Source organism: Saccopteryx leptura, chromosome 1 (genome assembly GCF_036850995.1).
Source record: "Saccopteryx leptura isolate mSacLep1 chromosome 1, mSacLep1_pri_phased_curated, whole genome shotgun sequence".
Classification (NCBI taxonomy): Eukaryota; Metazoa; Chordata; class Mammalia; order Chiroptera; family Emballonuridae; genus Saccopteryx; species Saccopteryx leptura.
In genome coordinates this window covers 80572414-80698298 of record NC_089503.1, presented here as the reverse complement: position 1 = coordinate 80698298, position 125885 = coordinate 80572414, and the positions used below count along the sequence as shown (strand labels likewise).

Here is a 125885-nt window from a genome sequence, read left to right as displayed (position 1 = left end):
CAGATAGACAGGAAGGGAGAAAGATGAGAAGCATCAATTCTTCGTTGCAGCACTTTAGTTGTTCATTGATTGCTTTCTCGTTGCAGCCCCCTTGACCTTGGGGCGACAGCAGAGCAAGTGACCCCTTGCTCAAGCCAGCAACCTTGTGCTCAAGCCAGCGACCTTGGGCTTCAAGCCAGCAACCTTTGGGCTCAAGCCAGTGACCATGGGGTCATGTCTATGATCCCACGCTCAAGCCAATGACACCTTGCTCAAGCTGGCGACCTCAGGGTTTTGAACCTGGGTCCTCCGTGTCCCAGTTCGCTCTATCCACTTCACCACCGCCTGGTCAGGCTCCATATTACTTTTGATTGGCACCCTTACTTGCAATTTACTTTGCTTTTATCCTAGCTTCCTATTGGTTTCACCGTTCGGGGACAGAATAAACAGTACTATAGGCGCTTAGAATACACTGTTGCACAGATGAATGTTAAAAAAGAGTAAGGAATGTAAATTTGTGATTTCCACATTAGGTGGCTCCCCAGGTTCCCACCTTAGAAAGAACTCTGATTGCAAGTGCTATATTCACTACTGGTTTGCCAAACTCAACCAAAAACCAGGTATCGGTTCTGCCGAACTGGTGCAAACCAGCTGAATCCCACCACTGGGCACAGATGACTCAGACATGTAAATGCAACTTTTTCTTTTAATTTTTTCCATTGATTTGAGTGGGGTAAGGGGAGGAAAGAAGGGAGAGAGGGAGGGAGAGAAAGAGAATAAGAGAGGGACATCAACTAGTTGTTTCACTTAGTCGTACCATTTAGTTGTGCATTCATTGATTGCCCCTTGAATGTGCCCTGATTGGAGGTCAAAACTACGACCTCTAATGTACCTGATTGACATTTTATCCACTGAGCCACTCGGCCAGAACTTTTCTTTCTTAATCTGTGGTTGTAGCCCCAAAACACATAGCACTGTGACTTATGTTTCACAATTAATGTAGCTAATTTCATGTGCTTTTAATATTTCTGTCATTTTCCCAACAGTTGCCTCTTTTTCCTTTTGGTGACATTGTGGGGCTGAGTGTCCCCTCAACCCTTCATGTCTTATGCTTCCCATGTATGACTTATGTACCCACACACAGGTCACTGTCAATTTCAGCAAAATATTCTCTCTGAACCTGGCTTCAATTTGCACCCCTCAGGTGTTCATGTTTTCACTGCCTGTGGAAGTAGAACTTACTGATTTTTGTCTTTCTGTGTTATTTGAAGGTAAATACTTTTTCATATTGAAAAACAGAATCTTAGTCTCATGGACTTTCCAGCATAAACCAAGGCAGTTCCCACATCTCCCCCCACCTCTGTTCAGTGAACTCACCACAACTTTGCTTCTGCTTTTCCTTTGCCTGAAATGTTTTTCTAAAAAAGGCACAGAGTGAGCACTCAATAAATGTCCAAGAAAAAAAAAGTCTTATGGCCACATAGCTAGTTGGTCACAGTTAAAACTAAAATTAGATCCCAACTTAATCATTAAACAAATATTTTATTGATGAAGAAATACATTAATGTAGGTTAAAAAAAATGTGCAATATCCATCCAATTCCAAAGCTCCAGACGTGAGAGCTCTGTCCTGGGACTGTGGGAGTTACCCCCTCCTCCCACTCCATCTTCCCTTCCTGCCTTTTGCTTTCCATTGGGAGATGTATTTTGCCCAGAAAGCGACAGAGCAAATCAGGTCCACAAGCACGCATCATGTTCTGAACAAGAGAAGTTCAGAGGGCACTTCCAGCATGACATTCTAGGCCTTGGGCCCTTTTCAAAATTGTGTGTATTGGGTTAAGAAATTGGGCTCTGGAATCGGTCCAAATTCAAACCCTCAGCTCTGAAATACATCAGCAGACAGGGAAGATGGAGAGAAACCAATATAAATATGTGGATAATTTCACCTCTGCCATCTCTTTCTCTTTTTTTTTTTTTTTTTTTTTTTTTACAGAGACAGAGAGAGGGATAGACAGGGACAGACAGACAGGAACAGAGAGATGAGAAGCATCAATCATTAGTTTTTCATTGCGCATTGCGACACCTTAGTTGTTCACTGATTGCCCTCCCATATGTGCCTTGACCGTGGGCCTTCAGCAGACCGAGTAACCCCCTGCTCCAGCCAGCGACCCTGGGTCCAAGCTGGTGAGCTTTTGCTCAAACCAGATGAGCCTGCACTCAAGCTGGCAACCTCGGGGTCACGAACCTGGGTCCTCAGCATCCCAGTCCGATGCTCTATCCACTGTGCTACCACCTGGTCAGGCTCTTTCATTTTTTAATAAATCAAGGATAGTCCTATATGTACTTCTTATACATGAGGATTACTTAAGATGATGCCTGTGAAGTCCATATTACAGAACTGGGATGTGGGATGTAGAAAAGTTCCCAGTAAGTGTTACCTAGTATGTTTGTCAAACTGATAGAAATTCAGATGCAATAAGAAAAAAAGTCAAGATAGTGAGGAATTAATGAAAGCAGATTTCAAAAATGAGTGTTACCCATAGTTTAAAGGAAAAAAAAGTGAAACCATCAGGGATAGTATGGAAAATTACACAGATGATCAACATCAAAAAGAAGAAGCTTCTGGTGGTTGTTATTAATGAGCTTTGCCTGATTAAACTATGGCATTTACTGTATTTGGTATATATATTAACTAGAGCTCTGTTAGCAAAAGCCAGCCCTTTAGACATACCCTGTGGATGAACTTGGATATCAGTGATATATAGGAGTTACATGTATCTTTTCTCCTGATTTCACTGCACCACTTACAGAATCCTTAGGATAAACTAAGGAGACTGAAACCTTTCACAAAGTATCAGGAAATGTCACTGTGGCGCCTACTCTGGGACAGGAATGAGAGCCCTTTACCAACTCACGTAGAGCTAAACTAGCTGCAGACCTGGGAAATGCCTGAGGGGGTAAATTTTATGCTTCTGTCATTGAAATGTATCAGATAGCCTGGCTGTTTTGTACAAGCTCTACAAGTCCATAAAAAAGTAATGCAGGCTAAGTCATTGAACAAATGTCTATGCCGTGTGTACCATATGCAATACACTGTGCTCGGTGTTGGGAATACAGTGATGAGTAAAACGGCAGCCCCATACCGATAGTAGATATGTAACAAAATTAAAATACAACTTGTAGGTATTGCTACAGGAGTATTCACAGGTGCTGTGGGTTCCCATCAACAGTGCACTTATCTTTAGCTACAAGATAGGGTGACACTTCCCAGAAAAGAGTACTGTATAGTACCTGACAGGTATTGATTAATCAACCAATAATCACCCACAGGTGCATTTCTACTACTGCCATGAGAGGAGGCTTAAGAGCCCTTTGAGACCTGTCACTGAAGTTTAAAATAGGGTCTTAAATTAACACAAAGAAGACCTGTTCATCAGATCTGCAATTGGCATAAAGTTGCTAGAGAGAGGAAGTAAATCGGTGACTGAAGCAAGACTCGCAAAGAGCTAGCAGACTGGAAGAATGGACTGAAACCAAGAAAAATGTATATTTGTATGAGAAAATCAAACATATAAAAGCAGGAAGAGAGAAAACTGGCTCAGAAGCAGTCTAAGTGGGAAGACATAAGGAAGGCTTAACTGGAAGTTCTTGGTTTTTCTATAAGCTGAACAAAACAAAGTGTCACCATTAAACTGTAATATCCTTAAGGGCAGGGATCACATCGTAGATATTTTAATATCCCTCCTCTGCCTAGATAGGTCCTAAAACAGAGTACGAGCTCAACAGAACTTTCTTAAATGGCGTCAAAGCTAAAAAGAAATTTTAAAAAAGGAAGAAAGACCTAGAGCAATGGGCTCCACTAATGAACGGGCTGTGGTGGGATCCACCCGGGAAGGCTGTCGGCTCTCCTCTGATGTACAACTTGCCTGAATCTGCTCTGGGCTTTCTCTTCTTGTTTTCTTCTTAAGATAAAAATCAAACTCGTCCGCATGGTTTGGTAGTTCTGACCCCACCTGGCCTCTAGCCCCACCCGACAGGGCTCTTCCTGCTCCAGCCCTTTGAGTTCCTGCAAAATCCCCAGTGACCCCAGTGTCCCTTCCAGGTGGAACAGGTCCTGGTCTCTCTGCACAGCAGAGTCCTTCCCACCCTCTCATGCACACATTTCCTACCTGCTTCTCCAGGTTCCCTCTGCGTGCTGCTTTCACTCACCCAGGGAACCCTCCCCTGGACCCACCACCCAGTTAAAAATCCCTCTACTGCATGATATTCCTGGTTCCAATGTGTCCCCTTTCTAGTTCTTGTCACAACAGTCATTCATGGTTAATCAGGAAATTATTGTTGCAAATCTGCCTCCCCTGCTGGAGTTGAACTCCGTGAGGGACCTCAACTTTCCTGTGTCATCACCACTGAATCCTGAGAACCCAGGCTGGTGTTACTCCGTGATGTGCCTGTGAATGACCTGGGGGTTTTGTTAACCTGCAGATGATGAGCCAGTGGTCTAGGCTGGGGCCTGAGACTCTGCATTTCTTCTAAATGCTGTTGATGCTACTGGTGCTCTGAGCCACTTTGAGTAGCCAGGTCCTATAGCACCACATGTCTGTGTGTCCTCTCTGTCTCAACACCACCCCCTGCTTTCCATCCTCACAGTTCTTGTCTTAATGGAATCTTACACATCTCTTACCCAGATGACCTGGTCTTCCAGCTGGTCTTCTGGCCTCACTTTCCTAGAGGTCCAGTCCTTGGGCCATATACGGTCAAAGTGTCTTTCTACAGTGTAAACCTAACCATGTTGTCCCCCCTTTTTAAAGCCGTTAGAGACTCCTTGTCACCTTGTAGGAAGAAAATCCAAGCATCTCAGTATGGCATTCAAGGCTCCACTCAGCCTACTTTTCTGGTCCTACCTCTTCTGAACCCACATCTCACATCCTGCACTTCCGCCAATCAAAGCCTTTGCAGTAGTACCTTGAACTTACCTGGCTGTTTTGTTCCTCCCTACCTTTGCTCAGGCAACTGACGCTCCCTGGAATCCTCTCTCCCAGCTCCACTGGTCTGTCAGAAGTCCACACCACTATCCTGATTCACCTCCCTATGTAGGAAGCATTTTTAGGACTCCCCTTTCCCAAGAGAACTGGTCACTCCCTCATTTGGGTTCCACTGTAGCTTCCTGTGCTAGACTAACTTATTTATAGGGAAGCCTCCATCTTCCAGGTAGCAAGTCCTCAGCATACAAAACTGTGTCCAATTCATCCTTGTTAACCTTCAAGCCTGGCATGTGGTTGGGTCTTAAGGAATTTGTGGCACTAATGTATGGATATCACTGTGCTCTGACACAGATGTCATATTTAAGAGGGTTGCTTTGATACAGTGGAGTCCTTCTAAGGAAGGAACACCAGTATTGGTCCGGAATCCTCATGATGTGAGAAACAGTTCAAAAATGGTCTAAAAATGAAGCTTAGAGAAAAGATATTCCTGTACATAGTAGGTGCTCAATAAATATTTATTGAATGAATGAATGAATGAATGAATGAACAAATGAGTTCTACTAGCTCTTTCATATGAAGCTGTTGGGTACAAAAATGATTACATACATTCTGAATTACCTATAGCTCCAGAGCCTCCAACATTATAACTAGGGCAGAAATCTTGGTCCAATAAAATAATGATTGTATTAATAAAACCAAGATGTACCAAACTTTACTTCCTCTAGGAGCCATCTAAATGATCTTTCTTTTATAAATACAAAAATTAAGTCACACAACACAATCTCTGGACCAATTAGTTATTTTTGTGGCAATTGACAGAAAAAAAAAAAAAAAAACCATTGTAGGGACTTACTGCCGTTAATGTTGTCATCAAGACCTTCTCTATTTCCCTTTTTCTCCCCACTCCCCACCTTCCCCTGTGTTGGCTTCAGTATAGAGACCCCCACCCCCACAGCCTGAGCTCACTTCATCCCAAAGCAAAGACATCCTCTGGGTCCAGCTCTCCTCTTCCAGGATGGGCAGCACCTGTGGCTGAGCAAAGCCCCGTGGCCCCAGGAAGGCAATTCTCTGCTGGCACAGAGAATCACATGCCAACATTGCACCTGCTGCACCTGGGAGGGGAGGACAAGCAGGGCCGAGACTGAAGGGAGGGTGGGCAAGCTTCCAGATTAAAACTGGCTAAGAGTTACCCAAAGGGAAAATGAGAGCTGGAAGACAAATACAGCAGGTAGCTACCAAGGCCTGAATGCTTGTTCTTATTCCAGAACGAATAACTACATCAATATTACCTTTGCACATAATATAAATTCAGGTGAACCCACTGGTTATTAAAGACTCTGGAGCAATTCAACCCACATTTTATTCACCGGATAAGAATTCACTATTCCTATAACACAGACCAGAAGGCTTTTCTGCATTGACTTTCTCTTTTCATGTCTTCAAATGTTTTTATTGAATTGAGGATACAAGGATGTGGGAAACTGTCCTCACGAAGTCTATAATCTCTTGGAGAAGGTAGCCACGTAAAACAGCAGTGGCAAAGCAGGTAGCAAGCTCTGTAAGAAAATAACCTATCTATCTCCATATTGTTGTGTCAGGATAGAAAAAGGTAAAGTAAAAGTTCGATCAAGCTCCTTCATGAGTATTGGTGTTTTTAATCCACTTGGCCAGCTGCCTGATGATGCAGACTGGCAGAACGAATCTTTTCACTGGTGTAGTTGCCATGCTGCCCTGGCCTACCAGAAAAAGAACAGGTATCCACTTGCTTGGAGCACTCAGTCTCAAGCCTAGCAAACACCCCCCAGATAGAACATCACAGACGGTGAAAGCAGCACAGTCAGAGCACAGAAAACAGTGAATGATGTTGGGTGAACCAAGAGGCTTCTATCAGAGGCTGGGCCTGAGGAAGATGAGAAAGGAGAAAGCCAGGAGATCGTCAGTGTCTCAAGTTCCACACCATTTACCAGTAATCCCTTATGTCACCCATACTTCTGACATTGGTCCTCGGTTTCACTTATTTTTCTCAGATTTATGTTTTGAACTCCTATTATGATCCCACAAAGGGTTCTCGGGTGTCAGCTTTGCTGGGGACATTCTTTATTTCATCCACAGGGATATGGCATACTGCTCGTCCTTCAGAATCTACAGTGGGTGGGAGGTTGGGGTGATGCACTTGCTCTGGCAGAGAGCAATGATGCTTTATGTCACTTGGCTCCCCAGCCTCCACCACATACCCAGGTTATTTTGGTCCTGAATGATGGCAGTAATAACTGAATTACAAAGCTTACCAGAATTCTGATCTCTTCTATTTAACAGAATTAAAAAAGAAAAAATGTCCTGTTGCCTATTAAAAGCTATTGTCAGGTAGCACACTGTATTTACACTGAGCTAAGGAGCATGGAGGAAACCGCCCTGGGTTATTTTGTTATCCCTTTTGCCGAAAGCACAGCTGTGCTACATTCAGGTGATCTAAGAGGCAATGAGTGCCATTGTAATTGCTGGCCCACATTGTGGGCCCAGCTGGACTGACATTTTAATTTCTGTCTCTTTTTTGGTTTCCATTATCCTGGGGGCCAAAGTATAAACGTGTCTGGAATCACAATTTGTGGAAGATTAGTAAAATTTTGGAATAGGGCCAGGACCATTCAGTGCTTAGGATGTATTTCTTGGAGTCTCTCCAAATGCATGGCTTGTCCATTTGTGCCATGTGGCCAGACTTGAGTCTAGAATAGACAGTGAAGACAAAATTCTGCTTACTGCAGCCTAGTAGTACAATGGAAAAAAACTGAGGAGAATAGTCCGAAGAGGGTTGCTTCTGTGCTTTAGAAGTCTGGTTTAGAAGTCTGGTTCCATAGAGGAATGCCGCCTGAGTATGGTAAGGCTCGAGGATGCTTAGGAAGCAGTTATTATATAAATACAAAAAGATGATTTAAAGGGGAAATGATGGCTAAGACTGAAGAGGCTCTGGCTCTGGGCACACGTTCTATCTACTAAAAGTGAAAGTAGTTCTACATAACGAACAAAAGCTTAGCATTTTGATTCAGGCTGGGTTGGTATCCACTACTTATCAGCTGTAGGACTTGGAGAAATTCAGCAATAGTGTGAAGCTGAGGTTAAATAATGTAATATGTATAAAATGTTTAGCACAATGCCTGACACTAGAAAGTGTTCTGTCAAGCGTTATAAGACAATCTCAAATGTTATCATCCAGTGGCTTATCAAGTTTTTGAGGTCTCAAACTACCTTGAGAACTTAATGAAAACTCTGGGTCCTTGTTCCTCAAGGAAGAAAAAAATGTATATATACAAAATTTTTGCATACAGTTTTAGGGAATTCAAAGATTCAAGACTATACCGCCATAGGCTTTAGCTTAATATCCTTTGGTCTAGGGCTAGACCCATTCCCCAAAGAGAATAAAATCCTTAGTTTTATTTATTTTGTTATAGCTTTTTATCATTTAGAATCATAGTCTTATAACTTTTTAGATTTGGCAGGGATTTATTTTTACTTAGTCTAACCTCCCCCTCCTTTATAAGGAATAACATATTAAGGGCCTAAGAAAACAGTTTGTATTTTAGGTAAACAGAAAATTGTATCAATTTGCCATTTCTATAATTAAAAAATAAATTTTCTCTTCATCAATACCCTACATATTTAAAATATTTTTTAAAACTATATTTCTACTTTGCTTAACCCTATTCAGTAAGTTACATTTACAGCCCTCAGAAGCTTATGTTCATTCAAAGCCCCAAGATGGACACAATGACCTTTTTTTTTCTGTGTTTTAATTAGCATAACAAGATCTATTCTGCAGTACCCATTTGATACTGTGCTATTTAATGGAGAAGAGCCTTGTCAAAGTATAGTACTAGAATAATAACTTCATCAGGAAGGACTTACTAATGGAGCACCTACAATGAGACAGGCTCCATTCCGTGCACGGGGGGTACGAATGGATGCAGCCCGTCAGAGATGTGTGCCCTCATGAAGCTCACAGTCTAGTGATGAAAATGATCTCTCCTTTTGGAAGAATATGACTGGGATTGAGATTTCATTCATGAGCATGGCCAGAGGTAAACTGTAGGTTTTCCCCACAGGAATGCCACCAATGCCTCCATAACCATTCCTCAAGGACACTTGCCTTCATTTGCTTAAATAATAGCTGACTCAGGATGAGCAGCACTAAACACAGAACAACTAGCCTGTGTCTGGGCAAAATTCTACTCCTACCTCGCCCCCTGGCAGGAGCAAGAACCACATCAAGTGGCAAATAGGCTATTATAGGCAAGTCATCTTTAGGTTTTCCCTGTTTGAAAAAATATATATATATGCACTTCTACTTTGCTTCCAGGATACTTTGGGTGACTTTTGAGGAAAATATGAACAAAAGGGCAAAGACACTTGGTTTCAGAAGTTTGCTGTAGTTAGATGGTAGCAGGAAGTAGGGCTGGCTGCCGATGTGGAAAAGAAGCAGATTAACAAAAGGATGGGAGACTGGAAAATGGGAAATTGGAATTAGATCAGATAAGCAACAGGACCAAAGTCAAGAAGCAGTAAAAGGCTTTGAAACCATGTAATCTCATTGAGTCTGGAGCCCCAGAAGTACATGCAACTACATACAGTAAGTGGAGCGAACATGTCATTGGAGTCCATGAGCTCTGAGGAATTCACCTGATCTCCAGCTGGAGTCAGGCTAGAATGATGTTGCTGAAGCCTTGCAAGCTATGGGAAAAGAGAACAGACTGGAGGTGGTACTGAAATGGCTCAGGAGCCAGCAGCACAGGGCCGGAGCCTTTGTTCCCCATAGGCTGTCGTCCTACATGTGGGAGCAGATTGCTGGGCTTCGTTCAGAAGTTATTTGGGGCAGCAGCATGGTTGCAGAAACTATAGCATTCACACACCCAAGAGGGTACCTCTTTGTTTTTTCTACCTAGAAATATCTTACCCCTTCTTGTTACCCTCCACATCTAGAACCTTATCCTTGTTTGCCTAAATATAATCCTTAGTTCTTTGAAAAGGAGGAGAAACTCTTCCTGATGTTCTCAAGAGGGTCCAACTCAAGACTTTGCTTCAGCACCTTTTTGCCTGTGACATCACTGTACAGTGGGCTAAGAATGATAGGGAAACAGCAAATCGTTATGTTCAAGACATCTGAGAAAGGTGAAATCGATGTAAATGAGTTATGTCGTTTGCTCAAGATTGTAAAATCATTTACTTATGACCTGGCAATGCAATGACCTTTTCCATGCACATTCATACTTTGCAAGCCACAATACTTTTGGCAGATGAACTGCTTATCTCCTCCCCCAGTGAATGCATTGATAGACAACAGTATAAATACCCTGTAGCCTGGTTCTTTGGTTTTGTAAACAACCAGAAAATAAATAAGGCATTTTGCCTGATGACCAAGGCAGACTCACAAATAGGCTTCTATAAACAGAAGTCAATCGTAAAAGGATGACAGAAACTGTGGCTTGGTCCGTGCTTTATATATCCTGCCCATTACACCACCCAGAGGACCCTCTTGGCCCAGACCTATATTTTAAAAACCAGACCTATTTATAATATGGTTAGGTTCTTGCTTGAGCCATACAGAACACATCAGGTATATTATCTTTTGCGATTTTGTTTATGTCATGGAAGGTAGTTGCCTTTAGCAGAGTAAAACCGGGAATCATCAGTGACTGGCTACAGGCAAAGGTCTGGAAGTATTCCAAGGCTCTCTATCTCAGAATTATAGCTCTTTAGTGGAAATATTATGTACTTTTTCATTACCTGGAAAACTGCAATTCTTCAGTTAAAAGCTTAAAAAATAATTAGACATGCTATCTCTAGCATAGAAAAAAGAATTTGTTGAATGCCGAACACATAAAGGTTTTATATTCATATTTGTGTGTGTCTGTGAGTGTGCTGTACAAGTCTAAGTTCAAGTTCTAGAGAAGACTATCTTTCTTCATCTCTAGAGAGGTTAGAATGAAGGATACACTGTTGCCATTTAATTTTTCCAAGTACTTAGGTTCTTCATTGCTCAACTCAACAGTATCTTTAACACAGAGTTCTCTATCTTGGAATGTGACTGACTAGGACTAATAGAAGACAAAAATGTACTTTTGAACACAAGTGCAATAAAGATGCTTGATGATAAACCTTGCATGTCATCAAGTACGTGAGGCCCTTTTAAGTCAAACAAACAGTGCTAAATGGAACCCAAAACATTAAAATCCAAGTAAATTTCTATCGCTATTGAAAGAATATGTTATTATTGTGTGAAACCTTATAAAATAACAATAGCTAACATTTATTGAGTTCTCATTAGGAGGGATACTGTTCTACTACACTTTACATACTACTTTTTCATTTAATCTTTAAAGAAACCCTGTAGAGTAAGTATTAAAAAATGAAATTTATAGAGTTTTTAAACGGTGACTAGATTATACAGTATCACCATTAAAAAAAAAGTTTTCAAGTTCATCCTTCCAGAACTCTTAAGTAATACATTTCAGGTCAAGGTTAAAGTAACAACTTGTATAAAATGTTTCCATTTGCTGTGGTCCCTGGCATTCTAGTTCCTCCTAAACATGCAAATCTCTAGACGTTCGTATTTTCTCTGAGAAAAAGAAAATGCAAAGTGACAGGTCTTGTATATACAGAAATAACAGTAAAGTTATCTCAACATTAGCAAGTCCAACATAACCACAACCCTCTAGCACTGCCCAGAGTGAAGCACCATTTCCTTTTCTTTCCCCACCACAAAGTTTTCAAAGATCTAGCAAAGATGACCCTTACTAGTGAAGTGAGGTACCCCCTTTACGTTCCAAGATCATAGCAAATTCTAGGAACAATTTTACCTATAAGATAGATAACAGGTTCATGGATTGCTGAGCTTAGAATAAGCCCAATATAAATGAGAGAGAGAGAGGGAGAGTCACACATGACTTTGAAAGGGAAGAAAGAACAGTGATTCTTGCAGAAACAGGTGTGAGAGGCACAGAAATGAATTGGAATCAAGAAAATTCAAGGTCTATTAGGGTCCGCTGAGATGAACTCCTTTAAGGCTAGTGACTGGCTCTGCAGAAACAGATACTTTGTGTAGGCACATTCCACATCTGGTAAGTTATCAAATTAAAACTTTTTAATACACTTTTATATTTCTAAAACAAAATGACCTCTTAATATATGCCTGGTCCCCCCTTTATGCCCCATAAAGACCACCAGAGTGATCTTTAACCTACAAACTGACACAGTCACCTCATTCATTCTCTATTTTTCCTGAGTACTTAGTTTTTAGAAACTTTTAAGAAAATTTAATTTTGATTTGTTTGGCTTTACTTTTTAGAAAATATTTTGGTTCAAAAGCTCTAGAAAATCATTAAACTGGGCCAGCAGGCATTAAATTTGAATGAAGGCAAAAAGTAGAACGGGAGAAAGTCTTGTTGCTCAGAGTTTTCTTCAGAGGCAATTACTGGTGTAGACACGTTAGAATTGCTTTGACATTAAACCTGGGAGAGAAAAAGCAGTTTGGGTAATAGATCAGCAATGTCCTTCTCCAACTAGAAACACAAAAAGGCTCTAAAACCTTTGAGCTTTTGGCTAGAGCAGAGTGTCTTAATGAAATGTCATCTGTAAGAATTTTTTTATGTGCAAAAACCAAAACGGGGGTTTCTGGGCCAGTGAATTCTAGTTTTTTTCCTTTAGAATGTCTGACTTTCACATCCATTTACTAATGAGAACTAAGAATGATGTATTTGTAAGTGCTTGCTATGGAAATGAAGATTGTTTCAGTCTGTCTCTTCTGGTTGAAAGAAACAGGCACACTCAAGTTACCTCACAGGATTAGCAGTGAGAGAAGATTAGATGGGAGAGGAGGGAACCACAGAATGCTCAGCAGAGACAGGAACCAGAAACCCACCAAGACTGAAGGCAGCTTTAAACACCAGGGTTGCAGTGTCTGCTTGTTTTCCTGAGCATTGCCCTCTTCTCCTTTCCCCAACACCTTCCTCCACCTTGACTCGGCTCTGTTCCTTCATAGCTTTAGCTTGCATATGGTTCATGGCATCCTCTCACAATCTGACTGTGCTGCCAACTGGCTTCGTGTCTTACTTTCCCGCTGCCAAGTTTCCAAGAAAGGCATTGATTGGCCCAGATTATCATTTTAACTTAGTCCATACAGATGGCTGGCCAGGTTTCAGAATGACTGTCTTCGAAGTCAGAGGCCTACCCCTTCATCCACTCATCTGAAACAAGGGGCAAACAAATAGTAGCGAGTCCGACTACTTAGAGTGAGGCCACAAATAAGAGTTTCTTAGAGGACAATATGGAAATATGAACGGGACAGATTGGATAAATATCTCTGGTTTGTTGGCAGATTATGTGCAAACCAGCTTATTCATCCTCTTTCTCAGAGGAGCTCATCTCAGCTAAGCCCAGGAGATGAGGACAGCGGGGGAGAGTAGCAACAGCGGCTTCTTTCCTCTTCACTCTTCCTCAACTCTGCTAAGTTTATCTCCATTACACCCATCACTTTATGACTAATCAAAGGCCTAGGAAGCTTTAGATTTTCATATCAAAACATCTGGAATTTCAACTTAGAGTACCAACAAAAGTATTTTTTGCATCCCAAGATTACTCAGTTGTGTTGTAGAGTAACATGTCAGTGGGCAATAATGTATTAGAATGGGAAACAATGGATACTTCTTTGCCTACTCCCATAGCATTTATTTCAATAAGAATCCTATTAAGAGAGGTGCCAAACTATATTTGGTACATGTTTGGGGGATCTAGGTCAGTGGACCTCACAGTCTGATAACTTAATACAGAGAATGAGTGCAAAAAATATTTACAATAATGACTGACTATAAAATGCCAAGGTAAGATTATAGAACACTATAGAAGCTGGCACTAAGCAAATCTGGTTCAAATCACAGTTCTGTTTTGTAATAACTGTGTAACTCTGACCAAACTTTTAATCCATATAAATCATTGGTAAAAATGGAGATAACAACCACTTCATAGGGTTTTGTAAACACTCTGCAAGATAATGTACATAGATTATAGCCAAATGACTGGCACATAGCAAGCACTTGGTATATGGTAGCAGTTGCTTCTATTACTATAGCTATTATAATATTCTCATGCATTTTGTGGGGATTCAAGAATATAAATTACAGATATGAGGGTTATCTTCAAATATTTTACAGTCTTAAAAGAGATAATATAAATGTACATATTAGAAATGGTACATACATGTAACTTGCATATGCACAAGTAGAACTCAGCAGAATGGTGAACTAAGGGAGAATGTTAAGGATGAAATCAAGATGTTATGTGATATTTTTTAATCAGGAAATATTCTTTAATATTCTTTAAAAATGTTAGTGGATAGTACCTCTTAAAAAGAAAGGAGGGATTGTTCCCAACATAAAAGTGTATCTAGCATAGTGTAAAAAACCAGAATTCCTAGGAATTTTATAACTAGGTCATGAACTCGATTTAAAGGGGGAATTGAAACATTGAGGGTCACAAATGGAAAGGACCGACTCAATGGAATACATGGAAGGCACTGTCAGAAACTAGGGGTAGCCCACTCAGGTTTACATTTCACTTCCCTAGAGAAGCCTAGATCAGGTTAGATTCCCTTCTTGTGCTTGCCCTACCATAATATTCATTACATATTGGCATTGCTTTTTAAAGTCCATTCTGTGCTAGGTTATAAATTCTGTAAGACCCTGACTCTCAGTCCATCCCTTTATCTCTGTGACTAGCTACGTGCTTGGCACTTGGTAGGTACTCCAGAAAGACATGCTGAGTGAATGAGTGCATGAATTCAAGAATGAATTAAGTAATGAACATGGAATTAGGAGATGATTTCATCATATACTGTCTGTATTGTTCTCTAATATTTATATAAGGGTTAATCCTATCTTCCTGTTGACTTATAAATAGCATTGAGAAACAGCAACATTTGTATCACGGTTCTATCATTGCTACAAAGAGGCATCTGGTTAAAGGCATAAATGTTTAAAAGATCTTTCTGAGCTCTTTGCTAATAATCCTTTTTACCTTCTAGTCTCCATTTTCTATTAATCTTCTACCAACGCAGAGATTATACCTCAGTCTCATTATTAGCTCATAAACTGTCTTTTGTTATTTTTATCACCAGGACTCACTACTTGGTAGGGGTCCAATAAATAAATGAGTGAATAAAAGAATATCTGGATAGTATATATTTCAAAGTGTATTCTTCCAAATTTGCAGCCTTCCAGAATCTCACAAATTGCTGTTGTGATTCCAAGCTTGCAATTCATGTAGGAATGCATTAACCCAAGCCAACATTTTATCTTTAAAATTACTGTCTTTGTTATACCACGCACATAAATACTGGAAGTTTCTTCTTGGTAACAAGATACATTTTACATTTGCATGAAAATGTTTTTACAATTCTAAGACAATTTGGGAACTTCTGTTGGTAAAAACATGTTCACTTGCTTTCTAGTTAACAAAGTCTAATACTTCCAATCATTTCATCCAACAAGCTTTTGAGCACCTCCTTGGTTCCAAGTACTTGAAATACTCAGATGAATAAGAGGTGTCCTGAAGATGCTCAAAGCCTGTGTGGACCACAGTCACAATCAAAGCGCTTGAAAGTTGAAGTATAGCCTGTTCTAAGGGTCCCGTCACTCTCACCTCAGTCCTACAAGTTGATTCCTTGCAAAGCCCTCCCAATAGAACACTACTTCATCTAAATTCTGAGTCTACAAGTTATACTCTTCTGTACTTCTGTAATGACATCCTACTCCCAAACTTTCTCTCATAAAGATTTTTTAATTTTATTCATCTACTTCGCCTTTTAACGCATAGACAGCCAACATATTTCACAATAATCTTTCTTTAACATATATGAAATATTTCTGTCTCAGTTTCCTCATCACCAAAAGAAGGCTATTGAAAATTTGGGAGAGTGAATTTGGAATATCAAGGAGAGAAACAAACTAACAGGACAAATGATCCCTGAGGGAACACAGGAAAGCCAGTACAACTCCAGGGATTTTTGAGAATAGAGAGGCTTTTTCTTTCTCCCTGTCCACTTGAAATTCTCCTACCTCGCCTACATCCTACTCGTGCTAGTCTCTCATGAAAACACTAAGACAAAACCAATCCACAGAATTTTAAAGTTTTTAAAGATCTTCAAAACTCTCTACTCAGACATGGGTTAACCATGAATTTAATGAAGTTTAAACATTAGAATGAGTCTCTAGTATTGGTATCTTTTAAGTCCCTGAGAGAGACCTCAGTAATATGTTCATAAATGGTCAGATTTTTAATTAAATTCCAAAAGTAAGATATTTTAACCATTGTTGGTAAATACAACAGTCTCTTTGCCCTCTAATTCACCTCCTTTAAACTCTCCCTCTTTCTGGAGAAATTGGGGAAGCGATGGGTATTTTTGTTGATCTGGCTAAGGGGAAGTTGAAATGGAGATACTTTGAGCTTGGGTTTAGTGAGTTATATAGATATGTGTGGTTCAGTCATTTCATAGTGTGGTTATTTAGACTTGTCCCAATGTAAGAATGGGATCTAAAAATATTTCCACTGTCCAACAGGCCAATTCACCAGCATCATATCACAAAGATGTAGGCTGTTTCATGATGCTAATGTGTCCTGGGGCACTCAGTACTGAAAATGTATGCTAGGGGAAAGATCAAATAATCTTTTTATTCTCTCCAAAGAAGGTAATATAGCAAACATCATTGTCATATGAAGAGGAAATCAGATTATGCAAAACATAAGGGAAAAGTAATATAGGGTAGTGTCAGATAATTAATAAACATTTATTCATTGAGCAGCAAGGAGGTTGGCAGAGTTCTTCAAATAAAAAAATAAAAACTCTCACTTTACGACTAAAAAAAAAACCCCAACATTTATTTATTTGGATTTTTGTAGTGTTTTGGTATTTTCAGCTTTTAAAAAATTATTTTGATTTTGTTGTTGATCTTAAATAAGTATTCACTATCATAATTAATTTTACATCTCTAGTTTTATATGTTTTTCTTAAAGAAGGTTCTCATATTATATAAGCTTCAGTGCCCTTAAAACCTAAATCTGGCCCTGATTCTTAACTGTATCACCCTCCATATTTAACAGCTGAGGAAACTGAGGGTATCACATGGTTCACAGCAGTACTAAATTAAACCCTAGGTCCCCTGATCTTGTCTATTGCTATTTCTACTATCCCACATTATCTTACTTTTGAGAAGTACCTCAAAAATCAAAGATTTTCACTCTGGGGGGGGGGGGGGGGGAAGAAGCAAATAAAAGAATTCCCTGACCATGGTGTATAATAATAGCAAAAACTTAAATAGCATTTCTTATATGGTAGGCATTATTTTAAAGTGCTTAACATATAACTCATTTAATCCTCTAACAACTCTATGATTAAGTAATATTAATACACTCATTTTTTTTTACTATCCTTATTTTTCTTTTTTTTTCTTTTTCTTTTTTTTTTTTTTTTTCATTTTTCTGAAGCTGGAAACGGGGATAGACAGTCAGACAGACTCCCGCATGCGCCCGACCGGGATCCACCCGGCATGCCCACCAGGGGCGACGCTCTGCCCACCAGGGGGTGATGCTCTGCCCATCCTGGGCGTCGCCATGTTGCGACCAGAGCCACTCTAGCGCCTGAGGCAGAGGCCACAGAGCCATCCCCAGCGCCCGGGCCATCTTTGCTCCAATGGAGCCCTGGCTGCGGGAGGGGAAGAGAGAGACAGAGAGGAAAGCGCTGCGGAGGGGTGGAGGAGCAAATGGGCGCTTCTCCTGTGTGCCCTGGCCGGGAATTGAACCCGGGTCCTCCGCACGCTAGGCCGATGCTCTACCACTGAGCCAACCGGCCAGGGCACTATCCTTATTTTTCAATGATGAAAACTGATACAGAGAAAAGTTCAGTGCATCAAGGTCACAGAATGTGCGGAGAACATAACATCCTTTGTATTTTGGCAGCTAACAGCAACCATTTTTTTTTTTTGTATTTTTCTGAAGCTGGAAACAGGGACAGTCAGACAGACTCCCGCATGTGCCCAACTGGGATCCATCCGGCACGCCCACCAGGGGGCAATGCTCTGCCCACCAGGGGGCGATGCTCTGCCCCTCCGGGGCGTCGCTCTGTTGCGACCAGAGCCACTCTAGCGCCTGGGGCAGAGACCAAGGAGCCATCCCCAGCGCCCGGGCCATCTTTGCTCCAATGGAGCCTCAGCTGCGGGAGGGGAAGAGAGAGACAGAGAGGAAGGAGAGGGGGAGGGGTGGAGAAGCAGATGAGCGCTTCTCCTGTGTGCCCTGGCCGGGAATCGAACCCGGGACTTCTGCACGCCAGGCCGACGCTCTACCACTGAGCCAACCGGCCAGGGCCAACAGCAACCATTTTTTTGAGGACTTCCAATGTTCTAGTCACTTTGTTGAAAACTATAGTGTATTACTCATTAGCATTATTATTCCACTTAACAGATGAGAAAACTGAAGCATAAAAAAAATTAAGTTGCCCAAGGTCACGTATCTACTCAAATCCACATCTGACTCCTGAGCCAGGGCTATTAGCCTGTACAGGATAATACCCATCACAGAGAACACCCTCTAGGTACTTCCTTCCAATATTGCCACATTTTCAGCTCCTTTTTCCTAAAGTCCCAATGAGAATGGAAATGTAGACAGAGTTAGAATAAGGAATGGGGATAAAGCATAAAGAACATAATAGTTCCTTTTTAAGAGATCTCTCTTTCTCTCTTATACACACACACATATGTGTGAGGGTGCCTAGTTCCACATCTTGATACTCCTTGCACCTGACCTGTCTTCAACTTTTGATGTCACCTGGAAATGACAAGTTTATTTTACATTCATATTCTACAGTAAAGTTAGGTGACAATCAGCAGGTCAGTAATTTAGATGGTGGAACACATTTATAGAAGTGGCAAATCCTTACACATGTCAAGAAATAATGTAAATAAAGTGGCAAAATGGGGTAAAGCGGCCAAGGGAGTGACAGAAATCTTGGTAAACTGGAAATACTTGTTTAAACCCAAACTGCAGGTGCCAGGCTCCCGTAGACGGTTTCCATGGGGCAGTGTGAGCCCAACATGACCACATCTCACAATTTTACAAAAGAAACTAGAAATCCAGATTTTTGGTGTGAAATCTCCTAAATTGCAAATATTTTAAAGTTACTTCATTTTTTTTTTAAGCACTTTGCTGGATAACATTGTGCAGGCAGGTCAAACAACAACAAACCCTGTAGACACAATCTTCTTTCTATGAGGAAAACTCTGAAAACTCAGAGTTCCTATTCAGGAAACTCTGAAATGGGAAGTTAGAAGACAAAACTGGCAGAAACTTGGATCTTGATGGAATATTTGTCCTTTGAGAAATGAGCTATGGTAAGACTAATTTTCTTGGTGGAGGTGGGTGATTGAGGGGGTGGGGTGGGCGTGGGCACCAAAGCAGTGGCCTTTTGGTATCAGATCTTCGGTCATTCCTCCTTTAGGGTAATACTGGTGTTGGGCCCTGGGAAGAAATAGTAGGACTTTAATTAATATCTCAGAGGGAGCAATAATTTACAATTGTGTAAAGTGCAAATTTCTTTGTGCACAAAACAAATATCTGTCTTTGTAAATTTGTAAATAATGTAGCACTTTGCCCGGAATTCAAGCCCTTCGGGTGTCCCAGGAGTGAGAAAAAGAAGTCTGAGGAAGCAGAATGTAAGAAAATGACCTATTGTCTCAAGAAATGGAATTTAAAATATATCTTTAGTAATTTTTTTTTCAATTGAATCCTTAGTTAGAACTATAAATGGGGCCCAGTTCTTAGGTCAGTAGAATGAAGATATCTAGAGAAGTAAACAATTTCAAGTCCAAAAGTCACAGCCTGCTGTTAACAGGGTAACTTTTTTCAAAAGTGCTGAACATAAAATTTTGCCCCCAACCCTGGGTTTGTGGCAAGAACTTTCATTTTATAAAAAAGATAGCAAGCTTGGTGCCACAGTAATTATTATATTCAATGTCAGAGAAGGAACTGGTAACAGAAAAGAACATTAATCTCTCTGCACCACAGCAATAGTTTTTTTCTTCTTGAAATGTTCAATTCACAAATATTGGGCCCCTTTTATAAACTTCTGTAGCTATTCTTGAAGAGATGCTTTGGATGACTAACGTATGGAAAGTAAGGGCCAAACTCATTATTTTCTCCTACATTTCTCTGTGGGTTGAGCTAGGAGTTGAAAATACAAAGTGAATGTAGCTTGGTCCCTGCCTTTAAGAGGTTCACAGTCTAATGACAAAAAATAGAATTTAAATCAATCATTTCAATACCGAGTTTGATGCCAAAGAAGAAATATGAGAAAGGCACCACAGACAATTTGACAAGTGCTTGACTATTCCAGGAGATCTTTCAACAGAGGGAAATCACCAGGAAGAAAACATTAAAGAAGAGGTGAGTGGATTATTGACAGGCCTAATGTAGGAGAATGACAGATCAGATGTGTGCTTTCAGATGCTCTCCAGTCTTCTTATGCATTGTGAGATGAGTGCAAATTGGCTAAACCTTTCCACGAGATATTTTAGCAAATTACATCAAGAGCCTTAACATTTATTCATTATTTCTGTTAGAAGTTCCATGTCTAGGAATCAGAGATGCTGCCAGAAACTTACATATGAGGAAGCTTTCTAAAGCATTATTTATAACCATAAAAATATAAATAAATAAACCAGAAACAACCTACATGTTCAATAATAGAATAATGGTTAAATAAGTTATGGTACATCCAAGCCACGTGATTTCATGAACTACTTGTAAGGGGGGAAATTTTTTTTAAATATTTCTTTCTTTCTTTTTTTTAAAGCATTTACCGTATTTTTCACTCCATAAGACGCACTCCCCCCCCCCCCCCAAAGTAAAGGGCAAAATGCTCATGGATCTTATGGAGTGAAAAATACAGTATTTTATTTTATTTTTTTATTTTTTTTTTATTTTATTTTATTTTATTTTTTTGTATTTTTCTGAAGCTGGAAACGGGGAGAGACAGTCAGACAGACTCCCGCATGCGCCCGACCGGGATCCACCCGGCACGCCCACCAGGGGCAACGCTCTGCCCACCAGGGGGCGATGCTCTGCCCCTCCGGGGCGTCGCTCTGCCGCGACCAGAGCCACTCTAGCGCCTGGTGCAGAGGCCAAGGAGCCATCCCCAGGGCCTGGGCCATCTTTGCTCCAGTGGAGCCTTGGCTGCGGGAGGGGAAGAGAGAGACAGAGAGGAAGGAGGGGAGGGTGGAGAAGCAAATGGGCTCTTCTCCTATGTGCCCTGGCTGGGAATCGAACCCGGGTCCCCCGCACGCCAGGCCGACGCTCTACCGCTGAGCCAACCGGCCAGGGCTACAGTATTTTATTAAATATTTTAACATACCATTTGGTTCAGAATATTTTTTTTCTTATTTTCCTCCTTAAAACCCTAGGTGTGTCTTATGGTCAGGTGCGTCTTATGGAGCAAAAAAATATGGTGCTTACTGATTTTTAGTGAGGGAGGAAGGAAAAGAGAGACAGGAACATTGATCTGTTCCTGTATGTGTCCTGACCAGGGATCAAACCAGCAACCTCTGTGCTTCAGGATGATGCTCTAACCAAGTGAGCTATCCAGCCAAGCCTAAAAGAAATATTTCAAGACAAACAAAACTGATTTTTTTAAATGATGTAAACCATTTAATAAAATATTATCCTAACTTAGTAACAAAAAATAAATTAACAGGTAGTTCTCAACATTGGTTGCAATTTACACCCATATCCCACATTTGTGAAGCTCTTTCTTATTTAGACATACCAGACAACAAAGGGGTGGAATTTCTCTTTGCTCTGTGTGAAATCAAGAGAATTGACTTTTGTTTCCTGTATGAGGAATAGAACCAAAAAAAATAAAATAAAATGAAGGTACTATAGCCAAGCAACTGAATTACTAAAATCAAGGAGTTTGAGGTATGAGAAAACACTTTTATTCTTGTTCTAACTAGCCTGGGAACTTAGACTTTTGAATTTTCCAGTCCTACATCAATGCCTGGATATACACCAAAGCCCTAGATAACCCTCCGATTGTACCCTGAAGGACTAAGGAAAGAATCTTCATGTATCCAGACCACCAGTCATGTAGAAGATTACCATTTTGGACTAAGCCAGAGGCTAAGATTGCAGGACTGATTCTTCTCCAGCATGTACTTTTCACTTATGTAGAACCCTCAGCTTTTCTTTCTACTTTGGAAAACTCTAGGCATTGCCTTGTTGTGTTTCTATAGTAGTTTGCAAATCCTAAACTAAGTCCCTTGAATAAATCTTTATCATTTATTGCTAGCAAAGTCTCCAGAGTTTTTTCCGTTCATTTGATATATATGGCATCAGTGTCATGGAATCTGAGGAAGGCTCTGCTTCAATTCTGGTGCCCTTAGACTGGATGGAGTAAAGTAACTAACTGCTTGAGACCTTTGTGCTCCCTTTCGCCCCAACTGCTCTGGGACTACAGTGGCGAGTTCTCTCAGTTCCAAACCTTCCTGCTTCAGTTGAGATTCAGCGCTTTTATTCTTGGGTCCTCTGGTAAAGATTTTTTTGCAACGGGGTGCCCTGTTTTTAAGTCTGTTATGGAGGGGTAACTCCATTCTGGATTGCTAGCTAGATTTATGGTTCATCCTCTGCTCAGTATTTTTAGATGGATTTCTGATATGAGGGACAACTTGGAATCACAGTGACCACTCTGGGGATTTTTCAAAATCCCAAAATGAGTATATTTATGTACACAATTAGAGAATCTTAGAAATGTTAAACAAGCTGAATGAGAAGCATTTTTCAATTAGTACTTAGAGGCCTCTAAGAAATTAAATGCCTCTAAAATAGCCTTAACTGCTCTTTTATCTTCTTGTCTAATCCTGACAGATTTGGGGAAAATTTATCTTTTTTTTTTTTTTTTTTGTATTTTTCTGAAGCTGGAAACGGGGAGGCAGTCAGACAGACTCCTGCATGCCCCCGACTGGGATCCACCCGGCCCGCCCACCAGGGGGCGATGCTCTGCCCATCTGGGGCGTCGCTCTGTCGTGACCAGAGCCAGTCTAGCGTCTGGGGCAGAGGCCAAGGAGCCATCCCCAGAGCCCGGGCCATCTTTTGCTCCAATGGAGCCTGGCTGCGGGAGGGGAAGAGAGAGACAGAGAGAAAGGAGAGGGGGAGGGGTGGGGAAGCAGATGGGCGCCTCTCCTGTGTGCCCTGGCCGGGAATCGAACCCGGGACTTCCACATGCCAGGCCGACGCTCTACCACTGAACCAACCGGCCAGGGCAGGGAAAATTTATCTTTAGCACAGAATCTTCACCCTTTAGTAGGAAAGTCTAGCTAGTTATATATACAAACATTTTAGTACTTTCTCTTGTGCCTTTTAAATAAAATGAACCAACTTAGCCAAAATAAGTTAAAACTCTACTGGCCATTTGGGAAAATCTTTGGCTCTATCCCTCAAAGGGCCTCCTTAAAACAGAATCCCAAACCTCTTGGGCACAACAGAACACATTCTCTCACTGACAATTGCACCGATTCTAAAAGGCAAATTCACTTTAAAATTAGTCCTAAAGGGTCCCTAAAAGAAACGTTGGTCATCTGAGCAGGTGCTTTAAAATTTCTTACTATTTCTCCCTCATGAAATATAGTATTTCAAAAAATTTAATAACTCTATGACTAGAAATTTGGTGAAATGAGAAAATAAAAATTCAAAGCTTAATAGGAATTTTTTAAAAGCCTCCTCCCTTAAGCCAAAATAAAACTATATACCCAGAGGGAAAGAAGCAAATTAGGAAGATGTAGTTGGATGGGTAGATCCCCAAACTTCATGGTGGTTAAATTACAATCCAACTCTTTGGAGGAATTGAGGAGCAACAGTCTTAATCTTACAAATCTTTGTGAAACCAGAAATGCAACTCTAGAAGCAGTTCAAAGCCTATCTATCTTTACCAACCTCAATTCCTCAGACTACAGAAAAAGAAAAGAAAAAAAAACAGAAAACAAGGGTTTTTAAAGCACAAACTGCTGATCCGGCTCCAAGACTCCTTGCCAAGGGCAAATACAAATCTTAATTGTCTACTCCACAAATATTAAGAAAAAGCCTTTAACCTTAACCATCTGAACAAATAAACTTTACTGTCATAAATTAGTGGGTTTGGCCTTATTGTACCTACCCCATGGCTGAAATTTTAAAAACAAATCTCTTGGGTATCTGTTTATATCTGTCTGTATGTTCACAGGTGCTGTATGCTACTTTCTATTTTCGAATGTATTACTAATCTGTAAAAGCTGTTTAATTGTCTTGTGTTTATATAAAAATTCTCAAAAATATCATAGAAACTAACCCACATGGTTTTCAGAATCACTTAATCTGAGAAAGTATTTCATAGTAAAGCTGGTCTGAGCTTGGATTGGTTAAATAATGTCTTTAGAGTTATCAGAATTAAGTATAATACTTTTATTTTACCTGGGATTACAAAAAGAAGTTCATATTAACTCTATTACAAAATTTGTCAGCAGGACAAACAGCTTCAGATAATAATTAGTCAATTACTATTATTGCCTGATATCTGATAGAGTTTTCATAGGTAATCTAAACATGATTATTAAGAATTAATAATCTAAAAAACCAGGAACTGTATTATTCCATACGTAGGTGGGACATAATAGTGAAACTAAGAGACATTGATAAGAGTGTGGTGGTTACGGGGGGGAGGGGGGAATGAGAGAGGGAAAAGGGGTGAGGAGGGGCACAAAGAAAACAAGATAGAAGGTGACAGAGGACAATCTGACTTTGGGTGGTGGGTATGCAACATAATTGAACAACAAGATAACCTGGACTTGTTATCTTTGAATATATGTATCCTGATTTATTGATGTCACCCCATTAAAAAAATAAAATTATTATAAAAAAAATAATAATAATAATAAATAAATAAAAGAATTAATAATCTAAGTAAATGTAAGATAAAAAGTTTTTCAGTTGGTATTTAGAGGCCTACAAGAAAGTAAATGACTCTAAAATAGCCTTAACTGCTCATTTTCTAACCATGACAGCTTTGGGGAAAATTTATCTTTAGCATGTAATCTTCATCCTTTAGATAAAAATGTTTTAGCAATAATTATATGTTATATATACTTAAAATAGTTTTCAAAAATCTTTTGTTAACTTGAAACTTTAAAGTTTTGCCAATTATGTTAAATAAGTTAAATTCATTGAATATCAAGATCATTTCCAAATAAGGGAAAATACTGAAATACTAATTGTTGTGCTAAATAAGTCTATGTTTACCTACTTTTGACTTCTTATTACAGAGAAACTGTAAGATAAATTTGGATCTGTTCATAAACATGGTTTGTGTTTTGTGAGGAAGCATGTTTCTAAAAATCAGGAAATATATTTGCAAGTAAAAGAGACTTTGTTTCTAAAGGCTATAAAGTGTATTCCTAAATTTGCCAATCTAAAGAATGCTAATTGCCTACTTTTTAGTTGTCATTAGAAATGAGGCTTTTAAAGATTAGGAGTTCTAATTAATATGAAAGAAAATAATGTATTTCAAGTAGAAAAAGGTATAAAGCATGAAAATGCATTTTTGAGAAAAAGAAAAGAAAATGGTTTGTTCTAGGTGGAAGAGGGTACAGGGAAAATAAATGGTGGACAAACACTTGACTTGGGGGGCTGAACACAGTACAGTGTACAGAAGATGTGTTGTAGAATTGTGCGCCTGAAACCTGTATAATTTTGTTAACCAGTGTCACCCTAGTAAATTCAATTAAAAAATAAATTAAATAAACTGGTTATTTCTAATGAGTAAGAAGACACAAACTAAGAGGGACAAGGAAAGGTGTAGATTGTGAAAAGAAATCTTGGACAAGAAATTTAATGTATGGCCCTGGCCGGTTGGCTCAGCGGTAGAGCGTCGGCCTAGCGTGCGGAGGGCCCGGGTTCGATTCCCGGCCAGGGCACACAGGAGAAGCGCCCATTTGCTTCTCCACCCCTCCGCCGCGCTTTCCCTCTCTGTCTCTCTCTTCCCCTCCCGCAGCCAAGGCTCCATTGGAGCAAAGATGGCCCGGGCACTGGGGATGGCTCTGTGGCCTCTGCCTCAGGCGCTAGAGTGGCTCTGGTCACAACATGGCGATGCCCAGGATGGGCAGAGCATCGCCCCCTGGTGGGCAGAGCGTCACCCCTGGTGGGCGTGCCGGGTGGATCCCAGTCGGGCGCATGCGGGAGTCTGTCTGACTGTCTCTCCCCGTTTCCAGCTTCAGAAAAATGAAAAAAAAAAAAAAAAAGAAAGAAATTTAATGTACGATCAAGCCAGGTAAGACTGAATGAATTTGTAAGAAGGATTTTTTAAAAATAAGCTTTAATAACAATAGCATACTAAAATAATATTTTTTCATCTGCCTAAAAAAAAAGTTTCTTGGACTATTGGTCTGCTTCTGATAAGATATTGTGAAAAGTTTTCTGCCAAGAAAGCAGAGTTTCTGTGTTTTATTAAAATAATCTTGTGTGTTTTATGTCATCTTAATCAGGCCTTCGATTAGTTAAGAAAACTGAATCTTCTCAATGGTAAGAGCTAAGATTATTTCTTTGAAATCTGTTATTGTTACTTTGATCAAATAGGTAGTTAAGTATTTTATAATAATTTGAGATTCTGTTTAGCGAAATGTATAAACATTAAGCTTTCTCTATGTATGTTCATATAATGTATGTTATAAATGCTCCAGAAATTGTGTGAAATTTCTGGAATTCTGATATGTCCTGGCATAAGATGTTTGTCATCAAAACTGAGGCTCACATTAAAAGGACTGAACCTGAGTACCGAGGAAATCCCCTAGCTAACTTTCACACAAAGGCAGCAGCAACAAAAATCTATAAAGATCATAGCATATGTCCTGGCTAGGTAGTACAATTGATTAAAGCATCATCTGGATGGTTGCGGATTTGATCCCTAGTCAGAGTGCAAGAATCAAGGATACAAGAATCAACCAATGAATGCATAAATAAGTGGAACAACAAGTAAGTGTTTTCTCTCCCCCCCCCCCCCACTCTAAAACCAATAAATAAAAAAATTTAAAAGAAAAAGATTGTGGCACATGTGGATGAAGTCCATCCTGCTTCTGCAGAAATGACGGAGTGCCAGACTTTTGCTATCTTCATGTCCTTGTAACGTAGCAACAATCTGCTCCTAAATCAGAGAAACTAAGATGGGCAACTATGGCTGTAAGTTAGAGAAACAGTTGGAGCTCTGGGAAACCCAAGGCAACTGCTTGGTTCCTTTGAGCTCCCTGGCATACCCCATTTTCAGTTTTGCATTCCTTCATCCAGCACAGTGCATTTAATCTCAGTGTGGGTTATCAATTTTTTCTTGTTGTTGTGTGTATGTTTTCCAGATGGTTTGAAGTCTTCCTCTGCTGCAAAGCTGATGCCCTCACAGTGGCAAAGAAATTATTAAAAAATGTGTTTCCCACTTGGGACATATCGTCCACAATTTTTAGTGTTGACATCCAGTTGACAGAGAAAATCATACAAACCTTGGTGGAAAGCTTTGCAAACTTCCTGGAATTATCACTGACCCTATCACCCTGAATCATCAGGCAAGGTCAGGAGAAGTAGTGGAAAAATTGATTTCACAAAACTGTTAACAAAAAGATCAAGATCAACAAGAATTAAAAACATGGGTCTGAATGAACTGATAAGGATAATTACACTTTTTATGACGTTTTGTTTGAAATATTTCTTTAATCTTGTTTTTCACATACAAGAAAACCTTTTCTCCTAAGCTACCTATAACTTAGAACAATTTTGTAAACTACACATTGTGAGCAAAATTGAAACATTTATCTTTTTCTCCTTACCTCCAAAATTCATAAACTCTCAGTGAGTCTTCTTATTTTTACAGCAATATTATTATTTGTATAAGTTCAATAAGACTCTATTCTCCTTATAATAGGACATAATTGGAAACTGGTTATATTACCAAGGCTTTTACTGCAATGTCATATTTGAAAAAGACATGCACAGACTTAGATATGACCAGAGAGCTTTAAGAAGCTAAAACTGTCTTATGGAAGCCAATAAAAACCCTTGGAAATATCAACCTGGTATCTTGTTTATTAAATTCTCAGCAGCCTTACAAAGTGAGTAAGGTAGGTCAGTTCCTGGCAAGTGCAGGAATCTTAAGATATTTTGGGGACATTAAGAAAAAGGGAACTCACCCAATTCTATAGATATTACAAACAAAATGTGATGACAAATTCTTACCCTAGCTTTTCTGGCCTCAAGAAGCCTTTTAAAATTCAATTGAAAGATCCCTTATGGAAAATTCCAGCAGAGTAGATACTTAATAGAATCTATAAGGCTAATTATTATTTTTGCAGTTCCTATGTAAATAGCAGGTTAAGCTTATTAAAATTAGTCCTATTTTGCAAACAATTTAGTATTAATTTGGCTATCTTTGGTAAAAATGAGTGATTTTAGAGAGAAAATTTGTTTTAATAATATACCTTTGTGGATATTAGATTCCAGTGCTATTCATTACCTTTTAAGGCATGCTCCTACGTGTAGATTAAGATAGAGATCCTGAATTCTTTTGGTTGTCCCCAACATCTGGCTGACTCTCCAAACTAAATTTCCAACCTTTCTCTCACCCTTCTGACTTGAAATCATTGACAACTGAAACTGTCCTTTTTCCAAAATCATGCCAGCTAAAGTGGAACAACTTCATATAAACTTTTCCTATAGAGACAATATTTATGTCTGTTGCAGAAAGATCATCAGGGCCATTCAAACTGCAAACCAGGAGAATCTATAAGATTGTCACTGCCTGCTTTCACTCCATCTGAAGATGCTTCAAGCTAGATATCTAGAAATTTTCTCAACTTGTTGCTTTCAGAACTCAGAAACTGGAATTACAGATTGCTTCAATCATTAAACATTCTTTTTCTTTTGTCTTTATAGAGGTGTCTTTTATTAAATACCTGACTGATTGTACCGTAGGCCTCAGTTTAGGAGCCTACTGCATCATTGACTCCTGAGATGAGAAAAAAAAAATGTTTAATTGAACTGACCTAGTCTCAAGACTGAGACTGGTTTTTAAAACTGGTATATAACAATAATGTCTTAACTGGTCCTTTCCCAATTCTTCAATCTAAAATGACACAAATACTGAGCTTGCTATAAATTCATATACAGCAAGCATGTCTCTAATCCATATACCCCCCTCCAAGGTACATGATAAACTCAAGGAAGGTATTGCCACTTTGGCATCAAGTGACTTTAAAATGTTTTGTTTGATCTATGATGTTTTCTGAGAGAAAAATCCTGATCAAAAGGGGAAAAACAAGAAACAGAGTGAAGAAATAAAAGAGAGTACTATAGTCAAACTGCTAAATAACTAAAATCAGGAGGTTGAGGTATGAGGAAACAATTCTATTCTTGTTCGAACTAGCCTGAGAACATAAACATTTTTGAACTTTCCAGTCCTGCGTCAATGCCTGGATATATATCAAATCTTCTGATAACCCTCTGATTACCCCCTGAAGGACTCAGGAAAGAATGCTCACGTCTCCAAACCACTTCACGTCCAGTATCCAGACCAGTGGTCATCTAGATCAGTGGTTTTCAACCATCCATCTGCAGACCGGTGCTGGTCCACCAAAAATTTCATGCCAGTCTGTGAAAAAAGTTAACCACCCAGATGTTGTTTAAAGATTATGGACCCAATGATAATAAACTCTATAATCTTCATACAACATCAGGCTGGTTAACTCTTTTGTGGACGCACACAAAACTCCTGGTGGACTGGCGATTGAAAACCACTGACTGATCTAGAGGATTACAATTTCGCACCAATCCAGACCCTACGATTGCAGGCTGAGTCTTCTCAAGAATGTAGTTTTTACTCTAAGGACCCTCAGTTTTTCTTTCTTCTTTGGAAAATTCTGGTTATTGCTTATTTGTGTTTCCAGTTTGCAAACCCTAAGACCTTTAAATAAATCTTTATCATTTATTTCTAACAAAGCCTCCAGACTCTTTTTAAGTTGGTTTAATAAGTGTGATCCAGAATTTATTTGGAAGTCACTTATTCTCTAAGTCCCATTTCCTTGATGATATCCAGGCTAGCTAGGAAAAGAAGGGAGGCCAGGTGAGGAATGAAAGAGAAAGAAAGGGTCCAAGAGCTAAAAACTTGTCATTGAGAATGGAGAACAAGTATGATAGGGCCAAGAATGTGAGAACCAGAAGAAAGAGTTGGTTGCTGTGAATTGAGAATAAGTTACTGGATCAAACATTTCAGGGATGCAACGTAAACATATATATAACAGTTCAATATAAGAAATATTGCAATGCAGTACATGGTTAACTGTCAGTAAATGGCATTATAGACAATTAATGACATAAAAACTTGGGATGTTGGGTGGACAGAGCCATCAATAGGTCACATACATATATCTGACCATGTATCAATGAAGATAATCCTCTAAAACTTACCCTTAGCAATCTTTTTAGAGGGTATAATTGTATAGGGATGAACTCTCTTGGCCTTTCTTTCTGAGATATTTAGTTATTGAAGAACTTAAAGGGCTTCATTGTCAAAGGGTTTTACCTTTTCAGTAAAAGAAAATGTTATAAAAAAGGATGTGATAGAAAATAATTTGAAGTTAAGATACTATTTGAAAAATTTCAATCTCTTCACACACAAAAAAAAAACTCACTTCATCCTTCAATTTCTTCTCTTCTTTAAAATGTATTCACATAAAATCTGTTTTTCAAGGCAGAACCAGTTAGGAGTATAGGCCAAGAAATGTACCACCAAATGGAGACATATATGTGTTTTAGTTCTAGGAAAACTTGGGCTTGCTAACTTTCTTCCTAAATTTCTTGGGGTTTTTTGTTTGTTTGTTTTTTGCATTGAAGAGTGTGTGATAATTTCTCTCTTTGCTGAAACTTTTTTGCTTTTACAGTTTCCCCTACCTAAATTTTAAGCACCTTGCCCACACTATTGCTATTCTAGGCCATATATTCTAGTCTACACAGCATTAAGCGACCTTTAGCTTTCACTAGTTTAATAGATCAACACATTTACCCAACCACATAACTTAGACCTTTTGGGGGTTTTCCAGTCTATTTTAATCTATTTCAACCCAACACTGGCAGGTTTCCACTTCCTTTTGTTCCTTGTGTATACTTGGTTTATGCCTCTTGGTCTCTAAAACGGACAGAGAGGAGGCAGCTGTTGAAAAAACTGAAATTGGCAGTTTTACCCACACAATTTGGTCTAATAGCTTTGATATGCTAAACTTGCTAGCTCCTCCCAGTGTACCTTTCTGATTCTGCATCACAACATCACACTGAATTCCAAAGGAAATCAGGGTAGTTTTTTTTTTAAATTAAAAACAAAAGAGAGAAAAGCAAACCGTTCTTTTAAACCTTCACAGCTTCATTGTGCGAACTGCGTGCCTTCACAAATCTGCGTACACTAGAGACCTTTAAAACAGGAGAAGCCAAGAATACTGATCGTGTTCTAAAGAACGAAAACAGGTGATGTCATAACGCACAGTCCTGTGTGATCACAGCCAAGGCCGAGCGAGGAGTTGGGGCTCCAGTGAGCCTACAGTTCCGTGGCAGTGGGTGAAGCAAATTATCTCCGGGGCCCCGAGGATACGGTGAGGACTGGGCACCAATCAGGCTCTAGCTCCGCGCCTGCCTTTGTTCTCACTGGGGAGCAGGTTTCGCGGCGTCTGGCGTCGGGAACCCGCATTCGACCCGAACGCGCGTTGCTGGCTCCCTCAGGAGAACTGGCTCCCCGACTAGCCTTGTCCCCCTCCCATCCTGTCAGCCAGAGCTTTCCCCAATTACATCTGCCTTTTCTCTCCGGAGCGTGAAGGCAAAAATCCTGACTCACCATTTTTAGCTTTGGAAGAGGCCGGTCCAGCCCAATAGTTTAAAAAAGGCAATTTGTTCTCTGAACCTTCCTTCCCAAGCAGTGCTGTGCATTCTGAATGTATCTGACTAGCTGCTCCAGAAAGCACTTTTGATGAGAAAACAAACCTGTCTCCTTGGCCCTTTAGTGCTAGCCAAATAAAAGAACTTTCATTACTGAGAGGACTGCGAGAAGGGGCTTCTCTGATAAAGACGAAACAGCGAAACCAGAGGTTTTGTATCTCACCCCCCCCCCAATAACTGATTAATGCTGTAAATATGCCTCAAATATCCCCTGATCTCCGACCAAGCCTCAGGTAACTGGTCTTTTGCAAAACGAGGCTCATGATAAATGATGCATAAAGTTCTTAGAGCTCCCTGGATGCAAAGTGCTACGTGACTGCAGTCTTTTTTACAGCTAAGCTAACATTTGGGCTGAGAGAAAGCTTAACCACTGACGTGATGGTATGAGCATTTTAGCTCCCCATCCCCCCGCCACCTTCCCAACCTTTCTCAAGAAATCAGGAAATATTTAGTTCAGTTGTAGATCCACCAGCGAGCTCTAGCTTTCGCCTCACCATTTCTGCAGGGACCTAGAGGGGGGCGTGGCTTGCCTCCGGGGAGGGGCTGGGCTTCCCGGGTAATTTGCATGAGGCACACCCCTTCCTCCTATTGGCAGAATCGCACAAACTGTATTCCCACCCACCCCACTACCTAACTAATCCGCCATCTCTCTTTAGTTCCGAGCCTCCGAGATAAACTTAACTTGCCCGGAGATTCGAGGCATCCTCGGCCTCTGTGATTGGCCCACCACCTCCCAACCTAGCTCTAGTTTCTCATTGGCTGCGGGCTAGAGCCCCGGGGGCGTGGCCGGAGCTGTCCGATTGGTGGGAGGGGGCGGTACTGAAGCGTGGAGGTGGTGAAGGTGGTGGGCAGGCGGGGGCGGGGCCGCACTGAAGCGCTGCGGCGGCGGCGGAGGCAGCGGTGGCGGCTACTCGTCCTAGCCTGGCGGGGGCGGGGGTCTGGAGGATGGGGGCGGGAGGAACAACGGGCCGGTAAAGAGCAGCAGCCGCCGCCGTCTCCGCCGTCGCTTCGGCAGCCGCCGTGGTGGTCGCCTCGGACAGCTCGCTAGCGGGCCGTCGCCTCCGATCCCGATATCCCGCCGGAGGAGGCTGTGTGAAGCACGGCCGGCGGCGCGGGGACGGTCTGGCTCCGCAGCGGTGCGGGCGGCCGCAGTGACAGCCTGGTCCCGGCCCGCCTCCCGTCCTCGGTTCCTGCAGCCACGATGAACCGGGGCGGCAGCAGCCCGTCGGCCGCCGCCAACTACCTGCTCTGTACCAACTGCCGGAAAGTGCTGCGGAAGGTACGGGCTCGGCCTGGGGTCGGCTGCAGAGGGGCGCTTCCCGCCGGCCGAGGCTCGGGCTGCTTGTCCCGGGGTGCAGTCGTGGAGCGAGGCTCCGAGGGATCCCGGGGCACCTTCCCTACCCCGAGACCGAAAAAGGGGGCGTGGGTTGAGGATGAAGGGATAAGACTTATGCTGCTGCTTTTTATTTCCGTTGGGACAGATCGTAGTCCCGAGGGGTTGAGGATATATTTTTTGTAAGGTGGGGGGCAGTGTACTGTTTTTTCGGCTCATCTTACCTAACCTGCTCCTCCGGCGCAGGGAGCGAGGGACCTGTTCCATCCTCCTCCTCTTGCTGCTGATGGAGGTCGGTGTTGAAGTCAGAACAGCCTGGTGTGGTCCTGAGGAACCTGGCTCCTTCTGCGCTGTGGCTATCTTCTTGCGGGTGTTTTTGTTTACTGGGCTGCATCTGCCTATCTTGCGCGCTCTCCCCTAACACCCCCTTTTTACAGTCTTTGGATGGTTGTGTAGTGTCTATAGCTCAGTCATGAAGGGAAAATGGTAAAACAGCTTGAACTTTATGGCCATGGGAAATACTATTCGTCCTTACAGTTCCTCAGGCTGGGATTGGGGAAGGAGGAGACTGAAGTGGACGTGAGTTACCCCCTTTTAGCAACCCTCCCCCCGTACCCCGTGCGTTTGTCCAGAAAAATCAGAGGCACCAACCGCATATTGCTTCTCAGAGTGACTGATAGAAAGTTTTCCCCAGTATTGTTTAGCTTACTTGGCTTAATCGCTCCGTTAAAGAGGGGTGGGGGTGGGGGAGAAGGAAGATGTTTCTTAACACCGAGAAAAGCTTTTAATCAGACTTTAACGCTAGCCACTGGATAATATTGTAATCAGTGTATTCTTTTTCAAACTCTATTTTTACGTTTCATTAAATAGAAACATTAATTGAGGTGCGTCTGTTTGTCCAATACAAATGAATTAAAATTGCTGAGCTGTGCAAATGCGTCGGTACTGAAAGACTAAGATGAATAGGGCACCGTTTTTAGTCAATTTCTCTAAATACAGTTCAGTTGGGCTTGTTCTTTATATATTAAAGAAAGAAAGAAAGAAAGCATGTAAGTAAGCAAGCTCAAATATTTGCGCTCTTTGTCCAAAAACTGTTTTTCTTCCTCTGTGGGTCAGGCCAAGTGCCAATCAAAGTTGTTTTTCAAGCCTCTTTTTCCCTGCAGTAGGGCTGCTGGGTTTTTTTTTTTTTTTTTTTTTTTCTTTTTTTTTTTTCCTTCTTCTTCTTTTTTTCTATTTCATTTGAGAGCATGAAGAAAGCAAAGGGATTGCAGATTTGAAGTTAATTGGACAGTTAAATGTGCCTTAAATTGTGTTTATTGGGTATGTTTTTCTTAAAGCAAATTTTTGTTAAATGTTCATGTTGAGTATGTGCAGTTATTTTTTTCCATAAACTCTGGGATCATATTACAGTTGATACTTGTTCAGCTCATTATAGGGCAGCTTGTGAGAAAAGTAATGGATCAGAAGTGCAGATCAGCTTAGTTGAATGTTAACTCTTTCACTGCAGGGCCCAATGTCATCTGAACTAGTAAGCTTTTTTAAAAATGGTAATTATTATTTTCTTACTTTAAGTAATAGGTTATGTCTTTAACATGAAAAAAAGTATTGTTTGATACACATTTGATTAAACTCAAGCCTGGTTAAAACAACTAGTTATTTAAAAAAAAAAAAAACAAGGGAAAGAAGAGCTATATTGATTTTGATTTTTTTTTAATGGCTCTGGCAATTAGGTATGCTAATAAAGTGTTTGGAGGTGATATTAGACTTCAAAATTTATTTTATTTTTCTTTAGAGAGGACCATGGCTAGGGACCCTTCCTACTTTGCTAGCATTTTTTATCTCTTTCTTCTCTTAGCTTTTAAGAAACTATTTCTATTCACCTAGAAAGAACATCCTCATTTCTAAGTATTATTAAAAGAAAGAGGTAGGCTGATCAGGCGGTGGCACAGTGGATAGAGCATCGGACTGGGATGCGGAAGACCCAGGTTCGAGACTTCGAGGTCGCCAGCTTGAGCGCGGGCTCATCTGGTTTGAGCAAAAGTTCACCAGCTTGGACCCAAGGTCGCTGGCTCGAGCAAGGGGTTACTCAGTCTGCTGAAGGCCTGCGGTCAAGACACAAATGAGAAAGCTATCAATGAACAACTAAGGTGTCACAATGAAAAAGTGGTGATTGATGCTTTTCACCTCTCTCTGTTCCTGTCTATCTCTCTCTCTGACTCTCTCTGTCTCTGTAAAAAGAAGAAGAAAAAAGAAGTATATGGAAAATGAGTATTCACCATTTTCATATTTAATAATTGCTATACCAATATTTCAGTTTTTAATAACTCCAAAGGGGTATTTAATATTGATGCATGCAGTAGCATGAAATAGCTTTAGATAGAAATGGCACTGTTTGATCCATTTATGACATGACTTGGCAACATTTGCAGCTTTTTAAGAGTACTGTTCTTAAGGTATCAACTGTTTAGCATTTTTAATTTTTCTTCATTCTAAAAATAACATGTAAGAGTTTATTTCTAATAAAGAGATGGTTTTCTTTTTGAAACAAAGTATGTAACTCTTAAGTAAAATTCATCTACAGCTCTCAAAATGTGATTCTGTGAATTTATACTGTTTTCCACTTGAAATAAAGTGCTCAGCAATAACCAAGTGAGTCATAGCATTTTGAGTTTTTGTTCAGTGTAGTTAATAATGGAGGAATGAAACTTATGCACACATAGTATGAAGTATACTGTATGCTATTATAATCCTTATTAATGATGAGGAAAGAGTCACCTTCATAGGTGGCATGATGCCTTTTTTCTAAGTGGCTTAATTTGTTGCAATGTGTGGAATTTCGGGGAATCTTCAAAAGGAATTGCATTCACTTTCACATGAAGTCATTTGGCTTAACCCAGTTTCTGAAAATTGAACTATATATTGTATGAGAATTACATTTATTTTTAGTAGTGCCTCTATAATTTTGATTCTGTACTCCCAAATAAAGAGATTTCTTAAAATATGGAGTATATCTAACTTGATAACCTTAGGTCAGTAAAAAGAATGGAGAGGTAAACCACAGAGGGAAACAAACAAAACTGGCCTCGAATTTGTAACTCCTACTAAGTCAAACTTGCTCTGTTACCAGTGAAATAATTTAATAAAGTTTCTAATAAAAGAGGAAATGCCTGTATTTATTTTGGAAAAGGTAATGAGTTTTGATGTGGTAATACATTTTACTTGAAGAAATTTCAGGAACAACTAGATACATTTTAAAGTGGAGTGCCAAATTGCATTAAGAAAGGTAGGTAACTGCTTGACCTGTGGTGGTGCAGTGGATAATGTATCCAATTGGATAGCTGAGGTCACAGTTCAGAACCCTGGGCTTGTCCCCTAGAATGTGTTGATCTTTCTTCTTCTTTCCCTCACCTCTCTTTCTCTCTCCATTTTCTAAAATCAATAAATAAAATATGAAAAAAAAAGAAGAAAAAAAGGTAAGTAACTATTAGTCCACTTTTTTCCCAAAAAATAAAAGATATTTCAATGGACTTTGAGTATTAAGCAGTTAATGCTATTGAAGTACTGAATAAATAACATCTGCACTATAAATTAGGAGATTTAACTTAAAAATTTTTTTAATATATTCAGTAGTCCCAGCAGTATATGTTTGTTGATTATTGTACTTTTTTACTTTGCTTACTAGTTATTTATTTTGACAACTTTTTTTAAATCTTTTTTTTTTTATACAGAGAGAGAGAGAGAGAGAGGGATAGATAGGGACAGACAGACAGGAACAGAGAGAGATGAGAAGCATCAATCATCAGTTTTTCGTTGCAACACCTTAGTTGTTCATTGATTGCTTTCTCATATATGCCGTGACTGTGAGGCTACAGCAGACCGAGTAACCCCTTGCTCAAGCCAGCGACCTTGGGTCCAAGCTGGTGAGCTTTGCTCAAACCAGATGAGCCCGCGCTCAAGCTGGCGACCTCGGGGTCTCGAACCTGGGTCCTCCTCATCCCAGTCCGATGCTCTATCGCGCCACCGCCTGGTCAGGCTTGACAACTTTTTGATGGTTTTATAAGTGAAGAGACTGAAAATCAAATGAAAAATATTGATTTGAACGACATGAATCTCATTTTTCTAGTCACAATTGTTAGTTGGTTAGCAATTTTATATGGTTCAGCAAATAGAATGGAAAGCTTTGACTATGGATTGATTAGTGGCTATGTTCTAACTTGATTAATCAGGTTTCTTATGTACATAATTTTGATTGTGAAAAGCAGGTTTTTACTTTATTTTATCTTAAGTGAACAAAGCAGAAATTGAGCAGTGTATTTATGGTAGCACTCCATTCTGCAGTGGTTTTCAAACTGACCCCTAAAATGCTCGTGTTCAAAGATGCGTGAGTTAGATTATGTTTTTAAGTATATTCTAAATTATTTCAAAATCGTAATTTAAAATATAGCTACCCCAAAATATGTTTTATAAAATTTTAAAATTGTATAAAATTATCTTTTTGTTACAAGATGATTCTTGTACAGGACTTGAATTACACCTTGTTCTGCTACCTTTGTACATATATTTGAACATTTTTGTCACTAAGACATTAATGAGAAAGATTGTCATTGATTATGAAGGCACTGGCCTTTAATTAAAATCCATTCCTGTGTATATCTACTTACGTTAAGTTTTTACTTGTGAGAACACAAACTTATTATCAGTAGTTGTTACTTTGTCATGAAAACACATAAAAATAATTGTTTGGTATATTTATGTATTTCACAGTTCAGGGTCAATATAAGATTTCATTTGTAAAAGGGATTCTGCTACTGTCCCTACTTCCCCCACCACAAAATAAATTACTAAAGCATTACTGCTAATGTCATGATTCTGGAATCCACAAAATGTGCTCACAGGTCTTTCATAGACCCTTTAATTTGGGGCAGGTAAGTTAATCTCCTTGAAGCCTAGTTTTCTCAGTAAAATGTTGATAATTTCTACTTACCTTACAGGTAACTTAAGAGAAGTAATGCATGTTAAAATACTTTGTAAACATAAAGTAAAACTATAAATATAAGAAAGAAAAAGATAAGCCTGTTTATCTTCTCTTTTCTCAAAAATCTTAATTCTTTGTATGTTGTGGCAATATACAGAGTGGGACAAAAGTAGTTTTACAGTTGTGAGTATGTGAAACAGTTTATTCTTGCATTATTATTTATTAATTACTATTTTATTTTCTATACAACCAACTGTAAACCTACTCTTACCCCACCCTGTATTTTCAGTACATACTAATTTGGTTAGTCATTTTTCTGTCCTGTTTAACTATTGCATGTAAGTCAGAGGTAACAATATTATGCTTCTAGTTAGAATAATCAACATTCTAAATTTGCATATATGTATTTGTAGCCAACTCCCTCACCTGTAAATAGTAATCCCATGGGTAGCTTTTGGTTTTTCAGATAATTAAATAACATAAAATTGCCGTTTGGACACTTCATCAAATGAAGGAAAGTGGTACTTGGTTTGAAAGACTAAGAATTGAGGGTGATTGTGTTTAATAAAAGTTGGGACAAATCTAGAGTAAAGCAAAGATTTTTTTTTTTTTAAGCGAGATGCAGGGGGAGAGGGACAGACAGAAAAGAAAGGAGGGAGATGAGAAGCATCAACTCCTAGTTGCAGCACTTTAGTTGTTCATTGATTGCTTTCTCATACATGTTTTGATTGGGGGGAGCTCCAGCTGAGCCAATGACCCCTAGCTCAAGCCACTGACCTTTGAGCTCAAGCCAGCGACCATGGCGTCTGGTTCTATGCTCAAGCTTGCAGGATGAGCCCAAGCTCAAGCCAGTGACTTCGGTGTTTCAGACCTGGGTCCTCAGCATCCCAGGCCCGTGCGCTAGCCTCTGCACCACTGCCTGGTCAATCAGCAAAGAATTTTTAATTAGGCCCTGGCTGGTTGGCTCAGCGGTAGAACATCGGCCTGGCGTGCGGGGGACCCGGGTTCGATTCCCGGCCAGGGCACATAGGAGAGGCACCCATTTGCTTCTCCACCCCACCCCCTCCTTCCTCTCTGTCTCTCTCTTCCCCTCCCACAGCCGAGGCTCCATTGGAGCAAAGATGGCCCAGGCGCTGGGGATGGCTCCTTGGCCTCTGGCCCAGGCGCTAGAGTGGCTCTGGTCGCGGCAGAGCGATGCCCCGGAGGGGCAGAGCATCGCCCCCTGGTGGGCAGAGCGTCGCCCCTGGTGGGCTTGCCGGGTGGATCCTGGTCGGGCGCATGCAGGAGTCTGTCTGACTGTCTCTCCCCGTTTCCAGCTTCAGAAAAGTACAAAAAAGGAGAAAAAAAAAAAAGAATTTTTAATTATATTAACTTAGGAGAATAGTTATGGAAGTAAAAGTCTCTCAGTCTTTTCCTCCCATCTCTTCATTTTTTCCCTTTTGGAAGACCCCTGGGTAGACCCCTGGTCGGCAAACTGTGGCTCACAAGCCACGTGCGGCTCTTTGGCCCCTTGAGTGTGGCTCTTCCACAAGATACCATGTGCAGGCGCTACCTCGATAAGGAATGTACCTACTGATATAGTTTAAGTTTAAAAAATTTGGCTCTCAAAAGAAATTTCAATCGTTGTACTGTTGCTATCTGGCTCTGTTAACGAATGAGTTTGCCGACTACTGGCCAGTAGACCATCACAATTTTCAGAGTGTTTTTACATTATTTCAGTTGATTCTCACAAACTGAAAAAATTTAAGTGACATGGCCTTTGTTGTACAACTAGTGAGATGTCCATTTAATTCTCATTACTACCTGTATATAAATAAAACAGCATTTCAACTGCCTCCTGCCATATTCTGGTTGCCAGGGAATGTCCCCAATCTCAACTTCAGCATCTGGGGAATGCCTGTAGTAACCTAAACTTTCCAGGTAATATCAGTTGGAAGTATGAATTTTAGCTACTCTTTGACACGTTATTGCAGACCAACTCAAGGGAAAGGAAGGGAGTTAGCTGGCTCTTTTTATTATATCTGTAACAGTTGTTTGTTAATTCCTTAATAAGATAAAACAGTACTTATCAATTTGATCTTCAGATCATGGAGGTGCCCAAGACCCTTTGGGGATTAAGGGGTCAAAACTATTTTTATAATCATACTAAGACTTTTTTGCCCTTTTTACTGTGTGTAAAAGCATTAGAGATAAAACTGTGCTGGCCTTTTAGTGTAAGTCATGGTAAATAGGGCTAAACAGTAATCATTGTATTCTTCACCACCATACACTCAGCAGGGAAAAAAATCCTAGTTTCATTTAAATTTTTAAAATCTTGACCCTTTGGGACATAAAAGTGAAACTAAGAGACATTGATAAGAGTATGGTGGTTACGGGGGGAGGGGGGAGAGGGAGAGGGAAAGGGGGAGGGGGAGGGGCACAAAGAAAACTAGATAGAAGGTGACAGAGGACAATCTGACTTTGGGTGATGGGTATGCAACATAAGTGAACGACAAGATAACCTGGAGTTGTTATCTTTGAATATATGTATCCTGATTTATTGATGTCGCCCCATTAAAAATAAAATTATTTTAAAAAAAAATCTTGACCCTTGAATGTCTATCTTTTAAAAATATTATGTGTGACAAAATAAGTATATAAAACACTTCTATTATATGGCAAACTCGTCATCTGTAGGGAAAGAACCTATGTAGTTGTTTTAGTTACCAACTAAACTAGCCACTTTTTAAATGTAACTCCATTTTTAAAAATGTTTATAGCAGTTTTATTCAAAATTACCAAAAACTGGAAACCCAAATATCCTTCAACTGATGGTGAATATAAAACAAACTGGTACCTCCATACAATGAATACTACTTAGCCATAAAAAGCATGAATCTCAAAGACATCACACTGAAAGAAGCCAGTCTCCAGGTATTCTCTGTGATTCTATATATGTGACATTCTGGAAAAGGCAAATCTAAAGGGACAGAGAGAACAGATCAGTTTTTGCCAGGGGTTAGGGTGGGGCAAATGTTTGACTAGAAAGGGGCAGCATAAGGGGATTTTTTGGGGTGATGAAACTTCTGTGTCCTGATTGTGGAAGTAGGTGAACAAATGTGTTATAAAACTCATAGAACTGCACATATGAAAAAGTTAATTTTATGTTATGCTAACAAAATTTTTTGAAATGTAACCCCATTTTTATTTAAAAGGACACCTGACCGACAAACTTTGGGTATTTGATTAAAAGTTTCTTTAAAACGAATAATGTGACGCTAAAAGTTCAAGGAACAAAACTGACAATATTTATTGCCAGTGAAAAAATACTAACTTTCAAGGAAATATTAGCATTTTGGGAAATACGTATCTGCCATCATTAGCCTGAAAGCTTCCCAATTCTTAAGCTTTCTTTTTAGGTGGTATTAATGAATGTGATTTTTTGATGTTGTATAAATATGTCAACATTTGGAAAATCTGTATAATTCAGTAATCAGTATCTTCCAAATGACAAATGTATATAGCCATTGCTATGAGGGCCTTTCATTTTCAGCCAGGAGCCAATCAATTAAGCTCAATGGGCATAATCTTTGCCAACTGACCAGTCTATTACAGACAATAAATATTGTTAGTTGTTTTTCTTGAATTTTCAAGGTGACTTTACTTACTTTTGAGAAAATGTTTATCAGAATCATACATGGGCAAAACATCTATTCAAAGTACAAGACAGACAGATAGATTTTAATAAAATGGTAAGAAAGTTAAGTTTACTGATCGGTGTCAGATGCCACAGTGCAACTGACCTTTAAGAAGCTCTACTAGTCAAGTTTTGGTGTGTTATCAAAAACGAATATTTATAATTATGTTTTTCATTTTCCAACTACATATCTGAGGCCATATTTTTCTAACTTCAGTCAAAACATATCACAGGAAATTGAATGCAGAAGCACATGTCTTAAAGAGATTTGCAAAAGTAAATGTCACTCTTTACTGTTTTTGTTTTAAAAAGCTTTTATAAAAATATGTGACTTGTATTAACATGTAATAGATTATTATTTTTATTATTTTATTATGTGTATATTTTTCTGAAGTGAGAAGCAGGGAGACAGAGAGACAGACTCCCGCATGCGCCCAACCAGGATCCACCTGGCATGCCCACTAGGGGGCAGATGCTCTGCCCATCTGAGGCGTTCCTCCGTTGCAACCAGAGCCATTCTAGCACCTGAGGCAGAGGCCATTGAGCCATCCTCTGTGCCCAGGCCCACTTTGCTCCAATGGCGCCTTGGCTGCGAAAGGGGAAGATAAAAATAGAGAGAAAGGAGATGGGGAAGGGTGGAGATGGTCGCTTCTCCTGTGCGCCCTGGCAGGGAATTGAACCTGGGACTTCCACATGCCGGGCCAATGCTCTGCCACTGAGCCAACTAGCTAGGGCTGATTATTATTTTAAAAAAACATTAAAGTTTTTCTCAGTTTTAGTTTCTAATACAGTAAATATTGACAGTATAAATATATAAACAAAAGCTCTTTAGGGTCTTTGATAATTTTTTAAGAGTGTAAAGGAGTTTCAAAACCAAAGTATTTGAAAACTGCTGAGCCAGAGTTCCTCACAGCAGTGAGTGGTACATATAAATTGTTCAGAACTCTTGTGACATCTCCAAAAAGTCTTTCCTAATCTTCAAGCTCTTTACTGTCTCCCTCTATTCCCAGGACTGCCGTGCTATCCAAGTACACTGCATCTGTTGCACTTAGCATGCTGTATTAGAATGAACAGTATACATATATCGTTACCCTACAAGATTGCCTCTTATTTGGGATCTGGTTAATGGAAAACTTATTTTTAGCAAAAGAGAGTTTTGATGTAATAATATATTACATTTATGTATAGTAACAGTGTATTTACATTGGATACAATATAATCTAATACAATGAAACTTTTCTTGTTTTCCAAAATATGTCCTTCTGATAATGTCTGTTCTTTACAGCCATATTTTGTTCTCTTTATAAGAAACACTTTCAGAAGTTCAGTAGCAAGGATTATTTTGTCATCTTTATGACCATGGGAATGTTTCAAATAAATATTACACCAAATTTGGACAGAGTTTTGATAGAGAGCAAAAATATTGGTCCACTAAGAGGGCCAGGACACTGGCCTTAGCTGTTGGTTTTTTCAGAAATGTAAATTGGCTATTATTGCTTTGACACTCTACCTCCGGGAATCTGCTAGTGTTCTCTAAGGGATGGCTGTTTCAGAGTGTGTAAGGGCATACCTTCAAACTTCCAAGATTCTCTGCAGGCCATTTCCTAAGGTTTATTTCCCCATAGAATTTTGGTTAAGCCTTTTCTTTATCTACCCTTCTCCCCCCAAGCCCTTTTCTTTGGAAGTCTCCCAGTGTGAGACCCTGGCTCCCTTGGTAACTGCATCAGAGAATTGTTTGTAGGCCTGGACTACCCATTAGCCTTTAGCTTTTAGATCCACCCAGAAGTGAGTCATTCATTAGTCTATGGGCCAGGAAATTGACCGCCTCCTGAGGGACACATGAATATTATAGATGTTCATTGATGGGTTGAAATACCTTGTATTTTACTGTTCAAAACTTCTAATAAAGAATGACAGGCATTTAACTTTATGTTTCGTAAAGAATGTGGTAAGCATATGAATAAGTATGACAAAGTACAAGAATTGTTGATTTATGACCATATTATTTTCTTGCACCCAAGATTTCTTAACAAGTATAAAATACATACTGAGTAAGAACTTTAGCTGAGTTTTTTTACCTCTTTAGCTGTCTCTTTTATCTGTATAATTCTGTTATTATGTGACCATTTTTTCCTAAACCCAAAATACACTCTTCCTAATTTCTCAGCAAATTTTGACTTCTTCCTATTGCCAACCAGTCATTCCTTATGTTGCCTTTCCTCTCTAAAATCAATAAATAAAATTTAAAAAGTGACATTGATTCAGTGTTGCTATAGTATCTGTGACATAAGACACTGTATAGAAACATTTTGAGTTAAGTATTATGCCTCTGGAATGGGAACTCTAAGAAAGATTCTGACTTTTTTTTTGCAACAAGAAGTCATATATTCAATATATATATGAATGAAGATAAGAAATAACATGAATGCTCATTTCCACCATTTTGGCTTTCTGTGTTAAGGGGAAAATAGTGGTAAAGGAAGCAAAGAAACCCTAGGACTGATATCCTTCCACAGGCCTTTCTCCACTGCAGCCCCTAAAATAAATACTACAACTGTAGGAGGGTTTCCAGTTTATAAAGGTTTTATGTTGTGGGAAGACGTGGTTCTGCTATTTGTAAATTAGAACTGAAAGTTTTCCATGGAAATCTAGAAAGCTATCTAGTTAAGTTCCAGAGTACAGTTAATATGACAGATACAGTCAATAAACATTTACTGATTAGCCTGGAAACCTAACTAACCACTAGGTGTATATAACATTGTTTCCAGACGAAAATAAATCCTGAAATCTAAGTAACTGATTCACTGGTGGCGACCTTTCCTAATTTGTTATACTTCACGCTAAAAAGGGTAATGATTTTGACAAAAAATATTTTTAATATATTCACTCTGAGAATATGTTTGGTTCTTGTTGTGTCTAGTAACAAAACTGTTAATACAGTTGCATTCAGTATTCAGGTGGAAGTTGAAATCAAGAAAGGGATAGAAATTGAGTGATAATCAAGGTGTTAGGATAACCAGGAGCCATCATCAAGCTGGCTTACCTTGGTTACCTGTACTACAGCTCTGGCCCAGCATTTTAAGGTAGGTGGCACATTTTCTGCTTCCCATCATTGTCTTTACGATAACATAAATGAAAAAATAGTCAATTTTAACTCCCTAGGAAGTTTTCTTTTTATATCAAATTAGGAATTTAATGCATGTGAATTAATTTTTGGTATAAATTAATTAAGGAAAACAAGCTCAGAAAATTGACTCCACTCAAAAGGACAAAAACAAAACAAAATCACCTAAGGTAAGGTACCTTAGCACTGAACCCCAGTAATGTTAAAATTCTTTTATCAAAACTTTTTTGTATACTATATTACATGGAAATAGAAAATTTTTAGTTAGGGTATAGAATACCTACTTGTAGTGTGTCCTTTTTTTTTTATGGAATATGTACTATATAGTTAATCTTGAGATACTGTTTTATATTGTGTAGCTATTAAAATAACAAGTTCTAATATTCTTTAGGCAAAGTACATTTGTTTGTTGAACAGCCAAGATTAGCATAAACTCATGTGCTCTTTTGATTGTGAAAGAGACCAATTTAGTATTTAATGCCCTTAAAATGAAGGAAAATATGTGTTTTGATAAATGAGAATATAGCAACAGTTCTCACTTTTTTTGGTAAAAATATAGAGATTGCCATTTTATGCCAATTTGTCTCAATGCTATTACCCTTTACTGGCCTTCATATTCTTAAGAAGTCAAAAAATGTAAAGTCTATCTACATTTATAAGCCAACTACTCACACACTATTTGAATATCTTTCATTCACTTATTCACTCAACAAACATTAAGTGCTCGTACCTGTTAGGCGCTGAAAGAACACAGAGTGCAGACATCAGGGTTCTTGCCTAAGCAGTGTAATGAGTTGCAACATCTGGATCTCACAAAGAGATCATCACGACTATGCCCCTCACTTGCCAAATAGTACAGAACAGGGTTTGGCAAACTTTATGTAAAAAGCTAGATAGTAAATTTTAGGCTTGCAGGCCTGAAATTTGGCCTAAAGTAGTCTCTGTGACATCTACTCAAATCTGCCTTTGTATCAACCATCATCAGTCATTAAAGAAAGGCTATGACTTTGTTCCAATAAAGTGTTATTTATAGACACTGAAAATTTAATTTTATGTAATTTTCATGAAAATTTTTCAGTTTTTTTTTTAATCACTTGAAAATATAAGACCTTTCTTATCTTTCAGGCAGTTAAAAAAAAAAAAAGAGGCAGTAGGCTGGATTTGGCCAGCAGTCCCTAGTTTGCTGACCTCTTGGTATAGAAGAAAATGCAATGAATTTGGCATCAGAGACCTAGGTTAGGAGAACTTTCTGAATTTTGTTTTGCTCATTATTAAAATATAGATAGTAAGAGTACTTATTTAAGAAGGTTTTCTGTGTTATTCTAACTGTACTTATATTGGTGTGCAAAATCAAAAGCTAACTGTATAATAAACACTGTCATTTGTAAAAACTTGCAGTTAGAATGATCTGTCTGCATAGTACCTGGGAAAATGCCATATAATTTGGATGGATCCAAAGTAAAACTTTTAAAATCTGTAGATACTGAATATACTTGAAAGCACATGTCAGATAATTTAGCACCATAAATAGAACTCTTTTTACCTCTTTTGAAACTGTCAGACCTCATTTGATTTCAGTAGAAGTGCCACTATGTATTACAGAGCCTTAGATTTTCATTAAACATCTTGACTGTTTTCCAAAACCTAATTTACATGAATGGTTTGGATTGATATGTCATAGTGCAGAATCAGTCCCTCAAAAATATGAATATTTTGTGTTGGTCGGAGTCCCCATGTTAGGATTTCAGAGCTATGTTATTCATATTGTCCTTTGAGGTCTCCAGTGAAGATAATATATGGTAGTGATGTAAATAGTCTTTGTGACCACAAATAGGCTTTGCAATAGGCATAGTAGTTTTTCTACCATAAATAATTTTGAAGTGTTGAACTCATTGTCTAATTCTGTTACTAACTTCCTCAGCCAACATTAACATAGTGGCACTCAAGAACTGTGCCTTATAGTAAGTGAAACAAACACATACTTAGGGGCTGTCAAGGGTAGGACATACCTGAAGGCAGAGACATGAATGCTGATGTTGGGGAGTATGTATAAGTGGAGGTAATTCAGTGGAAACGGACACGTCTAATGAGCAGAAGTGATGGCTGTCAGTTATTTAAAATTGGAAAATCATTACTTATTCAAAATGTTTAGATGGAGATGAGCTTTAAAAATTTCAAACCGAGCACTTAATAAGTAAGTACAATATGGAACCATTTATCTGGGTTGCACATTTGTAAAAGTGTCAGTATATGATGTTTCCCATGGTTGAAATCTAATGACACCCAGAACAATGACACAGCCAGGGCGATGTGCAAGATTCAAACCTTATTCAGTCAATCAGAATTTACATTAAAATGAGTATTGTTAACTATGCACTTTAATAATGTGTGGTTCAAAGTATATCTGGTAGGGAAGTCTTTTGACCAACTCTTGGTATGATTACATATATGATTATATATGGGAGAATTTAGTGTATATAACCCATTCATTGATATAATCATTCTTATCTTGTCCTCTTTAACCACTAATTTGATGCACTTGGTTTTAAGAAACAAATTCCCATGATGTATAAGCAGCCATTAATGGAAAATAATCTCTTCATTAATGTTAAACTTTTAAAAGTAGTACATGACAGCTACATGTTTTTCTCTTGTGTCCTTTACTGTTGGTGTTTATTAAAGCTATTACAGAGAACATATTTGTCACAATGGCAACTGGAAATAATTGATCATTAATGTTTACCTGTATGATAACTCTGCTTAATTTCATATATTTAGAGAAACGGTTGGATTCTTTAAAATATTGATGAAGAAATTAACTTTGGATCCTGCCAACAATGTGCAACAAAAATTTGAACCTTGTTGTGGCAGTGCGCATTTAGTAATTTTAGCTTTTCAAAAGACATTGTGTTACCATTAATGGAAGGTAGTCTGATGTCATAAAAATGAAGTAATTTGTCCTCTAGAACTCCCAGCATGCCTATCACTTTTTCAGCGGCAGATCTGCATTTCATGACCATAAAAGAAGAGGGACCTACCTTGTTATTATGCAATGCCATTTCCTTTTATTCTTTCCTTGTAATCATTTTAATGCATTTTATTGTTTATGGATAATTAACTATCTGACAGAGTTGTGGAGTACTTGAAAACTAAAATGTAACATGATGTTTCCCATGGTTGTAGATCAATCAATTCAAGATAAGGGATTTCTAAAATAAAGATGTAAATCAGTTGGAAAGTTCGATTGGATTTACAGAAACTTTATACATACTGTTTCTGGAACATATGCAATGTATAATTGCTTTTCAGTTATTTCTAAGAAAAATTTACATTCAAATACTAAGTTTCTCCTCAAAATCTTATATTAGAGCCTGACCAGGTGGTGGTGCAGTGAATAGAGCATCAACCTGGGATCCTCGAACCCCAAGGTTGCTGGCTTGATCACAGGCTCACCAGCTTTAGCATGGGGTCACAAGCTTGATCGTGGGTTCATAGACATGATGCCAAGATCGCTGGCTTGAGCCCATGGTCTCTGGTTTGAGCAAGGGTTCACTGGCTGGGCTGGAGCTGCCCCCTGCCCCTTCCCAGCTCTGCTCAAGGCTTTTCAAGGCCAGTTGAATTCATAGGGGACACAGCCATTTACTGCTGGTCAGGGGTTTATTTTTCTGAATGTCATTGTAACTCACAGCAGTTATCTAACCATCAGATAGCAATTTTTAGGAATTAACTTGGTTTTGATTGAATTAACATCCTTTCGAAATTGTTCCCCAGAGTCTGGAGCTGTTGTTTTATTTAAAATGGTTCATTTTGGGAAAGATGAAAGTAATTTATTAACAGAGAATAACAATTCTGTAGGCTGATAAGTTTTATTGTCAAGGACACTGGTTCTTGAAATGTCCTGGAACTAGCAGCATCAGCAAAACCTGGGTGTTTGTTTGAAATGCAGAATTTTGGGCCCATTTCACACCTGTCAAATCAAAAATTTTGGAGGCTAGGCCCAACAATATAAATTTTAACAAGGACTTCAAGTGATCCTGATGCACTGTAAGGATTGAGAGCACTGCTGTAGGGTTATTAACCAAATGCTTCTACAAGTCAAAATCGTATGTATCTATTTTATATTCAGTATGCATTGTTAATTGTTTGAGGAAATATGATCAAAAGAGGAAATTGTTTCAAATTAACTAAATCCCTATTCTTTATAGATAATAATGGCAGTACCAGCTCTAGAATCGGGGAGATTCAAGATTCTTTAGCCTGTTTTTAAAATATAATTATAAATTGGGACCTTCAAGGTATAATATGCTCTAATTGTAAGAAAAAAATAGTCTTATTTTATTGTTGCCAGATTCTAAACTTTAGCTTAAGGGAAAAAAGAATTGGGTTTGGAAAGCTTATTTATAACTGAAATCAAGTGAAAAGTAAGTGTTTGAGTGCTAATTGGTACACTCTAATAGGCCTTACTATCAGATTATTTTTATTTAAGGATGATTGATGTTTTAAGCTTTCATGGAAAAGAAAATTATCTTGGACTTTTTTTGTTTTTGTATTCCCATTTAAAAAAATATTTTAAAATTATGGTTGAGATAGATTATATTAGTTTCAGGTGTACAACATAGTGATTAGACATTTATATACCTTACAAAGTGGCCACCCTGATAATAATACCCATCTGGCACTGTACATATGTAGTTATTGCAACATTATTGACTGTATTGTCTATGCTGTACTTGACATCCCCATGACTACCTAACTGGCAATTTGTACCTCTCAAAGATTTTTTTCCCTTAAACAGAAGAAATGATGATGTTGGTCCTAAAGATAGGTTTAGGATTGACACATTGTGGCGTGTGTTTTTTTTGTTTTGAGTCTTAGACAAGATTAAATATGCATGTAAATTATGCATGTTCCTTTTCATCTGTAAACTGGTAGCTTCTTTTATGTTACAGTTACAAATGGGGTGTCAGAAAGGCACATCAGGAAGCCTGAAAATTAAACCAAAGGAGCAGATATTATACATAGGCCTTACAGATATCAACGGGGTAAAAGATTGCTCTCTGAAAAGAAGAGATTGTTTCAGTTAGTTGCAGTTTTGTCTAGAATAATATTACTATTTGGTTGCATTAATTTTGAGGTAATGGGAGTTTTCCTCATATTGCCTCTAGCTTTATATTAAAATTTAACCTGTGTTGATCTTACTCATGGAGGGTAATGACTGTACTACATCACACCCCCCAACCCCAATCTCACACTCCCTTATGTGTTAGGTGTCCCAGAAGCGTGTAGTTACTTAATTCTTCTAAACCATGGAGAGTGGAGGTTTTCTATTGACCACTTTCCTATCCTCCTGTGAGGACAGAACTAATGTAGTACCTTAAATAGAACTGTCTCCATGGCAATGGGCAGTCAGCTTTTGACTTTGAGACTCATAAAAGGAAATTTTAAAATGCATTTTCATGGTCTAAAATAGCAGTATGGCAAAAGTAAGGTGTAAGAATATTTCCTGTCAGTTTTCACATGACTGATTAAGCTAGCATAATATGTTTTTTTTAACATAGCACTTTTTATCTGAGTATTTCAAAAGCTATACTACAATTCCTTTCCTTAATTAATGAATGGTAATTGTTATCTTCAGATTAATAGAAAACGTGAGAAGCTCAGATATAAGTTGAGGATTGGGTCTCATGCCTGAGATAAAAGGCTGCCTAGCTCTGTTTTAATTTTATTCCCATAAAGAATAGAAATACTGACAAAATGATGGGTCATTCTTGATTATACAGGGTGTGACAAACATAGGGTTATAGTTGTTCATATGAAAAAAAATACAATTATAAATAAACAACAATGCAAGAGTAAACTTTCGCATACCCACAACTGTAAAACTACTTTTGCCCCACATAGTATTTAAACAGTTATCTCTGGAACACTGGAAGTAATGACAAGACTAAAAACAAAAGTTTAACAATTTATGCCTTTTTATTTTATATATATATAATATATATACGTATATATTTTTTTTAAGTTTATTTTTTTTGCTAATCACTTCCTGCAGTTTGGGGTCTACAGATCACTTAAAAGGCTGCTGGCCACCCGCCTCCCTCGTCCCTCTTGCTTCTTCTACACCCACTTAAGAGGCAAAGCCCATGGCTTCTCCCTGCTGGGCCAGCAAGCCTTCAGTAAAGGTCAGTGCTGGTGCTGCAGATTAGGAGCTAAAACATTAGAACACATTATCCTTTGTAATCTTCTTTTGTTCTTTTATATATTCATGTCCTCCTTGGACTAAGCTTTATCTCAATATAAGGTTAATTTTCAGTTGAATCATCTCTCACCTTTAAAGTATCGGTAAATGCTTAATACTCTGATGTTACTGTTAATGAGGGAATTGGTTAAACAAATGATGTGACATAAATACAGTAGAGTACTGGATAACTCTTAGGATAGAGAACTATGTATAGAAGATAACAGATGTCCTTAATAGCTTTTTTTCCTAAAGGTGTAAGTTTTTTCATTTTCATGAAAAAAAAATTAATAATAATTTCTGGGTAGTGAAATTTGTGGAGATCATTTTTACCATCTACTTCTCTTCATTGTCTTTTATTTGTTTTAACAATAAACATATATTTTACAAAAATGCAAGAGCTAGTTCTGTTTTGAATTAATAGAGTAGAATAAAGAAGTGAAGGATAGTGCACAGAGCAAATCCAAATGAGATGGTAATTGAGATGGTAAATTAAGGACACATGGAGATAAAAACAAAAGCTCATAGATTTAATAGGCTATCCATAGATGCGGTGGGTAAATTGTCAAGGGGACAATAATGTCTGTGTAGGTGGCTAATGAGAGCTCAGATGTGTAGACAGAGATATATATATAATCTGGAAATGAATGAAGATAGTATAGTTGTCTCTCTGTAAGATATTCCTTTATGTTATAGCAATCATTCCAGGATTTCTTTTTAGGAACTAGATGTACTTAATATTTAATTAGAAAATTACTTTTTTCTCTTTAATTTTGAATTTTAAAAAAAGTTACAATTTATTTTTTTATTCTTATACTGTATGGTTGATCAGACTATAAATTTAAGGGAGTTGTCAAATATATAACTTGAGCTTTATGTTAAGCTAGAGATAATATCAATTAGAACCTGCAGATAGGAAAAAATGGTTATTTTATGAAATAATGTTATTTTACAGTTAATATTCACTTTTAGGGATTTTTGAATAATGCAGAGGCATGCAGAATATGACCTAGCTTTTAGAGAGCTTACTGTGTGGTTGGAGAAAAAAATATTTTCTAAATAATTATGAAGGGAGGTCAAAATAGAAAGTGTATACCCTTTTGGTTTTTTATAGGTATTCATAGATTGTTTTTAACAATTGTGAAAGCCTGAATAAAATTTTAATCATGTAAGTATGCTACTCTATACATAAGTGGTCTGCTCCCCTCCCACCCGTTGTTTGTTCTTGTGAAGAGTGTTAAGTCATAGAAGCCCCTCAGGGCCCTCCCTGTCCCCAGCACCTCTTATTTACTAAAGTTCCCTGTTTGCAAAAAACAAAAAAACAAAACTATGCAACTATCATATATAGAAAAGGATGGTTAAATATTAAATACTTGTTTTTTTAAGGCAAGAAGTGATATTTATTACTTCCTGCATTTATAATGTTTTTAAATCTAAATTTTAATTATCAAAAACGATTATCTATTTATTAGAATATAGCCAATTAGTTTGTAAATGTGTGTTTCCCACTTCAGTAGCTTTATTTTCCAAATCTGCTTTCCATTCTAAATTGTCAGCATCATTTGTTCAGCAAAATATTGAATTAAGAGACTACTGTGAACCAACTAGTAGTTTTCTAAATCTAATCTCTATAACTCTGTTCTTTAACTTGTTGGATAATGTTTAAACATTTTGACTAGTTACACTGTCCTTTATGAACTCAGTGTTGCATAATTCTAGTACCAAATACCTATGTAGTAGGTAAGAGCTTACAGGTTTTAACTGATTACATTCTCACTAGCCTCCTGTTCGTTCACCCCATTGGTAAGGGAAGTATTCCCAATTTGAGTCATGTGGATGGCCAAACACAACACCCAAAGATGGACAGATAAGATCAAGAGTTTATTAGTTACGTAGACTCACAGGAGAAGAAAACACTGCATGTCACACAGGGCTATGTTGAGGTTGCACTCAGGAGTGAACAATTGGGGGCTGTGGGAGGAGGCTTGGTAACATCAAGAAGATGAGGTACCCCATGGTTCCTGTGGGAAGCTGTATTGACTTGTTTGAATAATTTTATGAGCTAGTAGGGGACTGAAACCTGATACTCAATTATAAACGGGGAATTTTAGCTGGTTGTCCTAACAATAAGGAGGCTTGTTGACCAGGGGGGCTGGCCTTATCCACATGGGCAGAGTGGGGAGGAGACTTCCAGTTAGATATTTTGAGATCTTCCCAGTTTTATCAGATGTCAAGGCAGGACATACAATGAGCCTGATTTGGGGGCTTTCTACCACACTTTACCCTATGAGGCAAATACTATTATTATCCCCATTTCCTACATGAAGATATCAGGTGCACAAGTGAACTTGCTTACAACTATGATGGCTGCTCCCTATTTTTTATGTGCTTGCTTTCCCTCAACTAGATAGACATTCTCAACATCCAGAAATAAAATGAAAGCATATAGAAATTCAATGTTTCACTTCCATTTCTGTTTCATAAATATGTAGAAGTAAACTACCTTACTGTTTTTATTACTAGTTGTTAGAAATTTTTACCCAAGTACCCTGATGATTTTATTTCATTTTCTTTTATGAGGCTATAAACTATGCTACAGATAAATATATTTGCATTTCTTGACTGAGAGTTGCTAAATATAGTCATTATCAGGAGAGGTGGTAGATTCAGTTTTCCTCTTCTATGAGTCTTTTAAAGACTAAATGAATATTAAGATAATTTGGATTTTATTATGTCTAACATGGAGGGAATGGTCTATTGGTCTTTATTTCTAAAATTTCTATAAGTAACTTAGCTATTTTTTTTATAAATATATAAAATACTTTTTGGGGTCTGACCAGTGGTGGCACAGTGGATAGAGCAGTGACCTGGGACACAGGTCCCTGGTTCGAACCCTAAGGTTGCCAGCTTGAGTGCAGGCTTGTCAGCTTGAGCATGGGATTGCCCACTTGAGCTCAGGGTCATCATATGATTCCAGTGTCACTGACTTGAGCCCAAAGTCACAGGCTTGAGCAAGGGGTCACTAGCTTGGCTTGATTCTCCCAACCCCTGGTTAAGGCCCCTATGAGAAGCAGTGAACAAAGAAAGTGAAGCAACTACAAGTTGATGCTTCTCATCTCTCTCCTCCCCCTCTTTTTCTTCCTCCCCCCACCCTTCCTTTCTTTGTGTCTCTAAAATAAATAAAAAATATTTTGCTTGTTTATTACAACTTTGGAATTTACACATTTGATTTGTCATTATGGTTTTTAAAACATACTTTATATTCTTGGAAGTAATTGATGATTATCTGAGATACTAATTTTTATTCTAATGATATCAGAGCATCTCATTTTTCTTGATAAAATTGGTTATCTTTTTCTGCAAATTTGGTTTTTAGGTAAAATGCAAATCTAATTATAGACTGTTTAAATTAACTTTTTGGTTTTACTTTTTTTAATATGCCAAATCTTTAATATAAGGAAGATAAGAATTTATATACTGATATATAGAGTATTATTTATCATGAATTATATGATAATTAAAAGCAGATTTTCTACATTTTTTTCTCATACCCTTCATCTTGCCTGAGAACTTTGTCAAAATAACTTTTTAAAAATAAGAACAGTTTAACCTCTTTATTAAAAAGTCTTGAGTCTGGTACATAGGGATAATTTCTTCAGTCTTCTTTTCTGTCTTCAGAAGAGCTGTGCTTAAATGATAGAGTGTTAGACTGCAGCATGCTGTCAGCGCTGCTGTAACACTTATGCAAATTTGTTCCAACTGAGACATTAGAGAATGATTTCAGCATAATGGTGAATTTTGCATTTGCTTATGCGCAGTTTCATCCTGGAGAATTACTTGGTGAATTCAGAAAAATGCACCCAGCCCATCTGAGCTACCTAAGAAAACTCGAAAGATAAACATGTCCCTCAAACATCTACCCTCTACCTCAGTTCACACCAGTGTGTTATGAGCACCATCCAACCACACTGGTGTTACAACTTGCCATCCAATTTCAAATTATACTCTTTTCACTGCTTCATAACTCACAAGCTAGAGCCCTTCCAATACCCACTTCCACAAGCAATGTTCAGGGTTTTTGCAAGGTAATATGCCATGTTTATTGTAATATATATGTATTTTTTAGTCATTTAATAGTATAAAACTGTGGTACCATTTCTTATTAGATTCCTTTAGTAAAATGTGAAACTGATGTAGTTTTTAAAGAGTTATGTCCTTACTCTCATTTTTCCCTTAAGCCCTCTGGTTTCATTGCATGCTTTTGCATAGTGTAGTGATATTCTTAGGGGCACAAATGTTGTGTTATAACACAATGAGTGTAATTGAAAAGATTATCCTACTTTTCTAAATTAGCCTTGAATTTTAGTTACTTCATTGTAATAGTGTGATTGATTTAGTAAATGTACTAAAATTATATGTAATAAATTGGGTACAAAATTCAGTGATTTTTTTTTTTTTTAAATTAAGTCTTTACAAGTCTTAGATATCTTGGACATGTGCTGTCTGTGAGGGCTCTGTTGGGGAACTGAAATGTAGATGAATCCGTCCTCTACATTAATAATTAAAAGCATTATTTATTCAGAAGTTTTAAAATTATGTTTTGGGGTTAAGTTATGAGGCAAAGGAAATTACAAAAATGTGTAAAATTATGATCCCTAGTAAATTTGTATTTATGCAGATACATATATATGCTTAGAAAAACATGGCCTGACCTGTGGTGACATAGAGGATGAAGTGTTGACTTAGAACACTTGAGGTTGCCAGTTCAAAAGCCTTGCCTGGTCAAGGCACATATGGGAGTTAACGCTTCCTGCTCCTTCCTCCTTCTCGCCCTCTCTCTCTCTCTCTCTCCCTCTCTCTCTCTCTCTCTCTCTCTCTCCCCCCTAAAATGAATAAATTACAAAAACAAAAAACATTAGAAGAATAGAAACCACCGTTACCACTGTTTTTTGTATGGTAAAATTATAAAATAATTTTGTTGCTTATTTATACTTTTCTTCATTTTCCACCTTGAGTATATATTATTTTTATAATCAGAAAAAAAGCCACATAGACAGAAAACAAGTGGGTATGTGGAGGTATATAGTACTAACAATAACAACACATTTCTTAATGAAGCTCTTAGGAAAATGTAATCCAGAATGGATAGAAATTAGTAAATCTTGCCAGGAATTTTATCTAAAACTTGAAGAGGGGGCTACTTTTCATTTTGTGTGAATTATATTCTTAACATAGTACTAGATTTTTTTCTTCATACTTTAGTTTCTTACATTTTATGAAGTTGAGATGCCATCCTCACTTTATGAAAGAATAAGTTAGGCTTAAAGGAATTAAATATTTACCTGCTGTTTGGATATTATAATACACTATTACCTGTTTAACATATTACTTTTTTCTGTTTTTTACTTTTCCTGGGACTATGTGTTAGGAATAAATGTTACTTCAGTGCTTACCAATGAAATTAAACTGGGGCTTTCCCATTTAGGATTCTTATTTGATGCTTAAGTGTTTCCTCTAAGAAATCCAATATTAGCATTAACATAATATAAAAGAAATTATTGCTATCTGGAATGCAGAAGTCTATTGGTATGCTAAAATATTTTAAAATAGTTGCCAACTAAATTCACATTTATTCAAACTGTTATTAAAAATAATTTTATTCACATCATGTATGAGTGACAACTTTGGTAAATTCACTTTTGCTCTTGATCATAACATAAAATCACCATTAGATTAGTCTTTAAATTCTCCAAAGGCTATCATTGGACTAGTTTTATTGATTTGGAAGTGTATCTTGTCATATGAACTTAATCCTTAGGTCTTGAGCCACTCCTATTATTGTCCTGAAAGTACTCAAGAGTTGCTCCCACTGTAATACATTCATCCTAGACTAAATTTTTTGCTTTAGAAGGTAAAATTAGGCTTTGAAGAGCTAGTGATAAAAACTCATGGGGAGGATCTACAACTTCAACCCTTGCTATTTGGATGCTTCATTTGGGAACCCAGCTGCCATGCTTGGAGGAAGCAAAAGCAGCCCACGTGGAGAAGTGAGGCACCCCAGTCCTCAGCCAGCACCAAGCGCCGGCAGCCAACCCATATGCTCTGATAGCTGTGTACATGTTTGGTATGTTGATGATCATATGGCTCTTCTTTTAGAAGAGAAAAAAAAAATCATTTTTGAAATTATGTTCTAGTGAAGAAACAGTTATATTTGAATGCCTGATTGAATTCCCTAAAACAAATTATTGAAAATTAAAACTCACTAATATATACAGGCCAATATATACAGCCCTAATACTCCTTAATGCTGAAGTTAAAATTCTATACTACATTTTTAATAGAAATATCTGAGAACAATAAGTAGTCAATACATTATTTTGTGAGTACTTTAAAAGTCATTTATTATAATAAATCATAAAGATTTTTAATCTTATAAAGATTGCTAACAAGATTACTGAGCCTGACCAGGCGGTGGTGCAGTGGATAGAGTGTCATACTGGGATGCAAAGGACCCAGGTTGGAGAGCCCGAGGTCATTGGCTTGAGAGCAGTCTCATCCAGCTTGAGCATGAGTTTGCCAGCTTGAGTGTGGGGTCACTGGTTTGAGCGTGGAATCATAGACATGACCCCATGGTTGCTGGCTTGAGCCCAGAGGTCACTGGCTTGAGCAAGGGGTTACTTGCTCTGCTGTAGCCCCCCCCCCCCCTCAGTCAAGGCACATATGAGAAAGCAATCAGTGAACAACTAAGATGCTGCAATGGAGAATTGATGCTTCTCATCTCTTTCCCTTCCTGCCTGTCCCTTTCTCTGTTTCTCTCTCTCTCTCTCTCTCTCTCTCTCTCTCTCTCTCGATAAAAAAAAAAAAGAAAAAGACTACTCATTTACATAAAATAGTTCATAATCATTCTCTAATTTATTTGGGAGAAAAGTCTAGAGAAAGAAGAAAATTATTAAGCATAGATCTTTACAAGAAATGTTTATTTTTAGAGTATAGTATGTTTTCTTTTTCTTTTCTTTGTGTGTGTGTGTGGCAGAGACAGAGAGAGTCAGAGAGAGGGACAGGTAGGGACAGACAGGAAGGGAGAGAGATGAGAAACATCAATTCTTTGTTGCGGCTCCTTAGTTCATTGATTGATTTCTCATATGTGCCATGACTGGGGGGGCTACAGCAGACCGAGTGACCCCTTGCTCGAGCCAGCAACATTGGGTTCAAGCTGGTGAGCTATGCTCAAACCAGATGAGCCTGCGCTCAAACTGGTGACCTCGGGGTCTCGAACCTGAGTCCTCCACATCCCAGTCCAACGCTCTATCCACTGCGCCACCGCCTGGTCAGGCTATGTTTTCTTAACTGGATCATTTTATAGAGGACATGGAGTGTACAACATTGAAAAAAACCTTAGGTATATTTAAAATTAAAGTCATTCTGTTATTAAAATATATAAATTATATAATAGATACCTATAATATAGGTCATTTTAATCTTAGTTTTATAACATTTTATGAAAAATTCAAAACCTAACTTTATCAATTTATTTTAAAATAATATTTTAAACTAGTACAATTAAGGAAAGGTCATTTTAATGCATTTTGGCTATTTTGCTTCTGAAAACTTTCTACCAGCATTTAGAAACTAAAAGCATTGCACATTAACCAGAGAATGTTAATGTGAGAAGGTCCTTGGAGATCATCTTTCTCATTTTTCAAATGAGAAAATTAATGCCTCAAACTGATCAAGGACTCTCAGTGTTTGAGAAGGGAAAAGAACTCTGGTTTTTAGTACCCTTTTCATAATATCACCATGCTGTAACATTTATTTACATCATTCTTGTTTATTGTTGTTTGAGGTATCTAATTTTAACTAGTATGTAAGCTTTATTATTTAGCTTTTATACTTTCTATATTCTTAAAAGAGCTATTACAGGAGCTTTTTAATAAGAATTCAGTGCATGCATACTGATTGGTTGGTATTTGATTTGAATATGTAGTTTTAACTTAGAATGTGTAGTGCCTACTGCAATGCTCTGGTTCTCATTTTAATGCTTAAAAATTAGTAATGCTTAGGTTATATAAATGATCTTGTTTATTCTGAGTTAACTAAAATCTATGGATTTAGTATACTAACATTGAAGCCTAAAGTACAGGCTATTCTTAGTTAAAATAAGTTTCTTAAAACAGAATGATAAAGCCCTGGCGGGATGGCGTGGTTGGTTGGAGCATCATCCTGGAGTGTAGGGGTTGCTTGTTCAATCCTGGTTCAGGGCACATGCAGGAACAGATCGATGCTCCTGTCTTTCTCCCTCTCCCTTCCACTCTCACTGAAATCAGTAATAAAATAAATTTTTAAAAATAGAATGATAAAAAAAGAAAGGTGTACGAATAGCACCTGTTTGCAAGCTAATCTGGGAAATGGGAGGAGCTATCAGCAGAATGACAAAGTAAGTCTTTTTAATTATTAGAAGATAATTACTTTCACAGATCTTAATTGTAATATAATTATAACTTCCTCCCATCAAAAAACTACACTTTGAAATTTTGTTGCCAAAGCAAAAATTAAAAAGCTATGATGTAATATAATTCTATTCAGTTATAATTGTGTGGATGTGGATGTGAGGGCGATCTGGCTGCGACATCTGTCACCCCATTGATCGCCAGGGTTGATTCGGCTGATCTGGCTGGCTAGGCAGGTGTCCCCTTCCTCCCTCACCGCTCCATGTGCGTCCCTCCCGAAGCTGCACGCTCGGTCAAAGAGGACGACCTTCCCCACTAGAGGAGAGGACTGTTCTTCGGTCAAGGGTATACGAGTAGCTGCGCTCCCCTGCTAGAACCTCCAAATAAACAAATAATTGTGTGGATGTGTGTGTATTTAGGACTGACATGGGTTCAGGATGCCAAGAAACAAAGTATTTAAAATAACTAGTATCAGTAATATATGTAAATATTGTGTGATTAATCAACATTTATTGAACACCTGATTTGAATTGATTATTGAGATGGAACAGTTCTTTTATAATCAAATTAGTGACAGTTAAAGGCATATTAAGGTATAAGCAGGTATTATACGAGAACCCAGAAAAGGGGACAACTCACTGTAGGTTTGAATGACCCAATATATTATATCATATAAAATTAGGAACTGACTTGGGCCTTATGAGATTAGTTAGCAACACCTTAATATGAAGAAGAGAATGTGGCATTTTACATGGAAGTTCAAGGACTAAGGGACAAAGGCATGAAAATACGCAAAGGAGTCTTTGGGAGTCAGGAGATCAGTGTGGCTGAAATGAAGTGTTCATCTTGGAAAACTACATAAGGCCAGAATGTTGTAAACCTTACCTTCTTGTTTCTACTGTCTTTTTTCCATAGCTAGGGATAAAATAATATACTTAACATGGGGTGATGGTGGTGGAAATGAAAGCATGCTAGAATCACTGAAAGAAACTTTGGGAACAGTATGTGAGATTACCTGGTATGTAATTGTTATTAAATGTTGTTAAATGTTAGAGTGTTATGCGTAATAGGAAATTTGGGCCTTTACAGATTAAAATAATGAAACACTTGACTCTTGCCAGCACTTTTATCTCTCTGAAACCTTTTATGCTTGTGTTCTTCTATATACCTTCCTAATATATCCCTGATTATTAGCATCAACCTGAATCCAAGCTGCCACATTCTCTTTCTTTTATATCAGTTGATGTTACCATTATTCATTCAGTCAGTCCTTCAATTCAGAATTCTGCGAGGCATCCTGGTCTTTTCTCCCAACTTCATCTAGTCAGTCACTCAATTCTATTCTGTCTTCTAAACAGCTCTCAACATTATTTATTTTCTTAATCCATATTGTTTAGTTAGTTAACCCAAATCTTCTCTTCCCTAGAAATTCTACTAGCATCCAACAGGTTTTAATTTCCTCCAGCTTCCTCCTCCCTAGTTCATTTTCTACTGATACCAGAAATATTTTTTTAAGTCTCTCTTTTAAGTGTAGTCCCTTCTCTTTTGTTTGCTTGTTATTGTTTTTCATGTTGCTGACTGGGTCTGTTGTCCTATAGAATATTTCGTAATCTGGATATTTTTCTTTGTTTCCTCATGTTGTCATTTTAATTTGTTCCTCTCTCTATTTCCTCTGTTTTAATTTGAAGTTTGGGATAAAGGCTTGATTAGATTTAGGTTCAAATTATTTTGAGTGCATTGACATTTTTCTTATTTTTTTCTTGGCTGTATTCATGGGTTAGATTCCTAGTGGTGGGATTGCTAGGTAAGAATACATAAATCATTTTTCTAGACATTGTCAAATCACTATTCATGAGGGTTATTTGATTTTGCATTCCCCACCGTTTTTGAGAGTGCTTGTTTCTCTACTATCTTGTCAATAAATATGTGGCCTAACTTGGGTTTTTGCCCATTTGATATATAAAATGTATTTGATTTGCTCTTTTTATGAGTAATTTCTTCTAATAATTGCCCTTTTTTTTTTTCATTTTTCTATTTGGTTGTTGGTTTGTTTTTTTTGTTTGTTTGTTTGTTTTTTGTCTTTTAAGAACTCCATTAAGGTTTTAGCCATTTTCTGTGTTAAATTGTACAAATAATGGAATTTGCTATTTTGCACAGATTTTGCTTATGGTATATTTATACCATGCAAAGGTTGTTTGTTTGTTTTTTTAACTGTGTGTGTATATAGTTGAGTTACCAATTTTTTATTGTTTCTGGAGTCATAATTAGGAAAATTCCATTGGTTTGTGAGTATTCAGGTGCCAACACAACTCTTAATTATAAAAATATGTCTTCCTATTAGTAGAGCTAGCACTCCTCTTATGTTGCTGCTCTTCTTCTTCTTTTATTTATTTTTCTTTTTTTAAGCAAGAGAAAGAGGGACAAGGACAGACAGACAGGAAGGGAGAAAGATGAGAAGCATCAATATTTTTGTTGTGGCACCTTAGTTGTTCATTTATTCATTTTTTTAGAGGGGGGGAGGGAGAGAGAGAGAGAGAGAAGGGGGGGAGGAGCAGGAAGCTTCAACTCCCATATGTGCCTTGACCAGGCAAGCCCAGGGTTTTGAACCAGCAACCTCAGCATTTCCAGGTCGATGCTTTATCCACCGCGCCACCACAGGTCAGCTTAGTTGTTCATTGATTGCTTTCTCATATGTGCCTTGACCAGGAGGCTCCAGTTGAGCCAGTGACCCCTTGCACAAGTCAGTAGCCCCTTTGGCTCAAGCCAGCGACCTTGGACTTTAAGCCAGCAACTTTTGGGTTCAAGCCAGCAACTATGGGATCATGTCTATATGATCCCATGCTCAAGCCGGTGAGCCCGTGCTCAAGTGGGATGAGCCCACACTCAAGTCTATGACCTCACGGTTTCAAACCTAGGTCCTCAGTGTCCTAGGCCGATACTCTATCCACTGCACCACCACCTGGTCAGGCTTTGCTCTTCTTTCATGGGATTTTCTTGGTCATTTATGCTTGTTTAATGGGTTGAAAGTTTATTTTATAAATAGAGAAATGAGCACTTCCATAAAAGTTCTATAACCATGTAGTAGTGACAAAAATAAAAATTAATTTTTCTTAAGGGTGTCTTAATATGAAGGTTAAATGTAGCAATCTTTTTGCAAAGGACTGAAATCATGTACAAGTATACATAACTAAATATGTCAACATTTGGAAAACATGCAGAGTTCAATGAGTCAGTATTTTCTAAATGACTAATGCAGGGGTCGGGAACCTTTTTGCCTGAGACAGCCATGAACGCCACGTTTTAAAATGTAATTCCATGAGAGCCATACAACGACCTGTGTACGTTATGCATTATCCAATAAAAATTTGGTGTTGTCTCGGAGGACAGCTGTGATTGGCTCCAGCCATTTGCAACCATGAACATGAGCAGTAGGAAGTGAATGGATTGTAATACATGAGAATGTTTTATATTTTTAACGTTTTTTTTTTGTTTGTTTTTTGTATTTTTTCTGAAGCTGGAAACAGGGAGAGACAGTCAGACAGACTCCCGCATGCGCCCGACCGGGATCCACCCGGCACGCCCACCAGGGGCGAAGCTCTGCCCACCAGGGGGCGATGCTCTGCCCATCCTGGGCATCGCCACGTCGCGACCAGAGTCACTGTAGCGCCTGGGGCAGAGGCCACAGAGCCATCCCCAGTGCCCAGGCCATCTTTGCTCCAATGGAGCCTTGGCTGCGGGAGGGGAAGAGAGAGACAGAGAGGAAGGCACGGCGGAGGGGTGGAGAAGCAAATGGGCGCTTCTCCTATGTGCCCTGGCCGGGAATCGAACCCGGGTCCTCCGCACACTAGGCTGACGCTCTACCACTGAGCCAACCGGCCAGGGCACGTTATTATTTTATTATTAAAGATTTGTCTGTGAGCCGTATGCAGCCATCAAAAGAGCCACATCTGGCTCGTGAGCCATAGGTTCCGGACCCCTGGACTATTGGTTAGCATTATAAACTCATGAATGGAAAAATGATCCATTCAAATTACAAGATAAGCCAATGGATTTTAAAGTAACAGAGTAAGAATTTTCTGATATGGCTTCAAATTCCATATTGCAACAAGTTTTAACAGTTACCGCTTGTCAAGTTTTAGTATAGTACCCAAAAATGTCTAAAATTATCTGAAAAGGCTATCAAAGAACTCCTCCCTTTTCCAACGCTGTATCTTTATGAGGCTGTATTTTCAATCTACAACAACAGATTGAATGCAGAAAGAGATATAAGACTTCAGTCCTGATATTTGAACAAATCTAAAGCAGTGCTACTCCTTTCAGTAAACTTTTTGTTTTAGAAATTACAGTTTCAAAAAAATTTGTTTGTATAAACATGTAATGTTTATTCTAGTTTTATTTTTAAATGAGTTAGTAAATGTTTCAAATTTTTAATTTCTAATATGGTAATTATTGGTAGATATTACATAGAATTTGTTGGGGTCAATAATTTTCAACAATATAAAGAGAATCTAGGGAATATAGTGAATAATACAGTAATTACTATGTCTGGGGCCAGGTAGGTACTAGAATTATTTATTAAGGGGATCACTTCATAAATTATTTAAATGTCTAATCACTATGCTGAACACCTGAAACTAATATAATCTTTAATGTCAAATATATTTGAAATTTTAAAAAAATTATTTTAAAATAAAAATAAAAGAGGTTCTATTATCTAGAAGGTTGTGAACCATCTATTAAATAAGAGTAACAATTTATGGTTTTAATTGTGATTACAATAGGTTTTTAAGTTTACCTGTGTAATTTTGTGTCTTCTGTGTATAGACTTGAAGGTTGTCAACATAGAGCAGAGATGAGGTTAATGAGGATGCATAGTACTGATCAGACCATTTTCTATTCCAGGGAGAAATTAAAACACAACTGATCTTTTCAAAACTAGAAACAAAAACTTCTGTTTTTCTTTTACATTTTATTAAAACTGAAGTTTAATATAATTCATTGTAAAATCAAACATACTTTAATTTGCTCAGTTGTTGAGCTCCTGAGAGGCTGCGTGAAAGTATGTTCTCAATTTAAATAAGATCCTGCGTTCTTGTTATTTCTGACTCATCACTCAGCATGTAAGGAAGTATTGGTTTCAGATGGCTAATATGCTTATGTTTTATAAATCTCTAGAAGTCAACTGTACTTCACCGATTCCTCTCAGCGGAGCAAGTAACCTGTATTTTGTCAGTGCATTTTGAAAGACCTAGAACTATTCTGTCTCTCTGTTTTATTAGCATAACCTCAAGGCCTTTTGGTTTTGTTAAACCTAGGTGATAGATGCTGAGATTTGACTTAAAAACTCTACTTTCCCATCATCTACCAAGGGAACTGCATTCACAGCATATTTTTTTCTTCCTCCAAAAGATTTGTAGCTATATATGCTAAATAATATTGGAATGTTACATAACTGTAATTATCTCTAATGAGAGTCTTACTTTCTAAAACTCCCAATTTTAATTTCTTTAAACCTAATTGGAACATAATTTTAATAGGTAAAGTTTCTAAAACTTCAAGGCATGTTTTTATTGTTACACAATACAGAACTCTGAAAATTCTTTGTATACAATTAAAACCCTTCTTAATACTTCTGAGTGACCTGGGGAGAGATCTTATAATTATTGGTAAAAATGTATATTGTCTGTATACTAATAGGGAAGTACTGAGTTAGGTAGTTATTATGGACTTGCATTATCTTAAATAGAAAAACTTACAGTTCTCTCCTCATTTCCCTGGGCTTTAGTTCAAAATTTTAATAGCATAGTCAACAAGTAAATTTTGTAATTCTGCATCTCTAAAGAAATTCTCAACACCGAAAAGCTTATTAGGAGCCTTCATTGCTTAAGATTAGCGTCACAGCGTGCAACACTATTACTGATTTCTAAGAAAATAGTAAAAATTATAGGAAATTTCAGGTATTTCTTGTTTTAACAACAGAAGAAAAGGAAACATCACATAGGTAACCCAGAGGGTACAAGGAAGGTAGTGATTGATGTCCAGAACTGTGTTTGTTAATTTAATTTATTAGTGTTTCTCAATAAGAACACAGAGAACTGCCTCAGGTTCACAGGTTACTGTTTTCCTGCTGAAGAAAAAGAGATGGAAGAGCCTGTACCAGATTCCTGTCTCTTTAATTCAATTTGACAAATACATGAGTACTGTATCTGTTATTTTCATATTGCTGTGCTATAATGCTACATCTATTGTGTTAGAAATTGATCCTGCTCTTTAAGTAGCTTGTTTATGGTTCAAAAGAAGTTATAAGATAATGATATATGTTATTAGTAATGAGAAAGAGACACACAATACAATAGTGAATCTTGAGAATAGGTTTAAATTCATAGAAGAGCTTGGGAGTTGGTAGGAATGAATAGAGACCTAAGGATTTGGTATTGGAGTTAGATCTTAAAAGAAGGATGGGAAGAATTCCAGTGGAGATAAAAAGGGAAGGCAGCGCCTCAGGAACACAGAACAGACCTGCCATATTAGAACTACTGATTTTCAATTACAGGTGAATGTAAATTGATTGATTTATGCTACTCTGTAGCATTACATGGGAAGTGGGGGGAAAAGATATGTTCTTGACTACTTGCCTCTGGATAGCACTGGACATAACATGAGTTTCATTTACTTCTAGTTCAAAGGATTAGCTTCTAGTATCATAATGGTGTAGTTTAGAAAGTATTCTTCTAGCCCCATATTTGTTCTTAGTATTTCCACCTTTGTAGGCCTGTGTCATCCTGTGGTGTTGTACAAGGTATGTTTGGTCCCTTTGTTTTAAGAGGTTTACTATTCCACAGTCAGTGTATAAATATAAAAATGTGTCTGCACTTTGAACAGGTCCACCATATGTTCTAATGAGTAAAAGGAATTATTTTACTAGACAAGGGAAAGCTCATTAGAAACTCAGCTGTACTGCAGTGCAGATTTAACTCATTAGCTGCTCTTTGCGATACGGAGATACATTTTTAATGCTTTCAGTGCTAAAATGAGGCCTGTTCATCTTTGCATTCCTAACTGCATCTACCACAGTGAATAAGTACTGCTGATTTCTACTAGGAATAGTGGCGCTTGTGGCTGCCATTTCTAGAGTATTCAGTAAATGTTTGTCTATATTTAGACCCACAGTTGGTAAAACAAAATTTACCTAACAATTTCTACCAAATGGCAGAGGAAACATTTTTATTTTTTACTGAGGTTGCTTAATTATGGTATCTCATTATTATCTTGGAACTCATTTTTTGAAAAGTGAAGTAGAAAAAAATACTATTTATTCAAATGACCATTATGTAAAACTTTTAAAAATGGATCAGAACTCTGACCTGTGGTAGCGCAGTAGATAAAGCATCAACCTAGAATGCTGAGGTCACCGGTTTGAAACCCCAGGTTTGCCCAGTCAAGACACATACAAGAAGCAGCTACTATGAGTGTATGCTTCCCCCGCCTTTCTCTCTCTCTCTGTTCTCTCTCTAAAATCAATCAATAAAATCTTTTTTAAGAAATGGACTGCACACCTCACTTTACCTCACACCGTACCCCATACTAAAGTTGGAATACTCAAAGATGAGCAAGGCACTATCCTTACCCACCTGGAGCAAACAGCTTAGTTAGAAGGAAGAAGTAAACATTGCTGAAATACAGTTGATAAATGCAATGCTTTTAGTGGACACGTGTTGAGATTTCAAGTTAAAAGTTTTAGTCAGCATGTATTGTTGGAGAAGGCTGAAATCCACACTATGAGTAACAAGATCTTTGCAATGTTCCTCAAGTGACTCTACCCAAAGTTGGAACTGTTGCAGGAAGAACTTGATAGCCTTCGTTTTAATAGCTTAGTCAAAGGAAGTGCACTCCTGAAGCCTCAGGCTCTTACAATGAGACAGGATTCCCCAATTATGAAGGCATATTTTGAGTGTCATACTCTGTAGAACCTGACTGGGCTCCTAATCTCAGTGATACTTTGCACCGCTCTGACGCCCCAGTAGTAGGAGAGATGTTGGTATGGTTTGAAATAGTCTCACCCTTGGTGCTATTGCCATTTTCTGCTTCCAGGTCTTTTCTCACCAAATGATCTTATACCTCAGTTATCACAATACTATGAAGCTGAGTACATGTTTTAATCTAGCATAGGAGAATTCACAATTTTGGTAGTTAGCCTTTAGACTATTTTGGGATGGTGAGAACATTATATATATATTTCAGGTGATGACAGACATTTAAATTTGAGTTTACTTTAAAATTACCAATCTAATATAATTAATTTAAAATCTATTTTTTTTTATTTAGGGGTAGGGAGTTTTTATCTATGTTCTGTTCCATTTGCCCTTCTTTTCTAAAATATGTAATGCCATCAATTTTTATAAACCATTGATTATCCCTGAAATTATCTGCCAAAGAATCAAGAGATGGCTAGCATCAGTATATATTCATAACACAGAGCCACCTGTTCATCTCTGCCCTTCTTGCGGTGGTTTCTGCCAAAATGGAGCATGGAAGGAGAGCCTGACTGGTGGTGGCGCACCTGGGACACTGAGGTCCCAGGTTCAAAACCCCAAGGTTGCCAGCTTGAGCACTGGCTTATCCGGCTTGAGTGTGGGGTTGCCAGCTTTTTTGTGGAGTTATCAAAATGATCCCGTGTTCGCTGGCTTGAAGCCCAAGGTCACTGGTTTGAAGAAGGGGTCCACTGAAGCCCTCTGGTCAAGGCACATGTGATAAACAATCTATGAACAACTAAAGTGCTGCAACTACAAATTGATGCTTCTCGTCTCTCTCCCTTCCTGTCTCTTTCTCACAAAAAAAAGAAGAATCGACAACTGAAATTTACTATTTGTATTGATAATTTCAGTTTGCTTAATTATAGTCGCACTTCAAAATTTTGGGGCATGCGTTTCATATTTAAGATATGTTGTAGTTAGTGTGTTAAAGTAGAATGTTGATGCAATTAAACTATCTTCTAAGGATATCTTTGTGGTGGGATTAGTATGCCTAGTGGAGTCAAATTTCTGCTGTTAGAATTTTTTTTGATATATTGAACAGATTTTTAAAAAACTTCTGTCTCTAAAATTAATTGCACATATTACTCTCAACAGTCTCAGAGATAAATTAATAAACACCTTTTCTATTTTAATGAATAGAATGTGTTTTTTGCTTTCCCATTTTTAATAAACTAAAGAAGTAAAAATTAAATTTAATAATTTATTTGAAAGTAGTAGCTTAAAATGCAGCAATTAATTCTTTTGGGGAGGCAAGTAATTTGCTGATTACATAGAAAGACATAATTTTAAGAATACCTAACTTCTAACTATCTTAATTTTCTATTGGGATTAATTTATATAAAGTGATCTAGTAAATTGCTTAGCTGTTAAGTGTCAAGCAATTTTCTAGATATAATTCATCTTTATCCTTTTAGTGTTTTGGTTTCCAACAGATAATTACTTAATAGGTAAAATCTCAATCAATGTATTTCAAGCATAGCTTCTTACAGCTATAACATATCTGAAGAAAGAAACTTTCCTTATGGTAGCATTCTTGAGATCAATACCCTTGTAAAATAATCTCTTTAAACACATAGAACTGATGCACAGAAAGCACCAGTTCCTATTTTATAATAATAGTATTTTTCTTGATTGAAATTATGGGATTTTATGGAAAAAAATTTAAGCAAATTCTGTGACTATTGTCAAAGCTATTTAAAAACTAATAAATCCTGGCCAGTGGTGGTACAGTTGATAGAGCATCCATCTGGAGCACCAAAGTCACTAGCTTGATCCAAGGGTTGCCAGCTCGGGTCCGAGGTCCCCTGTTTGATCCCCAGTCAAGGCACAAATGAGAAGCAATCAGTGTACGCACCCCTGGATGGAGCAATGAGTTGATGCTTCTCTGTCTCCCTTTCTTCCTCCTTCTCTCAGAAAAAAATATCAAAATTACTATTTAAAATTTTTTTAGTTTTTATACTCCCTTTTTATTTTTTAACAGTAAGTTTAACATTTTAGAGAATATCTTCTTAATGATTTGAATGAATATTGTCATCAAATTAATACTGAAAAATGGTATGTTCTACAACTTGCCATTGTAACTTGTTGGGTTTTATTGTTTTTTTAGTTTTAACATCCAAATCAATTTTTATATCTATGACATTACCTTAGTACATGTTTATTATGCTTATGTTCACTCCTGACTTTTAAACCATTCTCTGTTTTTGTATTATCCTAGTAGCTGGAATCAGAACTGATTAATGCTGTGGAGCAGTTCTATACCATAAAACCTTTGGTGATGATAGAAGAATGCTAGACTTTCATTGTCCATCATGGTACCCACTGGCCACATGTGACTGTTGCACACTTGAAATGTGACTAGTGCAATTGGGGCACTAAATGTTTAACTTTAATGTTAATCAGCTCACGTTTAAAGAGCCACCTGTGACTAGTGGTTCCCATAATGGACTGTGCAGCTAAAAAACCTCAGGATGATTAGAAGTCATTGTACAATGTTCGCTACTGGTCTGATCAAAATCATTAGTTCCCAGAATAAGAGGCTGACTCTATACCTAAAGAGAAGAACTATGGCAATATTTGTCTTCCAATCAGGGCAGCGGCAGGTTGTTCTCATTTACTGAACAGCCCTTGAAGTATTCTATTAGAGTAGCATCTGTTGAGAAAATATAGTTTTTCTATTTGAAGTGTTTTGTTTTACATTAGGAAAAGTTAGCAGAAGAAAAATAAAAATAAGACCTTATTTTGTTTATGCCTTGAATATTTTTATATTTTTCAGTGTTGTCCTCTCAAAGCCTCCTAACAAAAAGGAAAGCCAAGACCTATAAATGATATTATTCTCAGTTGTGAGGGGGAAATTTCTCAGCCTGAAAGAAACTCTTATGGTGGAAGTGTCTGTTGAAAGGATGATAAAGGTTTAGTTGGGAAAAAGCAATGAGAGGATTTGGCAACTGAACAGACTGCTAATATAGAGTCAAAGATAACTGCAAGTCAGAGCCAGGGTTACTGATGTGTGTGTGGGATTTTATAATTTAAAAGGAGAGAGAGCAGGAACAGCTGGTCTGGGGTAGCCGGTTAGTTTTAAACATGTTGATTTGAAGGTGCTAATAGTACAAAAAAATGATGTCACAGGCAGTTTAAAATGCCCAGAGCCAGACTGAAGAGCTAATAAAAGCTAGCTCCTAGATAGATGCAAAAGATTCAGGAGTCAGTTGCATGACTTGCTCGTTTTGCTGTCACAAGCCCTTTTTTACCCACTCTGCCCTCTTCTCCCAATAGAGAGTCACACCAATTCAGTCGAATTTTGTTTGTGTAAAGATGATGTAAGCCATGGAAGAACACTCACTTGAGAGAATGACTGTTGATGAAGGATATGTAGGGAATGTATAGGAAAAGTGAGAAAGGGGACAGAGAAGGTGGATCGAGTGGTTCAGTTTCTGGAAGCCTAGCAAGGGGAGAGTTGCACAGAAAGAGGCCGGCCGAACTGTGCAAGGAGGTGGAGAAGGTTAGTGATTACACAGGGAGCATCTCAGCTGAGATCAGAAGAGGGTGCTTACATAAAAAGCAGCGAGTAGTGCTTGTCAGAGACTGAGGGGGAAGGATGAGGAGCTGTTGTTCAGTGGTATAACGTTGCAGTTAGGAAGATGAGGAGTCCTAAACACCTGTTGTACAACATTGTGCTTACAGTTAAGAATTCGGTACTATACACTAAATTGTTAAGAGAATAGATTTCATGTGTTTTTACCATAATTTTTGAAAAGAGGGAAAAGTAAAAAAAAATCCTTGATATCTTTTTGGTGACTGTAATGTGAGCAGAAATTGAGACAAGGATTCTTTGGAACTGACATTTTTTCTTTCTCTGCAATGCCCCTATCTGGATTCACTCTTAATTTGGTTGAGAGAATTTCTGCAATTACATTAAAATGCTTGGTTATGGGATTGAGTAGGAGTAGCCATCAAAGCAATAACTCTGCAGAGCAGTCATTTAACATTTCAGAAAGACACTAAAATGCCTGAAGATGAGATTTAAAAAATGATCAAATAAGTGCAGAGCAGCACTCCCTGGTAGAACCTTCTGCACTGGCAGATGGGAATGTCTGCACCCCCCATGCAGAAGCCACGGGCACATGTGGCTGTCGAGCACTTGAATTGTGACTGGCATGATTGCGACACTGTGTTTTCAACTTTAATTTTAATTCATTTAAATTTAGTCACGTGGCTGATGGCTACAATATAAGGCAATACGGGTATGGAGAGTTCAGAAAAGTTAGTTGGGGTATGAATAAAGGAGGAATTTAGTCCTGATAACTTTGGGTTTGAAATAAAGGCTGAGCAAAGGTATCACAAGGCATTATTACAGGAGACCAGAACTTCAGCTTATGACTTTAAAGTGACTCTTTTGGATATGATGCAATCCTGTTTCTTCTGTATTTGATCTTACCAACTTTAACAATATACACAGATAGAAACTAGGTGGAGAGAAAAAAAACTTTCAGTAAAATGAGTTTACAGTAGAACTTAGTTGCTTTGATCACTTTTATTAATTTTTTTTTTTTTTTTTTTTTTCATTTTTCTGAAGCTGGAAACGGGGAGAGACAGTCAGACAGACTCCCGCATGCGCCCGACCGGGATCCACCCGGCACGCCCACCATGGGGCTACGCTCTGCCCACCAGGGGGCGATGCTCTGCCCATCCTGGGCGTCGCCATATTGCGACCAGAGCCACTCTAGCGCCTGGGGCAGAGGCCACAGAGCCATCCCCAGCGCCCGGGCCATCTTTGCTCCAATGGAGCCTTGGCTGGGGGAGGGGAAGAGAGAGACAGAGAGGAAAGCGCGGCGGAGGGGTGGAGAAGCAAATGGGCGCTTCTCCTGTGTGCCCTGGCCGGGAATCGAACCCGGGTCCTCCGCACGCTAGGCCGACGCTCTACCGCTGAGCCAACCGGCCAGGGCTGATCACTTTTAAAATGGCGTTTTTTCACCTCATGTAAATATCCAAAGCAGCCCACTGAGACCATGGCAGAGTCCTCGCCGGAAGAGAGGATCATTAGGCAGAAGCAGGGACAAGGCTGATCATTTCAGTAGTGCTGCCATTTTAAAAATGCAACTGAGGACGTGTATATGATGGTGAAACTTCAAAATGCTGTAGTTTTTCCTTCTCTTCAGTTTCTAAAAAACTCTTAGGGCACGCCACATCATCTCTTCCCTGGGCTCTTGCAGTAACTTCTTTTCTGTGTGTGGGGGGGTTGGTGGTAGAGTGTTTGGTGTGAGGATAGGTGTGGGTATGGGGGGTGTGTGTCTCAGGCCCTGGACCAACATCACCCCAGAATTGTATTATGGAAAATACAGAGCATATCCATAGATCCACTTAAGAAGTTTTACTTCAAGTCTGTATATAATTAAGTTTCACACACATTTTACTATGCTGGTTTTCACTTTTGGAGTTAATCAGTTGCATGGACATTTTCTCAGCTGATGGAAACAAATTTGGTAAAACATTTTTCTTAGCATATTGGCACAAAGAACTTTAAAGGTATTTGTAATCTAAACCCCAGTAAATTCACATCTGGGAATCCTCCTAAAAAAACTAGCCTAAATATCACAAAATATACCCCAAGATCTCTTTGTACAAAGATATGCAGCATAGCATTATTTACAATAGTGAAAACTGACAGTACACAGCTTTAATGTTCAATGACAGGGAATTAATGAAGTAAGTTGTAATTGCTAGAACTATGTCTCCCTGTGTCACTTTCTGTATGCATATACTATGGAATATATCATATGCTTTATGCAGTTAGTTGTCGGCAGGTTTGCTGATCTAACTCTTGTGTCGCCACTGTACCTAGCACAGTGTAAATGTTCAGTAAATGTTTGCTGAAAAAATGAATGTTGACACAAGTGAAAACAAGTTTCAGTTGCTTATCAATTGATGAAAATTAAGAAGTGTTACATTCTTTTAAGTGCAATAATGTGCAGTTCATTATATAATGAAAATATGTTTCAGATTTAAACATCTGCTATTCCAGAAAATATTTTTGTAAGCAGAATAAAATTGTCAAACATTTACAGGTAAATTCAGTTGATAAATGTATTAAATAGTGATTTTTTATAAATCATCTTAGTAATAAATCATTCTGCATCTCCAAATTCCCTTTGTACACTTTTCTCTCCCTATATTTTCTATGATTTTATGTATTTTTATATATTTTTTAAATTTTATTTATTGATTTTAGCAAGAGAAGAATGGGGGGAGAGAGAATGGAACATCAATCTGTTCCTGTATGTGCCCTGACAGGGGATTGAACAAGCAACCTCTGTGCTTCAGGATGATGCTCTAACTGAGCCATCTGGCCAGGCGATTTTATGTATTTTTATAAATACAATTAAAAGATTCCACTTATCTCCCTATTGGCATTTTTCTCCACAAAGGAAATCTTATCCTTTACGACAGCATTGATGGACCTGGAGAATATTATGCTAAGTAGAATAAGTCAGTCAGAGAAAGAGCAGTACCACAAGATTTTACTCATAAGTGGACTCTAATGAATAAAATATATTAACAAACAAAACAGAAACAGACTTACAGTTACAGAGAACAGACTGACAGCTATCAGAGAGAAGGGGGCTTGCAAGGCTGGGTGTAGAAGATGAAGGGATTAAGCACACACACACACACACAACACAAACCCCTCATAGACAACAGACAATAGCATGGTGATTACCAGAGCAGAAGAGGGGGTGAAGAGGTGGAAGAGGGTAGAGGGGGATAAATGGTGATGGAGGGAGACTTACTTGACTTGGGGCGGTGAGCACACAAAATACAATATACAGATGCTGTATTATAAAATTGTACACCTGAAACATGTAATATTAATGTCACCCCCAATAAATTCAATCTATAAATAAATAACCTATGATTTGTCCTCAAAATCAGTTTCTCTGTCTACTTTGTTCATTTAAAATGATCAGTTATAAAGGGAATTGCTTTTCACATACTAGTGCATTAGGCTATATTTTAGAGAGTATTTGAAATTTTATTTTCTATAACTTACAGAGACTAGCAAAGAGAAAAATTTTATCTTTTAAATTATTTTTCTGAGTAAATCTGAATTATGGTGGATATAAGCAAGAAATTACTTTTTTTGACATGGAGTCCTTTCATGTACTTGGCCAATAAATTGAGATATATTTGTCATCACTTTATAAATATAATCTAAATGCCTAGGTCTTTCTGAAAATTTAGCGGGTTAAGATTAATATTGTGTAATATATTTATTTCCTAGAGCCCTGAAAACTGGTGATTTTGTGCTGTGCCCATAAGGGCAGTGACCGAGTCTGTTTTGTTCACAAGGTACCACACTGTCAATCAGAGATCTGATTAGGCTTTCAGAAAGTCATTGAATGTCTGGCTGCCTACAGGTGCCAATTTGTTTTGTGACTTCCTCCTGACAGAGTAAGGGATTTTAGCAAGTAGTTTGTGTTTGTTAGGTTCTTTGTAAGGAACAAAGACTCATTACTTTGTGCAGAGAGAAGGAAGGACGAGGACAGGAAGGGAGGAAGGGGAGGAAGGGGAGGGAAGAGAGCCCTGTATAGGCTTCACTTTCTCTAGTGAATCCATAGAAACTCCAGTGGGTTTCCCCTTGGAAGCAGGCATCTGTTCATGCTTACTCTGGTGGTGCTTATTTTCTCTTTGCTCCTGCTTCTGACTGCTATTTTGTTTCTCTCCTCTCTGTCAGGTTATATTACCTTCATATAATTCTAGTACTCTATAGTTACTTGTAGTATTCCAGAACCTTACTGGTCCAGCTGATTACCCTCAACTCTTATTTAGGCAGAACTCTTTCATTAAGGCACCCACGGGCTGCAGATCAGCTTCTATGTTTATTGGTCTAGTCCAGAGATTTATAGCCCTTGCGCTGCAAGAATTTTTAAAACATGCAATACCTGTCTATTTAGTTAGGGGCACTGACCTCTTTTCCCTTAGATTGTCAGATACTAAAATGACAACAGCCAACACAACAATAGCCGTCCATTGTGAATGGATCAACATTATACCTATTTTGGGGGGATCAGATTAGCAAAGAATATATTTTTTTAGTGTGTCACAGAATTTTAGTACTTAGTTTACGTGTGCCATAGATGAAAAAGGTTGAAAATTGCTGGTCTAGTCAGCTGTGGCCAGGAGACAAAGGCATGTGAAAGAGAAGGAGCCACAAAGCTCCCTCCTCGGTTCCAAAGCTTCCTAAGGAGGGCTTGGGAGCATCTACAGCTTATACACTGTTTGCAGTAGACACCTGTCCTGTGCTCTCTGATGTCCCACTGGGTGTTTATAATCTTTGTAAACCATGGCATAGCCCTATTGTTACATTAGGGTTTTGGAGAGCTTCTTTTTCAGAACTTTAAAGTATTACTTTTCTGATAGAACTTTTAAGTGGCCATTTTTTCTGTCTCTTCTGGCTAAGAAGGACATCAGAGCCTGAGATCCTCCCTCTAACTGTTCCTGCTCCTCAACATGCCTGTGGAGAAGGAAGTTAGTCCCTGTTTGGAATTTTTGTGGCTTACAGATAATCACACTTACATGGGAACACCAAAATATTTTTAAATAAAATTTAAAAAAAATTAAATTATAAAAAATTCGAACAGATCAACATATCATTGGCAATCTACCAGTTGTTAATAGTAAATAGAATAGCAATTTAACAATGAGTATTGTTGCATTCTCCCATTTCTTAGGTTAAATTAACCTCTACTTCTCCAAGTTTTACATTTTTCTTACTTAAAGCTTCAAAACTTTATATTTGATATGCTTATTCCTATTGTATTAAAAAAAAACCTCAGGTCAAGCCATTGCTTTGGGGAGTTGCAAGTAATTTAATTCTTTGAATTTAACCTTTCCTTTAGCTTTCAGTGTGAGGTCTAACAATGTACAAGTTTGCTATTAGATAGGAGGTTGCTAGTTTTCAGTCATGTCAACTGTGGGCTAACTACAGTGCTGTAGGAAATGACTGAGGAAGGACATTTTGGGAGTCTCCTGTGCACCCAGCACTTTGGTAGGAGCCTGACCCCGTTATCTTATTCACACAATGGCCCAGTGGCTTTTCTTTGATCCAGACCTAACTCTTACTCTGATTTTAGATAATTGTTTGTTTTAGTACCTTTGCAATAAATTTGTACCAATTTAATTTTTCTTAGTCATTAATACATAATATTTTTCTTTTAAAAACAGGATAAAAGAATCAGAGTATCTCAACCTTTGACAAGAGGACCAAGTGCCTTTATTCCAGAGAAGGAAGTAAGTTTGTCTTAAAATATATAGAAATGTGATAAACAGTAATAGTATCAAATAATGTCTCCATTTTTAATATGAAAGTAAATGTATTTTGCTCTTGTTTCTTATTTATATGGCAGAAAACCACAGATTTTTTTTCAATGTCTCTTAAAAGGGTGTCTATGTAATAATCTGCTTAAAATAATAGAGTTAGGTAGTAGTGCAAGATTAGAAACAGAATTTTTAGCATATTTGATTTAAAATAAAACTTTTCTGAGCAAAGCTGCTAGCAGTAATAGAATATTAACCTGAAGGTTTTAGGTTTTAAAATGGTCACTGTTTCATGGTGATTATAGGTTACACGAATATTAAGATATTTTGAAATGAAAAAGTAAGTTTCCCAACTAAACCTGTTAAGTTTCCTCACTAAACCTGTTATTAAACAAAACATGGTATTACATCACTAGTAGTTATTCTTTTCATTTGGTTCTAAGTCTTGATTGCAGAGAATCTCTGGTACAATCTGTACCTCCAGTGAAGGTGGGGAGTCAAGGCAGTGAAATGCAAGAATGAAAGGTTGTAAAATGACACAAAGGAGATTAAAATCAAGATTTGTGCCTATTATGTGCACGTACATTCTCTGAAGATCACAGCGATACATAGGATCTTCCAGACTCCTAGATGCCTCTCAAATATACGTAGGCCAAGAAAAGTTTGGGAACCACCAATTAAGGAGTTTTTATCTACTTTAAGGAGTCGTTGACTCATATTGAATATGGTTATTTATATATTAATTCACTGTGTATTGCAAAGAGAGCATTTATCTTAAAGCACCAACATGATTCCCATGTTATTCTGAAATTGTCTTAAAAGAAGGGATGAGTAAAACTGAAATTAAGACACGCCCAGGTCATTGCCAAAGTCAGCAGTTCCTTCACCTTTATTTCACTTTTTAGTGACCTTGCAATATAAATGAAAATATTAAATTAAAATTAACAGTAATGTTTTAGGAGCTCACTGACTAATAGCTAATCTAGGTGGTAACCATGTGTTAGAGAAACTGTTGTGCTAACACCTAATGCCTGTTTCTCGCATAGTGCAAAGCTATTCTTAGCAGAGTAATTTATGTGTGTGTGTGTGTGTGTGTGTGTGTGCATGTATTTCCTGAAACAGTCATTTTTCACAGTATATATTTGAAGATAATCTGATTTACAAAAGCTACCACTGTTTTCAGGATCCGTTGCATCATATAAATCATATATGAATGTGTATGTTAGGTATCAGGCAAGTAGAAGAAACTTCTGCTGGAGAAAACAACAAAAACAACAAATTCTACCCCTAATTATATGTGGTTTCATCTGGATCCTATTGTATTTTTAATAATCATCTTGGTCCTTACAGTTGACTAAATGGGTAAATAGATATATATCATTATTTATTTGGTTTTATAGTGAGCTAAGGGGAAATTGCTTTTTTACACCATTGTAATTAACACTTCCTCGCAATTTACACTTTCAAACATTATATTTTCTTTGGGATTAAGTTTTTCTCAGTCAGCAGTGCCTTTAGTGTAACTGATTTTAAGGAGAAACTGTGGCATCAACAGAGCTTCTCAGCAGTGTGGATCTTTGGAAAGACCGATCGTCTGGCCTTTAAGAGGCCTGGACTCTATATATATGAGGCTCTGCTGCTAGCTCGGTGCACTAGCTTGACATTAATCTTGGATCTAATGTGAAGAATATCTTCCTCTTAAGTCTAAAACTCTTAACTCTAAAATGTCAATAAATAATTAACCAATACTAGAAATATGCATGTCATTCCTATTCCCACAGAACTGGGTCCTTCTACAAGGTGTAATAAACTCTTTACACCTTTTGAGCCAATTCTGGATATGATGCCCAAACTCTCACTGTGTATAAAACTATATATAAATAACCAGTTTTTGAGTAATCTCTATTGATTCCCTAAGATGGAGAATGTCCATTTTAATAATTTACCTTGTTTTTATAATTAACACGATGGGCTCAAAATAGCAGTGACAGTATTCTAGTGTTATTAACTTTTCAATTAACACTTTCCTACAGGTTGTCATAGTTTCCTTTGTCCCCAGAAAGACTTCAGAAGGCCTCTTTTTAATGTTGAATAACAAGCAGTGGATCAGACTGAAAATATTTTTCTGAAGATAATGTGGTCAAATATCTTCATAGGCTATTGAGATAAAATTATAAATGTATGTAATCAAATACCACTGCTTTTGCCTCACCACTAATTGGTGTGACAGTGGCCACGCAAGCAGGCCCTGAAAATTTAGCCTTATGTTCCTGGCAAAGCAGATGGAAGCTTCTTTTCTCTGATTTCATAGCTGTGTGTGTAATGTTTGATAATTTGACATTTGTTGTTTAATAAATTGTGGTACCAGAGCCAGAAATGAGTGGTGCTTTCTTTTTTATTTCTGTTTCCCATATGAGCAACTGTGTAGTTCCAGTGTCTGTTAATATCAAAAGAACATTCATTTGCTTCAATAATGATGTAATTTTTACAAACCAAGGATGCGTTTACTTCTCAATAATTATCTTGTTCTTGTTTGTTAAGGTTGCACAAGCCAACACGGTGGATGAGCGAACTAACTTTCTTGTGGAAGAATACTCTACATCTGGTCGCCTGGACAACATCACCCAGGTCATGAGCCTGCACACCCAGTACCTGGAGTCCTTCCTGCGGAGCCAGTTCTACATGCTGCGCATGGACGGCCCCCTCCCTCTACCACACAGGCACTACATCGCAATAATGGTGACTGACCTGCCCTCGCTTACTCCTCCTCGTCTAGTGTTAGATGTGTGGGGTGGAGAGCTAAGGACAGTGTTGTGGATCTAAGAATGGAAGAAGTCTCTGGCCTTTTGGATATTAGGTCCCTTTGGTACATTCTGAATGCTTTAAACCACTTAATGTCCTGAAAATTTTTCATTTAATTTTCACTAAAATCATTTTCCATATTTAATCTCTTGTGATTTAAAGACGCTTGTAGGGGGCCAAAGTAATATCCCACACGTTTTTGGTTTTGCTCTTGGTATCTTGTTTTTATTCATATAAAACAAGTTTTGACATTTTATTTAGTCATTTGATCTTGAAAATAATGACTATTTGGCTAACTCAGAGGAAAGTATCAGTCAGCACCAATGGGGACTCTGGATAAGAATTCTTAAATGAATTCTAATACTTTTAAGTACAGTATTTGTACTAGTTACCTAGTTAATTTGAAGGAGGAGAGAATTATAAATTGGGATGATGGGCAGCAGGACTGGGAGAGTAGAGGGAGAGTGCTACAGTTGTACCATTACCGAGAACAAGAGGAATAAGAATGTGATGCAAGTGCTGTAGTTTTGGAGATTTAGACCATTGGGGCTGGCAGAGCTAGCAGTTAGCTGGGAGACAGCAGATTAGTTTTGCCAAGTTCAATTTGATTGTCTTGTTTATGCTTCACTGAAGTTTTAAACACAAAAAAGGGCAGCATTCTATGTTTTATTGAATAATGAACTTGACCAAGAATATAATGTTAGTTTCAGGTTTTGATGACAGTAAGGCTGAGAGCAGACCCAGAAACTAAGAAAGAAACAAGATACAGAAAGCAGCATAAAACAGCACTATTTTACTGAGAAGCAGCCCTGAGGAAAGGAGCGGTGAAAAGTTTGCTTTGTGCAGATTTACCAGATTGTCAGTATCAAAACTAGTTGTGAATGCATAGGAAGGAAGAGGGTCAGTGGTCTTCAGTTTCTTCTCAATACAGTGATGTGCACAGAGAAGACTGATGTCACAGTTACACAAAAGGCAATAAGAAAATTATCTAAATGATCATGCATTCCAAATTGGTGAAAGACAAGAGATTTTATTGCTTTAAATAGAATACAATTGACCATAATGAAAGAGACATGTATTTTCTTAAAAAGAAAGTGGCTTCTAAGTTGACTTGTGCCAACTTCCAGATGAGGAAGTAATTGGCTTCATGTGACAATTTATGTGTTTATAGAAGCTTATCAGCTTCATGTATTGCTTCAAGGATCTATGGCATCATTGTGTTGGAAGTTTAGAAAGAGGAGAATTCAATAAGAAAAGAATTAATGGCTATAAAAAATTATTCCATCTATATTTTTGTTTAGAAATAGTACACTAAGATAAAACTCTACCATGATTGTTTTATTAACTAACTCTTTGTGTTTTAGGCTGCAGCTAGACATCAGTGTTCTTACTTAATAAACATGCATGTGGATGAATTTATAAAGACAGGCGGTATTGCTGAGTGGTTGAATGGTTTGGAATATGTACCACAAAGACTGAAAAATCTTAATGAAATAAATAAGCTGCTAGCACACCGACCCTGGCTGATCACGAAGGAGCACATTCAGGTACTGGGTGTTTCTTTGAAATAAAAAAGATATTTACTAATGATTCTGAGTTAATTTTTTAGCTAAGTATTTTGTGTAAGACTTAATTTTTAAAATTTGCATATGAGGAACTTGAAATATAAAACAGGATATCAATATATGTAGAAAAAAATTGAGAAAGTCCATGGGTTTAATTTAAGTGTGAATGAATGCTTCTATTTAAGTAATCAGTAATTAGCTTCTACAAGAGCTTAAGTGAGTAGCTATTAGAAAAGTTGATTTCTATTTTCATGCAGTGGGTAGAATAAGACACCTCCGTCCTAGTCTCTACGCTGTTACTCAAAAGTTTGTGACCTTTAGCAAATTAACTTCCATAGGCCTCACTGGTTCCCCTGCTATAAAATAAGGGGCTTAGATTAAATGAGTTCTAAGCTCTGTTCTAGTTCTAACATTTCATAGTTTTAAAGTTTTCACAAAATGATTTTTCAAATAAAAAGTAATTTGCCAGCTGGTGTGTGAATGCTTAAATGCTTCTGGAGGCTAGAGCTTGGATGAGAAATAGAATTGTGATTGACTAAAGAGATTGACTACAAAAGGAACTTCCCTGAAAGGCCCAGGGGTGAGGTTGTTATATAAAACATCCTGCACACTGTGCTTGGCACTTGGTAACTAATAAATAGGAGCTGCCACCTAAATTAGTATCAGCACAAGCCCTAGGTTTTTAAAATCTCTGATTCTAATGCATTGAGATGTCCTTTTTTTTTTAATCCTTGTATTAGACTACATTTTTGTTAGTTATTTGCCCAGGTAAAACCAAGCTTCCCTTTTGTCAATCTCGGTATACTCAGAATCTGTGAAGAACAATTCTGTCCTGACGTTTATGTTCTGGTTTGAGAATATATTAGTTAGATAAAGCAATTACTCATTTTTTTGTGTCACATGTTAATTACTTTTTGTCAGAAACTTTGATGGGTCTAAAAAATAGACACTGCCCTTGGACATACTTGGAGTCTAGAGGAAGAGAGACAGGGAGATGATGACAGTAACCACAGCGCAGTAGTGTATGAATGTATGAGTAAAGAGATTGGGGTCAGGAGGTTTCCCAAAAGTGGTGACATTGAGCTAGGTCTTGAAGAATGATTGGGAGTTTTCAAGTAGAGGAGGACATTCCAGACAGAGAGCAGAGTATGAAAAATGATGACATGTTGGAAAAGTAGCTAAGTAATAGCTCCAGGTTACTGAAGTGGAAGAATGGTTATGTAAGGGGGAGGACAAGAAATGGAAAGACTTGGGATCCTATTGTATGACCCAAGGAATACTGTTTTACAGAATTTGTGTTTTATCCTCAGAAAGTTATGGTTTCCAGAGTTATGTTATGATACCTCACAGGGTGCACAAGACAGTCCTTTACAATGTTAGGAAATGTATGTGTGTGTATATTCTTATGTCATTCTTTTATACTTTGTTTTATAGTATTAGCATTATAGTACATATATATAACTAGTCTATATAAAATGCTATAGTTTATAAGTACATACTCATTTATAAATAAATGTATGTACTATCAGAAGATGGGCCCCCAATTTTTACTGTCAGAAATATATGTGCTCAAAAGAGCTTAGAGATCACTATGGTAAAGACTCAAGACTCATGAAAGGTGACCCGCCCTGATAGCTCGGTTGGTTGAAGCACTGTCCCAAAGCGCAGAGCTTGCCAGTTCAATCCCAGGTAAGGGCACATACAGGAGCAGCTCAATGTTCCTGTCTCTCTTGCTCTCTCTTCCTTTCTCACTAAAATCAATATATAAACATTATTAAAAATAATCATGAAAAGTTTTGAGCTGAGTTGTAATATGAGCATATTTGTTGATGCAGAAGGTAATTTACCAAATGGTACAGACGAGAAGCAGTGAGGCCAGTCATAAAACAGTTGCAGCAATCCACCTGAGAGATGAGTTTTTAAAGCCATAGGATGATGAAGGGGAGGGGTCAGACTATGTAATTATTCTGCATAAGAATTACCAGGACTTGATGACTGGCAGAATGTGAGGGTGGAAAAAGGGATGGGGCAGGAGAATCACTGTAGGGGTTTTACCTTCCTGACTGGGCAGAAGGCAGTGCCATGAGAGGGAGTTCATACACAGTCCCGAGAACTGAACACTGTGACATCCATGTAGTGATATCCAGTTACCGGAAGAACTGCAGGTCTATAGCTCAAAGTAAAGGATAGAGCAGAAATAAAACTGGGTAGTTATTTACAGACAAGCAGAGGTCAGGTTGAAGGAACAAGTGACCCATCCAGGGAGAAATTGTACAAGAAAAGAAGATCTTGGGTAGAATGGGGCAAGCCGGCACTGAAGGCAGGTAGACAAAGAAGGAGGCTGCTAGGGAGATGGAGAAAGGCCCATTTCAGAATAGAAAGGGTTCAAAAAATAGTGAAATTGCTGAAGCCAAGGGGAATGAATTTCAAGAAGGAAGTAAGGAAAATATAAATTCTGCAGAGATCAAATAGGATAAGGACTAAAAAGACATAGTCAGAAAATAGCTTTAGGAGTTTGTGAAAGAAATCAAATTATAATAAATAAATTAATATGAAGTGAGAAATTTGAAATGATGAATACTGGCTATCCTTTCAGGTGTAATGGCAATCCAGCAAAGAGTGGCACAAGCTTTGTAAATTCTACCGATCTTTTTAGAAAGCTCTTGGGTGGTATTATCAAAAGCTGTAAAAATATTATACCTGTTGCCCTAAAAATCCTTTCAGTAATTGTTTCTAAAATGTAAACAATCCTATAGCATAATGTTGCTTTTTATAGTAATAAGTAAAAATAATTTAGAGACAATTTGCCTGTCTGACAGTAAGGGAGTGGAGAAGCATTCTGTACATCATTTGTGGACCATGTAGCCCAGGCTTAAACAGTAATATGAAACTGTAGCCTCTCAAAATGAACATGTCAAAATGTGAAGTTTGAAAAGCAGAACAAAAGAGATGTACTATGATTATATAATTATGCTTATAAAAATAAAGGAAGAAATGTAATAGTTATATTAAGGTGATAGAATATGACTGAATTTTCCTTTTCTTTTTCCTGAACTTTCGGTAATATATTCTGCCTTTGTGTGCATGGGCATGTGGGTGTGTAGTTAAATAATGAAGAATAAAATGAAAGCAATTTTTTGGTTTTGGTTTTTAGCTATGAAGTGAGCCAAATGAAAGTTCTAGATTTGGAGGGAGCAGCAGGACACACACAAACACACACACACATATGCACACACTCACCAAGAAGTAGAGACAGAAAGTGAAGAGAACAAACACTGTTAGGAAAGAATCCCTGATGAGTTACCAGATGGACTTGGCCCTTGGAAAAAGTGGGGATGAAGAGATTGCTGTTTCTCATGGCTTCACTGCGATTCCGTCATTCAGCTGGCATATCAAGTCCAGTAGCATATGAAAAAGTGCTTTGAAATTTTTTAAGTTTTTATTCACATGTGACACAGGTAGTATTCTACAGTGTAGGGTCTTTCTCCATCAGAGAAGATATCTAAAACTTAACAGTGTTGAATTACTGAATTAGATTTTATGTGGTTTTATGAATGGTTGTGCTAGGTGATCTTTAATGCTCCTTCTAGATATAATGTTCTTGGATTCTTTAAAATATCTTATTAAAATAACAGAATAGTTCTTTAGAAGCAGAAGTTCTATTATATTTAAACACACACACACAGGGTGGGGCAAAAGTGGGTTTACAGTTGTGAGTACATGAAACAGTTTATTCTTATATTATTCTGCACTAATTATTGTAGTATTTTCCATAGTAACAATAATAGATATATATATGAATTTAGAAGAAGCCGCAACAAAGTTATATTCCTAGGTTTGATAGTTTTAAAGTAACATTGTCTGACCAAAGCCATATCTTTAATATATGAAATGCTTTTAATTTAAGTTTAATTACTATAAATAACACATATGAAATTTGGTAGATTTTCCATGCTTTCTAAAATTGCTTTGTAGCATTTTATGATTTTCAGTTTTACTCTTGATTTGCTTTCTCATTTCAGAAACTTGTCAAAACTGGAGAAAACAATTGGTCTCTGCCTGAACTGGTGCATGCTGTGGTCCTGCTGGCACATTATCATGCTTTGGCAAGCTTTGTTTTTGGTAGTGGCATCAATCCAGAGAGAGATCCAGAAATCTCCAATGGATTCAGGCTAATATCAGTCAGCAATTTCTGCGTTTGTGACCTTGCTAATGACAACAACATAGAGAATGCATCCCTTACAGGCAACAACTTTGGGGTCAGTTTTCCTAACTCACTTTACTCTTTTGCCTTTAAACTTCCTAACAGTAAAAATAAAAATTTCACCTGAGAGAGTTTATTCTCTGATTAAACAGGATATATATACTTGAAATGTTTTAGCATCGTTTTTGTTACTAGAAAGTTTTAACCTATACCTGAAGTTATGAGTTATCTCAAAAAGGCTTTTACAGCAGATAGATATTAGTACAAATCACAAAAACTAAAACGATACATTTTAGTGATCCTGGGCTTTTAATGTTAGACCTTTGAACAGTAGATCCTAGAACAATGTATCTTTGGTCTATAAGATGCTAGAGCAAGCAATAGAAAATATATCTTATGACAGCAAAAATTTTAAAATTTGAAGCTGTATCATTAAAAAAAATAAACCATAATATAATTTAATATATGCCAAATACTGGAATTCTAGATTAAATATATCTATATTTACAAATTTGCTATATTTATAACTGAAGCAAAAACATCATACTTCTGAAAATCTTTGAATCTGTCATGTAATTTTCTTTGAAATTAGTAGAAAACCCACTTAGAAACTTAAATACAGTACTTAATCCTCTGTACATAATAAGACGACGTTGGGGGGGAGGCGTTTACTGGAACAATTTTTTAATATTAATAACACCAACATTATCTTACCTGGCTCCAGATTGTAGATTCTTTAAGTGAGCTGGAGGCCTTAATGGAAAGAATGAAAAGGCTTCAAGAAGAAAGGGAAGGTGAAGACACATCTCAGGAAGAAATGACCACTTGTTTTGAGAAGGAGAAGAAAGAAAGTCTTTTCGTTGTTTCTGGAGATACTTTCCATTCATTTCCTCATTCAGGTGCCTTTTTTTCACTGGCTTTTAATTGTTCTTGCAACCCTGACAGACCACCTTTGGTATTTCCCATGTGGATACGTAGCAATGATTCTGGTACCATGTTCCTCTTGATTCATTCCCTTTCTCTGCCTTGTAGATCATATACCTGATGTTTTTGCTGCCTCTCTTCTGTTGTTATATCTTTGGATAAATTTCAGATCCAGTTGGGAGAAACTTCCAACTTTGAGGTCCATACTCTATCCTAGATAAAATGTTATTCAAAGATCAGTTGCTTATAAAGTTAGATAGGAATATTTAATTCAGTCTCTCTACTTTTGTGATTTTTTAATGATAAGTGACATCCCATTTCAATAGATAGAATTTAAAAAAATAGCTTTGCTTTTTGTGTGGGTGGGGAGTGTGTAGGAAGATTGTTCTCATGCTGCTGTTTTCCAGATTAGTTCTAAAATTACATTGCACTTGCATTTCTTTGGAGAAATCTTTGGATTTTATAAAGATGTATTAGTTGGGTCATTTTCTTAGATTGAACTTGGAGGAATGTTATACATATTTAAATATAGGCTTCTTCACTATAGTCTTTAAAACACATTATTATCTAATACTTCGAGATTTTTAAATAAGAGGGAAACTTTTTCAATTAGAACTAAAAAGATATTGAACATCACATAGTAAATGTTATTAAAATAGCATAGACTCTGTAGAAAGCTTAAACCCTTCTAAGTCATCAATCTACATAACAGTTATTTTTAAGATAGAGTTGTTCCATTCTGGTTTATAGGGGTCTTCGAAATGACCAGTCTTAAGACTAATCAGACTCATCAGTCTCATAAATTCTGAAAGTGATTGACCAACTTGTTTGTTAACTTCTTTTTTAAATGAGAGAAGGAGAAATAGAGAGACAGGCTCCCTCATGTTCCCCAGCCGGGATCCATCTGGAAACCCATCAATGCTCAAGTATCAAGCTATTTTTAGCACCTGAGGCTGATGCAGTCACACCACCTGAGCTATCCTCAGCACCTGGGGCCACGCTTCAATCGAGCTACTGGGTGCAGAAGGGACATAACTTGTTTGTAAACCTTAAACATAGCATCAACCAATGGCTCGCAGAAATTTTACCAGGAAAAACAAAAACCCCTTTAACTATTTCCCCTGTTGCTCTTTTTTTTAATGAAAGATCTTGTCTACAAAATTGAATATATTAAGTTACAGTTTCTCAGAGCTTCTAACCAGGAAGAAACCCCCCAGAAGAATCTTGGTGTTGTAGTTATTTGTTTATTATTTCATTCCACAAAAATTTATCAGGTACCCCATATAGTCTCAGCACGATGGTAAGTAGATTTTCAGCCTAAATGAGACATGGTTTTCCTACTTTCTGGGAGCTGTCATTGCTTGTGGGGAAGAAAGAAATCACTACAATACAGAGTAGAATATGGAAGGTTTACGAGCCTAGAAGAGGACCTTGACACCAGTCCTGGTGGGGAGGAATATGGACAGAAGGGGTTCCTAGAGGATGACTTTCTCCAACCATTTGGCTCTAAACTAAATCTTAGAGTCTTGAGTGCAGGGGAGTCAGGCAGTGGCTGGGGGACGGGAACTGGTGGTAAACAGCATCCAAGCCTGAGCCAAGGCATGACTGTAAGGAAATAGGATGTTTGCTTCAGGAACAAATGGCTATGTTGTTAGGATATAAATCATGAGGTAGGTGATGTGAAAAGGAAACTGTTTAGGTAGATGAGTCTTATCCTGATGATCTGATCTGTCTAACCATAAGGAATATATTAGCTGCCATAGTTTGGACATTTGGAGTTGAGATGTCTATAAAACATCCCGTCTGGAGCTGTCTTGCACAGAGCTTCTCAGATGTTACTGGGTATGGGTGTTACTGGGGAATTTGGCTGAAATGCAGATTTTGATTCAGTCCGTCTGGGTAGGACCTGATAGGCCACACTGCTGTCACAGCTCCAAGTGATACTAATGCTGCTAGTCTGCAAACCACACTTGGAGTAGCAAGGGTTTGGCAGATAGCCAAAATTCAGGAGAGGGCTTCAAGCTCAAAATAAAGTATTGGAAATCGTCAGCATGTACTGTACTTTTCGCTCCATAAGACGCACTTTTTTCCCCCAAAAGTGGAGGGGAAAATGCCCTTGCATCTTATGGAGTGAAAAATACGATATTTTATTAAATCTTTTAACACATCATTTAGTTCAGAATTTTTTTTTTTCTCCTTAAAACCCTAGATGTGTCTTATGGTCAGGTGCATCTTATGGAGCGAAAAATACGGTAATTAGGGGTTAAAATTTAAATGTTGATTGTAAAAATCATCCAGCGAGAACAAATGGGGCAAAGAAAAATAATGAGCCTAGGGTAAAGCTTCTAGGTAAACTCCTGTTTTAAAATGTAAACATTTTTGTTAAGGTTACTAATATCTATTTGCTTTTAGACATTACTTTTTAAGAGCTCTGAGATCACTAGAGCTTAAAATAGGGGTCCCCAAACTATCCGGCCCCCGCTGCACTTCCGGAAGGGGCACCTCTTTCATTGGTGGTCAGTGAGAGGAGCATAGTTCCCATTGAAATACTGGTCAGTTTGTTGATTTAAATTTACTTGTTCTTTATTTTAAATATTGTATTTGTTCCCGTTTTGTTTTTTTACTTTAAAATAAGATATGTGCAGTGTGCATAGGGATTTGTTTATAGTTTTTTTTTATAGTACGGCCCTCCAACAGTCTGAGGGACAGTGAACTGGCCCCCTGTGTAAAAAGTTTGGGGACCCCTGGCTTAAAAGATACAAATGTTCTATTTTTTTAGGGGTTTTTTTTATACTGAAAATCTATTCTGGATCATAGTCTCTACCTTCTTAGACCCTTAAGCAGAGATTACTGCCTTCTAAGTGAATTTTTAAATAACAAGTCTTACACCCTAGCCAAATATTTTGTTCTAATTTTAACAGAAGAAGTTGTATCATCTGTAAATCATTTGAGGAAATAAATGATTTCATTATTTACTCTTAAACATTCCCAGTACTAAATTTGCTGGTCATGCAAAGATAACTTAGAAAAACGACTCCATGCAGTGGCTACTTGAGTCGTTTTTAATAAACTTACCGTGGTTTAAAATAGAAATAGAAATTAACTTTTTCCTATAAAAAAATGTCTTGGTTTGACCAGTGTGCTAAAGCATTCTAGATTCCATGTAGAAATTCCAAAAATAGTTTTTCAAGTTCTTTGGAGAAATGATATGTTTAGAATGTTATCCAGGAGTGGTATTCTATAGCTTGGTAGCAGAGTTAACTAGTATTTATTGTTTTTTGTGATATTGGTTAGAAAGGTGTTTCATTACTGTAATATAACATTTTCTGTATTTCTTAATTGTTACTTCTTTGGGGGAGAAGAATGCAGAATGTGTGCAAAATACTATTTGCTTTGAGTTCAGACTGAAATATTTGTTTAGGTAGAATTAAAATGAAAGCTGTAGATTTGTTGATCAGAGCATTAATTTTAATTTTTTTAACATTTAACTTCTTCAGATAAATTTAGGGAAAAGATACCTGTGATTTGAGTGATCTTTGTACATTTCTTTCAGTGGACGAAATTGTCTAGAAAACACGTCTTGGTTGACTCCAAATTTAAAAAAATGATTGAATGGATAGTATTTGTAGGATAAATGTTTATCTTATCCTGTTAGTTACTATTTATGGTTTATTTAAAGATGTTTAAAAGTCATATGACAACATGAAAGTTTATATGAGCAAAACAAAAACTAACATCAAAGTCAAAGGGACCAGCTAAGTAATAGTCAACTCCAGCATCGATATTTGGCAGATGAAACCACCAGGGTGTATGGAGGAAGGATCACTTCAAGAAAGAAAATGTTTTACAGAGCTTAGTTATCACTCACTGTTCTTGGTTTAATTTTACTTTCACTCCATAAAACTCCTAGCTTCATAGCAGCCTCAGCAATCGCATTTTACAATTTTTGCTTCATTTCCATTGATTATGTGATGGACTGAATTAATCAAAGCATAACCTCATTGGTAATTGTTAAGAGATAAGTCATGAAAAACGCCACTTACACAGCAATTCTATTTACCCTGAATAGAGTGCTGGAGCACAAGGAGACAGCAGAGTGGTTGGCTGATAGGCTAGGGAGAGCCTGAGACTTCTCTTCAGAGAACTGAAACTCACTTCAAAGCTTCAGAGCAGTTTCAGTAGTTTAATGTTTACAAGTTATTCACATCATCTCAAACTAATCCACATTGCATTTCTTACTGATGCCTCGTACTGGCAATGATACTAGTAAAACTTACAGTTAGCTTACTTATTTCTTAAGTAGGTGTTCCTGTTAATGAAACAAACAAAAAATAAAGAAGTACACATCACTGTACCTGGTCTATAGTAAGAACTCAACAAATGCAAGTCTCTTTATGTGTAATAAAGAAGTTAGGTAAGAATTTCAATAAAATACAGTATTTCCTAAGCTGGGTAGGCTGGGCACTTGATCTTTCTTGCCATTATCATGCACTCTAATTAGTTCATGCTAGTGACCCAAAGAAAGGTTAAAACTTGTGAGAAAAGGATACTTTGTTGAGAGGCTTCTCATGAAATAGCAAAGATTAAAGATAATGAATACTAGTCTACCAGATCTTTTGATTAAATTACTGTTCTATAATTGCACTTGTTTTTTAAGCCTATCAACACTGTCCAATTAAGAATTACAGTTTTTCATAATGCTATAAAATTGTTTTATTAACTATTTAGCATTTATTTATTAAATACTAAATGTATTTAATATTAATCAAAATATTAAGAAAGTATTGTTCTTTGCATGGAAGGAGCTTTTTTCCCATTTATTTTGAAAAAATGTATGTTTATTTTTGAGAGCAAAGGGTGGTAAATAAAGGTTCATTTCCTTTTGGTCATTGAAATCAGGAAAAAGTAATTATAAAGACTAACCTAAAAAAGTGAGTTAAAAGAGAATTATATTTAAATCAAATTAACTCAACATGCATTGGGTTTTTACAATTTCTCAGTGAATTTTTTTTAAGGTTTTATTTATTTATTTTAGAGAAGGGGGAGGGAGGGAGGAGCAGGAAGCATCAACTCCCATATGTGCCTTGAGTGGGCAAGCCCAGGGTTTGACCTCAGCATTCCAGGTCAACGCTTTATCCACTACGCCACCACAGGTCAGGCCTCTCAGTGAATTTTTAATATTATCAAGTATGAAGAAGTTAGCTGTCTTAAGATATTATTGTAATAATGCCACTTTGATAACATTTCATTCATAATCTCATCAGCACATTGTATGTTATATATCTTTTATTTTCATGTGGACAGAAAACACACAAATCTTAGGTATAAACTTAGTGAATTTTCACAAACAGAGCCTTCCTGATAACTAGCAGCAAGTCAACTGAGAATAACAGTGTCTCCCAAAAGTCTACTCTCCTCCCTGTTGTGTTCCCTTCCCAGTCCTTCTCCCTCTGTGCCTCTCAATAAACTAAAAGTAAGCGTTCCCTGTGAATACATACAAATGCAACACCATCTAATTTTAACAAAATCTACCTTGATATTAAATTCAATTAAAATAGTCTTTCCCTTCATCTCTTCCCTTTCCCCACTTCATGCCAAGACAGATAAAAAACTGAAGCTTTATACTCAAAGGTCTGTGCTATCATTTTCTAAATGAGCTACTACTATTTAGGTATTTCAATTTGGTCAATTTTTTGACTAACTACAGTTAAATGTTAAGATGGCCATTACTTGGTAATGAACTTGTATTCAAAACTTCAGCAATAGATAATTTATATGAATTTAAGCCATGTAGTCAGTATTGTCATTTGGAAATCTGTGGAAAAGCTAAAAAGTGAAGGGAAATGGAGGCATTTCATTGTCCTGTGTACAGTTTCTTAATGCTAGATTGATTGTTACTGTCCTTAGATTTTGAGGATGACATGATTGTAACATCTGATGTCTCCCGATACATTGAAGACCCTGGGTTTGGGTATGAAGACTTTGCCAGAAGAGGAGAAGAACACTTGCCAACATTCCGAGCTCAGGTAAGAGAGGTCTTTATTTCAGGGAAACTAAAGGGTAAATACTGTTCAATGGTGAAATGCTGAAATGTAAATACATTGATTTCTAAAGAAATTATTATTAGCTCAGTTTAATAGAGCCTATAAATCTTTTTATTTAATCTAGTTTTCAGCCTAGTCTAATTTGATGTCCCAATAGATGGATTATTTCAACACTTTCCCCGCTAAGAAGGCAAACAACAACACACACACACAAAAAAAACTGCTTTATTCAGCTACTTCCATTATTACATAGTAGTTGTATAATATTCATACCATTTTGGGGGAGGAACATAGCAGGGAAGTGATGTATCACATTTATAATAATAAAAAAACATTTTGCAATAAGATCAGAAACCAGTAGCTAATGGTTTTAAGAGCTATTCCCTCCCCAACCCTAGAAAAACATAGTCACAATGGTGATGTGACCCCTAAAGGGAGTATAAATTTGAATCAGTTCAAACTTCTTTGCACCTGTTTCAGATGATGTACCAACTGTTCATATCACTGAATAGGTTTGGTCACATGGGAATAGTCCAAGATCTTCTGGGGTGTTTCCAAATACAGGGGTAGTTTGCATAGTACTTGACCGCAGGAAGTAGCCAGTTTATAACCGACATGTTAAACCCTGAACTTCATTGAGGAAACGATATGGCACTTCAATCTACACACTCATGTGAAGGCTTGTTTGTAATGCCAAAAACTTAGAAATAAATTTGAAATATCTTGACTTATTTGCTTAAGTAGTTATAGTTAATAGAAACCTACAGTTTACTTATATGAAGAATGCCCATTTTGTAATGTATTCATTTTATTCTTTTAGGACTATACTTGGGAAAATCATGGGTTCTCCCTGGTGAACAGACTTTATTCTGACATTGGACACCTTCTTGATGAGAAGTTTCGCATGGTCTACAGTCTCACCTATAACACTATGTCCAGCCACGAGGATGTTGACACAACCATGCTGCACAGAGCTTTATTTAACTATGTTCACTGTATGTTTGGAATCAGGTATGTTCCTTGTGGAGACAGCTTTATACATTCCTAAATGAAAATTCTGACATGAGTCTTACGTCTGTCCTGTTTAAGAAGGTATAGTGCTGGGGAGAAAATATTACATGTGGGCTTCTGATTTAAAAAAAAAATTCTATTTGATAGAAAAACATTATTCTATAGTTAGCTGTTATGAATCTTAACATGCATACGTAAATCCAGTATTATAAATAATTTACTAATGAGGGCAAAAAATATTAGGGATCATTTGAGATATGATAAAATCAGACTCAGTTTAAGAATCCTTCATGGAAGAATTAGAAGTTAAAAACCATATATTGTATTAGATCACTTTAATAAATGCTGGTTTGTTAGTTAGTTTTGAAGGAATGGTAATTAGGGTATAAATAAAACTAGGGTAGATTCTACCTTCATAAAGCTTGCATAAGTTCACATAAGAACACGTCAGTGTAAACTAATAACCTCTAAATTTTAAAAATTAGCATTGAGAGAACAGTGAGTGAGATTGAATGGTCCAATGAGGAAAGCTTTTTGTTTGTTTTTGGAGAGTGTGCCTTTTTGAACTGGTTTTTGAAGTCTTTTATGGAGATACATTTGCAGAGAAAGAAAGCCCCCAGTTATGAATGCATTCAAGTTGACCCTGTACTATATCTTTTATGATATGTATTAGAAAGCCTTTAGGAAATGGAATTAGAATTTAATTTGTTAAGCAAAGTAGTTTTTATCATTTTAACTAAAAAAAACAAAAACAAATTTCCTGGGAAATCAACACTATTATAATTGTAAATAATAACTGCTTATTTAACATCCTACACAATAAATTGTCACAGAACCATCACATTTTAAAACATAGATATTATACATATCTAATTAAGAAAAGTAAACACCAATAGAATTTAATTCTGTTGTGTTAAATGTTTATTATACTCATGACAATTAATAACAAATGTTATGGTGATTATATTTATCTATGGGATGCTACTAAATAAACCTTATATAAAATCCTCAAGATACTGTTTTTTAACCAAGTTAAGTATGTTCGGGTTAGAAATTAACTGGAAATCTAGAAGGGAAATTCCACAAACCCCAGTTCCTGCATTCCGCCCCATGTCTGCCTCTGCACCCGATCACTCTGGCTCCTCTCGTCTTCTGAAGACTCTTGTTCCAGCCATCTCTCCTCTCCAGCGTGATCGCCTTTACTCTGTTTATTGGATCTTTGCCATCAGTATGTAAACATGCTGTTATTTCTCTCATCTTTAAAAAAATTGTTTCTTCATCCTTCTTTTCCCTCTGGCTGTGGCCTCATTTTTTTGCTCCTATGCACAGCAAATCTCTTTGAAAAAAATTTTGTGTATTTACTGTCACCATTTTCTCATCTCGCATTCTCTCTTGAACCTACTACCAGATCAGGCATATACACCTCCTTTGCTAACACAGCTGCCCCCCCGAAAGTCACCAGGGACCTCTGTAGGGCTGTTGCCGGTGGTCAGTTTCCACTTATCGTCTTGTTTCCATCAGCAGCACTGGGCACAGTTCATTACCGCTCCTTCCTTCAAACACTTGGCTTCTGCTTAGGGTTTTATCTTGTTCCTTCTGGTATTTGCTCAAATGTCAGCCTCTCAGAGAAGCCTTCCTGCGCACCCCATCTAAGCTCACAGCGCCTCTCCTAGCCCCGTTTCATTTTATCTCCATGGCAGTTATCACTTTCTGACATACCATGTATATCTTCTTAATGTTTTGTTTTTATTTTCTCCAGCAGAATTTAAATTCCAGGGGCCAGGGATTTTTGTCTATTCTGTTCGTCAGCAGTATCTACAAGAGTACATGGAGATGTACATGGCTCATAAAAAGCACTCAATGAATATTTTTAGATTACTTAATTAGTGAGCTTTGCTATTTAATTACTAGACAATAAATGTCTCTGGTACAGCTTTAGAAGTCAGAAATTTTGATGTTGTGATTATATAGCTGTTGTCATATTGCTCATAGGTATGATGACTATGATTACGGAGAAGTTAATCAATTACTTGAACGAAGCCTGAAGGTTTACATTAAGACAGTGACCTGCTATCCTGAGAGAACTACCAAGCGCATGTATGATAGTTACTGGCGTCAGTTCAAACACTCAGAGAAGGTGTGTTTCATGACTAAACATTATACCATAGATAGATGTTCAATATAAGAAGTAATGATTGTGAAAAATTATGCATGAAAATATTAGTGTTGTTAAAGAAACAGAAGTGCATTTTCTGGCCATCTTTTGTGCAAATATTTTCAAATTCAGTTTTATTAAAAATTAACTAAATTTTGGTTTTTTATTTTGTCTATTGTGGTGTACAAAGTAAAAGTTTAGCATTGGCCTTTAAAAATTGGATCTGAATTGGTATTTTTGAAGTACATTTGGGAACTGTCTATCATTCTAACAGTTAATAAAAATCAAACCTACTGAGATGTTAAGTGTAATTGTGTCTTGGCCCAGAGGGCATATCCTTTCAGAGATTTTTTAACGGTAGCCTTTAGAGTTAACCTATTAGAACAATAGTTTCTCATTCCAATTTAGTAATTTTGTATTTTGACAATATAATGCAGGATCTTTGAGTTGAATATATTATTATATAAAAATATTTCTTTGGAGATAGAGGAATCATTATTTAATAATTAATAAATACCAAAGATCCTACTAACGTTGTAGTGTAAAAACTGGCCTTAACTGATCTAGGCCTTCTGACCTTTTAGTCCAAGAATCTTCCACTTATCCCACTGTTTCCAAGCTTGAGAATAAAATATCTTTTCAGTGTCCTAATATTCACTAAATAACAGTATGACCTTGACAGAGAACGTTATGGCCTCAATTCCACACGGGTTTTTTTGAAGTCTTAGAGCCAGCACGCACCCGGTAAATACCCATTTTCTCTCCAGGATCTTTCCTGCGGGAGCTTTATGCCCTGTTTATATGTTGGCAGTGGATTTTTTTTCTTTACCAGGTTACATCTAGAAATTCTCTTCACTCAAAATATATCCAACAATATGTCCAACTTATCAAAAATTACCAAAATAATTTAAATATAATGTCATAATTTTTGTCATTCATTTTGAGAATGCATGAGTATTCCTTTTAACCTGTCAGCTGAGAAGTACTACCCCACAAAAGTTAGGTGCTTGTTCACAAGCTATCTAAAAGACTCTAGAGAGCTACACACCTAATGAGAGTCAGACTCTCATCACAAACTGCTGAGAGCTTCAGATGTTCACTTCAGTGTCCTTTCAAGTAAACAGTAAAAAATATTTTTAAGGTTTTCAAGAAAGAAGCATAGGTTACAAGAAACATAGGGCTGATTTTTAGCCATATAAAGTTTTACAATGGAAGAAAATATAATTTGTAGAAAAGTTGTAATTTATAAAAATTAGTTTTACTTTATACCCAAAAGATTAATTGTCTCTAAGTAACATATTCTAACAAAGCTGTTGGAATTGTTAAGACTTTAGGGGTCATCTTTATCGCTTACCAAAGCCATTTTTATAAATAATCTTCTTACGAGTGTTACATCATGTACATGCATGACTATGCCCAGGCATGTGTGTTTGTACCTATGTCTACATACACAGAAATACCTTTGTGAATGTCCACTATATAAATATATATATATATATAAAGCTTTTCAGTTGTAAATAATGGTCAGTGGATTTACAACCCTTTCATTTCTAGGTTCACGTCAATTTACTTTTAATGGAAGCGCGGATGCAAGCTGAGCTTCTGTATGCTCTTCGCGCCATCACCCGCTATCTGACCTGAAGCAGCACCCAGGGCACATGTCGTCCACGCGTACAGACCTTTCCATACTGATATACATCAAAAGCTGTTTGTGATGGAGCATCGAAAATTATTCAATTCTCTGTGTCAAAGTTTAGCCGTTTTTTGGGGGCGGCTGTAATGTGCAATGATGTGTTTTCTTTTTCTTGATGCTTAACAATACTAACAATGGCAGAAATAATACTGAGGAGCACTACTTTGCATAGTTTATAGTTGGGTTTTTGAAAACTGGTCATAAATCAGGAACCTGGTTTGTTACTGCTTCACTTCAGCGCTTTGGGGTTTGTGTATATGTTTATTTCTCTCCCCTACTTTTTTGTTGTTGTTAAATAAGGAAAAGCGCTTACAATCTGCTCCAGCAATTCTTTATTCAGATATTGGAATTCAGCAAAGAATAACCTCCTCTGGTCATTCTCAACTTTCGTGTTGTGTCCCTAAATCTGGTAGAGGAAAAGCATGCGCTGTTGAACTAAGCTGCTTACAGGACGCATACCTGTGTTCCCAGGAGATGATTTGTCAGGCACTGTTTGTTTTTCTGTTTTTTATTTTGTTTTGTTTTTACTGCTATAGACGATAACGTGAAATGTGATACAGCCATTGTCCATAATTTAATGTGAAATTAATCATGATGAATTCTATAGCATGCTACTGAAATGCCAAATTCAGCTATTTTCTTTCTCTTCTGAAGCAGAAGCTTCAGTTTCCGCAGCAGATGTACATATTGAGAGTGGAATTATGCACAGCCCTTTCCATCCCTGACAGTACCCTCAGTCCTCCTGAGTAACCAGCGCCCGGTGCTGCTCACAGTCCTGCAGCTGGCGCAGTCAACTCACAACCACACAGGCTGACCAAAAACCCCCTTTGCACATCTTTCTCTCCTCAGAGTGTTTTCTATATATCAGTAAACAGAAGAAGGTTAATATACCTGTATTCCTTTCCTATTAAGCTTTTAGAACTTACTTTCTTTTCTTTGCAGTTGACCTCTACATAGAACTTATTTTCCATGGTTTTCCTTATAATATGTTAAACAGTTTATTATTCAAAGTAAAAATTGTGTTTCTATGCATTAATGTGATTGAACAACAACAAAAAGAGTGCAATATGTTAAAAAAAAAATACCAACTAAACTTTTCCCCTATGTCACTGCAGAAGTGTCCTTTAAAACAGAGCCGTAAAGAAATTTGGTTCAGATTTCTTTATTGCACAAGGCTTTTTTTTTTTTTTTTTTTTTTGCCTTCCTGGGATTGAACAGTGTTCCTTTCATAATGCCAAAGTGTCTTCTTCCCCGTAAAAATCTCTTTGGTCGACTGGTTAGAAAAAGATGATCAAGTCTTAGGGGAGGAATCTAAGCATCCAAAAAGTCACATTTTTGCATTGGTTTATGTTGCCTGATTAGACTGTCTTCACAGAGCACAACATTACGTGTTTATAGCTTTAATTTGTGTTACGTTAATGAACCAGTGAAGTGCCTAAAGAGATGCTTACAACTATCCAGCAGGACACGACTGCACGGCTTAAACACTTTTTGGTTAATTAACGGTGACTTGAATTGTACACCACCATGCTAATTTTTTTAAATGGATCCATTTTTTTCATAGTAAATAATACAGTTACAATTTTTTGGTTAGAGTTGCCACAAAGATTTCATTTTAGATTTACTTGTTATATAGGACTTAACTCTTTCTCTCTCTCTCTTTCTCTCATGAAAGAACAATGGACTAGTGTTTTGTTAAATCATTTCCCCCTTATCATTCTTTTCTGGTATCATACAGTATGTTGCTTTCTTTTAGATTTTGACCCAGATAAGAAAATAGAAAAATGACTGTAGCCTATTAGCATAAAGTAGTTCTGCATCTTTGGGTTCCAGGATCTTCTTTGAAAACTTCCATGTGAGGAAAAAAGTGACTAATTTTTTAAAGACAGGGTGGTTTATTTAAAGAGATTACTCAAAGAACTCGTGCCAGAGGTCTTCTGTTTTGTTTATTGCTATGCCATATTTTGGTTTTATTCAATATTACATTAGATAGCTGTGTATTACAAAGAAAGTATGTAGGAGAATGGCAAAACCCAGATAACAACATAAATGTCCATTTAACTTCCCTTACTTTTGAACTTTCGAAGATATATTTTATTCTTGACATTTGTTTGTGTTTTTCAAATAGAATTATTTTCAGTTACAAAGCCTATAGTTTTGTGCAGGTAACCTGTATTCCAGGTTGAGAATGATTTTTATATATTGAAAAGGAGGAGAAATTCTCACAGAACACCATATGAGCTTTAGACCAAAAGGGGAAACAAGGTTGAAGTAACTAAAATGGCCACTTAGTTTTGTGTTGTTTTTTTTTTTCTTTTCCTCCCCAGAAATGTAAGTAGTTGTAGTTTGGGTTATGGAAATACTAGTGCCTTTACTAGATCTCTTTCCTAGCGAAGTTTTTTTGCAGCTCAGCATTGATCTATCTTATCACTAATCAGGAAAGTAAGTTGGCTTAGAACTCTAAACACAAACAAAACAATATACTTATGAACCTCAGTGAACCAGCCTAGAAAAACTGACTTCTGAAGGTGCAGCAGCGCCACTCAGACGGGCGGGCACAGCACTCCGCTTGTGAATACCATTTTACAACGAGTTTGCTGTGAACTTGATCTAATGCAAACTTGAAATTCTGATGCGGTTTTCCAGGGTGGTATTTTTTCAGAGTATTGAATTTACTATGTAGTAATTTATAGTATAGCTTTTTATATTAAAATGTGATATTTTTCAAAGAGCTATCTGGTTCAATTGGTGAAATGATGTGATTATATGAGATGCTAACCTATACCTTGGTCTCACATCGTGCCAAACTGAAATGTGCAAATGTATGTGGAAAAAGCACATGTGAATGTGAATTCTCTAGCTCTGTTGCTTATGATGTTAAAAATTAGTCTAGTCATCCACTGATGTATATGCTTGATCGATGTCTATTAACTTCTGAATTTCAAGTTTTCCCGCTTCGGTCATAGTTCTTAATTTCTCAGATCACCTTTAAAAATATCTAAAGACTCTCCCATCTGAAAGTGAATCTGTTCTTGAACCTCATCCCTTGGCTGTGGGACGGGCCCAGCGGCTGCCTCATTGGGTCCTTAGATTAGATCTCTTCAGTAGACACATGATGGTTACAGGAAAAAAGGCTTTTGAGATGGGACTGCTTATTACCTTCCTCACCTTTTTTGAACTAAGTATACTGTCTCAGTCTCAGGAAGAATCTTTGTCCCACTTGGGGTACTTCTTCAATAAAATATGGCTAATGTGGAATCTAGGGCATGGGCTTGGCCTTTAGTTGTGGCTTAAACCCAAATAAAGGCCACGCTTTGCAGGGCAGCTGTGGAACAGAGAACTCAGTGTAAGCTTTATAGCAAAATCATATTTGAAGCAGAACCCCTATTCTAATTGTGTTAGAGTCTCCTAAAATTTTTCAGTGCTTCTAAAAGCTAATTAAAATTATTCCAGAGCTAATTAAAATTATTTCCACCTTACAGAGCTTTTTTTTTTAATTCAAAAGTTTAGATTTTTATGCCACAGCAAAGTAAAATAATCAGCAAACTGATCAGCAAATCAAGATCTGTACTTAGAAATAGTTCACCACTTTAATGCAGAGTGCGTGCATGTATGATGGTAACATTCCTTTAAACTCTAAGGACAATTCATCAGGGAAAAATAAGTTTCAGTGCATGGTATAAAAGTGATTTGCACTGTACTAGTAAAATGAGGTTTTTGTTTTATGTTGTGTTTAAAGACAATTCTAAATCATTCCTCTGAAAAGCAAGATCTTAAACTCTTTATCTAATAGGACTTTTTCTTTTATGCCAATAGATGGTCTTGCATGGAGTAAACTTATGCAACAATAATGTTATATAAAGAGTATATAAAATTTCCTTAGTAGTATAATTCAACAGCAAGCTGAAAGATGTGGCTATACTGTTCAGATCAAGTTTTAAGTTAGCTAATGTGTATAATCACAACTTATTCTAAGTGGCCGTCATCATCCTTATAATATTCCTCTGGAGACTGAGAATCAAAATAAGTAGTCTTTTCTCAAAGCAGTACTGTAACATGAATGTATTAATCTCAGTCAACAGAAATGCCCCCTGTATGTGGCTAATGCGGCTTAGTTAGCACTGTCTGTTCAGGTGAGACTAGAACAAAAATAGCAGGGTGAAATGGATAACAAAGGTATAGTGTATGTCAAGGCAGAGCCTGGTGAGGAAGGAAAAGGTTTTCAAAGAACACATGGAACATAATTTCAAGAGTGTGGCTGTCCTCAGCATCATACACTTAATATAAAGGAACATCTCCCATTGTGGGAGCTCCTACCTGCATTCAGTCCACCCTTCCTACCTGCTTTCTCTTCCTCCAAGTGCCTCAACCTCAACACGCTCCCTCATCCCCTCCCCGCAGCCCATCTTGGTCTGAATGCCTGTTCACAATCCACACCAAGCATCACCAGCCACCTGCCAATAGTCACCAGCATTTACTTTTCTGAGTCACTTTTTCTCCATTCATTAAGAATATGACTTGATCCTAACTCCCTCTAAATTCCAGCACCATCCATCTATATTTTGGCTAACCGTTGCCCCAGATTTTACTCAGCACCAGTGTAACCCTGTCTATTCCAGATTGTTCTACCCTTTCCCAGCTGCCAAAATATCTTGCTCTCCTCTACCTCATCCCCAAAGAGCCTATAAATTCAGAGTATCCAACCTTTTCATGGATCCACTCTCTGTTGTTCAATAATACTACTTCCATAGTTTAAATAAATCATAGAAAATTTTTGCCTTCTAGTAAAGTAGGACTCTTTATATTTATACATGATACAGAAATTGAACTATTTCTACCATACAGAATTTAGCATCTAACAGGATTTAAAAGTGATTGAATTGCCATTCTAACCTGGATCTGTATTAGGTAATAAATGCTGGTATTAGTCCAAGTTATATGAATGTAAAGCTAATATTCTCCAGCAGTCCAGATTGATCTGTAACCCTTGAGTGGAACAGGAAATCTCTGGCATTCAAATGTGTGGTGTTTCAGACATTTGTTTTATTTGGTGGTATTTGGGCCTTGAAACACATTTCTAATAAAAGGATATATGAAAAGCGTGTTTAGGTGGTCTGACTGGATCACAGAAGCTCATTTAATTATAACATGTTTAAAACATCACAAAATTGACTACACAAGGGTTTGATCAAGCTTTCCTGGGTCAGATGAAGCTTCTCACTCCCATACCTACCCTGTTCTCCTGGGGAGAATGTATGGGATAAAAGGGAATGCATTGACTTTGTCATCTTTATTCCCTGGCTGCACTTAGGTACATCCAGACAGTATCATTGAGGAACCGGAAATGCACAGAGGAGGAGGAGGGAGCAGCAGTTCTTCCTCTCGGGCTCAGTGTAGTTCACAGAAGAAAACCTGTCAGGTTTCTGACATGGGGCGTGTTTATCTATAGATGGCTGTCTGACCTGAAGGTGAAAAGACCACCCAGTTTGGAAGTATCGATTATGATGGTCCATGGTGCTCTCTGGATGCTTTCCACTCCCATTCACAAATAACCCAGCCTGACAGCAGTCTAGTACATGCCTTGGAGGGCCTGGGAATGAATCAATGCCTAGTTAAGAGAAACAATAATGGAGACTGAAGGAATGGCTTTTATTAAATCAAATGTCATAAAGTATTTGTTGTAGCTTTAAATTAATCATGGCTACACCACCCTGAGGTACAGAATTGAAAAAGGGAGAGTTATGGGTTGAGGCAAGAAAGACTGTCTGATTCTCTACAGTGCTTGTGGAAATTTTTGAAATAATGAAATGCATACTAGAAATAGCCTTTAGGACAGGCACCTCATCTTACAGCTCATAGGACATCAAACTTTAGCAAATCTGAATATGATAAGTATAATTTTTTGGTATGTAAATTTGCAAAAACCATCTATTTTCTTCCACCCCTCACTTTAACCTCTGAGAAGTGAATGTACTAATCTTGGTTAGCTGGGTGTATGTGTTATGACACTAACTGAATGAAATGGAATATCCATCTCTTTCTTAATCAGTCTTCACAAATTTTCTACTGACTTCCAAATCTGATAAGGAGGATCAAAAGGTAGGATAAAGGAAACATAGAAGTTGGGTAGCCAAGTAGTTTCTCTGGTAATGTTGAGACTGTTTTCTCCTTTCTGAATTTTACTGGTTCTCTAAAATAAAAGGTAAAAATTAAATGGTACCCTTGTTCATCAAGGAAAGTTATCCAAACTCTATATCTAATACAGATATTTCTTTTGCATTTATATATCTTCCTTGGAAGAAAAATACAAATTTTCCCTTTCTCCTCTTCCTCACATTTACTCTTTTCAGCCTGAGATAAGATAGACACAGAAAGCAAACCACAAGCCAGTCTGGCATCTTTGTGCTAATAGAACAGTGACACCCACAGGCACAGTCTGAGCAAGGTGACAAAGCCCTGTCAGGTGGACTTGGAACATGGCCTTGCTGCTTGGATTAGCTCCTTCACACCTGAAAATAACTTTTCTGGTCATGGAAGAACTGGATGTATCCTTTAGCTTATGAAATAGGATTTGAACTTGAAATCTCTTTTTTTAAAAATCCTGATTTTGCAGGGCAGCTACATGATGAATGTATATATTAAGAATTTGTAGCTGAATTGCACATAAAATCAGATTGCCAACTTTTTGACTTTCAATTTTAGACTTCATTTTATCCTTAAGTTGTGAGCGATATATGTAGCATGCTGTGAAATGTCTATTATAGTTCTTTAATTCATCAGTATTAATACAAAATTATCTTTTGCGTTCCTTGGTACTTTTTATTCAATGTAATCAGAAGCTGTGATGTTTTGCCTTTGTAGTCCTGTGCTTTGTTACTGTAATTTTTTTTTTACGAAGCACGTGACTTTGGACTAATGTGAGGCGGATGATTTTTAAGACTGCTATATATATATATATATAACAGTCTGTATTACTATATAAGGTTTTCAATTAGAATAAGCTTTTATCAAATAGATTATTGATGCAATTTAGGATTTACACAATTTTCATTGTCAAATGGCAGTCTTATATTTATAGTTTGAAATCTGAAAATAGCAAACTTGATAAACAGCCACTTTAAACTTGTTCTGGCAAACCAGACCCTGCTGTAGATGTAGTAGTCTAAGGTAGTTAACCATATAAGCCTTTCAACTCATGCCTTCCACAGGAGTCAGCAGTTAAGGAGATTATAGAACCCATGAAAGCTTTTTGTATGTATAACTAGGTTTTATTTTTCTTATGTTGCTGATTTTACAATTCTGACTAAAGCTGACCTGAATGGATCAGTTTATGTGTAATATTTTAGTGCTTTAATGCCTTTTTTTTTTTTTGGAGGGATGGGTAATATTATTTGAACAGATGCAGAAGGAACTGTTAGTGGGTCAAGACAAACACATTTGAAATAAAGGAACTGTGTATTAACATGTTAACAATTCATAACTGCACTTTTTAATGACATTTTGAAAATCTATTTATAGGTACAGAACAATGGGTTTTGTTAAACTGTATCACATTTATACTTGCAAAAATTTATTTCATTGTTATCAGTAGGAATTTTATTGGTTCAATAAAATTGGCAAAACTGAACCCTGACTATTTGCTTTTGTATATAGATATATTTCTATTTACATTGGAGTAGCATTCTTGCCCGGGTTTATTTCTGCTTGATAATTGAGACTTGCTTTCTAAATGACATCAGAATTGTAAGTCATTTTTTTCCCTTATTTTTTCCTGACCCACAGTTTTCTCATGGCGTTTCTTATATTCACTCAATATAGTAGTAAAATATTGCATTATTATAAATTGGACAAAATATATAGTTATTGTTACCTTTTAAAATATCACTTGTGATCTCAGCAAGAAAAAAGTTCATTTCACTATTATCTCGTTACCAAAATAGAAAAGAAGTGATATAATTTCACAGGAAATTGAGTCTTAGACAGCTTTGCTTACCCACAAGCTGGCACATGGAATTGGCACAGGGAGGATTGGTACTCTGTCTTTCTGATAATTCGCCTTAATTCAGCCTGTGTTTTCTGCTCAATGATCTAAATGACCATTTGATCAACATGACATTTTACTAAAAATTAAAAGGATAGTCCATGTTGCCAACCAGAAGTTAGATAACCTTCCTCTCTAGCTAACTTGCCACATGCATAACATTAAAAAATTTATTTCCCCCCCCCCTCCAGTCCTGAATGGCCCTTTGATTTGAAAGATGGTCCTTGAGGGTCAGCATTTGGTTTAAATGATGATTGTCATTCTCACAAAGTGGCTATGGCACAGGCCAAAACTTGTAGGTCCAAAGGAGAAGGTGCCCAAACCAGTATATATAACCGATACCTGTCAAAGGCTAGCTGCTTCTCCCAACAATAAGCCTGATGCACAGCACAATCAGCAGTTAAAATACTACAGAGCCTGGCCTGTGGTGGTGCAGTGGATAAACCTTCGGCCTAGAATGCCAAGGTTGCCGGTTCAAAACCCTGGGCTTCCCTGGTCAAGGCACATACAGCAAGCAAGCAATGAACAACTAACATGAAGCAACTATGAATTGTTACTTCCCATTCCATGCTCTCTTTTCTCTCCTGTCTCTGTAAAATCAATAAAGTATTTAAAATAAAAGAAGAAGAAGAAGAGAAGGAACACGAGCACTACCTCTCTTACCTAATAAATTTAAAAAAAAATACTACAGAGATGTTTGCCTAGACCTATATACTCTTGTTGATCAATGCCACCCCATTAAATTTAATTTTCTAAATAAAAAAAAATTTTAAAGACTCAGGAAATCTTGAAAATGCATTTAATCTTGAGGACCATTCTACTATATGGTGGAAGTTACCAACTCAAAGTCATAGTATCTAATGCACAAAACTTACTGGGAGTTGAGAAGAAAGTCTGTCAGCCTTGGGAAATGTCTCTTTTCCCACGATCTCACATACTTTACATGTTTCAAAACACAGATGAGCCCAAACCTTTTCATAGAACTCTTTAAAAAGAATTTGAGGCAACAAGTCTTAATGCTCTTTTCACTGGCCTGCTCCCAAAATAAACATCAATGAATCCTCCATCTTTGCATCAAGGTGAGACTCAGGAGGTCTCTCCTGGTGGCAGTACTTCTCCCCACCCACGGCCTGTCTGCTCAGCGGAGGTGTGAGTGCACCCTTGGTACACCACAATCGCCACAGCTCCTCTGACACCCATCCTGTTGCTGTGCCGCCAGGTCTGTGCAGGCTGCAGCCAGGTTTTCACGGGTACAGTGGGAAAGTCCCTCTTGTGGCTCTGGACTGCTTTCGTCTGGTTTCCTGCCCCGGAGCTGCTCTCAGTGTGTGTGGCAGGGTGCCAGAGGGAACTGCCTTTGAGCTGAGTATGCAAAGCCAGAAGTGCCGGAGTTAATGGTTAATGGTTAATCCCTGAGCAGTGACTAACTGGAGACAAAGGATGAATGCTTTCTTCCTTCATTTCCCCAGGCCACGGTTTGGAGACTCCCAGGGCCCGGTGGGGTTGAGTACCAGTCCAAATTTATTGACCTCCCTCCTTATTTCAGTCCCCTGTCCTCTGCCCCTGCCCCCTAGGTTTCAAATCAGTCTTGGTCTTGGGCTCTGCTGCCCTGGGAGCCCATGCCAAGGTAAGGTAGTGCAGGGTATGGGGTTAGAAAGCAGAACCTAGAATAAATTCAAATCTGAGCACCTCTGCTGCTAACTACCTGACCTTGAACAAGGCACTTAAATATTGAGGTTCCTTTGTTTACTCATCTGTGAAATGTAGGTAACAGTGATAAGAAAGAAGACATAGCTCTTGTCCTTAGGAAGGGGGAGGTGTGGGTAAGGAGAGGGTATGCTAGGTGACATCTGCCAACACAGAAAAGAAGTAATAGCTTGTAAAATGGGGGTCCTAAAAATAGCCATCACTTATCAAGAACCTTTTAAATATTAAGAACTTTAAGTACATCGTTATAGTAACTCTGCAAGTGGGTATTATCCCTATTTTAGAGAGTTAGAAATACAGGCTTAGCAAAATTAAGCAACTTGAGATCAAACAAGTGGAAGGTTGAATGCTCTCAGATTTTTCTGACTTCAGTAGATACTCCTTTTCCTTTATGCCAAGTAAAGAAGAGAGTAGTGCACTTGAGCTTGCTGTTATCAATGATGGTTTTTAAAACAGGTGAGAGTGAATCAGGCACCAGTAGGATATCTAAGATTTGGATTTGCAGAGTCTGAGGGAACAAGGTATTTTGGTAGAGAGGACGGGGAGCAAACACCCGCGGGAACCCCAGTGCCTATGTGTAGGACTTACGGTAAGGGGTGAGTTTGTAGTGTCATTTGGTCAGACTGTGCAGGGTCTCAAAAGTTAAGCTAAAATACTGGTATCTATTCATTTGGGAAAGGAGATGAAAGCCACGTTCAGTGGTTTTTTTTACCACTGGGATGGATGTGCCAGAGTCTGACTAGAATTTCAGGACAGGAGAGAAACAGGATCTGTAAGGTAATTGTGATGCCTCCTTTGGAATTTTCATGGATAGCTTTAATAATTTCCTAAATACTTTTACATATCCCCTCGATCATGAACACCAGGATATCCTTGGTAAAGCATGAGATGCTCAAAGCAAAGTATTGACATACAAAGCCTTACCTTCTCACATTTGTGCTCACAGACTTTTCTAATGCTCAGGACCAATCCGAGAGTCTTCAGAACTTTGTGCTTTCTAACTTCACTTCACCTAAACGAATGAAAGTTAGGTGATGGGTGTAGATTGTTTGCATCGATAGCATCAGTGAATATCCTCCCTGCCTCCACACTCTTTGGACTGTAACTTAAACAACTTCTCTCATCAAGAGGTGAGTCTCCAGTTCTTTGAATAAGGATTCATTCGTGACTGGAGCTGTGGCAGAAGTGGCATTATTCAAGATGTAGACTTAGCTTTAAAAGACCTTCCACGCTTCCACTGTCTCTCTTAGAATCCAGCCATGCCGGGACTAGCCTGCTGGAGGATGAGTCAATGGGGGCATGCTGAATTGCCCCTGGTATTTTGGCAGAGGCCTCAGACATATGGGAAAGTCCGCCAAAGATCAGCGAGGTCAGCCTACCTGCGCCTAGCTGCTGACTCACGGGGGCGCCTCACCAAGCTGAGTTCAGATCAGCAGAATCACCCAGCCAACCTACAGACTCCTGAGCTAAACTGCATGTTTGTTGTGCACTGCTGCGGTGGTGATGGATAACTGATGTCATGTAGATACAGCAGGAGGCTGGCACTTCATAGAGAATGGGGAATGAGAAATTTCTTCCTTTTATATCATTGTCTAAAGAGAGCCTTGAAAATAGTCTTGGGGATTTTTGTTTATCTCTAAACTAGAGTAGAAGTAGTTGGTAACTTAATCAGCCGTGTGTGTGTGTGTGTGTGTGTGTGTGTGTGTGTGTGTGAGAGAGAGAGAGAGAGAGAGAGAGAGAGAGAGAGAGAGAGAGGAGGGGGGGAGGAGAAGAGATAGGCTCCTGCATGCCCCCAACCAGGACCCACCCAACAACCCCTGTTTGGGGCCAATGTTCAAATCAACCAAGCTATTCTCAGTGCCTAGGACTGATGCTCAAACCAATCAAGCCACAGGCTGCAGGAGGGAAACAAGGAGAGAAGGTGAGAGGGAGGGGAAGAGAACCAGATGGGTTCCCTGACTAGGATTGAACCTGGGACCTCTGCACGCTGGGCCGATGCTCTATTCACTGAGCAAATCAGCCAGGGCTTAATCAGCCCTCTTTATCCTCAGAATGTCCCTCTTTGTGGGATGAATATATCATATTCTTGCTAAGCTTGTTCTTAGGTCTTCATCCTCAATATTTTGGATCCTAAGCATGATTATACCCATAATTGGAATAGTGAGTTTAGGACCCAAACTTTTGAGTATATAAGAATCAATGAAGATCATGTTAAAAGTCCAGATTTATGAAACCACCCTCAGAGAGTCTGAGTTAGTGAGTGTAGGGCAGAGACCAGGAACAGTTATTTTTTTAAAAAGCATCCTGAGTCCTGACCTGGCAGTGGCACAGTGAATACAGTGTTGGCCTGGGATGCAGAGGACCCAGGTTCGAAACCCCAAGATTGCTGACTTGGGTGCAGGCTCATCTGGCTTGAGTGCGGGCTCACCAGCTTGAGCGTGGGGTTGGCTTTAGTGTGGAATCATAGACATGACATCATGGTTGCTGGCTTGAGCCCAAGCTTGCTGGCTTGAGCAAAGGGTCACTGGCTTAACTGGAGCCCCCCAGTCAAGGCACGTATGAGAAAGCAATAATGAACAAAGAGGTGCAACTATGAGTTGATCCTTCTCATCTCTCTCCCTTTCTGTCTCTCTAAATAAATAAATAAATAAATAAATAAATAAAATTTAAAACCCACACTTGAGGCTGTGGAAAGAAAAAAAAAGGAAAAAGAGAAAAGAAACCAAATCACAGATAAGTGGACACAGGAAGTCATGATGGGATTATGAATGGGGGTAGGGACAAGGAAAAGAAATATTTTTCTCCTGCCTTCAGTAAGGGGTCCCTGCCATGCTCTATTTCTATCTCAGGTGGCATTTGGACCAAATGAACAGTTCTCAACTACGCTGCACCTAGAATCCCCTGAGGACTTTAAAAATGCCGGTATCCTACAATTCTGATGAAGTGAGTCTGAAGTGCATATAGGATATTTGGTTTTAAAGTTTCCCAGCCCTGGCCAGGTGGCTCAAATGGTTGGAGCATCATCCTGATATACCAAGGTTGTGGGTTCAATACCCAGTCAGGGCACAAACAGGAATCAACTAATAAATGCATAGATGGGATCAATGGGGGGGGGGGGCAAAATTAATAACACCTCTCACCAAATAGATATCTTCTTCACAGTGGAAAGAATTGCAGTCCTGATTTACCAAGCTGACCTGTAGATTGAATGGAGAGAAAACAGTTGGATTAGACAGATATAAAAAGGTATTCTCAGCTGCTTCTAAAATCAAACATTGTGACAGAATCTTAGAAGTGCCAGGAAGGTGAGCATGGAAACATAACCGTGACACCTAGGAAAAGAAGTGTCCATGCTTGCTTGTGAGAATGAGTTTGCATATGGAAGTCATTCTAGATTTCTCTGTATCTATATGCACTGTGCACACTTAAAAATGGCATATGGGTTACATAATACCTTTTGTAATTATTCTTCTGCCTATAACTTTGTGGTAACAATGCTTGCCTGGTATTTCAGCTATTTCTTAAATGCAGGGATCCTGTGTAACATACAATAATCGTGTGAAAATAAGACCTAGGGGGATTTTTAAAAAACTAAATTGACTATGGTAGATGACAGTCTAAGCCAGGGGTCTCCAAACTTTTTACACAGGGGACCAGTTCACTGTCCCTCAGACCATTGGAAGGCCACCACATACAGTGCTCCTCTCACTGACCACCAATGAAAGAGGTGCCCCTTCTGGAAGTGTGGTGGGGGGCCGGATAAATGGCCTCAGGGGGCCGCATGTGGCCCGCGGGCTGTAGTTTGGGAAAGCCTGGTCTAAGCCATGGTTCTCAAAACCTTTTCTCTGTGCCTCAAAATCTACAGGGAAGTTTTAAAAAATAGACATTATTGGAAACCACCCAGACTTACAGAATCAGAATGAGAGCTAATGGGTTCATACAGTTTCCCTTCTTATAAGCTCCCTATCCAAAGTGTTATACTCTCAGCACCACAGCAGTCTCCTGTGAGAACCATGTTTCATTTGGAAGCAGACCCCCTTAGATGACATTTCTGCATGTCCTGAAGTTCACCTTGCCTGCCCCCCACCCTTTGTTCCATATATGATCGGGAAATCACAAAGGGTTCACATCTTATTACAGCAGCAAATGAAGTGGAATCCAGAAGAAGCTACATCACATCAAAGTTGTAACCCCCATGGGGAAAATAAAATGTCCATTATAAACCTCTGTGACAAACTACTCCTGAACTGGAAATTACTGAAATGGAATTTCTCAATCAAAAGGCAAAAACACTCAATGCTTTTAATACATATGTCTGGATTGCTTTCCAGAAAGGTCATGCCAACTTACACCTTGCCTGTGTGTGTGCAAGCCCCCCCCCCCCCCCCCCGTGGTCACAAGCACATCAGACAAACTGCATCTCCTTTACGATTCTGCCCAGTGCTGGCCTTGGTGAGGTAGAACAGAAATCCTCTGCCTGGACCCAGGACTCAGGGAGGGCAAGGCTCAGACAGCCGTGGGACTTCTGAGCGAGAGAAAAGGACTCTTACCACTCCATTGAAGCAGAGAGATTCTGTGTGGTGTTGAAAAGAAGTGTGGCTACCCAGGCTGGAAGGGATATAGCAGCACCGAGGTCCCCTGCAGCGCGGCCCAGGGCTGGGAGGTGCTTCTCACAGGGCCAGCCCCTACAGAAGGAGCCCATCTGGACCGAGACTGGGGCTGATGTCCATGGAGACAGTCCCCAGGTGGGGTGCAAGGACTGACTGAGAGGGTAGGAGGTCAGCAGGGCGGCGAGCTCGAGGGCTTCAGAAGGCCCTGTGCTCTGACTCCAGGCAGGAGGCAGGGCAGTGACAGAGCCAGGGGAGCCCTGAGCCCCTCTCTTTCAGCTTCCTGGTGCTGTCATGGGGCTTCTAGCTGCTCAAGGCTTTGCCCACCCAAGTTCTCCAAAAGGAATATGTCCCTCCTTAAATGACAATAAACTCTAACCAACTGCTTCTGCTGAGCACCTTCTATGTAAAACAGGATTCTATGACCAGCACTCTTTCTACTCAGTTCTGCCTGTGGCCCCAAAAGGACTCAGGAGGTGGCAAAGCACTCCCATATCCCAAATGAAACGACAGTCCGTGCATTTAGGTCAAGCAAAAGCAAAAACAAACAAAAACCTGGCCTCCTTGTGAGCCTTACCTCAACCCTACTCCTGGCTGGGAAAGACTTGAGCTGAAGAAGCAGGAAGAGGTGATTTCATCAGGAAGAACTGTGCTTTGAGTCCCAGCTCCCTTCACAGAGACTAGGCTGAGGCATTTATACATGGCCTGTGAAGGTTAAAGAACCCCACAGACTGGTGTTCAGCTTCAGTCTAAGAGAAAGCACACAGGCTAAACGTGGTTGAGCAGCTCTCAGTGTCAGGACAGCGCGCCCCCCCCCCCTTGGGGGGGCGAGTAGCAAAAACTACACAAGGATGTGCAAGCCCTCTGTAGGCCAAGCAAGGAACTGAAAGGTAATCCTGCTGACGCTATCTTGAAGGGACACTGTCTAAAACAGGGGTCGGGAACCTTTTTGGCTGAGAGAGCCATGAACACCACATATTTTAAAATGTAATTCCATGAGAGCCATACAATATGTTTAACACTAAATACAAGTAAATGTGTGCATTTTATGTAAGACCAACACTTTTAAAGTACAATAAGTCTCTGAATTCTTTTTAATAACGTTGTTATGCTGTTGCTAACCAATGATGAATAAAGTACTTCTTAGCATTAATGTGACTTCTGGTGCTGCATGGTTTTGCTGATGATGGCTTTGTAGTCTGGTTGATATGTGGAGAGGTTAAGCTGCATGCAGGCGTTGAGACTTCCAGCCGTTAAATGTGATTGTAAGTTGGTCTTAACATTCTTTAGATGTGAGAAAGACTGCTCATATGCATACACAGAGCCAAACATTGTCAGTTCAGCAATACTCACATGCTGCAGTGTGTGGTATGTGATGGGAAGCGCGTTCCAAGTTTTGAAAATCAGCTGGTCTGTGGTTTGAAGTTTTTTCATTTCTCCCCACTTGTGTTTGCTCACCAACTCTGCTTGCTGTTGTGCAAGTCTTTCCAAATCTTCATTCAGTGACTTGAACTTATTCACCCACATGTCTGAGGCCTTCAGGTCAGCAGCTTGTAGCTCAAAATCTCTGACAGAGACACCGGGGATGTAACTCAGGTAGGCACTGTCCACTGCACACTCGTGTAGATGGGTGATGAGCTTAAAAAGAGGAGTGCACTTATGAAATTCTCCAAAGCACACTTTGAATGACTGCAGGAGATTAGATGTGAAACCCGCAAGCTGCTGGAGATCAAGATGTTGAGCAGGGTCACTTGCTGTGCATGCATCTTTAAACTCTCCCAGTTTTTCAAAGTGTAGTAAATGACCTGTTTCAATGTCTGTGAGAAGAGTTCCAGCTTGTTTTCAAATGCAAACACTGCTTGTTGAAGGGATAAGACTGTATTTCCAATGCCTTGCATTTTCACATTGAGCTGGTTCAGATGTTCAGTCATGTCCACGAGATAGTAGAACTTCAGGAGCCACTCAGTGTTAGCTAACTCAGGATGCTCGATGTTTTTCATTTCAAGAAAAGTCCGGATTTCGCTCAGACAAGCCACAAAACGGCTGAGCACCTTCCCTCTTGACAACCAATGCACATTGCTGTGCAGAAGCAGACCAGGATAATTATTCCCAACTTCATCCAGCAGTGTTTTAAACTGGCGATCATTTAAAGCTCGGGCAACAATAAAGTTGACCACCTGAATGACCAGCAACATCACCTCACCAAGCTGCTCTCCACACATCTGAGCACAAAGCGCCTCCTGATGTAGGATGCAGTGAAAACTTAGGATGGGTCTCTTTTCATGTTCATGAAGAAGCGCTACAAATCCGCTGTTTTTCCCCATCATGCACGGAGCACCATCAGTACACACCAAAATAAGTTTATCCATCCGTAGATTTTTTTCTTTAGCAAGCTCAGTGAAAGACTTGAATAAATCCTCCCCTCTTGTTGTCTCTTTCATAGGCAAAACAGCAGGACTTTCCTCACGTAGTGTGTCACCGACAGCATACCTTGCAATCACGCTGAACTGGGATAAATGGCTTATGTCTGTTGACTCATCCAAAGCGAGAGAAAAGAATGGTGCTGCATTTATGTCCTTCACTTGTGTTGCCTCAATCTGATTTGCCATCATGATGGGACGATTGTGAACAGTTCTTGCCGACAGAGGCATGTCTTTTATTCGTTTGATTATCTTGTCTTTATCTGAAAAGTCGTCAAAAAGTTCATTGGCAACATCAAGCATGAATGTTTTGGCATACTCCCCATCTGTGAATGGCTTTCCTTTTCTCACAATTGCTAAAGCACCAGCAAAGCTAGCCGAATTCCAGTCACCTTGTTGGGTCCAAACACAGAGTTGCTGCTGACTAGCTTGCACTCTGCACAGTAGCTCTTGACATGCTTTCTTCCTGCTGCCCCCCGCTGGATATTTCGATGTAAATGTAGTATGGCATGTGTCAAAGTGCCACTTTATATTTGACCATTTCATCGATGCAATTTTATCATTGCATATTAGACACACTGCAGAATCTGCTCTCTCCACAAAGGCGAATTCCTCGGTCCATTCCTGCTGAAAAGTACAATACTCTTCATCCTTTTTTCTTTTAGCCATCTTCTTCATCAAAAGAGTTTCTGCAATTAGCTAGCTGACTACTTGATTAAAAGGAGGGAAGTTTACTTCCTGACCTCACAACGACCTGTGTACGTTATGCATTATCCAATAAAAAATTGGTGTTGTCCCAGAGGACAGCTGTGATTGGCTCCAGCCACCCGCAACCATGAACATGAGTGGTAGGAAATGAATGGATTGTAATACATGAGAATGTTTCATATTTTTAATGTTATTATTTTTTTTATTAAAGATTTATCTGCAAGCCAGATGCAGCCATCAAAAGAGCTACATCTGGCTCACGAGCCATAGGTTCCCGACCCCTGGTCTAAAAGAAAGGGAGGCCTGCTAGAGTGAGGTGTCCTTAGCACACAGGCCAGACACTGGGGGATCACAGGAGGTCACCTAGGTTGTGCATCTATTGCGTCAGTGCACTGTGTGGTCTGGCTGTGGCTTTTACTGTAGAGTAACATAAGCTATAGAAAGAGTTTTCAATTGTGTGCATGTAGGAGGGAGAAGGATCGTGACATGATTGGATTTGCATTTTAAGAACATCCTGGCTGGACCATAAAGAATGAAGGAGGCTAGGAGAAGTGGGAAGGGCAGGTAATAAGCCAGTCAGGATAAAGGGGTGGGTAGTGCAGATGGGGGTGGGGACTGCAGAGAGGGTGAGAGCAAGACGGATTTGGGAGAAAAGAAAGAGGTGACAGTAATTGGATTGGGGGGAGGGTCAACAATAAACCCATGTCAGGACGACTCCTAGGCTCCTGTTTTGGCCACGTGGCTGTCCGATGGAGCCATTACTCAGAGAACCTGGAAAGGGGCCAAGTAGAAAGAAAGAACTTGGCCTTGGACACGGACAGTTTGAGGTGACTTTAAGAGGTACAGACAAAGATGTCAAGTAGGTGAACTGAAGCTTTTTGTACAGGGTGAGATGGCTTAGGAAAAAGAGTGAGGGATGAAGGTAACTGTTGGTCAAATAAGTTTGTAAATATGATATATGTTTGCTCGCTTATAGTTTGCACTGGGTGTGGGGGACAGGCTGTAAGCAGGCAGGGTGGTTATAGCCTAACGCTTAGTTTTAAGACTAAGCTTTTCCCCACACCCTTGACTGATTGCATGCTGTGGGGTGGTGCACTCTCATGAGGAACCCCATTATGCCTCAGATAAGTGACTTTGTATCAGAGACTTCCTTATTTGTATATTGGATTAAAGGTTTTGATTTCTACACTATAAAATGGGAGCAGACTGGGAGCTTGCTCTCTTGGTTCCTGAGATTAGCATTAAGAGAGGAGAGCAGAGAAAGGCCATGTGGAGGAGGCCAGGAGAAACAGCCAAGATGGTGGAGTGCTGAGGGGAAGCCAATTTGTGCAGAGTTTGTGCAGGGAGAAGGAAGGAGATAGGGAACAGAGGTGAATAAGTCTGGTGAGCTAGAAACCTTTGATTCTAGGAAACTCGGATAAGTCAGTGGCTTTGGGAACCCTGAATGGAAAGGGAACTGTTTTTCTACTATGTGTGTTTCTTGCCCACTGGGTGCAAGCTAGGATTAAAGCTAATGGCCCATCAGTTCGTGGCTCTACTGTTTCATTAACGTCTGTCCAAATCGAATGCAAACCTGCATGGGCCAGGCGGTTGTGATGGTGGCCGTGGATACTGGCTTTACAGTAACCTAAGAGCCAGCCATGCAGGACTTGCCATTTAAGGCCACAGAGAAGAGGAGCCACCAGTGCCAAGGAAGGAGTTGGGGAAGGCACAGCCACTAGAGCCATGTACCCTATCTACTACCCACCACGGAATAAAATAGACATGTTCCCTGCCTGCCTGGAGTTTATAGTCAAGTGGAGGGGCAGGGACATTAAGTAAGAAAGCCACAAAATTACAGAACTATACACTGGAATAAATGTTATAAAGGGAAAGAGAAAAAGAGTGAATTGTGGAGTGGTGCAGGGTTCTCTGATTAACATTTCTTCGGAGCAACTCATCTGCTTTAGGACCCTGTCCCAGGACAAAGACCCTGGGTCCCCTGGTGATTTCTTAAACCTCTGGTACTGAAGACAGCAGTAACTGCACAGTGAACAGGGAAGGGGGGGGCTGGCCCCTGCTGTCTGTGCCTGCTTCTCACTGGAGAATGCTCTTCCTTCCCCAGCTGCTCCCCAGCAGGTGCTGGGCACACAGAGTCAGTGCGTCCCCGCAGTGAGTGTCTACCAAAAGAAGAGAGAGGACGTGCAAAACTGACCCAGGGCACAAATGCCCAGCCAGCTGCAAAAGGGTGCGAGAGAAGGTATCACGAGCCCTGGCCCAACTGGAAGATGTTTGAACTCTTGTCCATGGCCTGCAGACCTGCACAACCTGGCCTGTGCTGACCCCTAAGGGAGCTAAGCCCTTGCTCAAAGCAAAAGTGAGCCCTTGCTCAGATACCACTCAGCCCTGCCAAGCAGTCTGCAAGGAAATTCTAACTGGGTTGCCATGGTGGTCTTCGTGCTAAGGGCACCAGAGGAGCAGATGGCTGAGCCTTAGGGATACAGCCCAAGAGTTCCCTGCCCAATCTGCCTGCCATACACCCCAGACTGAGGGTGCATTTATTCCCCCAAGGTCCCCATCAGGCTCATTATTGGATTCCTTTAATTTATATCTTTCAAAATAAACAGTATCGTGTTCTCATACACTCCCATTTAACGAGGCAAATGGGAAGCACTGTGAAGGCAGCAGCCTTAAACAACAGCCTTAGACATTGTGAGAAAGCACGAAGTCCTGGGTAAGAGCTCAGGCTCTGGGGTCAGACAGAGTCAGTTCAAATTCCAGCTCTGCCAGCTCCCGTCTCCGCCCCCTTCTGGTTCAGTGAGCTTGGGCACATTACCTAACTTCCCTGTGCCATCCTCCTTCCCTTTACAGAATGGGGAAAATAGAACCCACTTCACAGGGCTTGTCATGAGAATTCAGTGAGATGATTCCTGGAAAGAACTTGATAATAAAAGCAGTAATGACAGTGCTGGTATTTATTAAGCACTCACAGTACATCACATAATGTCATGGTGAGTTACATGAATGAGTTAATGTCCCTCCACTTGGAACTCAAGGCCTTTCCAGGCTCCTTTGGTGCTTTTACGCCCTCCTCAATCCAGATGCAAATCTTCGGCTGCAGCTCTGCCCCTCCCTATGGCCACCACCTTCTCTATTGCCTCTGACCAGCACCTCCACCCGCGTCCCCCAAACTCCTACTCATCTCTCAGGGTACGAGCCAGCTGTCAGCTGCTTTTTGCGGCCTCCACGGCCACATCCAGGCAGCCGGCCGCGCCTCCTCTGCTCCCACACACTTCCTCCACACCTTCTAGACAGCAGCAGTAAACACAAGTGCCAAGCGCCATGATTAAGTGCCGTTAACTATTTTAACTCATTACATTCTCACAGGAGCCCTATAATGTAGGTTTTATAATAAACTCCATTTTAGGATGCAAAATGTAAGGCACAGAGAAGCTAAGAAACTTGCCCAATGCCACACAGCTCCTAAGCAAGCGGCAGACCAGTGCACTCACCAGACCTTCCGACTCCGGATGTAGAGCTCTTAGCCACTGCACTACACTGCTTCTAACGGGCACAGGGGTCCTAAATTCACCTCCTCCATCCAGCAGGGAAAGCCAGGGATTGGGTCATTCATTTCTGCATTCCCAGCTCCCGGCGCAGTACAAGCACACAAGCACACGCCAACTCCCTCCCTCTGTCCCCCAGGCACTACACCCAACGATTTAAGGAAAAAACACTAATCCAGTACAAGTCATCCATGTGTCCTGATCTCCTTTGCTCTCTGTGCCTGCTTTTTTATTAAGAATTCCTGCTCTGAATCCTGTCCAAGGGCCTAGTAGAGTCTCTTTGAAGCTGATGACTATAAAGAGCTTATTCAAGTTTATTTTTTATGTTTTTAAAGCTACTCCACCCCCCACCCCCCATGGAGAAGTTTAAAGCCTGATGATTAAAAAAAAAAAGACATATTGCATGACAACTTTTCCCATTGAAAAGGAAGGGTCTCCATTTAAAAAGAAAAAGAAAAAAAAAACACAGTGTAATAAAAAATCCCAAAGGCAAAGGGGCTTTCAGAAGGTTCCTCCCCTGACTGGGCAGCTCCTGGAGGCAGCGGTGGAGCAGGAGGAAGTCCCCATGAGGGAGCCCCAGGAAGGCAGCGCTGGCTACAAGGCTGGCTACAAGGCCTGCAGAGTGAGCCGGCCCAGCTCCTCGGTTGCTCATCATGCGGCAGCCAGAAATAGCTGGAGAGGCCAGGAATCATGGCGGGGAGCGCGGGGAGGGTATTTGAAAAATCTTTGGAGTTTGCAAAATTGAAAGGTTGCCCAGCTGGCTCTTGTCCCTTTCTTTTTCCAAGCCTACCGTCTAATTCATATATTTCCAGGATTCTTGCCCTTTCCCCGTCAGAAGTGGATCACATCTGGGGCCAACTGGTCCTTTGCCCTGAGTCATCCATGTTCCTCTGGTCTTTTCCTCCCTTAGAAACAAAAGGTGGAGCTTTGCCAAGATTAGATGATGTTCCTTTCAAAGCCCCAAATCTGGCTCAGTTCAACACGCGCAAGAGGAGGCCTTCAAAGGTGCTACCATTCATTTTCCAATAAAACAAAACTTTTTTGAGTCAAGGCCAATAAAGAACTAACATCTTCCAAATTCAGGTTCTAATCATCTCTCTAAAAGAAAAAAAAAGGATTTTTAAGCCAATGCTTAAATTGTGCTAAAGTTCTCAGATTTGAAAAATGCTTGAAACTGGAATTGGGAGGTGATCAGGGTGCAGCAAGGAAACGCAGGGCGGGGAAGCACTGGCTCTGGCTTTGCTTCCAGTTTGCAGTCCCTGAGCTCGTGAGTCTGCGCGATCTTGGCCCTCCTGATAAGTACACACTGAGTACATCCTTATACCAAAACTCAATATAGAATTTGGAGGTACTGCATATGACACAGGCTCACTACATTAAGTGATTCGCCATCTCAGCAAGAAGAGACCAATGATTAGCAAATATCTGCATATAAAGGACTTGGCCCATTGTAGAGACCTCTCAAAGTCACTTCCTGACTTCCCTATGGACCTTTGGGAAGGAAAATGAAGTGACCACGAGTGCTACCCCTGGGCAGAGAGGAACTCTTTGAGCATAGGAAGGGAAAGATCACTGTGGACCTGAGCGGCCAGCAGGACTGACATAATGGAAGATAGCCAGGGATGAGATGGGCCATGATGAGTGAGAATTAGCTGGGGTTGGAGGGGAGGGCTCTCATCGAGCCTCCCAGGCCAGGTTCAGTGGTTTGGCTTAGCCCAGGTTTCTGATAGGAAGTCAACTCTGAAAGCCATGGTGTGTGTGTGTGTGTGTGTGTGTGTGTGTGTGTGTGTGTGTGTGTGTGTTTCCTTTTTGCTTTAATAGGCACTTACTATAGCTAGTGCTCAACTTACGACCGCGATTGGTTCAGGCAGACTGGTCATAACATGATTTGGTCGTAAGTTGAGTAGGCTATATGTACAGTACTGTGAAATGATGTTATAGAAATCTTTAAGTCGCCTGACCTGTGGTGGCACAGTGGATAAAGCGTCGACCTGGAAATGCTGAGGTTGCCGGTTTGAAACCCTGGGCTTGCCTGGTCAAGGCACATATGGGAGTTGATGCTTCCAGCTCCTCCCCCTTCTCTCTCTCTCTGTCTCTCTCTCCTCTCTCTCCCTCTCTGTCTCTCTCTCTCTCCTCTCTAAAAATGAATAAATAAAATAAAAAAATAAAAATTTAAAGAAAACCCTTAAATTGATTATACTGGCAAAGTCTCTTAAAAAAAAATCTTTAAGTCAAAGACAAAGACAATTTCCTCTTGGTAGACATCTTGGGAGGGGTTTGATAAAAAATATCCAAGACACAAAACACAAATTGCTGTACCGAGTCTGGGATAACAGTTGAAACGGTGCACGTGGAGACGGTAGTGCTGCCGGAAGCTGGTCCACACTGTCATACGCCCAGCTGGGCAACGCTTGCGCTGCCAGACACGGAGAAGTCGTGGCTAGCGACTGTGGTCGGTAAAGTTGAATGGTTGCATAGGTCATAAGTCAATCGATACCTGTATATATTTTTTAAACCTGAATTTAAATGTCTGGGGTGGGGGGAACATTTGCTCTTCCATTTTCAGTTTAGCTCCATGCCCCATTTTTCCTATTGATCACCTAATTTATACATTGATATACCTTCCCAGACCCTGTAGAAATTTGAGTTTGTGGCCCCAGCCCTTACAGGTAACAGGGAAATTAAACATGATCAGAATGATAGAAATGGTGCTTCAGAACATCACTTGTATGTAAGATTATCAGATAAAGTATACAAATATATACAAAGTTACATTTGAATTTCAGCTAGACAAAAAAATTTGATATATGTCCTATACAACAAATATTATTCATTATTTTTTAAATTTCAAACTTAACTGAACATCCTGTTCTGTCTTTCCCCAAACCCTCCTCATGTTGCTTATATCAAATTAACAGGGGGAAGGAGAGGATGAGATCAAGCATGGAGGCTGTGCCACAGCCCCAGAAGGAGACGGACAGTATGTTCCCAGAGTGGGGCAGACGTCTGGATGGGAGGTCAGAGACGGTCTGAAGCAAGAACGAGCAGAACGTGCAGCCTGCTTGAAGATGTAGGCCAGAAGCAGAAGAGTAAGCCAAGACCTACAGAAACGCAACTCATGCTCTAGCTCGGCCACTTAATCAGATAAGACACCACCAGTCTCAGTTTCCCCGTTACTGCCTCATAGTGAGTCGTGAGGAGTAAAGAGATCATGGAAATGCCATACAAGTGCTACACAGTTTTTATTATAAAGGCCCCAGCCCCATTATTTTCTATATGTATAACTGTGAAAGCCATGTCTCTTCCATGAGGTCCTTCTCAATCATTTGGAACATAAGGATAAAATGTCACCTTGTCCTGTGTCCCCACACCATTGGATTTGTCCAATTCCCACTCTTTCACATGGGCACTTTTAAGTACTCAGAGTTTCCTGTCATTGGCAATCTGGATGACCTTTCCTCTGCTTTTTTAATGAGACATTGCTAAAAATGTTTATTAGGGCAGAGTTAGGGACAGAGCCCCACAGCAGAAGCTTTGACCCATGCCCTGGCCGGATAGCTTGGTTGGTTAGAGCACTGTCCCGAAGTGTAGATGTCCCTGGTTCAATCCTGGGCCAGGGCACATACAGGAACAGCTCAATGTTCCTGTCTCTGTCTCTGTCTCTGTCTCTCTCTCTCCCCCTTCCTCTATCATTAAAATCAATAAATAAGTTTTTTTTTAATTTTTGTTTAAAGTAAGCTGGACCAGAGGTGGCGCAGTGGATAGAGCATCAGCCCAGAACATTGAGGTCCCGGGTTCAAAACCCTGAGCTTGCCGGCTTGAGGAGGGCTTGAGCCCCTCCAGCAAGGTACATATGAGAAGCAATCAATGACCAACTAAAGTGAAGCAACTATGAGTTGACGTTTTTCATGTCTCTCTTCCCTCTCTCCATTCCTATCTCTCTCTCTTTACAAATAAAATAAGCTTTAAAAAAAGAAGAAGCTTTGATCCTTTGACCTTCCAGGTGACCACAGTCCATAACCAAACACCCCCTAGGTCCCATGTAACGTACCTGTACTACACCTGGTTTCTCTGTGCTCAACCATCACGCAGAAGCCTGCTCTGCAGAGACATGAATCCTGGGGCCCTAAGACTGACCCTCGCCTCTGCCACTCTATCTCTGTGACCTGAGACAGATCGTGAGGCTCTTCCATCCAAACATAAGATTTCTTTTTATTATTTGATGTCCTTTTGTTTTATTTGCTTTTTCTTTTCTTTATTCCAATATTATATGACTAGTGTTTACACTGAAAGTGTCAACCATTTCTCTGAGTCACAAATGATAGAGACATAAGACATTTTTCACTTGCCTGAACTTCTTTTTTTTTTTTTTCTGAAGCTGGAAACGGGGAGAGACAGACAGACTCCCGCATGCGCCCGACCAGAATCCACCCGGCACGCCCACCAGGGCGACGCTTTGCCCACCAGGGGGCGATGCTCTGCCCCTCCGGGGCGTCGCTTTGTGGCGACCAGAGCCACTCTAGCACCTGGGGCAGAGGCCAAGGAGCCATCCCCAGCGCCCGGGCCATCTTTGCTCCAATGGAGCCTTGGCTGCGGGAGGGGAAGAGAGAGACAGAGAGGAAGGAGGGGGCAGGTGGAGAAGCAAATGGGCACTTCTCCTATGTGCCCTGGCGGGGAATCGAACCCGGGTTCCCCACACGCCAGGCCGACGCTCTACCGCTGAGCCAACCGGCCAGGGCCGCCTGAATTTCTTAAAATCACTGCGTCCCTGCCCTCAGGGGACTCTGACTTCCTACACACACCCCAGACCAGCTCCGACCCAGACGCTGCATCTTTTCTTGGCCTCTGTTGCCACCTGCAGGATAATTTAGGGTGACTTCAAAGACCCTGGATGGCAGAGGATAAAGAAGGCAAGAGCAGTGGGAAGTCTTCGGGCTAGGCCAGCTCTCAAGAGATGTCATGAGGCACAACCTCATCACCTCTTTGGAGCTCAGACTCCAATTTTTAATTAGGCAAGTCTCTCCTTTGAGCCTATATCTTTATCTCTAAAACAGTATTTGATACCCATAATATTGCCTTGATAGTGGTTATTGATGGGTCATTTACTCATTTATGTATTCATGAAGTTAACACCATGTATAATACAAAAACATGAAAAAAAAATAAGTTTTCATGCAGGAAATCACAATTTTACAGTGGCATCAGTCAAACCCGCAGGAAATCGTCAGTTTATTGTGACACTTGCTACAAAAAAGGGATGAACAAAGTGCCATGTGAACCAAGTGGTGACTAACTCCGTGCAAGCAGGGAAGGCTTCACAGTAGAAGTGACATATGAGCTGGACTTAGAAAAAAAATTGTAGTTCACTAGAATTTGGAAGAACGCAGAGGAGTCGTTTGCTGTATAGAGAAGAGGCGAAGAACATTCCAGAGAAAGGGAGCAGTGAACCAAATGTTTCGATCTAGCTTGCTTTCAGGATCTGACTGAACTTTCAGATCCTCAGTCAGGCTTGATAAGAGAGAAGTATGAGAAGAGAGAATTTTGGCAACTCAAAGCAAGTGGGCAGCCACTCGCTTTACCTATGACGAAGCCCAGCCCTGGCATCAGTCTAGGACGTGAATGAGAAGGAGGCACTACAATGTTGGGACCAGACCACTCAAGTCAAGATCAGGATGTCTGCTTCAGGACCCAGGCTCTGCTATCCACTCACCGCGTGACCTCGGCTAAGTTAGTCATCTGCATGACTCAGGTACCTCACTACCCTCCTCAGAGGGTTGAAAGATACAAGCAAAATCATGCCCAACACAGACATGCTCAGATGTGTTAGCCACGGGTATTACTATTAGATAGGCACCTTCAGGAAGTTTTTTTCTTCCCCAAGCCTACTTTTCTCATCTATAAAACAAGAATACTGTAATACTGCTTTCCCTGTAGGAATCAAGAATTGTGAAGCTATCATTTTTATGTAAGCTATAAAGTTCATATAAACCTGAGTTATAAATAAGAGCTGAGAATAAAATAATCAAACCTACAGTTTTAAAACATACTAAGTGCCTATCCTTTGTAAGCCATTTTCACTCTCATCACCTCATTTAACTTTTCATGACAACACTTTATAAGGTAAGTATCAATTTATGTTCATAATTAACTAATGAAAGGGGGAGTCAAAGAAGTTAAGCTCATTCATTTAATAGAGGTACTGTACGTGAAGCCATGAAGTAGAGAGGATCATGGGAATTATAGCTGAGCAGAGGGAACAGATGTGGTTATTGGTGGCCCCAGGCTCAGTGCTTAGACTTCTCTGTCCCTCTCAGTCTCTCCAGGCTCATGGCTTTCAGCACTGCCTGCTCGTATCCCAACAACCCCACATTTCTAACTCCAGTCCAGCCCTCTCTGGACATGCTGGTCACCATAGTCTACTCCTCTCCTAGCTTTTCTAACTGATACCTCAGATCCAAAGTTAAGCTCTTCTCCACCATCTTCCAGTCTCAGTCAGCAGCAACTCTATTCTTCCAGCAGCTTCTTCCAGCAGAATGGAGTTCTCTTCCATTTCTCTATTTCTTTCACACCCCACAATTGAACCGGAATCTTTTTTATTCTCCTTTGATAAACATATCCAGAATCGGACCACTTTTCTCCACCTCCAGCACTGCCCCCTGGCCTGACAACACTTTCTCTCACCTGAATTACTATCTTGGCCTCCATTTTGTTCAATGACCTCTTCAGTCTATTCTCAACATAGAAGCCAGTGTGATCCCTGAGAAAGTCCATCTGCTGCTGAAAACCCACCAATGGCTTCCCATCTCTTTCACATTAAGGCTAAAGTCCACAAAATGGCTGCAAAGCCTTATACAACTGGCCCCCTTCCAGCAGGCATCATTTAGTTTTTCTATTTATTGCTCATTGTCTGACTACAAGCTTGGCAAGGGGTCATTTATTGGCACCTAGAGGGCACTTTATAAATAAGTGTCCAATGCATAAAATGATTACACAAGAGTTCAGTTGCATAGTGGTAAGTGCCATGAACAAGATGTACTGCTCTAAGAGGCAGTTCGTAAGGAGAGAACCAGAACTCCAGCTGACTCTTGCAGCTTCAAATGCAGAGCTTGCTCCACCAGAACCGTGTGCAGTGGAATGTCTGGCACAGAGTAGGTGCTTTTATATACTAAGTGAACTGGAATCTGGGGTGACTTCAGAAAACAGGGAAAGCCTTCTCTCACCCCCTTTCAGAGACTGCCTAGCCACCTCTCTCTCTCTCCCTCTCTCTCTTCCTCTCTCTCTCTCTCTCCCTCCCT

General features: G+C 38.7%; 1 protein-coding gene and 1 long non-coding RNA gene across 2 annotated transcripts; one reads left to right on the top strand and one right to left on the bottom strand.

Annotated features, from left to right (window-relative positions):
* Nucleotides 1-18613: 18613 nt before the first annotated feature.
* LOC136388931 (uncharacterized) lies at nt 18614-27851 on the bottom strand. The gene is made up of 3 exons (XR_010748223.1): nt 27556-27851; nt 21503-21638; nt 18614-19510 (listed from the first exon to the last, which is right to left on the bottom strand). It is a non-coding gene; the product is annotated as an uncharacterized lncRNA (long non-coding RNA).
* A 5110-nt stretch (nt 27852-32961) lies between these two features.
* SESN3 (sestrin 3) lies at nt 32962-105192 on the top strand. The gene is made up of 10 exons (XM_066370980.1): nt 32962-33305; nt 77075-77140; nt 79709-79906; nt 81334-81516; nt 85557-85793; nt 86463-86637; nt 92570-92688; nt 93527-93717; nt 95710-95854; nt 97427-105192. The coding sequence occupies exons 1-10, from the start codon at nt 33228-33230 to the stop codon at nt 97511-97513; spliced, it is 1479 nt and encodes a 492-aa protein (XP_066227077.1). The 5' UTR covers nt 32962-33227; the 3' UTR covers nt 97514-105192.
* The last annotated feature ends 20693 nt before the right edge of the window (nt 105193-125885 follow it).

Coding starts and splice junctions, on each gene's coding strand:
- SESN3 (XM_066370980.1), top strand. CDS start 33,228: ATGAACCGGGGCGGCAGCAGCCCGTCGGCCGCCGCCAACTACCTGCTC. Junction 79,907..81,333: donor GGCACTACATCGCAATAATG/GTGACTGACCTG, acceptor TTTGTGTTTTAG/GCTGCAGCTAGACATCAGTG. Junction 92,689..93,526: donor TGCCAACATTCCGAGCTCAG/GTAAGAGAGGTC, acceptor TTATTCTTTTAG/GACTATACTTGGGAAAATCA.